This window comes from Macaca thibetana, chromosome 18 (genome assembly GCF_024542745.1).
Source record: "Macaca thibetana thibetana isolate TM-01 chromosome 18, ASM2454274v1, whole genome shotgun sequence".
In the NCBI taxonomy this organism is placed as follows: domain Eukaryota; kingdom Metazoa; phylum Chordata; class Mammalia; order Primates; family Cercopithecidae; genus Macaca; species Macaca thibetana.
Window position 1 is genome coordinate 72,589,071 of NC_065595.1, and position 144,179 is coordinate 72,733,249.

At 42.8% G+C, this 144,179-nt stretch overlaps 3 protein-coding genes and 2 long non-coding RNA genes across 25 annotated transcripts; 3 read left to right on the plus strand and 2 right to left on the minus strand.

Moving 5' to 3' along the window:
• Positions 1 to 1,470: 1,470 nt before the first annotated feature.
• FAM210A (family with sequence similarity 210 member A) lies at positions 1,471 to 63,820 on the minus strand. Of its 5 annotated transcripts, none has more exons than XR_007721153.1 (5): positions 63,570 to 63,820; positions 23,491 to 23,991; positions 10,413 to 10,524; positions 3,826 to 4,985; positions 1,471 to 2,046 (listed from the first exon to the last, which is right to left on the minus strand). XR_007721153.1 is itself a non-coding variant. In XM_050767581.1 (5 exons), the coding sequence occupies exons 2-4, from the start codon at positions 23,961 to 23,963 to the stop codon at positions 4,752 to 4,754; spliced, it is 819 nt and encodes a 272-aa protein (XP_050623538.1). In that variant the 5' UTR covers positions 23,964 to 23,991; positions 63,570 to 63,820; the 3' UTR covers positions 1,471 to 2,046; position 4,751. The 5 variants fall into 5 exon arrangements, 4 of the variants coding, with proteins under 4 accessions (XP_050623538.1, XP_050623536.1, XP_050623535.1 ...); XM_050767581.1 differs by having other exon boundaries at positions 4,751 to 4,985; XM_050767579.1 differs by adding an exon at positions 56,725 to 56,850 and having other exon boundaries at positions 1,471 to 4,985.
• On the plus strand, positions 58,947 to 59,441 carry LOC126941240 (uncharacterized). 2 transcript variants are annotated; one of them, XR_007721182.1, is made up of 3 exons: positions 58,947 to 59,068; positions 59,207 to 59,275; positions 59,344 to 59,441. It is a non-coding gene; the product is annotated as an uncharacterized LOC126941240 (long non-coding RNA). The 2 variants fall into 2 exon arrangements; XR_007721184.1 differs by having other exon boundaries at positions 59,039 to 59,137.
• Positions 63,821 to 63,906: 86 nt separating the features above from the next.
• RNMT (RNA guanine-7 methyltransferase) lies at positions 63,907 to 100,405 on the plus strand. 3 transcript variants are annotated; one of them, XM_050767562.1, is made up of 12 exons: positions 63,907 to 63,961; positions 67,834 to 67,962; positions 68,695 to 69,153; positions 72,214 to 72,349; positions 75,185 to 75,310; positions 78,917 to 79,029; positions 80,582 to 80,763; positions 81,635 to 81,799; positions 85,723 to 85,840; positions 92,873 to 92,974; positions 94,027 to 94,060; positions 100,148 to 100,405. In XM_050767562.1, exons 3-12 carry the CDS (start codon positions 68,737 to 68,739, stop codon positions 100,180 to 100,182), a joined length of 1,428 nt encoding a protein of 475 aa, XP_050623519.1. In that variant the 5' UTR covers positions 63,907 to 63,961; positions 67,834 to 67,962; positions 68,695 to 68,736; the 3' UTR covers positions 100,183 to 100,405. The 3 variants fall into 3 exon arrangements, with proteins under 3 accessions (XP_050623519.1, XP_050623521.1, XP_050623520.1); XM_050767563.1 differs by lacking the exon at positions 63,907 to 63,961 and adding an exon at positions 64,545 to 64,672; XM_050767564.1 differs by lacking the exon at positions 67,834 to 67,962 and having other exon boundaries at positions 63,913 to 63,961.
• On the minus strand, positions 83,247 to 84,229 carry LOC126941231 (uncharacterized). Of its 14 annotated transcripts, none has more exons than XR_007721161.1 (7): positions 84,138 to 84,207; positions 83,970 to 84,092; positions 83,768 to 83,924; positions 83,674 to 83,721; positions 83,580 to 83,627; positions 83,436 to 83,531; positions 83,247 to 83,341 (listed from the first exon to the last, which is right to left on the minus strand). It is a non-coding gene; the product is annotated as an uncharacterized LOC126941231 (long non-coding RNA). The 14 variants fall into 14 exon arrangements; XR_007721163.1 differs by lacking the exon at positions 83,436 to 83,531 and adding an exon at positions 83,388 to 83,435 and having other exon boundaries at positions 83,532 to 83,627; XR_007721167.1 differs by having other exon boundaries at positions 83,436 to 83,483; positions 83,532 to 83,627.
• Positions 100,406 to 131,452: 31,047 nt separating the features above from the next.
• Positions 131,453 to 134,618, plus strand: MC5R (melanocortin 5 receptor). The gene is made up of 2 exons (XM_050767590.1): positions 131,453 to 131,578; positions 133,026 to 134,618. The coding sequence occupies exon 2, from the start codon at positions 133,065 to 133,067 to the stop codon at positions 134,040 to 134,042; it is 978 nt and encodes a 325-aa protein (XP_050623547.1). The 5' UTR covers positions 131,453 to 131,578; positions 133,026 to 133,064; the 3' UTR covers positions 134,043 to 134,618.
• Positions 134,619 to 144,179: the final 9,561 nt, after the last annotated feature.

Genomic DNA, 144,179 nt, shown 5'->3' on the forward strand with positions numbered 1-144,179 from the left:
ATCAAGTCACTAGAATAAAGAACCGGCTTCATGATCTCCTCTGCCCTGCAGGTTTCTGAAATCAGGATGCATTCTTTCTACTAAGGAAATAATTCTTATCGTAATTGCCACGGGATAATTATGATCTAAAATTACTATTGTTGGTGACTGTCAATGATGCATAAAGAAGAATACAGCTTGATTTTCAAAGCCTAACCCTGAAGAAGCAAGACAATTAAAAGCTTGTTTTGACTAGTTAAAATGAACAAACTTGACACAAAAGTCACAAAGGAAAAATTCTAGAGGGAAAATATCATCAACTGGCCTGACTTGGCATTTCTCTAAAACAAGTTACAAGCTCCAAGTGCAGGGGAAAGACCTTTCAAGAACCAGAAGGTCAGGCCAAAATTCATGACTGCAGAGGAACTGTGGGAAGCAGGTGTGGTCTCCCAGACCATTCAAGGCCAGAAAGGAAGAAAGAGGTCATGACTCCCAGTCTTCAGGGAACATGATGCAGCACGTTCTGCAATCTCATGTAATAGTAACTTGATACCACGTAACATACAAATGATCCAAAAGAGAACAACGTTAACATCTGCAAAATGAACACGATGCAGCACGTTCTGCAATCTCATGTAATAGTAACTTCATACCACGTAACATACAAATGATCCAAAAGAGAACAACGTTAACATCTGCAAAATGAACAGGTAAAATTCCCCACCTCTGGTTCTGTAGATTTCTGGCTTAGGTGGTTGAATTCCAAGGCAGGCAGCGAAGAGGCTCCCACTTCCGAGTGCACATGTGCCCCTCAGGCATCTGGGCCAGTATGATCCGACGCACTGTGTGACCTTCATGCTCATAAGGACAATTGAGTAGAGCTTTCAGTACCAAGAAATATAAACGACTTGCAAAAAAGATATTTAAACAGGCGCAAACAACTTGGATAACATTTAATTTATTTTATTTTAGGCCTTACAGAGACTCAATTTTGAAAATCAAAAATAAATGAAGGCCCTCATTTCAAAAAATGAACTTTGACCAACAGAAAAAATATGTTCACATTACCTAACAATCTGTATTTTCAGAAGGAACCTTTAATTCAGAAATGCGTATCTCACAGAAACGTCTTCTCAACATATCATTTCAGAAAAAGCAGGAAAGATGACTTTTTTTGCCTCATTGGCTAAAAATCATCTTCTGTCCAATCCATTACAACTATCTTTTACAGTAGCCTGATTTACGTCTCAATTAGTTAAGAAATCCTGAATGACCCAAACCCAACACTAAGAACACAGAAAGAGGCTCCATGTGTCAAACATACAATTTCCTTCTTTTCTTCAAACACCTGTTCTGCTCATACCATTAAGATCTTTAAAATTCCTGGAATTATCTTCTAAGATCATTGAAACAAGAGAGCCACTATCTCCATTTCATCCTGAGCATAAAGCACTTGTAAATGAGTGTAGATTCTGTGACAAATAAACACGATTATATTTCAAAGGATAATTTATTATTTTCACTACTGGGAGGTAGGTAATCTCAATGTAAGCATTCTTTTTCTCCTTTCTTGAAATCTGTAAACAGCACCCTGTGGTATGCACAAAAGGCTGTCTCAGTAAAATACATTTTTTCATGTGGTTGGTTTTGCTCTTATTCCTGAATAAACTAAGTCTCTCACTTAATCCATCTTTCACTTCAAATACCAATTTGCTTAGCAAACCCTTTTTGTGCATTTCACAGAGGCGAATCTCAGTCCTAGCTCCCTCCCCACCCGGTCAACATACCTTGCATAAACGCAGACATGCATTTAGCCAGCCATGGTGGTGTGCACCTGTAGTCCTAGCTACTCAGCATGCTGAGGTGGCAGGATCACTTGAGCCAGGAGTTCAAGACTGCAAGTGAGCTATGATCATGCCACTGCACCGTAGCCTGGGTGACAGACTGAGACTCTGTCTCAAAAAAATAAATATAAATGTAGACATTCAACGAGACACGGGCCTGCTTCTGCCGAGCACTCGCAGTTCACAGAGGTTATAGGTGAATTAATCCCAACTGTAAGATGTACTGTAAATGAAATGAAATGAGGTCTATTATATATAGCGAACTATAATTTATTGTATATATTCTCAATTATTTAACGTGGCATATTGGTACTATATTCTGCTAGCCTGCTATTAATACTCCCAACTCAACATACTACAGGGGTCCCTGAAGCTTAAAGACTAGGTTAGCAATATGCTGGCAACAGCATCTTTGTAACATTCCTGGTGCCAAGTAATATAACAGAACTTCTCACATCTCCAGAGAATTTTTTACTAGAGAATTTCATATCACTCAAGCAGTACCTCATTGTCTATTAGATAAACACAACATGATTATGAAACTGGATGGCAACAAAACTCAAATGGACTGAACAAAAGATGACTATGCAGGAAAAGCAAATTTCAGTTTCAGGATTATTAGTAATAAGAACCTCCAATTTATCCCCACTGGAAAATATGCAACACGAAAAGCAAAAGGAAATTGTTTTAGAAGAATTTCATATAACACAAGATTTTAACACAGGCAGTCTCCAGTGGTTAAAAAGAAAAAAACTAGGAATGTGTTTAATATCTAAAAAATAGCATTTAAATATGCACAAGTGTGAATTATTTGATAAATACTTAAAACACGTCAACCATGTTTAGATCTGAAAACGTGGCGTCAGTCTGAAGCAGTGCATTCAGCCCTCTGTGTCAGGAGACAACGGAGCTGCCCGCCAAGACCGCAGGCGGCAGAGACACGGCCGCATCTCCCCGCACTCCCCCCGGCCCCCAGGAAGAAAGATTCCAACCACAGCGCATTCATTTAAAAAGCATTCTAATATAATAATCAGACTCATCAAATGCAAACTTTTTTTCCCCTTTAAACTACTCTTTAAATTTGGCCAAACTAAGTACTTGATACAAAAATGCTGGCAAAGAGCAGGGGTCCCTGCAAACTGTGTGGCAAACCCTGACATCCTCTTGCCTTAGCAGGTAAGTTAAAACCAGGACAATCTAAAAGGAGGCCATGCCCTCATCCAATTAGCAATGGAAGGGTTAGAACTGAAATAATCACTGTTAGAGCATAGGAAACAGACACACACATACTCAAACACACCCTACCACCCCAGCAACGCTCACAGCTGACAATGGCTGAATTTCATTACAAGCAAATGATTTAATTATAGCTTTGTTATTAAAAAAAAAAAAAAAAAAAAAAAAAAAAAACAATCAGCTGGGTGCAGTGGCTCATGCCTGTAATCCCAGCACTTGGAGAGGCTGAGGTGGGCGAATCACGAGGTCAGGAGATCAAGACTATCCTGGCTAAGACGGTGAAACCTCGTCTCTACTAAAAATACAAAAAATGAGCCGGGCACAGTGGCGGGTGCCTGTGGTCCCAGCTACTCGGGAGGCTGAGGTCAGGAGTTGGAGACTAGCTTGGTCAATATGGTGAAACCACACCTCCACTAAAAATACAAAAATTAGCTGAGTGTGGTGGCACATGCTTGTACGCCCAGATACTTGGAAGGCTGAGGTGGGAGGATCACTTGAACCTGGGAGGCAGAGGATGCAGTGAGCCAAGATCACACCACTGCACTCCAGTCTGGGAGAGAGAGGGAGGCTCCGTCTCAAAAAAAATTAAAAAATAAAAAAATAAAAAATCAAGTAGAATGCTCAAACAAGGATAATTTCCCTTCAATGCAAGATAAAAAGCAGCAGCCACAATTTAAAACTTTACTCCATAATGAAATCAGCATGAATTCTGAAACGAAGACAGTGGGAAATTGCACTGGTTTGCAGAGGCAAGGCCCGTGCCTACCCCAAGGAGTTAGCAGTCTCCATGACAACCTGACTCCATTTTTAGTCTCCCAACCTTTGTCTGCTTGAGAACCATGAGCTTGAGTTACTGCTGAAAAACATTTGATTTTAACAATAAATTTAAGGTTTAATGATTGTTCACCTTTCCTCTGAAAGATTAGCTGAAAAGGACACAAATAATTCATGAGAGGTTTATGTTTGAGGCGATCACCACCAATACACACTTCGAAAAATACCATCACCATATATATATTTGCTTAAAAAAATTATGACAAGCTTCAGGTAAAAATAATTTTTAAAGGGTCCATTTTTCATTTACGTACAATCAATACATCGTATTTACATATATATGACTGAATATTCTATTTTCTTCATATAAGATATTTTAACTGGTAGGTAACTGCTCTATTCTGTTTTTATAGAAAGACTAAATACCTTCTTATTCACAGGCAGTTTTGATGATGCTAGTTTGTCTCCAAATTACGTACTGAATATAGTTAAAACCTTAATGAATAACATAAAAATTAAGATCCAGTATTAGCTTATTTTATGGGTCGCACTGGTTATTCCAGGAGTCAACTGCCTCTAGTGTGCATCAATTACAGCTGCAACAAAACAGAAATCAAGTGTGGTTCTGAAGACCTGGAAAAAGAAGTATGACTTCTACGACGTTCACCACTGCTTAATACTGCTACTGATGGGAAATTCTTACACTGGGTTCATTTCTTTCCTTGTAATAACACTGATTTTTCTAGTGATATTTAACTTTAAAAAGGTATTTTACTTCTTTAACCCTCAGAGAACTTGTATATTTAGACAACTAACCAAAAAAATAATCAGACACATGTATCTTTGCCCACAGTTTCCAAAGGGTTAAAGTGCAGGAATTTTCCACACTGCTATACTTCTATACTGCTGTAAGGCACCTTATTCCACTTTTTTCTTAAAGGAAACTTTTTCTTTGGTTTCTTGTAACTTTTCAGTGAGTCTGTCTTTTGTTTCTTCCATCTTCTCTGTGATAAGCTCCTTCGTCTCCTCCATCCTGTCCTGTAGATACTCCTTGACGGGTGGTGGCGTGGACATGTAGCCATGACTGCGCAGATACTTCACAGTGAAGGACGTTCCTCCCAAAGTCACGGTATACCGAGCAGGTGTTGCAATCTTAAGCAAAAAGCAAACAGAGACAAATCAAAACCTGGTTATTACCATCATCTTAAGCAAAAACAAGTTAAAATTAAAATTCTTGGTAGTAACCAATCAGAATAAATTGCCTCATTGTTTCACAAAGCTAATGTAGTAATATCCTATATGGTTTTCCCTCCTAACAAGAGACACTTCTTCTGTGAACTCATTTTATGAACGTTTGTCCTCCACACAATCCTGACCTAGATAACAGAATCATAGCACTGACATCCCTAATCGCATGCTAGTAAACTTGGGGGAACAGCTCAACCTGGAAATCAGAAACAGGACTCAGTACCACTAAAAATAACAAAGGAACACATGTTTCTATTCCTTAAAACTCCTGCCATCCTGCCAAATGCTTTCTATCTGGAGCTAAACTAGAACTGAATGTCTTCAAATGGTGAGAGGCAGAGCATGAATCCACTCTCTGTTGGATTTAGGTTAGCTTCACTTCCAAATCCCTTTCCTTCTACCTTCTCATTACAATCTACCCTGAGTCTCAAATCCTAGCCAGTAATTTACATGAGGCCAAAAGTAGTAAAATGGCACACCTGCTGCAGATATGCACAGGTTTAACGTTAACCGTTAACTTTTAGGACCAATGGTAAATAGCAGATGACTGGTCAAAGAGAAACATAAAAGTAAAAAGGCTGCATCACATATCTAAGTCAAAAATCAGGCCGGGTGCAGTGGCTCATGACTGTAATCCCAGCACTTTGGGAGGCTGAGGTGGGTCGATCACCTGAGTTCAGGAGTTCAAGACCAGCCTGGTCAAGATGGTGAAACCCAGTCTCTAATAAAAGTACAAAAATTAGCCGGGCATGGTGTCAGGCACCTGTAATCCCAGATATTCGAGAGGCTGAGGCAGGAGAATCGCTTGAACCCGGAGGCGGAGATTGCAGCGAACCGAGATCGCACCATTGCGCTCCAGCCTGGGCAACAAGAGTGAAGCTACCTCTCAAAAAAAAAAAAAAAATTCATAGGTGTTGGCAGGTACAATGGCTCACGCCTAAAATTCCAGCACTTTGGGAGGCTAAGACAGGAGGAGTGCTTGAGTTCAGAAGTTCAAAACTAGTCTAGGCAACATAATGAGACCATGCCGTCTCTTAAAACAAAAAGAAAAAGAAAAGAAAAATAATTAGCCGGGAGTAAGTGGCATGTACCTGTAGTTCCAGCTACTTGGGAGGCTGATGCAGGAGGACTGCTCAAATTTAGGAGTTTGAGGCTGCAGGGAGCTGTGACTGCACCACTACACTCCAGTCTGGAAAACAGGGCAAGACCCTGTCTCAAACAAAACAAAACAAAACGCATAGGTGTGCCGTATAACAAAACTCTGAAAGAGCTGTCTGCTCTATCTCTAATTTCTCTTCTAAACACGTTAAGCAAGCTTTCACCCATACCTCTTCACCAAAACTGCTTTCAAAGTCACAGTGACCTCTACAAAACTAAATCCAGTTGTCAATTTGGAACCAGCCCATGAACCACTGGAACCATCCAAGACAGCTTTCACTTCTCTGCACTTGGCTCCAGGCCCTCAACTTGCTGGGCTTCCTTCTGGTTCATGGCGGCTTCTCATTTTTGCCAGTTCCTCCTTTTTCACCCACCTCTGAACACGGTGTGACAACAATCGATCCCTGGACCTCTTATTTTCTCTACCTATCTCACTGTCTGGTCTTTAGTGCCGTCTATACATGGATGATTGTTAACTTTAATCTCCAGACTGAACTTGTCCCCTGAATTCCAGTATGTACAACCACCTCTGGAGATTTGCATGTCTAATAAGATCTCAGACTTAATGCAGGTGAGTCACTTAATAGGGACACGTTCTGAGAAACGTGTCATTAGGTGATTTTGTTGTTGTGTGAAACATCACAGAGTGTACTTACACAAACCTAGATGGTACAGCCCTCTGCACATCAGGCCACAAGGTACAGCCTATTGCTCTTAGGCTGCAAACCTGGACAGCACAGCACTGCGCCGAATACAGCGGGCAATCGTAAGACCACAGTAAGTATCTGTATACCGAAACTATCTGAACATAGAAAAGGCAGAGTAAAAACATGATGTTCATAAAAACATGGGACCTGTGGGACCATCACTGTCTGCAGTCCACGGTTAACCGAAATGTTACTGGGTGGCACATGACTGCATGTTCAAAACTGACCTTCAGATCTTCAACTGTCCTACTTCACACCTGCTCCTCTCAAAGTCTTCCTCGTCTCAGAAAATGGCAATTCTATGCTTCCAGCTGCGCAGGCCAAAAACTTACAAGAAAGCTTCAACCCCTCTTTCTCTTCCATAATTTATATCCAAATCATCAGAAAACCCCAGCAACCACGTCTTTAAAATACACTGAGAATCCAACTACTTCCTGCTACCACCTGGCTTCTGGCCACTTTTGCCTCTCGACTCAAGTACTGTAATCACCTCACCTCACACCAGGTCCCTTGGCTTTTCCCTTGGTCCTGACATGGTCTGTTTAGAGGAGCCAAAGTGATTTTGATGGAACAGAGGCAAGATGCTTAAAATTGTCCAGTGGCTTTCCCTGTCCTCAGGGTAAAAAGCAAAGTCCCTGTAAGAGCCGACAAGGCTTTCCTGATCTGATGACACGCCATTCTCTGCCCTGTTCACCGATTCCAGTCGCACTGGCTTCCCTGCATCCCTTAAATACTCCCAGGATCCCGCAGCCTCAGAACTTGCCTTTCGAGTTTTCTCCGTTCGGAACGCTTCTCCCTCTTGGAGGAGCAACTATCTCACCTTCTCAGCAAGGTGTGCCGTCTCCCACTGAAAAACAAACACCACAAACACACCCCCATCCCTGGTTTCCTTTCTTAGCACTTACCATCATCTATGTGCACATACTGTGTGTGTGCAGCACTTCTAACTTTATCTTGTCTCCCCAACCCACCATCACTCACTACACTATCTGCTCCACAAGGCAGGTATTTTGCACTGTCTTCTTTGATCCATTTACTCCCAGTACCTAGAATGGTATCTGGCACACAGAAGAGGCTGACTAAAACTCTGGGTGTATTTCAAAGAGATTATGAGGCAGTCAGTGAATACGTCCTGCAGCCAGCTGCCGCCAGACCACACATGCCACACTTCATTTGGGGGCTTTGTCTTGATGAAGCAAAAAATCTGTGTCTGTTGTTCTGTCTGAGAAACTACAGACAACACGCAGGAGAATTCCCTCCACACCTCCTGCCTCACAGAGGAAGAGCGAGGGAAGAACCACCACCGGCACTCATCTTCCTACCATGACGCCTACAGCTTCGTTTTCAGTCCCAACTCCACAAACACACGCTGAGCATTTTATTCACCTACAGAACACAATACCAGGGGCAGTGAAAAAACAACAAGAAAGAAGACATGATTCTGAATTCCTGGGAGCTCCTAATCAAATAAAGAAAACAAACACTTAACACTAGCACAGACTGTGCTATCAACTGTCATGCTATGGGAGTGGGATAAGGAGCAATTAAATTAGGGAAGGTTTACATCAGCATGATAGTTTGACTTACTCGGGTTAAAGTTATACCCACCATAACTAGAAACTTGGTAATTTTTAAATTTAATACACTTTAATGTAGAAAAACTCAACAATTAAATGTTAGCCCTCTCATCAAAATTGTAATAAAAAAGGAAATCTACCAAGATTTCAGAGGATGCTAATGAGGATGACAGAATGAAACAATGCTACTTTTCAGTAATGCTATAAAACCGTAATTCTTAGATATTCTTATACAACAGAAGTAAAATAAAACATCTAGCTTCTCAGTGTTTTCCACCTTCTTAGGTAGAAGTTTCACAGACTCTCAAAAATATTTGTCAATTTAGAAAATGAGATTAATATGGCTAAACTCCACAATTTACAGTGAGTCTTCCCTTCCAAAATAAAGACCCATAGGCATAGAAGCTATCAAGATGACGTTGTCAGGCCAGGTGCAGTGGCTCATGTCTGTAATCCTAGCACTTTGCGAGGCCAAGGGCCGGCAAATCACCTGAGGTCAGAAGTTCGAGAGCAGCCTGACCATCAGGTAGAAACCCCGTCTCTACTAAAAAAATTCGAAATTAGCCAGGCATGGTGGCACACGCCTGTAATACCAGCTACTCGGGAGGCTAAAGCAAGAGAACTGCTTGAACCCGGGAGGCAGAGGTTGTGGTGAGCTGAGATCGCGCCATTGTACTCCAGCCTGGGCAACAGGAGCGAAACTCTGCCTCAAAAAAAAAAAAGATGGGCCGGTGCGGTGGCTCAAGCCTGTAATCCCAGCACTTTGGGAGGCCGAGACGGGCGGATCACGAGGTCAGGAGATCGAGACCATCCTGGCTAACACGGTGAAACCCCGTCTCTACTAAAAAATACAAAACACTAGCCGGGCGAGGTGGCGGGCGCCTGTAGTCCCAGCTACTCGGGAGGCTGAGGCAGGAGAATGGCGTAAACCCGGGAGGCGGAGCTTGCAGTGAGCTGAGATCCGGCCACTGCACTCCAGCCTGGGTGACAGAGCGAGACTCTGTCTAAAAAAAAAAAAAAAAAAAAAACACAACAACAACAAAAAAAGATGATGTCTGAATCCAGAGAATAGTTATAAAGATTATCAACTTTTAAAATGAAACATATGTTAGGTTAAAATCTAACAAAAAAGGGTTTATAAGACAATTTGGATTAAACCTATTTTACTTGCTAAGAAAAGATCAACTATTAAAAGCAGTAAAATAGGGGACCTCCTCTTCCGGCTTTGGAGGCCCCTCCTCCTGTCTCTGTACAGGGGAGCTTCTTCCTTCTTGCCCCTTCTTGCCTATTAAACTCTCTGCTCCTTAAAACCACACACAGAAAACAAAACAGAACAAAAAACAGTAAAATAAATGCTAAATTTTGCTAACAAGTCAGGTGGCATGCAGATCACTGAATAAGAAAAATAAATATAATTAATATCTTAAAATAACTGTCTCCATTTATCAACAGGAGCAAAAATGTCAAACAGACGGCTAGTGCCGTGGAAAATCACGCAAGTCTAACAACTATCTGATCACAGCAAGTTATGGATCATCTACCAATTTTTAAGGCATTTCTTCCTAAAACCACATTTTTACTTCTGCTTTATTTTGTTATCTTGTACTCCCAGCCACTCGGGAGGCGGAGGCAGAAGAATCACTTGAACCCGGGAGGCGGAGGTTGCAGTGAGCTGAGATGGCGTCACTGCACTCCAGCCTGGGCAACAAGAGTGAAACTCCATCTCCAAACAAAAAAAAACTGTTATCTTACATTATTCACCAGACATATCAGACGAAATACAGTGTTTCAAGTTACAAAATACAATTGGAAGCTAACACGGAGTCTCATGGGGAGATGAGCAGGCCCCTGGTGAGGTCTGAGAAGCAAGGGTTTGTCACGGTACCCACCTTAAACAAGGCATACGCCGTGAGCGCGTTTCCACTCTGCGAGTTCTTCAGGATGCTCACCACACCGTCAGGTAACCCAATGAGCTCCAGAAAAGGAACGACATTCACTCCTCTATAAAAAAAAAAAAAAAAAAAAAAAAGGTAACATTCATATGTACAAACTTTTAAGGATATTTTCAAAAATTATCTGAAAATACCAAAACCACACTATAATTTTACTAAATTTTGCTTAAAAGTTGATTCTACATTATCAAGCACTTTACCTTTACTCTAAGAGAACATCTTACTTGATGTACAAAATGCAACATACACACAAACATCACATCACGTGGTATCTTACCGCCTACAACTCCTATTTGCTTCATGTGGGCATCCTAGTATGTTTAGAAAAAGAGGCAGTTATTAGAATAAAATTAACAGCTTTAAGTAAAGTATGAGAAAAGGATTAGAATCATTTGCCTGGTCTTAGTTTCCTCAACCAAACACCACTTCCTTGGAATGCTCCAACTCACACTTTAAGACCTAAAATTTTTACCTTTAAAATTACATGGGTTTTTTTTTTGGTGTTTTTTTTTTTTAGACCGAGTCTTGCTCTGTCGCCAGGCTGGAGCGCAGTGGTGCAATCACAGCTCACTGCAACCTCTGACTCCCAGGTTCAAGCGATTCTCCTGCCTCAGCCTCCTGAGTAGCTGGGATTACAGGCGCGTACCAGCACACCCAGCTAATTTTTGTATTTTTAGTAGAGATGGGGTTTCATCACATAGGCCAGGATGGTCTCCACCTCCTGACCTCATGATCCGCCCGCCGCAGCCTCCCAAAGTGCTGGGATTATAGGCGTGAGCCACAGTGCCCAGCCAATTACATGTAATTTTATGTGTAACACTGCATCGTAAAAGCAAGAGACATTTTAACATCACGTTAGTGTGTTATCATGCAAAGAATAAATGATACTATGGGTTTGATGAAAACTTCACTTACTCTAAAAGGATGCTTCTATTAACATTCTTAAGGCAGGTGAAGAAGCAATTAACATATATCACAACAAATTTCTGGAGGCAGGAGAGAAGGCAGAGAAAGTCTTCAACCTGAGCCATGACTTCATTTCCAGTTTCCTGATTATTAACATTTCTGAGCCGTGACCCCTTCATTTCCAGTTTCCTGATTATTAACAGTCCTGAGCCCTGGCTGCTTCATTTCCAGTTTCCTGATTATTAACAGTCCTGAGCCCGACTTCTTCATTTCCAGTTTCCTGGTTATTAACAGTCCTGAGCCCGACTTCTTCATTTCCAGTTTCCTGGTTATTAATATTCCTGAGCCTTGGCTTCTTTATTCCAGTTTCATGATTATTAACATTTTGCCACAATGGCTCTTGCTCTCCCTGGACACTGTGATCCTTCACCCCTAAATTAGAACGAAGACATTTACCTACACAAACATCACATTTATAACAGACACGACAGTCTACAGTTAATATATAATCTAGATGACAGTTTCCTAAATTGTCCCAGTATATCCCTTATGGCTATTTTTCCTGTCTCTCTAGTCTGCTTTTCTCTAGAAGTGCTTCTCAGCATTATACGGTGGAGGAGGGCAGGATGTCTCTCTTGACACTGAGATTTCTGAAGCATGCAGGCTGGCCGCTCTTCGAAGGACACCTCTCACCTTGGGTTTGTCCGATTGTTTCCTCAAGATGAGATTCACGTTAAGTACTTTCCACAGGAAAACAACAGAGTGCACACTGTCCACCTCAGCACATCACAACAAGGGACACACAAGTCAGTCTGTCCATCCTTAGTGTAGCAGGACGAGCCGCAGACAAAACTCCTCAGACACCGAGTTAAAGGAGGAAGGGCTTTATTCGGCCGGGAGCATCGGCAAGACTCACGTCTCAAGAGCCGAGCTCCGAGTGAGCAGTTCCTGTCCCTCTTAAGGGCTCACAACTCTAAGGGGGTCCGCGTGAGAGGGTCGTGATCGACTGAGCAAGCAGGGGGTACATGACTGGGGGCTGCTTGTATCGGTAATTAGAACAGAACAGAAAAGGACAGGGATTTTCACGGTGCTTTTCTAAACAATGTCTGTAATCTGTAGATCACATAACCGATTAGGTCAGGGGTCGATCTTTAACTACCAGGCCCAGGGTGTGACACCACGCTGTCTGCCTGTGGATTTCATTTCTGCCTTTTAGTTTTTACTTCTTTCTTTGAAGGCAGAAATTGGGCATAAGACAATATGAGGGGTGGTCTCCTCCCTTATTCCTCCCCTTTGAGAACTTCACTCAATAGTGGGAGTTCTCACTTTCGTTCTCACTACCCATGTCTTCTTGCAAGACAGATCGATAGTGATTCATATAGTACACTTGTGCTGAAGCATTCTTGTGAACTAAGGTAGTGATGAAGCTTTTTATCATTTGAAGAAGTACAGGTAGCAAACAAGGGAGCAGTAAGCAGGTTCCTATTACTATTACGACTCCTATTGTAAGAGTTTTAAATCCTCCTAGCGCTGGCAACCATTTTCTAAACACAGCCCCAGGATCAAATCCATGCCACACTTGAACGGGCACATGTGCCAGTTTTGTCATATCTCTAACTATGTCTTCAACTACTTGCCCTTGATCAACTATGTGTAGACCAGCAATTAGTAAGGTTAAATTTCCTACAGACCCCTCCTTTAGCTGCTAGCAAGTAGTCGAGAACCAATCTATTTGGATAGATAGCATTTCTCATCTGAGTTTCTTGCTGGGCCAGAATAGTCAAGGCTCTGCCAGTCTTATTAGTGATTATATCTAAGACAGCTTCTAACCATACGATTCAGCTGACCATGTAAATGGGGGTCTGGTATCCCCACGAGCCATCTTGTGCCCAAGTACCAGGCCCATAATATTGTGTGATTCTCTCAGGGGGCCATTCATCATCTTTCCAATCTCCTATAGCTATGCTTCTCTTCACAGGAAGCATAGACAGGGAAGCCCAGGAGTTCGCCTGCCTTTATGGGCAGTAGGAAGAAAGCTGGTTTAATGGTGCCAATACCACAACTACCTGCCCACTGGTCGGTAATTTGGTGTAAGCTCTATGCCCACACACCCAGTATGAGCCAGTGGGGGCTGTCCAGTCCCGGTGGGACTCCGGGTGGGTCCACACGGTTTGCAACTTTGGGCACTTACTAAATGGATTTTTCTCAGTGTGGTCTGAACTCCACCGGGGGCTGTTTTTGTAGCACTATCACACAGTTTTTGCCCAAGGCAGCTGAGTCTTCCCACAGGAAGAGTGAAGTCCTTCCCCACTCTTGCTGTACAGTATTGTCTAACGATTGAGGCTGTTGTTAGGACCCAGAAGTGATCAGGCTGATTCTTTTGAGCTGAGAACTCATCAGGAACTGGGTCTGTAGGTACTAATTCTTGGGCTTCCCATGGCCACTGATCTCCCATTACAGTCCCTCCACATACATAACATGAAGTGACAATAAGAGACTGGACTACACGCTCAGTTAATTGCAAAAACAAATTTCTTGTTTTTCCTGGAATTTCTGGTACTGGCACATTCAGTTCCTCATAGAAGGTTTGAAATACTGGCTCAGGAGAGCGTTTGTAAACTTCTCCTCAAACCATGAGGATCCAGTCCAGCCCCATCCATTCCTAGGGTTACACGCTCCCCTTTTTTCCAGCGAGGATCAAGGGAGTTGGTTATTACTAGTTCTAAGGGGTTACACTGACCACTGGTACAGGAAGGGCCACTTTTCCCTTTCTGAAGGTGGACAGGATCCTCTTCATTTTTTATCCAAGTAGCCTAAACGACACAAGACCAGTATCCACATTCATTTCCACACAGTCCTAATTCTGACAAACGTACTTATTTTCTGCCATATGGCCTCTTTCCTAATTAAGAGAACCACATCCTATTCCTACCTTGTTACTATTAATGACAGCACAGGCATCAAACTTCAAGGTGACTTATTTGGACACCCCTTTTTCTTTTGTTTTGGCTAACACTTTACTCGTATCATTTATGAGGCCCCACCAGTCCTCAGCCCTTAATCTTATTTCAAAAACTGTGGTCATGGGAGGCTCAGATGGGTCATAACACACATCAGGTTGGTCATTTCCTGGGCTACACACCTTATATAGAATAGCATTATACAAACAAGTTCTTTCTAGAGTCCCAGTACACTTATAATAACCATAAAATAGGACTGTAGCAACTTTTTGTCCTACCTCAGTGACTTGATGTATACACTGGGAATAGTCCTCAGTCTGAGGAAGGTCAGTTGAAGTCCTTACTGGACAAGCCCAAATTTTAAGGAAAATGAATCCTGCGATGAGTTTTCTCACGCTTCGGCCGTGCGTGGACCAGTCAGCTTCCGGGTGTGACTGGAGCAGGGCTTGTCGTCCTCTTCAGAGTCACTGTGCAGGGGTTGGCGAGGCTGCTCCCGCCCACATGCAGCTCACAGTCTACTGATGCTCAAGGACGGTCTCCGAGGTTGGGCCTCTACAATAAACTGAGTCTAACACCTTTACACAGTTATGTTCAACTGGGCTCTGTGATCCCGGGAGCAAGGTGGCAGAGTTTAGGGTGCTGCAAACTTCAATGGTTATGTGGGGATTTTCACATAGCAAGGTTTGGTACTTGGTTAATCCAGCATTTGCTAGCCAATGACGGTCTTTGGTATTCATCAAAGTTACCACAGCATGGGGGACCTTTACATTCAGGTTTTGCCCAAGGGTTAGTTTACCTGCTTCTTGTGCTAACAGGGCCCTTACTGCCAGGGCCCTTAGACACGGGGACCAACCTTTAGAAACCCCGTCCAGTTGTTTTGAGAGATAGGCCACTAGCCTTGGCCAGGGCTCCACAGTCTGGGTTAAAACTCTAACTGCCATTTTTTCTCTTTCTGACACATACAGTGTAAAGGGTTTTGTCAGGTCAGGTGGCCCCAGGGCTGGGGCCGACATGAGTTTTTCTTTCAATTCATGAAAAGCTCGTTGCTGTTGGTTGTCATAGATGCAGTTTATCCAATTTACATTTTTATTAACTGTCACCCACCAAAATATTGACTCAAATCCTACAGCTATTTGATTTCAAGCTTTAATTTCATCTGGTATTCCCCGTGGGACTCCAATTGTGTCTAAATAGACGTGAGAGTCAAAACACCCATTAGGGGCTTCTCTCACTTTACAAGGTCTTATTTTTCCTCCCTCTGGTTGATGAAATACCAGGATGAAAGGGATTGCAAATTGGACTAAAGTACAAGTGCCACTCCAGTTATTCAGCAGAGTGCCCAGTAAAGGTCCACCACAACGCCACCACACATCCGCTGGGGGATGAACAAGGGCTGACTGATTGATAAGCCCTTCAAAATTCTGAACCTCACTGCATCCCTTCAGGTCTCCAAGGAACGCTAAGTTTCCTCCCTGTCATGAGAGAACTGAAGTGAACTTAGTGTTGGGAAACGGAGGCTGCATGGCCCTCGGGGGCTGACCCACAGGGTGCTGGACTTTGGGATATAGCAGAGAGAGCTTGGCACGACTTACCACTTCAGGCTGTAGAATCCTGGAAAAGAGCTACCATGCAGCCCATGCCTGGTCAACTGGAGGGCCACCTTAGTGGAAGGGGGACAATCTGGGCCTCTGGCCTACCATGTGCACATGCATAACAACTGCTTTTGTTTCACGTGCGGATGGAATATTTGATCCATTCCAATCAGGCATTTCCATCTTGGTGTCCTGTCTTAATTGCCAACATTTGTTTTAAGTCTTTAACTTCTATGATCCTCTAGTAAAATGAATGTATGATTTCAGGAAATTACAAAACCCAGTTGGGGCGGTCCATCCTTGCTCTTTAGTGGTCCACAGAATGTTGGACCAACTACGGCATAAAAGCTCTACACTGGGGAGCGAGACTCCCAGTTAACACTGGAGTCTTTATCGAAACTTCCCCGGATTAAATGGTCCTAATTTACTAATGCCCAGTCTGAGGACAGTCAGGAGGGCCAGAGGTACTTTTCTGAAGCAGAGAGCTGTCTTTGACTTGGCCAGTTCCCACAGGGTGTAACAAGGCAAGCATTAAATGCAATACTTTGAGGCGAAATTGATTTGGTTATGTTAATAACTAGATGGTCAGCAATAGAGCGAGGAAAGAAGAAAGAGTAATAGAATAGACGAAACAGTTAAATTTTTCTTAGCTTTAGTTTGGTAGGGTTTTCCCCTGGGACTGTGGCCCATGATTCTGGAGGGGGTGGTACTTTCTTGACTCAGTTGTGATCAGTCCGTCCTTTTTTCACTGTATGAACAGCAGTCTTGGTGGGTAGCAGCACAAGGTAGGGTCCTTCCTAGGCTGGCTTGAGTTTCCTTTCTTTTCACCCTTTGATGAGAACGTGATCTTCAGGCTGGTGCTGGTTTACCGGAAACTCTAGGGGTGGTACCTGTGCTAACAGACTTTTACTTTGGAGAGAAGGGAAAGTGGAAGATAAACCAAGTATGTAATTTCTAAGAAATTGATCTTTTGTTTTAAATGTGGGGACATCAGCAGTGGACTTTATAGTCCTTGGTGCCTTTCTACGGAGAAATTTCCTTTAGCACCTGTTTTTATTAGTTTTTGTACCAAAGAAGCCAAACACCATTTTATATTTGACAATGCTTCCTGTATTATTTTTATACCAGATAAGCTAAATTTCACCTTTATATTAGTGTGTTATTAATGTTAAACTTAGTTTTAATAAACCTTTCTATACATATTTAGTCAATTTTTTAATGTCAGACCATAAGGTAAGATTTTTATAGACTCTTTTTAACCTTTTATAATTTTTGTTAAAGAGCAGGTTAGTGCTTTAAGAAAAACTCGTTGTGTTTTTACTTTAATGTCCAGTTCACAGAAAAACTGATAACACCCCTTTAACTTTAGCTAGTATGTTTACACACAGAATTTTCTTTACAATTAAAGTTTTAAAACTTGCTTAAACCTTCAAAACAATAATTTTTTAACCTTTTAATGTAGGTAAAAATATACATTTTTATACTTCCTTATAATCCTTTTATCAAAAGTATATTTTACTTTCATTATACACCTTGCACATCAACTGGTTTGTTTTTTTTTCAATAGTTGTATATTAAGGAGGCCTAGTTACTTTTAAATTATACAACATTTCTTGCATAAATTCCTTTTTTAACATTTTTCTCTTTCACGACTTTTGCAGACAATTCTTTGAAATGCCTCAACTTTCTGACTTAATACAAACATTTCTTTGTTTAAACAACCAGTTAATTCATTTCAGGACAAGAATTTACTATATAATACTCTTTTTACATAAACTCTGCCCCCCTGCTTTTTTTTTTTGATGATAACCATTCTTTTCCAAAGTGAACTCTTTATGTCGGTGGACTAGACTGTCTAAGGCCACAAGATCAAAAGTTACTATAATATATGCCACACTGTTAACTTTTAGCAAACTTTACTTTTGTTGAAAACCTTGTAAGTTAGGGATTTTAATTATCCTTTGCTATTAATAAGACCTTATTTTGTCCAAATTAACTCAGTAGTGATGGCTTTTTTTTTTTTTTCCTTCAATTACCCGGGAGGAACCATCGCTCATCCTGTCCTGAAAGGAGTTCCTCCTAGGTCTGGTCGGACCTTTGCATGGTAACTAAGATTTAGATGCCCTGTTAGGAAAACTTCTGGGTTAAGGGAATTTTCAGTGGTTAATGTTAAATCATCCCTTTTTTATTTTTTTAACTACTTGTACATTTCTCTTTCTTTCTTTGACTTTCTGTCTTTCTCTCTCTTTTTGACTTTCCTTTTGCCTCTGTCTCTTCCTCTCTTTTTCTCCTTGACTCCCTCTTTGTCTCTCTGTCTCTTTCTCTCTCTCTTTGTCTCTTTTCCTCTGTGTCTCCTTCCTCCCTCTCTCTCTCTCTCTGCTGGTCTTTCCTTGCCTCTGCCAGCCACTTATGCTGCTGTTCTCTCAACCACTGTGGAGAGGGGGGGTGGGGGGCATCTAAAACCAGCTCTAACCAAGTGTCTATGTATGGGAACTGGTCTGGGTGCTCTGGCTTACAGGTTGCCTTGTGTCATACCTTTGAAACAAGGGACCTGTCCAGGCTTCCATCTGATGGCCAACCTACCTCTAATGCTGGCCAGTCTATTTCACACAAAGTTATAAGTTTTCCTGGTGTCACAGTAACACCATAATCTCCCTTAAATCCTTTCTTGAAATTTTTCAACATAGTTCCTAGCAGAGTGGGCTTACTTTGTGCCTGACCCATGCTTCCTCGAGACAACACACACACACCACAAAACAAAGAACGGGCAAAAAGGGTACACACACACTTCTATGGTTTACACCAAACCAGAATCAAAACCAAAATCAGAGTATCAAGAAATCCAAGCCAGCTCAAAACCAAAATCAAAGTATCGAGCAATCCAAGTCAAGTCAAAAACAAAAACCAAAGTGCCGGTACAGGCAAGCCATGGGTGATCAGGCCACGCTTCCACTCAAATGGAGTGGGCAAGTTTCAAAGACCAGTCTTACCAACTTTCAGATGTCCAGACTCCAAGTGCCAGTTCCTTCCCGGTGTTCAGCCACTGCGTTGATCCTCTGCAGGGGCCTGCCATGTGCTGCTCTGGCGAGGCGGTCCACTGGGGCAACTGCCTACCAGGGAGCACTCTCAGGATCTGCAGCACTCAAGCTGGCCAGAGTCCCCCGCAGGGATGCTCCACAGGGCAGGCCTGAGCCGCCTAAGGGGGTTGCCTCAACCCTCCGTTAATCACCTCGCTTCCTGGTCAGGGAACCAAGAAATGTAGCAGGACGAGCCACAGACAAAATCCCTCAGACACCGAGTTAAAGAAGGAAGGGCTTTATTCGGCCATGGGCATCGGCAAGCCTCCTGTCTCAAAAACCGAGCTCCCCGAGTGAGCAATTCCTGTGCCTCTTAAGAGCTTAAAACTCTAAGGGGGTCCACAGGCACTGGTAATCACAACGGAACAGAACAGGACAGGGATTTTCCCAGTGCTTTTCCATACAGTGTCTGTAATCTATAGATAACATAACCGATTAGGTCAGGGGTCCATCTTTAACTACGAGGCCCAGGGTGTGGGGCCGGGCTGTCTGCCTGTGGATTTCATTTCTGTCTTTTAGTCTTTACTTCTTTCTTTGGAGGCAGAAATTGGGCATAAGACAATATGAGGGGTGGTCTCCTCCCTTATTAGCATTACTGAGTTTGCCTCTTGGTGAAGGCAGGGCCCGTAGACCTCCACTGTAAAAGCAGCTTTCCCTGTGACATTAAGAAAGAGCATTGCCTAGATCTATTGTGATTATGGTAATGGTAAATTCTGAATATTTTTAATATTAACTAGGGAAAAGATGCCCCACTCTGTGACTTCATCATAATACTAAGCAGTTCAGGGAGCACCCTCAGCAGATACGGCTGATCATCCTCAAGAAAGGACTATTAAAATTACTTATCATCAGAAGTCAGAGGAAAACAGAACAATGTAAGGAAACTTTAAACAGATAAATTTAAAAATAAACTATGAGTCCAATCTCATTTCTTCTACCTTCATTCTTTCTTCTATCTTCAGTTTCAATTCATTTTCAAATCTCTTTCTAGATAACAACTAAATCTCATTAACATAAGGTTTAGGGCAGGCGCTGTGTCAACACTGTCAACACTTGTCTCTATAAAAAAATTAAAAAATAAAAGATCATACAACAATGGACTGAGACTCCAGGAACAAGCTGCATCGTCACTGGCTTGTGTCCTCTGTCAGAAAAAGCAAGCATCAAGGTCCACTTTTTTTTTTTTTTTTTTTTTTTAAGATGGAGTTTTGCTCTGGGCTGGCCTGCAATAGCATGATCTCGGCTCACGGCAACCTCCACCTCCTGGGTTCAAGTGATTCTCCTGCCTCAGCCTCCTGAGTAGCTAAGATTACAGGCTCTGTAATCCTGTAGTGTAATGCACCACCATGCCCGGCTAATTTTTGTATTTTTAGTAGAGATGGGGTTTCTCCATGTTGGTCAGGCTGGTCTCGAACTCCCGACCTCAGGTGATCCACCCACCTCAGCCTCCCAAAGTGTTGGGATTACAGGCGAGAGCCACTGCGCCCGGCCCCACTTATTTCTGTTGATTTGACTTTTCTTAAAAATAACTTTCATTTCTCCTGGAAGTACTGAATGTGAAGTATTAATGAGGGTCTGATTCAAACAGAAACATCTATTGTTTGTCACTTTCTACTCTGAACTGCCCACAGCCAGCCAGGAATCTGTGCTTCACAAACTGCCAGCTTTACAACTGTTTCCACAGAGGAAGAAACACACAAGGACAAAAGCACATTCGCCGTCTGGATACAGTGCAGTAGAAGTAATCAGGGTTTTGCCTCAGAGTAGGTCTGTAACTTTAGGAACCTGAGGTCTCAAACACAAGGCATCTAAATGCAGGAACCACACCACCACTGCTGAGCCACATTTGACCAAACTAAAGCACTTCTGAACACAAGACATCAGATCTCTGCAAGGCTTTGCCAGAGAGGAGTGGCAACAAAGCTCACTTTAAAATAAAATCTATTAGCATGCACAATTTAGAACTCCCTGAAATAAAGAATTTCAAAAGCCTGAGAACTTCATCACTCTGTTAACTAAATATAGAATGACATTTTGCTCTACAGTCCTAGAAAGGCAGTAACGCGACCTGTCAGAGTAACTAAGACAAACACTGGTCAGTAATGAGGCATGATGTCAAATGCCCGTCTTTCCAGCTACAAACTATTTTTCTCCCTTTCTTTTAATAGTAATAGGCAACAAGCAAATAACACAGAACTTTTTTCAGCTAAAACAAACAAACGAACAACACTAAAATATAACTAGCCTCTTGTCAGGTGAACTGACAGTCTGTATTTAGTATAATCAACTTCAATTTTTACAATACAATCATCCTACAGTGAAAATATTCTAATTCCTTTTTCTTTCATCCATTAGTCTGATTTTTTTAAGCATTACTTGTGATTAAGATCTTCATTTAGAACAAATCGACTTTCACATTTTGAAGGAGCTAATAAAAACCTCAGGGACCTGTCCATTTTAAATTCTCTCCGTGATGCTATGACAGAATTGACACAGTGGTCGTGGCAGGCAGTAGTGGTGGTCTGGCAACCAGATTCCTAAGCTAACAGCCCCAAAGCAAGGCGTAATGGGGAAGGGTATTATTTTAAAGTTGACAGTTGTACCACCATGTTTACGTATAAGCATTTTGCAAAAAAAGAGGGGGGAAAATAAAACTAACAAAGTTGCATTTTACAGGGGATGGCAGAGCATCACCCACAACTGCTTTAGGTGCCACACAACACTGAAGAAATCTTAAGCATTATTAAGATCACTAGATCATTCTGGGTCTACTTTTTCAGTTACAGAACTTTTGCCAAAAAGAATAAGGAAAAGTAAAAGGAACAAAAATATTATTCTTAACAACCTAAATGAGAATCTCATATTCAATTAATTAAATGCTTGAATTTCTCCCTCTCAGGCCAGCCAGGAGGCTGAACGCCTTGCCTTACATGTCAACCTGACGAGGGCAAAGAAAGAAGCACTTTTCATGTCATCGTTCACAGACTGAATCACAAAATCCTCCATGACTCAAAAAAGAAAAGTTAATACGTAGAAATCCATTCATTACACAACAGGGCTGAATGCCTACAATAACTTTTGATCAAAATGGTAACTTTATGTTCTGTGAAAAAACCAAGGGCAGTTTTGAAGACTTCTATAAATATTAAACATGTCCAAAAATGTCATTAATAAACCAAGAAACACTTCCATACAATATACACCTAAAGTATCTTCTGCAAGTAAAGATACAATTCTTAAAGAAAATGATATGCAACAAAGAAGGATATAATTAAATAACAGGAACATAATGTAAAGATACAAAGTGAAACAGAACAGCATCAATTACACAAGGTGAAAAAAAATCCTTTTAGAAATTTTGTCAAGAAACTTATGTGATCCTGTGTTCCCAATAATAAGTAGTTTCTATTCCATCACCCTGGAAGAGCTACTTACAGCTTAGTCTGCAATAGGCTGCTTCTAAGGAGTGAGCTTTATGTACAACACTAACCATAATTTGTTAATGTCTTGATATCAAGCCGTTAAATATAATCAAGCACTGAAAACCACTCAACTCTGGAAAGTATAAAGTAATTCTCAACCCATTAGGAGAGTTTACTGAAATGTCAAAGTCCTTCCTGCACACCAGGCCCAGACACAGAGGAACGGGCACTCGGTCGACTAGTGGCAGAAATGGGGCATCATTGGTCCTCCTGCACCTAAAGCAGCGGGAAGCAAATAACTTACCTTATTAAGTAAGGGGAAGGCACAGTATTAACAAGACAGATGCACTTAAAATTGTATGTTTCAAAACACTGGGAGGCTAGACCTACCAGATTCACTTCTGATCAGAACGTAAGACCTTTCCTTGACACTTACTGGACTTGAGTAATGTCAATGCAAACAGATTAGCCGGGTTTTGGGAAAATCTTGCAAATTTCCCACCAAAACCACACATATGGCAAAACAGATATCTTTTCATATTTATGAACATTCTAAGAAATATATAATTACGGAGTCATGGTGCTGCCAAATTTCTGAAATTTTATTTTATGTCTGTGCTCTCCTGAATGCCAGGATGAGATCTGCATATAGGAGAGTGTATGCTTTGAGATCAGACACACCTAATTGGGTTTTTAGTCCAGGCACCACTTCTTAGCAGCTGAGTTATTTTGGGAAAAGCTGAACTATTTTTACTCTCCTTGCCTAATAATCTGTTTTTTCATTCATAAAATGGGTATAATTGTGTAACTTGCTTTATATGGTTACTGGGATGATTAAATAAGATGAAACAGTTAAAAATTACACCAGATGCTTGCTCCAAACAGGAAGCAAATATTAGCTATTATTATTAAAATGTGAAAAAAGCTATGAAAAACAGTTATCCTCTATGGATGAAACACATTAAAGCATTTAAAAATCTAAAGCTATCATTAGTACAATTAAAAAGATTCATATTCTAGTAAGACAGGGAAAGACATTTGACTAAGCAAAAACTTACTTCAAGGCCGCATAATAAAATGTTCCAAACCAAACACCAGAAGTTATTAGATGCACTGGAATCAGAACTTTTCCATACTGTCTAAATGTCTTCTTGAATCGTTGATAAAGACTAATAGATTTGTCTTGCAAAGGATCAGGCTCTTCCTTTTTTTCTGGAGTTCCCTGAGCTGTGGCACTGGATGAAAAAACCCTCTTGAATGAAACATGTTGCTTCCCTTGCTTATGGCGAAGGACTCCTGGTTGGGGTGAATGAGCATCCAATGGCCTCCTTTCCTTTGCAACATACTGGGCAGCAGATAAATTCAACCATTGTTTTTGAGGGCCTTGTACCAAAACCACTTTGGATTCAGCACTGTACAAAAGTAAAGGTCCCTTTACATTTTGACAGCGTCCAAAAAGACCAGCGTTATGTGGCTCCAAGCATGTCCTGCGTGCCAGCCGAGATACAGTCCGTGGTACACTCCACTGCATTTTGAAGAGTGTTGATAGGTTTCAGTTTCTATAAAGACAATTGTTTTAAAAAATTAGGTAATACTGAGGCTTCCATTTTAAATCAATTCATTTGAAAATCAATCATTAACCATCAGGAAGTAAAAAGAGACACTGCTACATACTCCACAAAAACTGATGTTAGGGTATACAGTTTAAGCACAGTGTAATTTTTAAATCTCATGAAGGCCAGGTGCGGTTGCTCACGCCTGTAACCACAGCACTTTGGGAGGCCAAGGTGGGTGGATCACCTGAGATCATGAGTTCCGAGACCAGCCTGGCCAACAAGGCAAAATCCCATCTCCACTAAAAATACAAAAATTAGCCAGGTGTGGTGGTGGGCACCTGTAATCCCAGCTACTCAGGAGGCCAAGGCAGAAGAATCACTTGAACCCAGGAAGCAGAGGGTGCAGTGATCTGAGATCGCAACACTGCCCTCCAACCTGGATGATAGAGCAAGACTCCATCTCAGAAAAATAAAATAAAATAAAATAAGCCAGGTGCGGTGGCTCACGCCTGTAATCCCAGCACTTTGGGAATCTGAGGCAGACGGATTGCTTGAGGTCAGGAGTTCGAGATCAGCCTGGCCAACACGGCAAAACCCCGTCTCTACTAAAAATACAAAAATTAGCCGGGTACAGTGGCACGCGCCTGTAATCCCAGCTACTCAGGAGGCTGAGGCAGGAGAATTGCTTGAACCCAGGAGGCGGAGACTGCAGTGCGCTGAGATCATGACACTGTACTCCAGCCTGGGCAACAGAGTAAGACTCTGTTTCAAAAATAAAATAAAATAAAAATCTCATAAAACACATCATTTAAATATGATACGGTAAACTAGTCCAGCTGACACCATGGGGAATAATGTTTTGAGGCCTCTTATTCTATAGAAACAGTGTAGTACAGTGTGGGAAAAAATAAGATCTGGGTTCTGATGCTTTGGGGATACAATTCCACATAATTCCCTTTCAGACTCCAAGCCCAGGTCCACTACTAAAATGAAGATTACTTACAGGATTGTTACCAGGAACTACACAAAATTTCTGATGTAAAGACACTTTTGTAAACTAATGAGCATCATAAGTGTTATTTATGATTACAAATGTTGAGATCTGATGAACAGTTGATATAGCATTATTTACACTATAATGCCTTCAGACTGTTATCAAGTTATAAATCACTTATGCTATTGAATGGCAAGAAGAGATAGCCTGGTATTTATTTTCTTCCCCACCCCATATCAATGGGGGAAGAGAAAAAAGTGTACGGTGACGTCTCACTATTTGATCCGGCATCGGCACAGAACAAAGATTTACAAGACAAACAGACACAGTGGCTTGGGCTTGTGGTTCCAGCTACTCGGGAGGCTGAGATGGGAGGACACGTGAGTCCAGGTATTTGAGGCTATAGTGCATTTGCGAACAGCTACTTCACTCCAGCCTGGACAATACAGCAACACTGCAAGTCTTTTTTTAAAAAAAAAAAGAATCATAGAGACTTCCAGATAATTACTTAGCCTCTCTAGACAAAGGTTTTCCCAGTGGCAAATGTAACTACAGTAGCCACTGCCATATAGTCAATCAGTCCCCTTCCTTCAACATCAGGTGGTGCCACACAAGCCTTCCCACTCCCAACGCCAGCTCTACCTTACTACTTCTAACATGTTGAGAACAGACAATTTAACTATATCCTAAATAACAGAGTGAGATCTGAATTAGCACCCCAATAAATTAGCACTCCAATAAATACAAATACTCCATCTTACATGAATATTCTTTATCTGGTGTACAAAGTTGACTGGCAAAATAAAAACTGTCATCGTATAAAAACATTCGTTAGTAATTATCCACCAATAAAAATTAATCCCCTGACTCATCCCTCCCTAATGAAAAATTAACATCAGCGCCTAACAGACTCTCACAGATAATCCGACAACAGTACAAATGAGTTGATAAGGGAAACTACAAATCTTGCAAAATAAATAGGCCCCCAAGAAGTCTTTTAAAAAGCGATACTGGGCCAGGAGTGCTGGCTCATGCCTGTAATTTCAGTACTTTTTGGAATGCCGAGGTGGGCACATCACCTGGTGAGGAGTTCGAGACCAGTCTGGCCAATATGGTGAAAAATACAAAAAAAATTAGTCGGGCATGGCAGTGCACGCCTGTAATCCCAGCTACTTGGGAGGCTGAGGCAGGAGAATCACTTGAACCCCGGAGACAGAGGCTGCAGTGAGCCGAGATCGCACTACTGCACTCCAGCATGGGCAACAGAGTAAGACTCGTCTCAAAAAAAAAGAAAAAAAAAAAAGTGATACTGGGGACTAATTTCAGACAAAGCAGACTGCAAACATTCTTTGATTATGAGAGTTAAAGAGGAGCACTGTATAATAACAATAATGAAAAGAAGACATAACAATCCTAAACATGCATATACCTAACAAGAGAGGACCAAAATAAATGAGGTGAAAACTGACAGAACAGAAAGGAAGAAAGAAATCCACTTAGAGACATCAATACTCCGGTCAACAACCTTGATAAACCCAGCAGGCAGAATGTCTGTAAGGATAGAGTTAAACTAAACAACAATGTTAATCAATTTTATCTAATTGACATTTACATAATACTACATTTAACAACAGCAGAATATACATTCCCCTCAAGTTCACATGGAACATTCAATAAGCAGACCCCATGCTGGGCCATCAAATATACTGTAACAAATTCTAAAAAATGAAAATCATGCAAAGTTATGTTCTCAAACTGCAACAGAAGTATACTAGAAACCATTAACATAAAGATAGCTGGGAACTCGCCCCAACCCCAATTATGTGGAAAATTAAACAACATACTTCTAAAAAAAAAAATCTTCAAACTTCTAAAAAGAAATTTAAAAATACTTTGAAGTAATTGAAAACAAAAATACAACTTAACAAAATCTGTGGGATACAGCAAAGCAGAGCTTTGAAGACTAAACTTTGACCTTTTTCCTCTTGCCCAAATTCCTGTCTAACAGGTCTGGGGAGTCACACCCTGCAAATCATGAAATTTCATCAGAGGGGTTTTATTTAACCCTATATAAATGGCTGCTTTCCAGCTGGACTCTGGCATAACTTCACATGACAGATAAAGAAGGAAATCAAAATATTTTACCCCAAAACATGCTTCTTTGCCCTACTTTGAAATGATCCTGCAAAGCCTTTTTTAAACTGTATTTGTAAAGACTCTATTAACATAATCAGAACCCCGCTTCCAGATCTTCTCAATCCTGAAGTGGTTAACGGAGAGTCTAGCACCTTTTAAAGGTCTGAACCAGAAACATCTGCCATCTATTGTCTCTAAGGGCAGCCACCTTTGAGACTTCATCTAAGCATTAAGAACCTTGGTATCTACAACCCCTTATCTTAATTCAGACACTCTTTTCTATTGATTCCAGGTCTTTAGATAATAACTCTTCCAACCAATTGCCAATCAGAAACTCTTTTAATCCAGTTATGACCCATATGTCCCCACTCTGAACTGTCCTGCTTTTCCACATGGAACCAATGTATATGTATACCCGACCTATACTGATTGATGTCTTATGCCTCCCTAAAACGTTTAAAGCCAAGTTGTAACCCAGTCACCTACGGCACGTGTTCTCAGAACTTCCTGAGACTGTCTCAGACCTTGTCACTCATAGTTGGTTCAAAATAAACCTCCTTAAACATTTCACAGAGTTTGACTCTTTCATCAACAGCTTACAGGAAGAATGCACATATTAGAAAAGATCTATACTCAATAAGCTAAGTTACCTCCTTAAGAAACTAGAAAAGAGGAGCAAGCAGAAAGAAATAATAAAAATCAGAGCAGAAAGCAACGAACATGAGGAAAAGAAAACAAAAAAATAATCAACAAAACCAAAACCTAGTTCTTTGGGAAAAAAATGAATAAAACTGATAAATCTCTAGCCAAGATAACTAAGAGAGAAAACAAATGACCAATATTAGAAATGAAAGGAGTCATAACTGATCCCACAGATACTGACAAAGTAATACAGGAATACTATGAATAACTTTAACTCGATGACTGTGAGAAAAGATCTTATCTGAGGAATGCAAGTATTTTTAACTACCAGGCCCAAAGAGACATTAAAATGAGACCGAAATCACGTCATACCTCCCCTCACCAACCCACCTCCTCTGAGTTGTGTATTCACCTCTTGAAACTGCTTGTTATTGCCGTAAGTACCTACGAATTAACCTAATAATGCTATAATTCACAATCTATAGCTTCACAACATATAGCCAATAACTCAATGCTACCTCTGGAAACCAGTGAGAACTCCTGACAAGCAACTCTTTATTAGTTCATTCCTTGTCCCCCACAATTTGGCCTTTAAAAATCCACTTACTTATAACTGCTGCTAGGAAGTGTGTGTATTCAGGGCAACTTGAGTCTATGCTCCTGGGTTGCAATCCTCAGGCTCTGCCCAAATAAACTCTCTACTTAAAATAATTTTGCTTCAGCTTATTTCAGGTTGACACCCACAAATTTGATAACTTAGATGAAATAGACCAAGTCCTCAAAAAGACAAATTGCCAAAACCCACACAAGGAGAAACAAAAGACTTTAATAATCTTATATTCATTATTCATTAAAGAAATGGAATCAAAAATTAATAACCTTTCCAAAAGAAAAAAAAACCCAGGCTCAGATTATTTGACTAGTGAATTCTACCAAACATTTAAGGAAAACATCATACAATTCAGAAAACACAGGCAGAGAAGACTAACTCATTCCATGAGGCCAAAAGTGCCCTAATACCAAAACCAGCTACATATAATCCAAGAAAGGAAAACTACAGACTAATACCTCTTATAAACATAGAAAGTAAAAATCCTCAACAAAGTATTAGCAAGTCAAATCCATCAATGTCTAAAAACAATCACACACCTTGATTTAATCCAGATATGCAAAGGTAGTTCAACATTTAAGAATCAACTGAGAATAATGGACCTCCTCTTGGCCAAGCGGACCCTGGCGAAACCTTGGAAGCTGAGTTCAGGTCGCACACCTGTCACAGGTAGTTAGACAGGCATGTGGGGGCAGGAGAGAGCTCTCTCCCACCCACTAGAGATGTCTGGTGATGGTTCAGCAATTATCACACTACCTTTCTAAACGTGATCAATTGGCAGCAGGGGCCAGAGGGAGGACATTTCCTGATGGTCCACACCTGTTACACTCAAGCGTTAATTGAATGCAGGCACCAGGGAGAAGCAAAAATGGCTTCCAATAAAATCTCAGGTGTTGGATGAGTGAGCCGGGCACACATTAAGAGACAAAACGGCTGTGTATGACCTTCCAGGGGCACCCCACAGGAAAAGGGAAGAAAGCCTCAGATGGACGTGCAGACAACTTCCTAAACACACCGCTCGTGCTCACTTCCCAAGTGTAAGGAGGGCACTGTACATGCAGGTAGCCCACCCTAAGGAGAATCATGGGAAAAGTGTGCAAGACACTGGAAGTGGGTCAGCCTGTGAAGTCCTAGGATCACAGTTAAACACTGCATTTACCCTTCACATGCCCGCTTGGGTCTTTCCCAAGCATACTTTCTTTCCTGTTCTAAAGCCTTTTTGAAAAAACTTTCACTACTTCTCTGAAACTTGCCTCAGTCTCTTTTTCTTCCTTATGCCCATCAGTCAAATGCCTTCTTCTCAGGAGGCAAGAAACGAGATTGCTGCAGACCCGAACAAATTCGCCACTGCTAACTTTTGGATACCTTCCACCAGTAACACACCCTTCAATATACCCCTATCTCACTAACTTCCCCAGGAGATAAACAGAAACCGGCTCTCCAAAAGACTCCACACTGATAATGCCGATTACTAGCTTATCTTCCCAGGTACAGAATAAAGACAAGATGAAAGTAATTATTCTGATACAATGACAGGGGCAGGAGGCAGAGAAATTCTAGGCAGACAGGAGCAGGTCCCTGGCAAAACCCCACGTTCAAGCAGAAAAACCTGAAACGCACAGCCCAAAGTGAGAACTTTCAAACCTGTGTGCCCGCTCTCTCCTAACTGGTTCTTTCTGAACGTCTTGTTACCTACCAATGTCTTGTTGTCTTTTCCAAAACTACCTACAGCCCGGCCCCATCCTGTGCCTATAAAGACCCCAGACTCAGCTGACAGAGCGGAGAAGTGGCTGGGCGTCAGTGAAATCAGCTGGACATCGAGAGGCACCTTGACTTAGAGACGATGGCTGGATGAGGCAGAGGCAACTTAATTTCAGGGGAGAGCAACCTGCCCTTTTCAGCCCCTTTCCAGCTTCTCGCCCCGCTGAAAGAGGCTTTCATCACTCAATAAAATTCTCCATATTCACCATCCTTCAATCGTCTGCATGACCTCATCCCTCTTGAGCACCGGACAAGAATTCAGGAGGTGCTAGTGCGGGTCCCCACAAAGGCTGTCACTCTGGCTCTTTACCGTCACTGGCGGAGGGCAGCCACCCCACGCGACTAGCCAAAGGGTCCACTGAGCGGGTAACGCTGCTGTCTGCAGATGGCGGAGCTAAGGCAGCACTGCATCACGGCCTCTGGGGCCTTGGGGTCGCAGGCACCCCCGCCTGGATGCCGCCACAGGGCCTGCACGGAGTTTGCTCCAGCTTGCGTGAAAGCAGCCGGTTCCTGCACTCACTCGCGTGCGCGCTTTCTCCCATGATGAGTGGAGCACAGCGGACAGACTTTGCTCCTGCTGGCGGCACCAAAGTGGCTGGCCGGTTCCCACGCTCATTTGCTCACATGCTCCCTCCCGTGAGGGGTTGAGTGGGGCAGGCCGAGTAAACAGGGAACCCCTGTCGCAAGTCCTGTGAAGGGGTCAAGAAAATATCCTGCATCAGTTCCTTCATCCCTCCCTGAGGTATCTGCTTCCTCTGCTCCCTTTTCCTTCAAAGGTTCATCTTATCTTGTGTAAAATGTACATTTACCAGGCACTAAAACCTCACAAGTATACAAGTATTCCTGTCACTAAACCTCCTGAGAACCAAAAAACCAGCCACAGATGTGTCTGTAACTTGTGTTTTTTCTGGGCACGCCCTCAAGCTGGCCCAATAAGCCGCCACTGACTGGGACATCTGCCTCAGTCACTCACTTTGGTTATCACAATCAATGTAACCCACCATATCAACAGGCTAAAGAAATAATATGATCATATGAATTGATGGAGCAAAAGGCTGACAAAATCTAACACCTATTCCCAACACCTACTCATGATTAAAAACAAGCTTCTCAGCAAACTTGGAGGGGAACTTATTCAACCTGATAAAGAACATCTACAACAAACCTATTGCTAAACTCATGCATACTTAATGGTGGGAGGCTGGACACTCGCCCATGGCTGGGAACAAGGCAAAGATGACAGATAACCTCTACCACCACCCTGATCCAACATCACACTGCAAGTCCTGGCTAGTGCAACAAGGCAAGAACAAAAATTTTAAAAGTACACCGATTGGAAAGGAAGATGAAAAACTTTTTATTGCATGTAGTAAGACTGTCTACGTAGAACATCCAAAAGAATCTATTAAAAGACTCCTAGAACTAATACGCAAGTACAGTGATTTTACAAGATCAAATATATAAGTTAACTGTCTATAGATACTAGCAATGATACATAAGAATTTGAAGTTAAAAAATACCATTTATATAATAATATACTCTCCAAAAATACTTAGGTAGTATAAACAAAATATGTATCAGACCTATATAAGGAATTCTGTTTTCTTTCAAACTCTGAAAGAAATCAAAGGTCTAAATAAATGGAGAGACAGTCTACATTCACAGATAGAAAGACTCACTACTGTTAAGATACCAGTTTTTGTCAATATGATCTACAGATTCAACAATAATATCCGAATCAAAATCCTAGAAAACTGTTTCTTATATCAACAACCTGATTCCAAAGTTTATATGGAAAGCTAAAACACTCAGAACAGCCAACAAAATACTGGAGAAGAACAAGGACTGACATTTGTTAGTAAACTCACATTATTAGACTTCACCAAAAAGCAGCATCTGTGAAAGAAAAAATTGGTAAGGTGGACTTCACTAAAAATAAAAAACATCTACTCTGCAACAGATACTGCTAGGAGAATGAAAAGACAAGTCACTAAGCAGAAAATATTTGTAAACCATGTATATGACAAAGGACTTGTATCCAATACAGTCACATATCGCATAGCTTCAGTTTCAGCCAGCAATGGACAGCATAAAAGATGGTGCCGTAAGATAACAGAGCGGAAAAACTCCAATTGCTTAGTGACATCATATTCATGTGTTTGTGGTGATGACAGTGGAGGCAGAAGACAGTGATACTGATGATCCTGCCCCTGGGTAGGCCCAGGTTAATGTGTGTTTGTGCCTTCATTGTTAACAAAAACTTTAAAAAATAAAATAAAAGTAAAAATGTTAATAGGCAAAAGCTTATAAGGATAAAAATAAAGGTAAGCTAAGGTTTGTTAGTAAAGAAATTTTTAAAAATAAACTTAGTGTAGCCTAAGTGTACGGGGTTTATAAAGTCCACAGTAGCATACGGTAATGTCCTAGGCCTTCACACTCACTCACTCACTCACCCAGAGCAACTTCCAGTACTGCAAGCTCCAATTCACGGTAAGTGCCCTGGTGCAGGTGAACCATCTTTTATACTGTACTTTTACTGTACCTTTCTCCATTTAGGTATGTTTAGACACAAAAATATTTACACTGTGTTACAACTGCTTCCAGTATGCAGTACTGTGCTGTATAGGCTTGTGGTCTAGGAGCAACAGGCTGCACCATCTCGGTTTGTGTAAGTACACCCTGTGATGTTCTCACAACGACAAAACTGCCCAACTATGCATTTCTCAGACCACATCTCTGTTAAGCAGCGTGTGACTGTATACAAAGAACTCTTAAAACTCAACAATAAGAAAACAACCCATTTACAAAATGGGAAAAAGATCTGAACAGAGACCTCATTAAGATCTACGGATGGCAAAAAACACAGAAAAAGATGTTCAATGCCACATCATTAGAAAATTGCAAAGTAAAAACAGTAAGACACTACTACAAACTCATTACAATGCCTAAAATCCAAAAACATCAACACCACCAAATGCTGGTGAGAGTGTGAAGCAACAGGAACTCTCACTTATTGTTGGTGGGAATGCAAAACGGTGCAGCCACTTTGGAAGAGAGTTTAATAGGTTCTTAAAAAGATAAACATACTCTTACCATACAATCCAACAATTGGCCAGGCATGCTGGCACACACCTGTAATCCCAGTTACTGAGGAGGCTGAGGCACAAGAATCGCTTGAACCTGGGAGGTGGATGATGCAGCCTGGGAGACAGAGAGAGACTCTGTCTCAAAAAAAAAAAAAAAAATCCAACAGTCAAGTTCTATTTACCCACATGAACTGAAAACTTACGCACCAAAAAAACCTGCACGTAAATGTTTAAAGCAGCTTTATTCATAATTGCCAAAACTTAGACGCAACCAAGATGTCCTTCAATAGGCGAATGGATAAACAAATTGTGGCACGTTCATACAAACAGAACATTATTCAGTAATAAAAAATGCACTATTAAGCCATGAAAAGACATAGAGGAACTTTAAATGCATATTGCTACGTCAAAGAAGCCAGCTTAAAAAGGTTATTCTGGGCCGGGCGCGGTGGCTCACGCCTGTAATCCCAGCACTTTGGGAGGCTGAGACGGGTGGATCACGAGGTCAGAAGATCGAGACCATCCTGGCTAACACGGTGAAACCCCATCTCTACTAAAAATACAAAAAACTAGCCGGGCGCGGTGGCGGCACCTGTAGTCCCAGCTACTCCGGAGGCTGAGGCAGGAGAATGGCGTGAACCCGGGAGGCGGAGCTTGCAGTGAGCTGAGATCCGGCCACTGCACTCCAGCCTGGGCGACAGAGCGAGACTCCGTCTCAAAAAAAAAAAAAAAAAAAAAAAAAGGTTATTCTGGGAAATCACACTTTCCATACTCTCACACAAACACCAAAACAGTTTTTGGCCAGGTACAGTGGCCCACATCTGTAATTCCAGCTTAAGAATTAAGAACTAGCCGGGCGCGGTGGCTCACGCCTGTAATCCCAGCACTTTGGGAGGCCGAGGCGGGCGGATCATGAGGTCAGGAGTTCGAGACCAGCCTGACCAACATGGTGAAACCCCGTCTCTACTAAAAATACAAAAATTAGCTGGGTGTAGTGGCGGGCGCCACAATCCCAGCTACTCAGGAGGCTAAGGCGGAAGAATTGCTTGAACCCAGGGGGCGGAGGTTGCACTGAGCTGAGATCACGCCACTGCACTCCAACCTGGGCGACAGAGTGATATTCCGTCTCAAAAGAAGAAGGAAAAAAAAAATTAAGAATTAGATTAAGAATATCTGAATATTCTAGGATCCTAAGAATATCTGAGGATCCTAAGATCCTAAGATTAAGATCCTAAAATCAGGATCTTAACCTTATTAATTCAGATTAATAATATCCAAATATCCTAGGATTCATTACTTTCCACTTCTTTCTTTTTATTTATTGCAGAGACAGGTGAGTCCAAACTGCTTTTGCAAGCCCCCCGCCATTTTGCAGACCTTGGTCAAAGTGAAACATCCCCAGGGGCTCAGACCATGAGAACACCCTGCCCAGCCACTTGACCACAAGGCACAGGAACATTTTTACCGCACACCGCCAGGCAGAGGCCCAGCTGAAGGAACGTCCCTATCATATCTTGCTGGGCAAAGGGCCCAAGGAACACACTTGGCCAAACGGCCAGATGATAGAAACATCTTACCAATATCCTCCCGGGCAGCAAGCCGTACCGCCCAGACCCCCCGCCCCCCATACCTGTAAGCACTCCAGCCTGCAAGCGGCAGTGGGTACTGGCATTAAACTGGTCCCCCACCTCTCAGGTTTATGCTGGACATAAATGCCCGCAGTTGCTGTAGAGCCACCCTCTTTCTGTGTGTGTCTTTCTTTAACCTTCGTCTTCCCTTCAAAACCTAACAACAGGGACTCGCTATGTTGCCCAGGCTGGTCTCAAACTCTGACCTCACGCTATCCCACTTTAGCCTCCCCAAGTGCTGGGATTACAGGCGTGAGCCACCATGCCTGGCCTCGATCTTTCTTAATCACACTTTGGCTGCTGTTTTACATCATATTCAGTTTGCTGCTTAGAGGAAGGAAAACGGTGTGCAAGTTTGTTGATAGTACTTTCTGGGTTCTTATTTTCCTACTCCCTAACGCACTGATGGCTCCAATTTAATTTCTACTATATAATCCATCTCCTTCAGCCTAATCTGCTTTGGGGGCTTTCTAACACCACATAAACACGCTGAATGAAGGATGGAGCCGCGGCTAAATTCTTAATTCTCAGAAAAGATTAAATTCTGCCCCCCTAGTGAATTCCTATGGAAGCTCATTAATAATTCACTCATTTCCAGAGCAGTCTTAAATGCCAAGTGTCCCACTTTAAAAAAAATCAATGATTTTCCAAAATCACTAGATAAATCTATTCATTTATAAAAAATATTTATATCGTTGTATCTTTTTAGAGGATCTGAGTCATAGTTACTACCAGTAATGGTGACATAAACGCAGAATCCAGTTCCCTTGCATCCTCTCCTTTTCACTTCTGACAGCCTACAATAAAGAACGGAGGCTTTGCCATCAGAAAGACCTGAGCACTAACATTTTCTTAGCCTTCTCCTTATCAGTAAAACTAAGTTATCCTCTTATCGCGTGGTATTTATGATGAGATAAATGAGATGGTTAAGTGTCTAGCACTTACTACGCTATACCAATAATTATTAGTTCTAGCTCCCTTCATCATCTTCTCATCTATGACCTGGTCAAACCAAGTTCATATTCTTCCTTCATCTAAACTTTTGCCATTATTTAATTTGGGTGACCATGCAAAATCCTACGCTAAGGGTAAAAAAACTCTTCTTCTTTCTCTACTGTCACACTCAACGTAGAATACTTCTACAACTGAATGTGAAGGAGTTTTCTCCACACATCGAGCAATTCTCCGGAGGACGCCAACTGGGTATCCTATAATTCAATTTAATTCTGATACTGTCGTATTTGAGTTAAGAGCCAGAATCTACAGATCAAGGGCTCAGTCCTACAAGACTACTCCTACTCCCCACTTCAGATGCAAATCACAAGCAGTAAGTTGTTACCCATACTTCTCAACAGGCTATACATTCAGGTTCCCACCTTGGGTTCAATTAATTTGATAAACTTTCCGTTGGAGAAACTAACAAGACTTACAAGCCAGGTTTTAGGCAGAATTACAGTTAGGCCCTGGCCAGGATGCATGCGCTGGTGCACTCTGGCCCACTTCCCTGTAGCTGCTGAGAGTCACACAGCGTGCTGAACCACCTGCTCCCCACTGTTCCTATAAACGGAATCTCTGACGCTGGATCTTTTAACCTAAGAATTGGTTAAAATGTTTTCCAGATCCGATCCTGAATTCCAGCAAAACAGCTCACACCAAACTGTCTGAAGACTCCAAACTGTCTGAAGACTCCCACCAAGGAACGAACTCAGCAAAGGAATGTAGTTTCTTCATCTCCCTGTCACCAGACTTCACCTCTCACTTCTCGATTAATCAGCAATCCCCACACTTTAGCCCATCACTTGTCCAGAATCCTTAAAATCTCCATCTCCAAACCTCTCGAGGAGGCAGATTTAAAGTTCTTAAAGCAAACTAAATATGGCTTAAGAATGACTCCATAATTCTATGTTTGAGTCCTTGTGGACGAACTATAACCTAGCTTAATAGGCAGACAAGATTGAAAACCCAACTTAGGAGTATGCACCTGTACAACAGCCGAGTCTTGACCAATTCCAGCGGCCAGCCATACTTCAACCACTCACAGACTGCTAAGTGTTCACATAAGGCAAATGCCAACCTGTAGCCCATCCAGCTGTTTCTATACCTTGCTTCTGATTTCCGTATATCACTTCTCGTTTTTTGTCTATAAATCTTCCACCACGTGGCTGCATGGGAGTCTCTCTGAATCTGCTTTGAGTCTGGGGGCTGCCTGATTTGCAAATCGTTCACTGCTCAATTAAACTCCTTTAAATGTCATCCAGCCTAAGTTTTTAACAGATTGTGTCAGAAGTGGGATCCGAAGTAGAGCTTCTAATGACCCCCAGGAGCGCTGAATGAACAAGCAGCGTACCTGCTGGACCCACTTGTGTCCTTCTATCTCTCAGAGCAGCTGGGGATCGTGGTAAGTTCTCTCTCAGATTTCAGAGTTCTACACATTTGCGTTTTGAGCTCTCGAGTTTCTCTGAGCAAATTTCTGATCCAACTGGATTTAGAAATCACAACAGAAATTGAACTGGGTTCAGGATCAGATTGGACCTGGTAATTAACTGGTTTGGATCCAGTTAGGGGCCTCTTACATCTGACTGGGTCAGAAAGAACCTGGTGGTAAATGGTAATATTGCAGGGGGTATAAAATTTGGTTTTTAAAAATTTGGAACGATTTTTGTGTTCTACCCCCCTTTGTTTCATTTTTCTTGTGTGTTTAGGTAGGAAAAAAAAAAATCATTGGCTAAGTTAATCAAGGGAACCTGAGGGTAAAGCCAACATTTTAGGCAAAAATAGGATCCTTAATTTCTGGAAATCAAGGTTCCTTCCAGCTTATACATCAGGCCCAGAAAGCAGCAAACTCTTGCAGAATGGCCAAATATTACTAAAGCTAACCTACAGTGGAACGGTGGGAATAAACAAAATTCACTGAAGTGCATTTAAAAATGAAGGCTCTCAGAAATTAAATCTACTAACCTTTTAGCTTAGTTATTATCCAGATCCAAAGGAAATAGACTGCAGTATCAATTGGCTGACTTTGGCTAAGTACATTTTACCTGAGTAAAGGATGGAACTGGGTTAGAGGCCCTCCCCTCAGTAAAGTCTCTCTTGGACAAAAAATGGGTTACAGGTGACAGGGCCCAATCAGGAGAAAATTGGAACCTTGCCGGTTAGATACTCGGCGCCCCCACGCAGCCGGTTGGGCAGCAACTTGCAAAATCAAGAGACTTTTACCTGTGGTTCCACAAAACAGAAAAAGATGATTTTGCTTTGTGTTGCGGCTTGGCCCCCAGGGCTGTGGTGCCGCCAGCCAGGTCACAGGGCTGCTCAGAGGAAGGGACTCAGAAGCCTGGCATGTTAGCCAAAGGGTAAGAATTTCTTGCCAGTCAGCCTTCTACCTCTTTCCCTGTGCAAACTGGCTGAATGAATGGTAAAAATCAGTTTATCTCCTGTAAAGTTTTGAGCAATGGGAAAAAGAATTTATGAGGCCAGTCTTAAAGCTGTAGCCAATCTGGTATGCTTGCTTTATGTGTCTTCCTGTATCATTCTGTCATAAAGACAGCTAACTTAAAACAGAGCACGGGCTTGAAACCCCGTAAGCCCACTGCTCAAGACGTCCCCGCAAGCGGGTCAGTAACAGACTTTGCTGTGGGTCCCTCACACACACACAAAACCTGTATGAGGTCTCCATTGTTTTACGTCCTTGGGAGCCTGATGTTGTGACCACGTGGCTACACCTTCTCTTGCTCTCTGCCTTCCAGGGAACAGCAATTTTAAGGCTCATGTCATAGGTAGCTCTAAAAATCGTCCTGAGGAGTTAAAAGCCTTTGCAAGCTCAAAATTAATTACTCTAGACTCCTCCTGGAAAGCGCAGTGCATGGAGGCTGCCCAGTGCTGCAGCTCAGCAGCTAAGGTTGTCTCCTTTCATGGTGGTGATCTGAGTCCAATTCCTGGCTTAGGGAATGAGTTCTTTCTTGTTTGATATCTGCATAACCGTTACCATTTGCTGACTCTCTTCCCCTCCAGGAACCGTCTAATTCTCCTTTCTCAGAGCACCTGTGAGGCTGCTTTTAATAAAGTTTAAATGCCAACAATATCAGCCATTTAGCCTGGCTAAAATTGGGTAACAGGAAATTTAAAAGGACTTTAAAAAAAAAAGAGTGCTGTGGTTAAAAGTCAGCTTAATTACAAGCAGATATTCAAGCTCTAACAGCATGGGACCCCTTGGGAAAAACAGGAGGCACCAGAGACCCCATTTTGGGAAAAACTTCTATTTTCCTCATGAAACCTCAGGAATTGGAAGTGGATAGATTCCTTTCAAAATCTAAGGCTCTGTACTGTTTTGCATTGTAGTATCTAACATTTTTTACTTTTGGGGATATCAGCAATTGCTTCACATTATGAAAGAGGTTTGGTATGTAATAATTAGGTAGGAAATATACTTTTAGGGATGTCTGGTGCCAGCTATGGGGAAATACTGAGCTCTGCACGTTTGGATCAGAGAAGCATGCTCTTGGCAACCTAGGAAGTATGGAGATGTCCCCAACCCCACTGAAAAATAAGACTCCTGTAGGGGATGGGCTAACTACAAATAGGCTTATTGGTTTTGGGTTGCCCTACAATTAAATGCACAGTAAAAGCATTGCACTGTCTTTTCCAATAGGATCTCCCTCTTTTGGGGGACCCATAAAAATGGGACCCTTAATTTTGGTGATCTCTTTTTGCCTTCCAGCTGTGCCTGCTTATTAGGCACTAGAAACTGCATGTTTCCCTAGCCAGTTCTTCCAAAGACTCCACCCTAAAGCCAGTAATCCAATTAAGAAACTTAGAAACTAGGAAATAAAAAAACTTTACAACTACTTAATTTTCTTCCATCTGTGTAGTTATATATGTGTTGTGTATATAGTGTTTATGTAAAAAAGCTCTAATTAATTGCCTTAAAGAAAAACAAGCACTTAAACATTTTGAAAGAAAAATAAAAACTGTAGTATCTCTTAGTTCACATAACTTTAGTGATCTTTGGGAAATAAAAACAGCTTGGAAAGTTATTTGTAAAATAAAAACATTTGGTCTAAATTGTGCAGGTCAGATACTAGGTTTGCTAAATGCTTTAAGGTCATAAACTACTTGCCTTTTAAAAAAAGAGATTTTATGTAAGAAACAATTTTGGATGGCAAATTCTTTTCCCAAAGTAAAATAACTAGTTGTTTAAAAAGAGGGATGTTTAGGACAAGTCAAAGTCCAAGCATGCCATAGATGGTCTAAGTCATGAAAGAAATTTATGCACCAAAAATAAAAGATGCTAAGAGTTACCATAATAACGTGTAATTAAAACTCCTAAAAAAAAAAGTTTTACATGCAAGGCATGTGAGGAAAGTGAATTGTGTTTTTGATAAAAGATTGTAAGGCACGGGAGTATAACTTTTTGCCTAGAGGGTGAAGAGGTTTTTTAATTAGATAACACAAAATTAAAGGTTTAAGTTGTGTAAGGTTTATAAAAACTAATCTTGTAAAAAGAAATTGTTTGTGAACATATTGACTAAACTTAAAGGGGTGTGATTCAGCATTCCATAAATTAAACCTTGAAATAAAAGCACAATAGGGTTTTCTTAAAGCGCTGATCTACTCTTTCACAAAAATTGCAAAGGGTTATATAAGGTTTACAAAAATCTCACCTCATGGTGTTTTAACCTTTAACGTATTTGATAGGCTTCTGAAAATCAACTTTCAGCTTCAGAAATTGTCTTTTCTAACTTTGGGATACTACATAGGGCCCCTGAAGCATCCGAGAGAGGTAAGCACAGGATTATTTGGCATGTTAAGTTACATGTGAAGAATTGTCAAATAAAAAATTATGTTTAACCTTCTTCAAGTTATATTTTAGTGAATGTTAATATATGTTCCAAAATTGTGTAAGATTTCTAAAATTAACATGTCTGTGTATATGCTATCCATAATTACAGTTATTATGTTGTTTTAGACCATGGAAATAACCACATTTCCTTGTCAACTGTGTCTTCATAACTATTTAAAGTCATTTCCACAGTTAATTGCTTAATGCTAATGCAGTTTCTAAAAACTTCATAAGCACATAAAAGCCTAGAATATGGTATCTTTTAAAAGACTCATGAAAGGATGGAAACAACCTAAAAAGCACTCTTGAATACAGGTTTTCTAGTAACCTTAGAATCATATCATTTAAACCGGGTAAAAATTCCTGGAACTTTAATAAAAAGACTGACTAAAAGACTGACTGGTTCATAAAACTGCTAACCCAAGTAGACAGAAATTAATTGAATACCAAGAAAATCCTTTGCCAGATTTTCACGTTAAATCAGCTGGTACTGAAATTGTTTAAAAACACAATTTAAATGAACTCCATAGTCTAAGTCAAACTGCCTATGATAACCCATCAGTTATCAGTGCTATGCACCTAATTTGGAAAAACAACTGGCATTCAAGAGGACTTAAGTCTAAAGTTAATCAAGCATGGACACATGGAGAACCAGGATGGCCACCTTGTCCTTCCTGAGTCCTTACAGCTTTTGTTACTAAAAGTTATGCTTCCCATGACTCATCATGGAAAAGATAAAATATAATTTGAATTAAATATATTGGTGTGGTAACTTATACATTACTAAAATAATTTTTTTTTTCTTTTTAAGACAGAGTCTCACTCTGTCGCCCAGGCTGGAGTGCAGTAGCACGATCTTGGCTCACTGCAACCTCTGCCTTCTGGGATCAAGCGATTCTCCTGCCTCAGCCTCCCGAGTGGCTGGGACCACAGGTGTGTGCCACCACACCTGGCTAATTTTTGTATTTTTAGTAGAGACAGGGTTTCACCATGTTAGCCAGGATGGTCTTGAACTCCTGACCTCAGGTGATCCTCCCACCTCAGCTTCTCAAAGTGCTGGGATTACAGGCGTGAGCCACTGTGCCCGGCCTGCTAAAATAGTTTCATAACCAATGTTTAGTTTGTCAAACCCACATGCCTGAGAAGACAATCAAAGCTTCAGGTATATTTGGCTACCTGATGGGTCATTTAAACATTTGTAGAGGGATTTCATTCAATTGTCATTTTCAATGCATGTTTTCTGGTTGTATAAAAGTTTTCCCATGCAAGAGGACTGACGTTATAACATTAAGTTATTATGCCACACTGTAATTTTATGGTTCACTGAAGAAAATCAATCCCTTCATGATCTAGAACCCGAAGACTGAATATTCTGAGAACATCACAGAAAGATTGTCCTTGCTATCCACACTGCAGCAAAACTTCAGGACTTGTATTTTGGCTTCATCATCTCACAATAGAGAAGGGTCCCTCCACAATGTTGTTGGAAATCTCAAGGTAAAGCTAACCAGGGAAATTTCTCCCCAGAAAAAGATGGCATCCTTGATGTAAACAGCTTTTCCCAAGATCACAGAGCAAGAGTTCTACTACCATGAGACTCTTACCTTTAAATACCTTTCCCCTCCTTATGCCTCTATGAACAACAGACATGAAAACACGGGGGTCTGTTGCGTGCACTTATGGGGTATACTTTTATTTGAAAATGATTTTGCAGCCAGCAAAATGGATAACCTTATGCCTTCACAGATAAAACATGAAGGCCCAACGTAGGTAAGAAACTTTAATGGTACATATGTTGCCTCATAATCAGTCAGAAACAGAACATTGATTCACTCCTCTTAACCCACACAGGTTAAAGAGAACATTGCCAGGAGGCCTTCACTCTTCTAGAAGGGCATTGTGTGTTAGGTCCTTTTTCCACAGTTTGGAATAAAAGAGGGAATGATTTAAAATGTATCCCTCATGATAGGCTTTATAGCAGTTTCTACTGTAAAGGCTATCGTTGCACAACAGACTTTATCTTGTGAAAGTTTGCTAAATAATAGAATTGGCTAAACAGGAAAGTATCTGTGCAGCTGCTGGCACTTGTGGCCTATGAAGAAATACATCAAATGTAGATTATAAAAATTCAGTTGTAGGCGATTAATGGAAAAAACCACTTAGTTAAGTGAGTAGTCTCTTCATTTAGCTTATTCTTTGATCTATTTGATTTTAGGTGGCTTGGTTTACTGGGACCCTGGGTAAGAAGCATACTCCCAACTCTTGGTGTTATCCTCCCAATAGTCATGAAAACAGTCTCCCTGGTGTGCTGTATTCTCTCAAAGGTTTTAAATGTTTGCATGCAGCCATCTCTAAAATGTCACATGGTCTCTCTTCAACTGGGATGACAAAGCTGAAAGAAATGTGCAGCCATGAGGACACCATAACCTATAAATGACATGCTGAAACTGAAAACCCAAAACAATGGGAACTGAGAGTGGCACTAAGGCCCTCAGTTTTGGTCACACTCTCACCTAAGTGAGAACCAGAACAGAAGGGGGAATTTTTTAAATTATGGGAGGCCATTGTTTTGGACTAAGATCATGCACTAGGCCCCAACAGACTAAATCAAACCAAAGTGGGGCCGCTCCTGTTAACAACTTACAGCTACTTAATTTTCATAGTTGATGTAAGAAAATTAAGTAGTTTAGTTTGACATAATCAAACTAAAACTTTAAGGAAACACCTAGATCCTAGACCAGAACAGAGCAGGTTTTGTTTTTCTCTTATACACGGGACATTCCAGTATAAGCAGGTGCCTCTACTCAGTCCTTATTCCTGCCTTTGCAAAACTCACTGTTCTACTGTTTCCCAGTCGTTTTCAAAACCAAATACGTATACTTATGATGGTAATAGTGACATCAAGGACTAACGTTTTGGTCAATCTCTCAAAATTGAAAAAATGACCAACAGAGGGGAACTGTTAAAGCAAAGTAAACATGGCCTGAGAAAGAGTCTGTACTTCCACATCTGAGTCCTTGCAGACAAACTGGAACCTAGTTTAAAAGGCAGACAAGACTGAAACCCTAACACAGGAGTATACAGCTGAGTCTGGCCAATCCCAGTGGCCACACTTCAACCACTCATACACTGCTAAGTGCTCAAACTGTGTTCAAATAAGGCAGACGCCAACCTGTAACCGATCCAGCTGTTCCTATGTCTCACTTCCGATTTCTGTACATCATTTCCCCTTTTTTTGGTCTATAAATCTTGTTCCACCACGTGGCTGCACAGGAGTCTCTCTGAATCTGCTGGGATTCTGGGGGCTGCCCAATTTGCGAATAGTTCATTGCTCAAACTCCTTTACATTTAATTCAGCTGAAGTTTTTCTTTTAACAAGGTTTTCTTTTATCTTCTCATTTGGCTGCCCTACAATTATTAAGTCTTTCTCTGCTGCTGTTCCCACTGTTTCTGAATATTGGTTGTTGCCTTGCAATGGGCAATAGAACCTGGTGGTCCTTTAACACTGGGTTTGATTAATTTGCTAAGAAGGATTTACTGGATTATAAAAAATATTGCTGTAGGATACAGATGAACAGCCAGATGCAGATGCAGAGGGTTAGGTATTAGGGAGGTGTCTGGATGTCCACGCCCTCTCTGGGTGTGCCACCCTTTCGGCAACTCCATGTGCTTAGCAACATAGAAGTTTATCAAGTCTGTTGTTCAAGAGTTTTTGCAGAGATTAATCTCCAGCCCTAGCCTTTCCTGGAGGATGGTGGGTGAGTCTCAAAGTTCCACCACTCTAATCCTCTGTATTTCTAGGGAGTCGCCCCATTCTGAAGCTACAGAGGCCCTACTCTAAGTTAGCTCATTAGCATAGCCTAAAGGGATCATTATTAATACAAGGTACTCCTATCAGGAAATTTCCAAGGGTTTTAGGAGCTCTGAGGCAAGTATGGGGGAAAAAGACCAAATATATTTCATATTATACTATACCTAGCTTCTTCAGCAATTCATTTCACTGGTCATGCCCTTGGCCTTGAAATCATCTGATACTGCTCCACAACTGAAATTCTGAACACTACACTATCTCACTCTCAGCTTCCAGCCTCCATTCCCTTTTCTCCAGAGCCTAGTATATCAGCGCCTTGCCCAACCCTGTCCTTTCCCTAGCTCAAATCTAACAGCTTCTCCTGGTTTCACGCTGAAATCTTTAATCAGCCTGGATTCTACAGCACATTACTTGAATTACTACCTTGCCCTTCAACAAAATCCAACCTTCAGCCAGTCCTATCATCTGTTTCTTCCACAATCACATCTCACTAATCACTGCTAACAAAAACAACCGAGTAAAATAATGCCAGCATACATTGATAGTACATCATCATATCTCAGACAGGCTCTATCTGCTCTGTGACAGTCCATGACAATTTCTGATCAGATTCCTCTCACATTCCTCTCAGAAACTATTCCATACCTTTCCAAATCTCTTCAAGCCTCGAATGTAAGCTGACCATATATACGGCATCTAAGTCAGATCATGACTCTCCTCTTTTTAAAAGTTTCCCATTTTTCTTTGAGTAAGAGCCAAAGTCCTTAAACTGTCAGACCAGGTCCTAAGTAATCCGTACCCTCTCCACACGCCCCTATCCATGATCGCATCGCTCTCAGTGTTCTTGCTCGTTCTGCTCCAGCCACCCTGGGCTTGCAGCTCTGCCCACAGGCTGAAAAGTGCCTGCTTTAAGACGTTTTGCAGTTCCCTCTCCTTGGAACAAGTCGTTCTCCAGATACCTACATGGCCAACTCCTTCACCTCCTACAAGTCTTTGTTCAATTGCCATCTGCTCTGTAAAGCCTACCTTGACCATCTTATTTAAAACTATAGCACCACTCCTTTCTGGCCCCAGTATCCCAATCTTCCTTACCTTGCTCTCTTGGTTTCATTTTTCCTACACCACTTGTCTTCTAACTTCTTATGTCATTTACTTATTTATTATGTTTGTTACTTATGGTCACCCAAGAGTAGAGTTTTTTCCCTGCATCCCAGGTGCCTAAAACTAAGGCTTGCTGGCACACAGGAGGCACTCAATAAATGTTTGTTGAGGGAATAATTAGATGAAACTATTCCCTCCTCCCCTTGAAAGTGAACCCAAGTTATTGACCCCATTTTCCTTTTATTTTTCTACTGCTATTCTCTTTCCTGTCCCTTCAACTGCTCACTCCATCAGAAGTGCCTGTGCAAAGATTCTGTCAGTGAGAAATCTAGCATGGCTGACTCCACACTTGCTGGCTGTCTTCGCTTGTTCCTGGGTACAGAGCAAGCTAACCAGGGGAGGAATTTAGTTGACAGTTTAACTTTGAAGCCAAGATAATATCCCTCCCTAAAACCGATGCCCTCCTCGTTTGGGGACTGAAATTGCCTTTGTAAAACTAATGAAACGCCACAAGATTAGGATTATGGGAGGGGCCTAAATTCTGATTAAATGTAGGCATAGTTTCCTTTTTCCTTTTTTTTTTGAGACAAGGTCTCACTCTGTTGCCCAGGCTGGCGCACAATGGTGCGATCTTAGCTCACTGCAACCTCCACCTCCCAGGTTCAAGCAACTCTCCTGCCTCCGCCTCTCGAGTAGCTGGGACTACAGGTGTGCGCCACCATGCCCAGTTAATTTTTGTATTTTTTGTAGAGACAGGGTTTCACCATGTTGCCCAGGCTGGTCTTGAACTCCTGAGCTCAGATGATCTACTCACCTCAGCCTCCCAGAGTGCTGGGATCACAGGCGTGAGCCACCACGCCCGGCCTAAATGTGGGCATAATTTCCATAATCCCTTATTGTTCAGGAGTCATGGGGCCAAAGGTCACCAGATGTGTGACTTCCCTAACGGTTTCTGTGGATAGCATCACTATTGTAAAACTTAAGATTGGTCTTCTTAAATATTTTTTATACTCACCCCACCTGGACTTGTGACTCATGACTCAACCAGTCCTACTGCCCCCATCCAGAGACACGCTGGGCACCCAAAGACCGTTTTCCACACCCTACGATTTCATCCTCAATGCAATCAGCAGCATCCATCCCCTAGTCCTCTGCCCACCAAACAATCCTTGAAAAACCCTAACCTCTGAGCCTTCAGGGAGACTGATTTGAGTAATAACTGTCTCCTGTATGGCCAGCTTCACATTAATAAAATTCTTTGTGTACTCCAATAGCAAAGTCTCAGGGAACTGGTTTTGTCTGTGCAGCGGGCAGAAAGAACTCATTGGACAATTACACCACTGGCCTCTTTCCTTCACTGCTGTATAGACACGCCATCAAGAAAGCAGGTCTGTATGTGATGTGTGCCCAATTTCTCTTCTTCCTGTTACCAGCAAAGTGTCTTAAAACAACAGCCTTGGCCTGGCATGGAGGCTCACACCTGCAATCCCAACACTTTGGGAGGCCAAGGTGGGCAGATCACCTGAGGCCAGGAGTTCGAGACCAGTCTGCCAACATGGTGAAACCCTGTCTCTAGTAAAAATACAAAAATTAGCCAGGCATGGTGGTGGGTGCCTGTAACCCCAGCTTCTTGGGAGGCTGAGGCAGGAGAATCCCTTGAACCCAGGAGGTGGAGGTTGCAGTGAGCCAGGATTGTGCCGCTGCACTCCAGCCTAGACAACAGAGAGGCTCTGTCTCAAAACAAACAAACAAAACAAAAACAAAAACAAAAACAACCACAAAACCCAAAAACCAAAGAAAAAAACAAAACAAAAAAACCAACCTCCTTTTTTCACTACCTCCCATACCAAAATGCTATTAAAACCAGCAATGAGCCTCTATTGATACCTTTCAGGCCTTTCGTTCTGTTACACATAATTAACTCTCACTACGTGCGTCCTACCTGTTCAAAGTTTTTCAGACTTCCCTTTCTATAGCTCCAGCTCCTTTCTTCTGGTTTTCTTATCATGGAGCTGCCTTCCTGGTCGTGGGAATAGGCTCCTTTTTCTCTTAAATCTGAAAGCAGGCTCTATACATTTTATCTGGGCAATAACTTTTATATCCATTAGGTGATGAACCCCCAATTTATGCTTCCTGTCCAGATCTTTTTCTGACTCTCAGCATCCACCTTAAAACTAGAATAGGACTTAGCCACCTGGATTGCTCAACATCTTTTGTATCTGGGTAACAAAAGATCCTACTGGTACTCAATGACTACCTCTTCCTCCCACTCCCCAAATATGTGCCTCCTTTGGAGCCCAAGTTGTCCAAGACAAAAAGCTATATCAAAGTCAGCCGAGGATCTTCCTATTCCCTTGTACTCAGCAATTTATCAAGTCTCCTAAAATCGGTACTGTGGAGAATACTGAGCAAACTAGAGAAGCAGTGTAAGAATAAAGAGAAATGGCCAAGAAGATGAAAATGACAAAGAAAAGTTCACAGATACACAGATTCAAAAGAGATCTTAGGTTCCTAAAACTGTTATTAGAAAAATAATGGTGAAAAGACCAGAGACTGCAAAATCAACAGGTTCAACATGTTTAAGGCAAATTAAATTCCTTACATGAACTTGTTTATAAGAAAAAACATATTATTAGGACACAGGAAAAACACCTTGTCTTCACAGACCTATCATGCTGGCCTTAGACTTTTCAACTTTATTACGAACCAGAAAACAGCAGAACAATTAATTGCAGAATTTAAAGAGACAAGCTTGTAACCTAAAAATTGTAAGAAATTTCAATTTAGCAGTCATGTTAAAGACATTTTCAAATATTTAAAAGCTGCCAAATCCTACACACACTATATGATCTGAATATTTGTGTCCCTCCACATTGGAAGTCCTAACCTCCAAGTTTTATGGCATTGGGAGGTAGGGCTTTCGGGGCAGGTAATTAGGTCATGAGGGCAGAGCGCTCCTGAATGAGAATAGCGGCCTTATAAAAGAGACTCAAGAGAGCTCATGGACCCTCCATCACCTCCAGGTTACGGTGAAAAGAGGGCTGTCTGTGAGCCAGCAAGTGGGCCCGCACCAAACCCCTTTATCTGCCAGTACCTTGCTCTTAGACTTTCCTGCCTCCAAAACCATGAAAAATAAATTTCCACTGTTTTTGAGCCACTCAGTTTACAGTATTTTGCTACAGCAGCATGAACGGACTCAGACACCACATATCCTTCCGGAGAAAATTATTTCCATCGATAGAAGGACTCAAAACTAAGTACTTCAAAACATGGAAGCTGCTATATACAAAGGCTGATAGCGGTGCGCGAACCTGAGAAAGGACTGATAGTGCTTGTGGACCTGGAACAGGCACGTCACCTACTGGGGTAGCTCATTTGCCGCCCGGCTTTCCTCCAGCCCAGCTCTATCTTTCGTTGCTACAAACCCCAGAGATGTTAACAGCTAAGATGCTCAGCTCCTGAAGGGATGACTTCGTGATACTCTTGTCTTTACTTACAAGTTTGAACTATATACCTGTAAGAAAGCCTCTTTCCTTACAGCACAACTTTTTTTTACCAATAAAAATTTAACTTTTTTGATGTTAAAACCATTACCTTGTCCTTAAAGCATAAATTAACTTTTGCTGTTCTTGCCTGATATGAGTCTAGAATGTATGTTTGTATGTTGATACATAAATTCAACATAACTTAACAACATAACTTACAATTTCCATACCTGAGATGTTATGTTCTGCCACTATCATCCTTTATGGCCTTTTGTCCAAGTTAGCATGATGTATTCCTTCTATTCTTAGTCCCCGTCTTCCTTACTACTGATCGAAACCCTCTCAACCTTCGGAGTACTTCTTAAACTAGTAAAACTCACAACAACACTTAAATCGCCCCATGTGTACATACATACAAGTAATCCTCAATAAATGTAAACATGTTAATTAACAAAAATCTATTTGCCGTTTCTGAAGGTAACGCCTGGTGAGTGAGCACAGACCATTAAACCATGTGTGAGGACAGAGGATGCAGTTCCACCTCTTTCCTGTCATCACAGGGAAATGACAAGGATTTCTCCTCCTGCCTCTGCCCCTCAGGTAGCATACCAAGCACTGGGCCTGAAATATTTACTAAGCACCTCCCAGTTGTTCAACATTACTCCAGGAAATTTAACTCTTAGTTTTCTCAACTAAATTATAACTCCTCTAGGGGTACAAACCAGGGGATTTTCTTCTATATCTTCAGAGTACCTAAAATCTACCAACATAAAACAGTTACAAAAGAACTTAACGGTGCAGCTCTTCACTGACCCCTACCAAAGGGTGGACAATACACAGAACTGTAACCCTTTAGGCACCTAGAACAAATTAGTATAATATATGTTTTCACTGTCTTTAAGTAGTTTACAATCTAGTTGGAAAACGGTAATTAAATATTCCAAGATAGGAGACATGTCAGACATGAGTTACAAGTTTATAAAACATTCTATGTATTAGGGGGAAAAAGAAAAGGCTAACTGAACTGCAGTGGTCAGCTGAAGGCTGCAGGATACCTTTGAAAGCCCAACTTCAGAGCATTGGAAAAGAAGATGGAAAGTCATTCTAGGTAAAGTGGAAATGGTACTCGGAAAGGCACGTAGTGTCAATATGTAAACATGGGCCTTTTCAGGGTAATGAGAAATGAGGCTGGAATTCTAGAGGATTTTTTAATTCCTAAGGAGTAACTGATGTTTTGAGCAAGAGAGTGATATGATAAAAGCAGGTTAATATACAGCAAGAAGGATAAAGTGAACTCAGTTGCTTCTGAAACTATATTTTACTTTGTAGAGAAATCTGCTCAAAACAATTATCTGGCTGTTCAGTCTTCTTTGACCTTGGATTTTGTTCACAGGAGCCAGCTGAGAACTAAACTGCATGAACTTATTTTAGATCCTAGATTACTGCTTTCTGTATTACATGTAATTTTGCATTCTTTACCATTACCTTATGCATACACCATTACAGAGTCACCAAAAATATGAGTCTGAACAGCTGGATAAGAAATAATTCATTATCTTGGGGGATATAACATCCCATTATTGATTTGGTCATTCTCTTACTCTTAGAAGCTTTGATTGTCCCCAGTTTTAATGCACTATAAATAGGATCCTCATACATAACATTTTTGTCCATATTTTAAGTTCTTCAAGAAATTCCTATGAGTAGTATTACTAGGTTATTGAAGATATAATATATTGGTTACTGGAGATAGATAGATATATATATACACACACACACACACGTACACATCTCCTATAACCTAGTCATATAATGTATAGATATAATCTCATATGTAAATATTTATTTACTGTTTTAGAGACAGGGTCTTGCTACTTTGCCCAAGCTGGAATACAGTGGCTATTCACAGGGATCCCCACTACTGATGAGATGAAAGTTTTGACCTGCTCAGTTTCTAGACTGGGCTAGTTCACCTCTCTTTAGGCACTCTGGTGGTCCTCTGCTCCAGGGAGGTCACCGTATTGATATCGAACTTCGTGCAGACACCTGCTATCAGCACTGCACACTACAGCCCAGAACTCCTGGGCTCAAGTGATCCTCCCGCGTCCCCACTAGCTGAGACTACAGGGGGACATAACTATTTTTGAGGTACTTAATATAACAATTCTTTAGCCCTAATTCTGGTTTGATAGATACAGCCTCAGAATAGTGGAGACAGGATTATATCAAACGTATCTGTGATTGCACTAATACATATTCGACTATATTCCCTGGAAAGTTTAGCATACTCTACTAGAATGACAAACTGGGCAGTCACTTTCACTCTACTGTGAGAATCATTATCATGGGTATGTGACCACCACGTAAAGTTGTTCACATTACAACATTTTCCATATTCTGAACTTCAAGGTATCATCAAAGTTGCACAGAGTTATTACATAACAAAAAATAATTTGTACTTTCTTAATGGAAAAAAGAATATTTTTAAAAACTTAAAAAAAGATATTTTTAAGTCCTAAGTAGTATCAAACGTTATATTCAATCACCTCAATATGAATGAATTCCTATTTCCCATTTTGGCTAAATTTTAGATCCTATAATCCCCAACATAAGATGAAAACCTAGTAAAGTAGGCACTATCCTTGTTTCCACTGCGGTTCAACGCTTACACAAAAACTTTACCTGAAACAATTTAGAGCAGCTCTGTTCAACAGATCTTTCTGAAATGATGAAAATGTTCTGTATCTGTGCTGTTCAGTAAGGTAGCCACCACACACAGGTGCCTACCCAACACCTGAAATATAACTAGTGTCACTTAAGTACTAATTTTTCTATTTTAATTACTTTAAGGTACAATAGTAACAAGTGGCTGACAGCTACTGTATTAGAAAACATGGCTTCATAGTATACAGAAAGACTTCCACTTTAAGATGTTCTATAGTTACAAAAAAGAACAATAGATAAAACAGTGTTAACTAAATTACTGGTTAGATGAGATAATGGAAAGTGTTGGCTGCCTACTAAGCATCTACTCCCCTCTTCCCTCTTCAGAGGCCCTGTTCTGCTCAGGTGGCTGTCTACCTGCACCCCCAGCTCCAATGATGGATCCCGATCAAAAGGATAGGGCTCAGAGCGTTGTGTGGCTGGCTGACTCTTACTGGTCCAGGGGTGGGCATGTGACTTAGGAGAATCTAAGGATTTTGAGAACTTATATTCCATGGTTTGGGGACCTAATTCTCTCTCCCAAACTGACGGACAAAGAAACATATGGATTCTGGGGGTTCTGGCAGCCACTCTGTAACCTTAAAGAAACTGACATGGTTTGGCTCTGTGTCCCCACTCAAATCTCATCTCAAATTGTAATCCCCACGTGCTGAGCGACAGACCCGGTGGCAGTGATTGGATCGGGGGCGCGATTTCCCCCTTGCTGATCTCAGGATAGGGAGTTCTGAGATCTGATGGTTTTAAAAATGGTACTCTCCCCGGTGCCCTCTCCCTGCCTCCTGCTGCCTTGTGAAGAAGGTTCCTGCTTCCCCTTTGCCTTCCACCATGATTGTAAGTTTCCTGAGGCCTCTCCAGCCATGCCCAGCTGTGAGTCAATTACACCTCTTTTGTTTATAAATTACCCAGGCTCAGGTAGTATTTTTATGGCAGTGTGAGAACGGACTAACACAGGGAGTCAGCCTAAGGACAAAGCGGACATGGACAAAGCAGAGCCGAAGCTCTGAACTAAGGCACTGGAGTGCTCTGCTTGTGGACTTCCTGTTACTACGTCCCTCTTTATTGTGAACGCCGGTTTCTGTTACTTGAGGCGGGGGTGGACAGACAGCATCCAACACTCTAAGGCTCTCCAGAACGCAGGAAATACCATCTGCCCTTTCTCACATTATGTTAATCCCCCCAAGCAATGCTTACGGCATGGAGTCTTTCAGACTTGAACTGATAAAGGATCCTTTTGAAGTACAGATTAGTGCCACCTGTTACCTACATTCAGGTCTAAGTTTTGTTTGTTTGTTTTTTAGAGACAGAGTGTCACTCTGTTGCCCAGGCTAGTCTCAAACTCCTGGGCTCAAGTGATCCTCCCACCCCAGCCTCCCAAAGTGCTGGGATTACAGGTGTGACCCACTGCACCCAGCCCAAGTCTAAGTTTTGAACCTCACCACTGCACTGCTAACTGTAAAGCAGGGTTTGTAGATTTATTTGAATTCTAAAGCACTTTGGACTTATGTTGGTCAGCTGCGTGACACTGTGAAAAGAAAGGAAAAACTGAATGTTTAGAAATCTACTATCAAAAGTCTGCCAAAAAAATAAAGCACAGAGAGGTGAAGAAGAAGAAGATACATTTTGAATTATGGATTGGAGAGCAAAAAGCATACTCCAGTGAGTCCTTTGGTAACATGAAAGTTACTAATCAGCATGAAAACTGCAAGGGCCCAATGCACCGGAATGTCAGGTTTAAAAAGTTGTCTCATAGGCTCAAGAAAAGACTTGTGGTACAGCAGACCACATGGTAGAAAAGACGGAAAGGACCCCATCTTCGCAGACTGGAGAGACAGTCTTCTGCTGGCCTCAAGGAAACAAAGCGCCATATGCTGAACTGGCTATGGACAGGGTCGCATACAGGGAACAGCCCTAGTCCCTGAGGGAGGACACCAGTCAACAGGAAGAAGATAGCACCCTCACTCATGCAGGGAGAAGACAGCACCCTCACTCATGCAGGCACAAATGATGAACTCTGCATACAACCTGAATGAGTTTGCAAACAGGTTCTTCCACAGTTGAACCTCCAGATGAGAATGCAGCCTGCTTGACACTTTGAGATGCTCAGCAGCAAACCAGCTAAGATGTGCCCATACTCCTGACCCAGAGAAACTGCAAGACAATAAACCTGTGTTGTTTTAAGCTGCCAAATTTGGGGGTAATTTGTTACACAGCAATAGAAAACACAAGCCTTCTCTCCTAAACCTTCCCAACCATTGCATGAGTAAGGATTATTTTCATCTTCTCAAAGTCTTTGTTAGGGGGACTACAAAAATGGCAGGCCATACAGACCCTGAGTACAACTGTATAAAAGCAGCAACCTTAGGTTTAGTCACAGTTGTCTACATTAGAACTACAGGAAGACTTGGAAGGAAACTAAGAGGCCCCCTAGTACCATTCTTTATGTTTACAGATAAGGAATGCAAGGACATGTAATAGTTCATAACTTGTTCCAGATCACATAGCTGATTAAAGGCAAAAAAAAAAAAAAAAAGAAAAGAAAAAGAAAATAGAACTGCTAATCTAGTGAATTTCCCACATCTTCACAAATTGCTCATACGTATAAATTGTGTCTTTGCCCTGAAAATAAAGGATTGAGAGCCAAACTATAAATTTCATTTCTATCTCCTACATGAAAATCAATTGTAACACAAATTTATTGTTACTAATTAACTAAAACATGCTTAGCAATAGGAATTCACTTGATAAATAAGCTCTATGCTTGCTAAACCAAAAAAAGACATATGAGAAATTATACATATATTTTACACCAAGTAAGCTGCAATAAAACCTGTTTCAGCTTGGCTTTGGTGAAAAATACCAGCATCCTTCTCTGTGGGGTTAACTAGTTTTGTCAGTGTTTACTGTATCAAGCATATTTCAGAAAATGTGATTTGATCATCAGAGTACCAGAAGCCATGTTGCAATAAAGAGCTCTTGTATTCTGGGTCCAACTTTAAAATATGTGTTTTTAAAAACCTGCATTTACAGTGATGAAGATGGCAAGAAAAGTGAAGTAAAAACTTGCATTTAGAACTTGACATAAGTCTGCTTTATTTTATAACGTGTGCCACACAAATAAAATTTTTCTGAACATTATATATGACATTCATTTGGCAAACACTACATTGCAGGCCCATCACTGTTTATCTAATTCCTCTAATTTTAAGAAATGACTCAAATTACAATGCAGCTTACTAAGCAGCCCAAACTGTAACAGGAATTGCAGTATTTCAAATAGCAAGGAAGAGTTACTCTAATCCGTGCTTACGTTAAAAATCAAGGACTCCAAATAAAACACCATGTTTAATTCAATTTATCAAGTCCAAGAAGTCACCAAGGCAATGTAAAAAAAGTAACAATGGGGAAGCCCTAATTTTTAAGTCTGCCTTGAAAACAATTTTTGCTTATCAGTGAGACTTTCTAATAGGACTCATCTTGCCATCGGCATCCACAAAATCTGAACCACCTACCTCCCACTTCTCCACGAGGATCCCTTCCTAATGTCTGATGCCTCTTCCCTCACCTCCATTCTTTGCCCACTGCTGCACATGCTTAAAGCCCAGCTACCCTTTCACCCACAGAAGTTGGAGACCACTGCTACCCTGGTTAATTCTCAGAAGTAATAAACTCAGAACCTGAAAGCACATAATGCCTACAAGACTATTCACTATTTCAAACTTCTGCTCTGCTTTACATGAATTCAAAAAAAAAAAAAAAAAAAAAAAAATCACTATTTTTTTCTGCTGTACCAAGGCAAAGAAATTCTACAATCACATTTAAAGACATGGACTAATGACTTCACGACATCGCAGTAGCAGTTTCAGCTGTGTTAAGAGAAGCTAAAAATTAACAGGTTCTGTGCTAAGCACTGTATCATCTCATTTCTTCTGTAAAATCGCTCCATGAGGACATTAAAACACAATGTTTGGTCACTTACTCAAGGACGACATACTTAGCAAATATAACACAACCAGGATTTGAACACATGCCATCTGCTTGTGCTCTTAACTGCTGAAACATTCTAGTCATTTTTCTAGCCAGGTTGCATAACTTGGTGGCCCATGGTTAAGCGTGAAGTTTCTACGAAGCCCAGTAACAAGCCCAAAAGCTGTTTCTTAAAAGAGCGGTTACCTGCAAAGGATGGAAAGGCTTTGCTCCAAAATCCCAGGATCTACACTGTAATTATCTCCTACAGGGCCTGCCAAAGGTTCCAAACAGCATTTCAGTCTGCCACTGACATTTCAAGCACCGTAAGATCTGCTGGGTCATATGGCCTGAGAGGCAGAGCAGTTTGCACAGCAGCCTGTAGCTGTGGCAGAGGCGCCTTTTGTTCCGGGATCCACTCAAAACTAGCAGCATTTTGGGTCATTCAGTGAACAACCTGAAGTAGCACACCCAAATGAGGAATATGTCACCTCCAAAATCCAAAGAGGCCCACCAGACCTTGCTTCTCTCTTTTTGTTATAGGTGGGAACACACCCTACACCACACCAGTGGACCCCTAGAAATTTCACTCAAGGCCGGGCGCGGTGGCTCAAGCCTGTAATCTCAGCACTTTGGGAGGCGAGGCGGGCGGATCACGAGGTCAGGAGATCGAGACCATCTTGGCTAACACGGTGAAACCCCGTCTCTACTAAAAATAGAAAATTAGCCGGGCGTGGTGGCGGGCGCCTGTAGTCCCAGCTACTCGGGAGGCTGAGGCAGGAGAATGGCGTGAACCTGGGGGGCGGAGCTTGCAGTGAGCCGAGATCGCACCACTGCACTCCAGCCTGGGGCACAGAGCAAGACTCTGTCTCAAAAAAAAAAAAAAATTTCACTCAAGTAGAAGGACCCTGAACGTTTGTTGGATTTATTTCCTGCCCTCTGACATGCAAATGTCTTACCAGTAAGTCAACAGTAGTTGTTCCTTCTTGCCCACCAGGTCCAATCAGCACAACACCATCAATGTGATGGGCCAGGACGATGTCTTGTGGAAAGGAAGGGCAATCAGGGTCTGTCTGCTACAGCTGCTGTAATAGAGAACGACAAACAGGAGCTTACACAACAGAAATGTATGTCTCCGTCTATGGGGTTAGAAGTCCAAGATTAAGGTGTCAAAAGCATTGGTTCCTTCAAAGGGAGTGAGGAAGCATCTGCTTCATGCCTCCCCCCTTGCTCCTGATGGTTTGCTGAAAATGTGTGACATTTCTTGGTGTTCCTCTACTTCAGTTTCACATGGCATTCTCCCCGTGTGAATGTCTGTGTTCAAATTCCTCCTGTTTACAAGGACACCAGTTGTGTTGGATTAGGGGCCCAGCTTACTTCAGTATGACCTCATCTTATCTAATCACATTTTTAACTACCCTATTCCCAAATAAGGTCATACCCTGAAGTAATGAGGGCTAGGAATCCAATATACAAATTTTTAGAAGACACAATTCAACTCGTAACAAGATCTCTGTGGTCTAAGTTATGATACAGTGTTGGAAAGTTGATATTTCCGAGGGAGGACAGTGAAGGTGTATTTCTGGCTTTGTCAGTTGAAAGAAAACTGCTTTTAGTGATCTTTACTAACAGACAGTAAGACAAAGCATGCAGCAGATCAGTAACTGCATGCCAGCTACTGGGGGACAGGTTCTCAAGTAAAGAAATGAAACATGGAACAGCGGCTGCAATTAGTCACCACTCAGTTAAGTTCATGATAATCCACTGTCATTTTCCAAGACCAATCTGTTTTCTGCACAGGCCAAACAGGAGGGCTGAATGCGAATATGTCAGGAATCATCACCTGTATCCTTAAGTGCCCCAATCTCTGCAGTTCCTCCGGGAATGAGGTATTGCTTTCGGCTTCCTACCCCTCCAGGAAGAGGCAGCTCTAGTGGCTTTTATTTGGCCTTTCTTACCACAATAGCCCTCATTCCACAGGTCGGGGAGCCAGTGTGGGGATTCTGCCAGTTGCTGAGTATGTCTACACCAGTTACGCATCCTGGAACGAACATGCGGACTCACTGTGAGGAGGACCTGGATTAAACCTCTACTGACCACCTAACCTCAACAAGCCCCTAGTCTGAACGGTGGGCCAAAACGACACTTTGAGAGTCCTGGAATTAGTGTCAGTTCAGAGTTAAGTGTTCACTAATCCATGAGAAGTCTATTTCCTCTTCTCCAATGCACACTTACCCTGATAAGCCACAGGCCCCTTTGGGAAACGCTGAGAAAAAAATTAACGGTATAAATTCTTGGCAGCACAATGGGGTCTGTCCTCAAAAGGATCCAGCCTCCCCTCATTCAAGGGGTTCTTGGTCTGTAAAATGACTCAAATCTGGGAATTGATTGAGGGACCATGACTCTTTCTTTGGTAAAGTAAGGCTTCCATTCACTTGACCTAGAACTCTTCTGCTTACACAGATTAAGTCAGAATTCAGTAGACTGCCCATCGAGTTCTCTTCTAGGGACACCATGACCACCTACCCAACGCCACAGGACTCCCAAGTCAGGCTGTTCAGATTGCTGCTTTGACTCCGCTGTCCCCCATGATGGCAACACACCCACTTAGTCTTTGATGATCACATGGCCCCACCACCCGGGATCCAACCATCCCTGCTGCAGACATGGCCCCACCACCCGGGATCCAACCATCCCTGCTGCCGTTAAGGACCTGCAGTCAGTGGCAGCAGCTTTCACTGCAATCTCTGACTGGCAGAGAAGAGCAACCCCAGAGCTCTTCACAGGTGCCTCAGGAGAACCAGCAACGTCTTACAAGGTAACTACCTCAAGGGACATCATTACAGGTTCTTCAGGCAAAGCAGAGTTAATATCCTCAAACAGAGGTGGAAGAATTGCTTCTATTGGCAAAAAAGACTGAGTAAAATTTAGAAGTTTAACATCCCCAACTTCATCAGGATTTTCCCATATGGCCCTATTCCAAATGTGAGGATCCCATTCCTTCCCAATCAATGCCTCATTTTAACAGCAGACCAAGGTGAAGAGGGGACTCAGTCAGACACTCACACGGGGAGACACCGTGAACTGAATTCAGCAGACCAAGGTGAAGAGGGGACTCAGTCAGACACTCACACGGGGAGATGCCGTGAACTGAATTCAGCAGACCAAGGTGAAGAGGGGACTCAGACACTCACACGGGGAGACGCCGTGTGAACTGAATAACAGCAGACCAAGGTGAAGAGGGGACTCAGTCAGACACTCACACGAGGAGACGCCGTGTGAACTGAATAACAGCAGACCAAGGTGAAGAGGGGAGTCAGTCAGACACTCACACGGGGAGACGCCGTGTGAACTGAATAACAGCAGACCAAGGTGAAGAGGGGACTCGGTCAGACACCCACACGGGGAGACGCCGTGTGAACTGAATAACAGCAGACCAAGGTGAAGAGGGGACTCAGTCAGACACTCACACGGGGAGACGCCGTGTGAACTGAATAACAGCAGACCAAGGTGAAGAGGGGACTCAGTCAGACACTCACACGGGGAGATGCTGTGTGAACTGAATTCAGCAGACCAAGGTGAAGAGGGGACTCAGTCAGACACTCACACGGGGAGATGCCGTGTGAACTGAGTTCAGCCACCTACAGGGTGAGCCTCGGACTTGGTCTCCACCAACCCCAGCTCTGCAGCTACAGGAGACACGGGTTCTTCAGGGCAGACCCAGAAGCTTTTCGGGTCGAGCTTCAATCGGGAATTTGAAGCCTTAAGCTTTTGCCCTTTTCTTTTCTTTCTTTCTTTTTTATTGAGACAGTCTCACTCTGTTACTCAGGCTGGAGTGCAGTGGTGTGATCTCGGCTCACTGCAACCTCCGCCTCCTGGGTTCAAACGATTCTCCTGCCTCAGCCTCCCCAGTAGCTGGGATAGTCCTTTTCTTTTCTCACTTTACCCAGCACAGTTAAAAGCAACCAGCCTATCTTATTATACTCATTAATTTGATTAAAATGTTCTAAGGTATCAAACACCTGATCATTCTGAATCTTGTCTATAAGCACGAGTGGGAGCATCCAAGCGTGATCTTGTGCGTGTCTCTTGCCACATCACACCATGGACTACCAGCGCCCTCTTTTCCACTGGGAACACTCATTATTGCCTTTAAATCTGATCAGTCAAGAAGACCAGTTCCGGAAACACTATCATCAATTCAGAAAACTCATCCTTAAGATTCTGCTCACTAGAAGCACTCTCAGCACCCAAATTTGAATCAGTCAGGGCTCTCCAGAGATACAGAACTGATAGGAAAAAATACATAGATGTAGATAAAAACATAAATATCTTCATCTATATATAGACAAATATAGAGATACTGGTATTTTAAGGAACTGGCTCACACAATTGTAGGGGCTAGAAACTTCAAAATGTGTAGGGTAATCTACAGACAGGAAACTCAGGCAGGAATTGATGCTGTAGTCTTGAGGAAAATACTGTCCTCTTCAGGACACCTGTTTTGGCTTTTTTGGCCTTCAGTTGATTGCATGAGGTCCACCCACATTATTTAAGGTAATATCCTTTAGTTTAGGTCAGCTGATTATAGATGTTAACCACGTCTTCAGAATACCATCATAGCATGAACCAAGTTAGTATCTGATTAAATAACTAGGTATTATAGCCTAGCTAAGCTGACATAATAAAACTAATCATCACACACAGTATTACTCAACAAAATCTTATTTCCAACTGAAGGAAAAACCTTTTAAACAATAATATTTTATTTGCTCCAGAAAGGCCACGAAATTTTAGTAAGAACACTTTTCTGAGTGGACAGAGGAAAAGTCCTTCATTCAAAACCATTTGGAGGAATAAAGCTGCCATGAACCACCTCTCTTCACAGAACACTATCTTAGGAAACTGTAACATTGTATCTACATTTTTAAAACAATCTCTATGTTTCAAAAATATGATCTCCAACTCTACAACAGAAATCACACTTTAAAATTATACCTCTGACAGAAGCGCTCTCACTTTCTTACAAATGGGTTGAAATAAATCCTACACGTCCTTTCCTTGTCTTGGTGGAGCTCACATTCCAGCAAGATAACATCCTTATCTAACTATGTTCTCTCTGGACATAATAACCCAGGCATTAAGAAGTATCAAAACACTTTCTGAAAATCTATTTGCTAGGCAACTTCCAGTTCTGAGTATGACCTTCTAGCCAGCACTGTTTCATTATTAGCAGAATCTGGTCAATCAGCCAGACTGCCTGGGTCCAAATCCTGATCCCACTACTTACAAGCTGCATGATCTTGGCCAAGTTACTTAACCCTCATCTGTAAAACACTCATAATTATACCACTGGGTTCAGTTAGAATTAAACGAGGGCAAATAAATAAAGCACTAAGCTCAAGTATTAGCTATTATTATTTTAACGTCTGGAAAACCAGAGATTACTCAGGTACTCAAGTATTCGCTGTTATTATTTTTTTATTACTAAAAAAATTTACTAAATTTTTTTACAATTTAAAATTTTAAAAGGTACTCAAGTATTAGCTATTATTATTTTAATGTCCAGAAAACCAGCGATTACTCAGGTAATAATAAGAGAAAAATAACACTAATGGTAATTTTAAAATCATTTTTATCTGGCTCATTTACTTCTTACATTAACTGCTTTCAAGAATCCTTCCTCTCTTCTCAAATGAATTTACATAACTTCTAGTTTTATAAAAACTACAAAATGTAATCTCTATATATCCCACTATCGTGGAGTTTTCATAAACACATAGTTAAGGGGCTTTTGATCAAATAAAATTTTTTTGTTTTGATTTTTGAGACAGACAGTCTCGCTCTGTCGCCCAGGCTGGAGTGCAATGGTGCAATCTCGGCTCACTGCAACCTTCGCCTCCCAGGTTTAAGTGATTCTCCTGCCTCAGCCTCCTGAGTAGCTGAGATTACAGGCACGTGCCATCACGCCCCGCTAATTTTTGTATTTTTAGTAGAGACGGGGTTTCACCATGTTGGCCAGGCTGGTCTTGAACGTGATTCGCCCACCTCGGTCTCCCAAAGAGATGGGATTACAGGAGTAAACCGCCGTGCCTGGTGTTTAAAAACATTAAAACATGCTTTTAAAAGTCTAAACTACATTCATTTTCTGTAAAATTACAACAGCAATTATCTCAAGAAACTTAAGCATCAGGACCAGGGAATGTAATTGCCTGGTTCTAATGCTTGGATACTGTCAGGCCTCTGAGCCCAAACCAAGCCATCTCATCCCCTGTGACTTGCACGTATATATAGGCCCAGATGGCCTCAAGTAACTGAAGAATCACAAAAGAAGTGCAAATGCCCTGCCTGGCCTTAACCGATGACATTCCACCACAAAAGAAGTGAAAACGGCCGGTCCTTGCCTTAAGTGATGATATTAACTTGTGAAATTCCTTTTCCTGGCTCATCCTGGCTCAAAAAGCTCCCCCACTGAGCACCTTGTGACCCCCACTCCCGCCCGCCAGAGAACAACCCCCCTTTGACTGTAATTTTCCTTTACTTACCCAAATCCTATAAAACGGCCCCACCCTTATCTCCCTTCGCTTTTCGGACTCAGCCTGCCTGCCTGCACCCAGGTGATTAAAAAGCTTTATTGCTCACACAAAGCCTGTCTGGTGGTCTCTTCACACGGACGCGCACGACAGATATGCCTATAATGTATTCGATCTTTAAGACCTTCACCTTTGCAATTGTCAATATTCATGAAATGAAATTCTCAACTTAGTTCATTTCATATAATAATACAAGCAGTCATCTGAAATTGATGGTTCATCCCTATTTGTGAAAAACAGGCCTCATTCTCGGTTCAAAGTTTGTAAGGGGTCAACAACCTCAGATGCCCACAATTTATAAGTGATTAGATTGGAAACTGCAACGCTGCAAATGCTGCCTTCCCCAAAGCCAGGTCCATTCATTAATATATCTGTGCCTACTGACAAGAAGGCAGGCTGGTAAAGCACATTTTCAAAGCTGTTTTAAAGGGATCCATTTTGGTAAAGAGTAATTCAAGACGGATTGTAAAGCTGCTCAGTTTTACACCCTTGGAAGGTGGGGACTTGACGCACGATGTTAACATGTACACGCATCAATAATCCACAGGTAGTTTTGACCCTGATCTCAGGTTGAAAGTCCTCAACTATGGAGCTTTCGAGTTTCAGCACAGTAGGCGCTTTCACTCCCCAGTAGAAATCTGGGGTGATGGCCAAAGAAAGTGTGTTGTCTCCCCCAAACCACACCATGCCAAGTTCAGCCAACGCAGAGTAATGCACCCTTACGTATTCGTCAAGAAGAGGTATAGTCGGTCCCTTTTCTCAAAACCTAACAGGTGAGAATGGCCTCTTGTGGCTTCCCAAATACGGCGGTAAGGACCAATCTGCCAGCTCCTAACAAGAAATTGCTAATTTTTAAAACCACTCCGACCGCGGGCGCTTCCAGACCCCTCCTCAACCGGCTTCCCAGGAAGAGAAGAGAAGACGGTGAAGGGTTACAGCAGAGCAGGCAGAAAAACAGTCCCAAAGCAAGATTTGCCAGGACACTGGCTCAACCCGGAAGGGCGGGGGAGCCTCTCTGGGCCGGGGGCGGTGGGGTCTGCGGCTGTGGACGACCCCAGTCTGGCGGTCATACACTGCCGCAGTCCGAAGAGCGGCGCCCGCAGAGCAGCTGCCGGGTTCGCGCCGCGAGTCAGCTCCCGGACACACGCCCAGGGTTGAAGGTGCCCTCTAGACCCCTCCCGCTGCCCCCAGAGGCCTGGGGCCCAGGCTACCTCTTAGGACGCTCGGGCCGCCGCTTCCCGCCGCGCGGCCTGGACCACAGCTCCTCGAACGCCACGGCAGTGTTACTCAGCAGAGGACCCCGACCGAGTGCGGGTCCGGGTGCCAGAACCCGCGGGACTCAGCCGGACGCCAGCCCCCTACCGCCTCCGGCCCGCCAGCCGCGCCCACTAGCAACGTGCTCGCGACCGCCCGTGCCCTCTCAGCGAAGCCTCCGCATGCCGCGCGCGGCACGGCGGGACTCGTAGTTCCGGCGCGGAGGACTTGCGTCGCGGCACGCTCTCCTGGCGGCGCCACGTGACCCCGCACCTCCGGAAGTGACGTGACCAGACACGCGTGGCGCGGGCCGCCGTTTCCGCAAACAGAATCGCGTTTGGGTGTGCTGGTGAGTGTGACGGCTGGAACTCCGGCCCTTCCTTTCTTTGTGTTTATTCCTCGGCTGCCGTGGAGCGGTGGAAATGGCACTCCGCTCCTGACATGGGCTCACTTCGATTAGCCCTGTGCTTCACTGGCCGCGGCGTGCGTCTGTCGCCTTGTGTCCGCAGTCCCAAGCAAAATGGGAACTGCTTGGGGTGGGCGGGCGCTGTTGCTCCTCCAGACTGAGCGAGCCCGGGTGGGCGAAGAAGCCCGAGAGCTGTTCCAGCTCGCGCCCCAGGGCCCCGCTGGGGAGGGGCGCGGGGTCCTCAGGTCTGTCTTGAGCGGCGCCTCGGAAACCTGAACCAGAGCTTGAGTAACAGGCCGCGCCAATGACGGAGGGGAGAACTTGGCTGGAAGAGTCCGTCTCGCCTCGCTACGTCCTCTCGGGCCCGTAGTAGAGGGTCAGGCGGCTGGCTTGGGGCTTAAGAGCTTATCCCGCGTGGGCTTTATCCCCGCGGCCCTGGCAGCCCGCTCGGTCGTACCCCGAGGAACTGAAGTGACGCAGAGACTTAGCCTGCTCCGGAGGTGTGGCTGGAAAGCCAGGTCGAAACGTCCGGGTGGTTATTTATCGCGTATCCATCTCGATGTCAGTCGACCACCTCTGGAAGGTTTCTCCCGAGGATTCTGAGGGACAGCTCTCTTTCCTTTGGAGTGTTTTCATTATTCCACTTTGAGTTCGGTTTGTTCCCCCCCATTTGTTAAATTGGTACATAGAAGTTGCACATATTTGGAGGTACAGGTGATATTTTGATACATGCATACAACGTGTAACGACCAAATCAGGGCAATTGGGGTATTTGTCATCTCAAACATTTGCTTTCTTTATGTTGGGAGCATTCCAATTTTTCTTTTAGCTATTTTGAACTACACAATAAGTTACTGTTAACTGTGTCCACCCCACCGTACTATCAGGCACTAGATTTTATTTCTTCTGGGGTTTTTTTGTACCCATTAACCAGTTTCTCTTCTTCATCCCCGTCTTCCTGCTACCCTTCCCAGTCTGTGGTAACCACCATTTCACTCTTTACCTCCACAGTTTTAGCTCCCACTTGAGTGACAACATGATATTGTCTTTATGTGCCTGACTTATTTCACTTAACATGATGACATCCCGGTTGATCCATGTTGTTGCAAATGACAGGATTTCATTCTTTTTAATGACTCATATTCCATTGTGTATATGTGCTACATTATCTTTATTCATCTGTTGATGGACACTTAGGTTGATTCCATATCTTGACTATTGTGAGTAAACTTGAGACTGCAGATATTTCTTGGATATACTGATTTCCCTTCTTTTGGATCTATTCCCAAATTTGCAAAACTATTCATCAGACGGGGATTAACCAGAATATAGAAGAAACTCATCTCAATAGCGCCAGTTCTATTTTTTGGTTTTTTTTTTTTAAGAACCTCCATACTTTTCCCAGTATGTAAATTAGTGGCTTGCTAATTTACATTCCCCCTAACGGTGTACAAGTGTTCCCTCTTTTCTGCATCCTCATCGACATTTTTTTTTTTTTTTTTTTTTTTTTTTTTGACGGAGCCTTGCTCTGTCGCCCAGGCCGGAGTGCAGTGGCTTGATCTTAGCTCGCTGCAACCTTTACCTCTGGGTTCCAGCGATTCTCATGCCTCAGCCTCCAGAGTAGCTGGGATTACAGGCGCACATCACCACGTCCGGCTACTTTTTGTATTTTTGGTAGAGATGGGGTTTCAGTATGTTGGCAGGCTGGTCTCGAACTCCTGACCTCAAGTGATCTGCCCACCTTCACCTCCCAAAGTGCTGGGATTACAGGTGTGAGCCACCGCGACGGCCTTAGTATCCATTTTTTAAAAGTCTTTCTGATAAAAGCCATTTTAGCCGAGATGAGATGGTATCTCATTGTGGTTTCGACTTGCATTTCCCTGGTATTACTGATATTGAGCATTTTTTACATATATACCTGTTGGCCATTTGTGTGTCTTTTAGGAAATGTCTATTCAGATCTTTTGCCCATTTGTAGTAGGATTGCTTCTTTTTTTTGCTATTGAGTTGAGTTTCTTCTATATTCCGGTTGTGAATCCCCTGTCAGATGAATAGTTTCGCAGATACTTTCTCGCTTTCTGTAGGTTATCTCTTCATTCTTGTTTCCTTTGCTGTGCAGAAGTTTTTAGCTTGATATAATCCCATTTGTCTGTTTTTGCTTTTGTTGCCTGTACTTTTGAGGTCTTACCACAGAAATCTTTGCCCAGACCAGTGTCTTGAAGCATTTCCACAATGTTTTCTTCAAGTAATTTCATACTTGCGGGTTTTAAATTTAAGTTTTCAGTCCATTTTGATTTGATTTTTGCATGTGGTGAGAGAGAGTGGTCTAGATTTCCCAGCACCATTTTTTGAGGACACTGTTCACTATGTACGTTCTTGGCACATTTGTTGAAAACAAGTTGGCTGTAAACATGGTGCTTGGTTTTAAACATTCTTACTCATTTTTGTGGTCATCTGCAATGCTGTGTCATTTCTTCTGACCTAATTGATTATGTTTTTATGATGTCACATCTGTGATACCATAAAAGTAAGTGACATAAGTAAAATTCATGCTTAAATCTCGATACTAATTTTAGGTAATAATTATAGCTAAAGATAAGTCACATTGCTTTATTTGAATTTAAAGCCAATTTCCATTAAGAAATCAATGGCAGAGGAGGAGAACTGGGAATTTAATAAGTTGGTAGCCAATTTTTCTAGATAATCATTTTAAGTATTTGTTCTGAAAATTACTTTTTTGATTTTTTGTTGTTGTTGTTCTCTCATTCAGTTGTATTTGGTACCTCTTGGTATTTTGTTACCTCAAATGGTGGATCATGAAAGCTAATAACCCTTGAAATCCTTACCCATTCGTAGTGACTTGTTACCCATTCCTTTAAGCAACTTAATTTCTTATTCTTTTTCGTTATCCAAAAGGCTTATTTATTTATCTATTTATTTTTAGCACAACACAAACACTTCCTTCATGAAAAAGCTTTTTTTTTTTTTTAAGGGGGGTCTCACTTTGTTACCTAGGCTGTAGTGCAGTGGCGCAATCACAGCTCACTGCAGCATGGACCTCCTAGGCTCAGGTCATTCTCCTACTTCAGTAACTGGAGTAACTGGAACTAAGGCATGTGCTACCATGCCAGGTATTTTTTGTAGAGACGGGATTTTGCCATGTTGCCCAAGCTAGTCTCTAACTCCAGAGGTCAAGCAGTCTGCCCACCTTGGTCCCCCAAAGTGGTGGGATTACAGGTGTGAGCCACTGTGCCGAACAAAAGCTTAACATTTTAATAGTGGTATGTAAGCTATAAACATCTTGAAAACATAATTTACCTTGAGCTTCTCTGTAGTAGGAGGTCACTAAGTTTGTTGAATGACTTAATAAATCAACCACCGTAATTCTTAACCAATAGATAGTTCAGTTATTTCTCTCTCTTTCCCATCTTAATGTAGGTCTAAGAACATATTTGAAGGAGACTTAATGGTCATCAAACTGCAGGCTGAGTCTTGAAACTTGTCTAAAGTCATTTCTACTCTCTCCACTTTCTTCCTAATTGTGAAATATGATTTCATTATGAAACCATTATGAAATATGATTTCAGAAGTTCTTGCTGTAGAATCCCAAACTTTTTCTGTTCTTGATGCCCTTAGTGTCCATAGGCCAAAAGAAATGCAACAGTTCCATTTATTAAGTAGTTTACCCCAAAGAATTTGAAAGTATTTGTGGTCTAACAACTTTATGTCTGTTTAAAAAAATTAATACACATAAATTGGGGGGAAAAGTAATGTTTGTGTTTTATTCTTAATTAATCACAATCCCTTGCTAACAGGATGTGTGAACCTGTTGGGTACTGTACAACTTCAAGCCTCGAAATCAGATAGGCACCGCCAACCTCATTTCCTGTTTCACCTTGATTTTCTGTGATACCAAAATCTCAGCTTCACAAAGTCATTGAAAGGTATGTAGTGCAGTCTATTCAGTTGGAACTGTGCTGCACTTAAAGCTGGTAGTTTCTGTGATATCTTCCACGTTACGTCCTGTGGTGCTGTTTGTTATGGTGCCAACCATGCAGTTTGGGAACCAGAGTTATGGAGTAAGGGTAAGAACTGAAATGGAGCTAGTGCATGTGTATCCCCACTTCATTCATCAGCTTTAATGCCAACAGTGACTTTTATGAATAAGATTATAGAATTACGGGGGGATTATACTTAGTATTACCATATTCAGAAATTCGTACATAATATCGATTAACATTTTTTAATGTTCTCTCTACAATGAGATTTTTTAAAACTCCTAGTTGACCAAATTTTTTTTTTTATCAAATTCTAGTTAAAATTATTTTAGGCCGGGTGCGGTGGCTTACGCCTGTAATCCCAGCATTTTGGAAGGCCGAGGCAGGCGGATCACCTGGGGTCAGGAGTTAGAGACCAGCCTGCCCAACATGGCGAAACCGCGACTCTACTAAACATAGAAAAAATTAGCCGGGCCTGTTGGCAGACGCCTGTAATCCCAGCTACTCAGGAGGCTGTGGCAGGAGAATCGCTTGAACCCTGGAGGCAGAGCTTGCAGTGAGCCGAAATCACGCCATTGCTCTCCAGCCTGGGTGACAAAAGTGAAACTGTCTCCAAAAAAAAAAAATTGTTTTAAAGTCTTAGTGTTTATAAGTAATACCAATTTTTTGTCATTCTAGTGTTGGTTCATGAAGTTTTACCATCAATTCAAGCAATCATAAATGGCAAATTCTACAAAAGCAGAGGAATATGAAAAGATGTCTGTTGAACAGGCAAAAGCGTCCGTGAATTCTGAAGCAGAGTCTTCGTTCAGTATTAATGAAAACACAACAGCTTCTGGGACTGGGCTTTCTGAAAAGACTTCTGTCTGTAGACAAGTAGACACAGCAAGAAAGAGAAAAGAGTTTGAAGATGATCTTGTAAAGGAAAGTTCTAGTTGTGGGGAAGGCACTCCATCCAAGAAGAGAAAACTTGATCCCGAAATTGTCCCAGAGGAAAAAGATTGTGGTGATGATGAAGGCAATTCAAAGAAAAGAAAAAGAGAAACTGAGGATGTTCCAAAAGATGAATATTCTACTGGAGATGGCACTCAAAATAAGAGAAAAATAGCACTTGAGGATGTTCCTGAAAAGCAGAAAGTATGTTCAGTGTATTTTCTTTTACTCGGAATATGTAAGTCTGAAATGTGGAACACCTGTGCAATCACACTGATCTTTTTACATAATCTCAATAGCGTAAGAATGTTCTGTTTTTAATAGATGTGGTCTTAAGGCAAAGGAGGCTTTTAACTCTTACGATTTCTGTTAAGGCGAAACGTCTCCTGCTAATGAGATCGATTTTTTAGTTTTTGTTTGGTTTTATTTTCTAATGAGATAATCTTTATCTTATTTTAGAATCTTCTTTATTGGAAACTTTTTTTTTCCGAGACGGAGTCTTGCACCGTCGCCCAGGCTGGAGTGTGATGGTGTGATCGAAGCTCACTGCAGTCACAACCTCCTGGGCATTAGCAGGCCTCACCCGTAACTAGAAACTTGAAAGCTACTTTGCTGTCTGTTGGTGTTTTTAAAAAGACTAGAGTATGAGATCCAAGTGATTTACCTATTTTCCTTTTTTATTAGGTGTTCGGCTCCAGTTTTTTTGTCAGAAGTTATCACTTAAAAAGGGATAACTTTTAAAATTATACCTAGCTTTACATCCCTTTATTAATGTAATTCCTTAAACTGTTTTCAACTTATTAATGTGTTTTACATACTGTTTTAGTTAAGTGAATGCAAATGCCTAATATGTAGTAAAGATACTACAGAGCAAGTTGTTTTCATCTGGAAGTACCACATTAGAAAGGAATTTGAGGCAGAATTTGGAGTTAGAGGAAAAAAGTACTTTAATGAGTAAATAAAATTCTGCCATTGGCCCTTATGAGGAAAGTGACTGATTGTGAGGCTTTTGTCATTAATGGAATGTGAATTCTTTTAACAGAGGGGAGTTGTTTGTTTGTTTTTGAGACAGAGTCTCCCTAGAGTGCAATGGTGCAAACTCAGCTCACTGCAACCTCCACCTCCTGAGTTCAAGTGATTCTCCTGCCTCAGCCTCCCGAGTAGCTGGGACTATAGGCACCCACCACCATGCCCGGCTAATTTTGTATTTTTAGTGGAGATGGGATTTCACCATATTGGCCAGGCTGGTCTTGAACTCCTTGTCATGCACGTCCGTGTGAAGAGACCACCAAACAGGCTTTGTGTGAGCAATAAAGCTTTTTATTGTAAAGCAATAAAGCCTGGGTGCAGGCGGGCTGAGTCCGAAAAGATAGCAAAGGGAGATAAGTGTGGGGCCGTTTTATAGGATTTGGGTAAGTAAAGGAAAATTATAGTCAAAGGGGGGTTGTTCTCTGGCGTGTAGGAGTGAGAGTTACAAGGTGCTCAGTGGGGGAGCTTTTTGAGCCAGGATGAGCCAGGAAAAGGAATTTCACAAGATAGTATCATCGCTTAAGGCAAGGACCGGCCGTTTTCACTTCTTTTGTGGTGGAATGTCATCAGTTAAGGCGAGGCAGGGCATTTGCACTTCTTTTGTGATTCTTCAGTTACTTCAGGCCATCTGGGCGTAAGTGCAAGTCACAGGGGATGAGATGGCTTGGCTTGGGCTCAGAGGCCTGACACTCCTGACCTCTGATCCACAGGGGATGCGATGGCTTGGCTTGGGCTCAGAGGCCTGACACTCCTGACCTCGTGATCTGCCTGCCTCAGCCTCCCGAAGTGCTGGGATTATAAGCGTGAGATGCTGCACCTGGCTGGGAGCTTGTATTTTAAACATAGTTTTCAAACTTTTACTAGCCCCAGAACCCCTTTTTCAAATGAAAATCTTACACTTAAACCTGTTATGTAAAATAGGTCAAGGATTTGCTGAAAGGCCGTTCAGCACATCAGTGAGATTCAGCACTTTGGCTGAAAAGGGACGTAGGAGGATTTGAAGCCCTTTACAAACTATCATGGCATTTTTACAGGATTTCTAGGGACTCAGGAAGCACAAATTGAAAACTGTTGGGTTACATATAACATGTATGATAGCATTATTATAATAGAAATCACTAACACTGCACATTGCCTACTGAATTCTATCCTCTTTTTTTTCTTTTCTTTTTTTTTTTTTGAGACAGTCTCGCTCTGTTGCCCACGCTGGAGTGCAGTGACCCGATCTTGGCTCACCGCAATCTCCACCTCCTGGGTTCAAGCGATTCTCCTGCCTCAGCCTCCCGGGTAGCTGGAATTACAGGTGTGCACCACCACACCCAGCTAATTTTTGTATTTTTAGTAGAGATGGGGTTTCACCATGTTGGCCAGGCTGGTCTCAAACTCCTGACTTCAAGTCCTCCCACCTGGGCCTCCCAAAGTGCTAGGATTACAGGCGTGAGCCACTTCTCCCAGCCCTAATCTCTTTATATACATTATCTTATTTAATTTTCACAAGTTTTATAAAAATAATGTAATTATAGCTTATTCCTAATTTATTCTCTTATAGAAACACCAAACATTGACTGTCATTTATCAAACTGAATAATCAGAATTCTGGAAGAGTACTGGGTTTATTAAGACACTGACACTAAAATTATACAGATGAAATATCACAATGAAAATTTTAAACCTAGAGATGTTTTTCAAGATAGGGTGATATGTTTGGGTGTGTCCTCCCCGGGATCTCATCTTGAATTGTAGCTCTCATAATTCCCACATGTGTGGGAGGGACCTGGTGTGAGATCATTGAATCACTGCGGTTCCCCCACACTGTTCTCATGGTAATGAAGAAGTCTCCCGAGATCTGGTGGTTTGATAAGGGGTTTCTGCTTTCACTTGGCTCTCGTTCTCTCTCGCCTGCTGCCATGTAAGACCTGCCTTTCGCCTTCCACCCTGATTGTGAGGCCTCCCCAGTCACGTGGAACTATGAGTCCGTTAAGCCTCTTTTTCTTTATAAATTACCAGCCTCGGGTGTGTCTTTATCAGCAGCATGAAAACGGACTGATACCCAAGGACTCAGGAAACAAATCTTAGGTCTAATGATAATTAGTGAGACTTCTGTGGTTAATTGCCATTGTTTAGTGAAGTTTACTAATTCTAATAGTATTTTATCCATTCCCAGGTGAAATGTTCTGAGGCTTATTTTTACCATGTTCTGATCCTTGATGTTTTTCTATTCTGTTTTATTTTCAGAATCTGGAAGAAGGACACAGCTCAGCAGTGGCTGCCCATTACAATGAACTTCAGGAAGTTGGTTTGGAGAAGCGTAGTCAAAGTCGTATTTTTTATCTAAGAAACTTTAATAATTGGATGAAAAGTGTTCTCATTGGTAGGGTGGTTTTTTGCTGTTAGCTTGCCGTTTTTCATTTTGGCTTATGTTTCCTTTTTTCTCCCCACTGGTGTAACCAGCGCCAAGCGACTGAGTCTTTAATTCCTGCTCATTTAATTATCAAACCTTGACTTTATAAAGCTAGAGCCAAGACTAGGTCTTGAAGACAGATTCTTCTAATACTTGTGGTTGACGGTAAGATGTTAACGGGTGTTTAGTTGATATGTTGACGACGGTAAGATGTTAACGAGTGTTTAGTTGATACGTTGACGACGGTAAGATGTTAACGGGTGTTTAGTTGATAACGTTGACAACGGTATGATGTTAACGGGTGTTTAGTTGATACGTTGACAGTAAGATGTTAACGGGTGTTTAGTTGATACGTTGACGACGGTAAGATGTTAACGGGTGTTTAGTTGATAGGTTGACGACGGTAAGATGTTAACGGGTGTTTAGTTGATACGTTGACGACGGTAAGATGTTAACGGGTGTTTAGTTGATAGGTTGACGACGGTAAGATGTTAACGGGTGTTTAGTTGATAGGTTGACGACGGTAAGATGTTAACGGGTGTTTAGTTGATATGTTGACGACGGTAAGATGTTAACGGGTGTTTAGTTGATATGTTGACCAGGCTTTCAGAAGGCAATATGTTTCTTTAATGCACAGAATTAAGGTTACCCAGCACTATTAAGTAATGATTCTGTTTTACCCTCATAGTTTTGGAGCAACTGCATATTGTTGGTTAAACATTTAGGTTTCATTAAGTCAAGAAATAGGCAGTGTCTTGATTTGTGTAGGCCTTCAATTAGTTGATAAAGATCATGTGTATTACATTGAGGATAGATAAAGACGTTCAACTTTTTTGAGCCAACATTTTATCTGTGGAATGAAAGCGAGCAGAGAAAATATGATTCAGAATACAATTCTTGTCAGCACCATAAGATAGGGTAAAAAAGGAATATAATTATTGCTCTGTATATTTAATGCATTGAGTAGTCAGACTCTTAAATTTAGAGAACTTTAAAAAGTGGTTTAAAATTTTTCGTAATTTTTTTTCAAGCCAGTCGAAGAAGAAATGAGGATGCTTTCTTAATAATGTTAGAAAGAATAAAGTGCGAATTATGGGTACTTCTTACTAGTTTTGATGGTAATTTACTAATTTTGAAAGATAAATTAATTACCTATTCTGAGAAGTATTAGCAGGAACTAATTAGGCTTATTTTGAACACATTTAATATTTTGTGTATCACTTGTTTTTAATATTCATGTTTTGTTACAAAAATATTTATTTGACTCTACCATGTGTCAGCTTAGGCTCACTGAGTGTTCACTTTTTTTTTTTTTTCTCAAGATTAATGTAATGGCATTTTCAGTCTCTACTCATAAGGTTCTCTCTCTACCCCAGTCCTAATTTCTTTTCAACCTTTCTCTTCCTTCATTATCCTCAATGATGCAGATAACTTACTGGATTTTTTATGAATTCTTATTTATTCATTTATTTTTTACTGAATAACTTTTTCGAGTCCATATTTTCCACATTGTAACATGTATTATTTGTATAATCAGAAAAGAGGTATTTTTTTTAAAGGACTGAAGTCAGAGTTGGCAAAATTGTCTCTCAGCAAATACAGGGTATTCTTTCCTTCTTCAACTGTTCTAGCAACTCTCTTGATGTGTGCTTTGCACCTGTTTTTAATGTCCTAATGCAATCAGTGTGATTTGTTCCAAGCTTTCTCTCTGACTTCTTCCTTTCTCAACACTCATTCTTTGTCACTCGTTTTCTCTTTCTTCTTGGTGCTTATGCTTGGTAAGTAAACAGTTGAGTACAGTTCTGGAATGTGATAAAGGCTTTTTTGAAATTGTTTCTTGATGATTTCCTGTCTCGTTAGTCTTACTGTAGATAAATGCAAGATTTTATAATTGTTTTTCACTCTTTCAGTATTTTTATGCTATTAAGATTCATGGTAGAAAGTTAAATTTTATGGAACACTTGTGCTTCTGTTGAAGTTACTTTAAGTTCCTGCAGAAGGTGAAAGTACTTGTACAGGATATTTTAGCCATCAAAATAATACACGCTTGAGCTCAAAAGTGTTCAACTCAGTGATAAGGACAAGGAGAATGTGTCTAGGATTCAGTGTTATATCAGGTTTTAGAACTGTTGAATACTTAACTTGCCTGCGAGTATTAATATGCCTTTAATTGATGTTTGAACAATTTGCCTATTGATGTTTGGAGGCCTACTGATTTTATCTGTTGGCTGTTAATGTCATTTAGTAGACTGGGGTCTACCAAATTCTGATGATGCTAAAACTAAAAGACATAGTGCATTTTTTTTTGTTTTTCTAGTTTTTATATTTCTCTTGGTGGTAAGCCTGACATCTTTCGTAATCAAGCTCTTTTATCATTCCATAACAACTTTGGTTTACTTATGTGTCTGCTGTTAAACACCTAGAGAAAGCTACAAAACAAATTATGAATAATTAGTTTTTCTCATCCTTACTTAGCTTTTTCTCTTATCCTCAACAAGTGTTGTGTTGTCTTAATTAGAATTTTACATATCTGCTATTTAAAATTCATTTTTTAAAGTAACATTGAAAATGCTGCCTTAATTTTCCAAAACACCAGACACATACTCTTTAATGACAGAGGATCAGATCAATCAACTCTTAGTCATATTTTTAGTTACTTATCAAAAGTTACAAATTACATAAATGGATGTGTAATCGTTTATGTTACATATTGGGCAAAAGATAGTAGGTTATTAGAGGTAACAGTTTATACTTCAGTAAAATTGAAGAAGAGGTAGTTTATTGTGACTGATTTCTGTCTCTTAGGAGAATTTTTGGAAAAGGTACGACAGAAGAAAAAACGTGATATCACTGTTTTGGACCTGGGATGTGGTAAAGGTGGAGATTTGCTCAAATGGAAAAAAGGAAGAATTAACAAGCTAGTTTGTACTGGTAAGATAAATAATGATATGAGAAAGAATAATTTGTAGTCAGGTAAATGGAAAATAAGAAGGATTATCTCTGATTACAAGATATCTGGGACTATGCGTGCGATGAGGTTTTTTTTTTTTTTTTTTTAATTAGTTACGGCCTGACGCAGTAGCTAACGCCTGTAATCCCAACACTTTGGAAGGCAGAGGTGGGTGAATCACTTGAGGTCAGGAGTTTGAGACCAGCCTGGCCAACATTGTGAAACCCTGTCTCTACGAAAAATACAAAAAATTAGCTGGGCATGGTGGTGCACACCTGTAATCCCAGCTACTCAGGAAGCTGAGGTAGGAGAATCGCTTGTACCCAAGAGGTGAAGGTTACAGTAAGACGAGATCGTGCCACTGCACACCAGCCTGAGTGACAGAGTAAGACTCCATCTCTAAACAACAACAACAACAAAAAATTAGTTACAAGACTTTCCTGATAGTTTTATTTTATAGTAAGATTACATAAGCCTGGGATAACGTTTCCTTCCCAAAAGAACGGAAGCTATCAAAGATGGTTGGAGTCATGTCTAAAGGGCAGACTTGAAAAGGTTTCCATTGGCAAAAATAGGACAATTTTAACATTAAAAAAAAATAGCAGTGGGACACATCAAATCAGAAAAAAACATTGTTCACCCTTGGAGGTTGCTAAGAAACTTACTATTCTGAAACTTATAAATTAAGGAAAGGGAATCAAACATTTGTAATCAGATAGTTGAAAAGGGCAATTCTTTTTTTTTTTAATCAGATAAATCGAAGAGGAATGATAGAATTAGAAAATTATTTTTTCATTCTTTATGAAATAATAGATCTAGGCAATAATTTTTTTTTACTACCGAAGCCATTAAGGGAAAAGTCGATAGTAATGCAATGAATCAATCAATCAGTCACCTTAGCCCAGTGGTTAGTCTAAACACTGAAGTGGGACGAGCAGACGTCAGCATCTTTCTGATGTGGTGAGTTAAAAGAGATACATACCCCCACTACAGAAGTACTGCCCAAATTAGCAGTTCTCAAATTTTTGGTTTTATGAGCCCTGTACACTTAAAAATTATTGAGGACCCCAGAAAGCTTTTTTGTATGTAATTATGGTAAGTAGCTATTGATATTTACTATATTAGAAATTAAAGCTGAGAAATTTGAAAATATTTTTTAGTTCATTAAAATAAAAGTAAGAAGGCTGGCTTTTACATTTTTGCAAATCCCTTTAGAGTTTGGAATTACAGGAGACAGCTGGATTCTCACACCTGTTTCTGCGTCCAATATGTTGTGATTTTATTTTGGTTGATATGTAGTTGTAAAATAAAGGAGTAGTTTAATAGCCTTTTTTGATAATTGTAGATATTCATCTTTGTTACTACATCAAAACTCAATAAGTGGTAGTTTCTTAAAGAGTAGTTACAATATGGAATCTGAAACCTTACTGATGAACTTTTTATACTGTGTAACATTAAAATCCATTGGTCTGTCTTGCACTTCCTGCATAATTTTATAGTATTTGGAAAATATTGTTCACTAAAGTTATGCAGATCTAATTGTTGAGAATCAAAAAATCACGTGTTTAGTATCACTGCCAATCAGAAAAGTATTGGGAAGAAGTCCAGCCCACAGTGATCAATACAAGTTTTTCAGGATTGTAATTCTTATTTGAAAGTCAGTTTTATTTTTGGCAACAAATACGCTGTCCATTGTTTCCCTTTAAATCAGTGGTCCCTAACCTTTTTGGCACCAGGGGCCAGTTTCATGGAAGTCGGTTTTTCCCACAAGCGGGGGATGGAATTCTACCTCAGATCATCAGGTGTTAGATTCTTGTAAGGAGTGTGCAGCCTGGCTCGCCTGCCACTCACCTCCTGCTGTGCGGCCTGGTTCCCAGCAGGCCACGGACCTGTACTGGTTTGCAGCCCAGGGGTGGGGGAACTTTAAGTGACAGGTTCACTTTGTTCATTTTCAGGAAAATGTGTGCCAGTTACGCAAGTCTGCATAACCATGGTTTGTCAGTGATTCAAATCAAAATGACTTTCTCAGAAAAAAAGTGGCCAGTACAGCTCAAAACTCAGAACAGTCATATTGGTACTGTTCTTGAAGATGACCATCAAACCTTGTTAGGTAGCGGAAATGTTTTCTTACTTCCCATTTCATCACACAACATTTTTAAAAGTGTGTATTCAAAAGCCCAGGTTTAATAAAATTAATTTTCAGTATTTTTTCAAGGGCGTTCTTAAATGAAACTGTTTTTTCCCCCTTTGTGTTGTATAGTGGTGAAGAACACACGAAGCGCTGCCGGTACTACCTAGTGTTGCTACTTTGTATCTGTGATAAGATCCCAGTGTTTTACCTACCATTGCCTTTGTATTGTATAGTGGTGAAGAATCCACGAAGCGCTGCCGGTACTACCTAGTGTTGCTACTTTGTATCTGTGATAAGATCCCAGTGTTTTACCTGCCATTGCCTTTGTATTGTATAGTGGTGAAGAATACACGAAGTGCTGCCGGTACTACCTAGTGTTGCTACTTTGTATCTGTGATAAGATCCCAGTGTTTTACCTACCATTGCCTTTGCATCATCAGTGTGAATCTTTAAACAGGGAAAAGGGCAGGCCAGGCACAGTAGCTCATGCCTATAATCCCCAGCACTTTGGGCAAGCAAGGGTGGATCACTTGAGGCCAGAAGTTAAAGGCTAGCCTGGCCAACGTGGTGAAACCCCATCTTCTACCAAAAATACAATAAAATTAGTTGAGCATGGTGGCACACACCTGTAATCTAGCGAGTTGGGAGGCTGAGGTATGAGAATCACAGAACCCTGGAGGCGGAGGTTGCAGTGAGTGAAGATCGCACCACTGCACTCCAGCCTGGGCAGTACAGCAAGACTCTGTCTCAAAAAGGAAGAAAAGGGCAGATAACATTTTATTATAAAAATATACCCTTGGTAGGCCGGGCGCGGTGGCTCAAGCCTGTAATCCCAGCACTTTGGGAGGCCGAGACGGGCAGATCACGAGGTCGGGAGATCGAGACCATCCTGGCTAACACGGTGAAACCCCGTCTCTACTAAAAATACAAAAAACTAGCCGGGCGCGGTTGTGGGCGCCTGTAGTCCCAGCTACTCGGGAGGCTGAGGCAGGAGAATGGCGTGAACCCGGGAGGCGGAGCTTGCAGTGAGGTGAGATCGCGCCACTGCACTCCAGCCTGGGTGACAGAGCGAGACTCCGTCTCAAAAAAAAAAAAAAAAATATATATATATATATATACCCTTGGTATTTCCAAAACTGGGCTTATTGATAGTGTTAGGTTTTATAATTCAGATTGGAATAAAACTTTCTCCTTTTTACTTTGAATAAGCATTTAAAAATCATGATAGAACTTTTCTAGCATCCATACCTATTGAGACGCTTTTAGTTCCTCTTGAAAACTGATAGGGTATTTGCGTCAGAATAAAGCCCTTTTTTTAAATTTTATTTTAAAAGAAATAAAACCTTTTCACTGGTACTAAAGCTGACTTTTATGCCAGAGTTTTATCAGTCGAGATCAGTGTCTCCATTTCTGGCATTCTGTCTTGATGCTTACTAATACCCTTCCATCTTTCCAGATATTGCTGATGTTTCTATCAAACAGTGTCAGCAGCGGTATGAGGACATGAAAAATCGTCGCGATAGTGAATATATTTTCAGTGCAGAATTTATAACTGCTGACTGCTCAAAGGTACAGTTTCTTTCATTTTCAGTTTGGGTAAATAATTTGTTTTAAAAATCAACTCAATTTTTACTTTTTAAAAAAATTTTATTCTCTTTTTTTGAGACAGGGTCTCACTCTGTCGCCCAGGCTGGAGCGCAGTGGCGCAATCTCAGCTCACTGAAACCTCCACCTCCCAGGCTCAAACAATTCTCCTGCCACCTGAGTAGCTGGGACTACAGGCACATGCCACCACACCCAGCTAATTTTTGTGTATTTTATAGAGATGGAGTTTCGCCATGTTGCCCAGGCTGGCCTCAAACTCCTGAACTCAGGTGATCCGCCCACCTCCCATGGTGCTGTGATTACAGGCCTGAGCCATGGTGCCTGGCCACTCATTTTTTAAAATATGTTTTGAAACTTTAAAAACCTTGGGACAGACATTTTCACTTTCGACTGGAAATTCTGTTATGATAAATTCACTTAAATGACTCACTGAACACTTGTAATTTTTTGCTTTTAACAATTCGAGTTAAAATTAGCTGTTGCTTTTCTGTGTGGACATCATTTATTTTCCAGTACTTTGAAATAGAACTGAACTTATACTATGTCTTGTTCACCTTATAATTTATTAGTTTCCCAACATATCAGAGCCTGTTTGGTTTTTTCCTACCTTCTACCTGTTTCTGAATTTCTTATAAAGAACTGCTTCAGGGGTGAAGGTCTCACCATGAACTTTTTGTTCTTCATTGACTTATTAGCTCGTTGAATGTTGTAGATACCTTTAATCATACACATTTTGTTTGAAATTTGAAAGTGGGCCGGGCGCGGTGGCTCAAGCCTGTAATCCCAGCACTTTGGGAGGCCGAGATGGGCGGATCACGAGGTCAGGAGATCGAGACCACCCTGGCTAACACGGTGATACCCTGTCTCTACTAAAAAATACAAAAAAACTAGGCGGGCAAGGTGGCGGGCGCCTATGGTCCCAGCTACTTGGGAGACTGAGACAGGAGAATGGCGTAAACCTGGGAGGTGGAGCTTGCAGTGAGCTGAGATCCGGCCTCTGCACTCCAGCCTGGGCGACAGAGCGAGACTCCATCTCAAACAAACAAAAAAAAAACAAAAAAAAACAAAAAAAAAAAGAAATTTGAAAGTGAAAAAGATAAGTGGGAGTGTACTGCCAGAAAGTTGTAATACCTTCAAAACATTTTTGCATTTTTTTTAAAATGCCAAACACCAGATGTTGTTTTTTAACCCAAGTTATTGTTGAATGTCATTTTATTTTAGCTGTCAAGTAAAGTGGTGAAAGAATCAACTTCAAATGTCGTAATTGACTAATATATTTTAAACATGATTTCAGAATTCCACAGTTTTTAAATACTGTGAAAATGGGAATCAGATTATTCTGTTAAACTAGAATACGTGCATGATTTCTGTGTGTCCTTTATTGTACAAGGGAAAGCATAGGTTGAAGATTGTGAGGGAAAGGAAGAACCTTACATTCTAGAAGTTAATTTACTAAAAGGTTTTTAACCTGTGTTGTAGTTACCTCAAAATCTTAACTCATTTTAATTTGTTTCAGGAACTTCTGATTGAAAAATTTCGTGACCCACAAATGTGCTTTGACATCTGCAGTTGTCAGTTTGTCTGTCATTACTCATTTGAGTCCTATGAACAGGCTGACATGATGCTGAGAAATGCGTGTGAGAGACTTAGCCCTGGGGGCTATTTTATTGGTACTACTCCCAATAGCTTTGAATTGATGTAAGTACTTTTAAATATATTGTGGTTTATAAAATACTCAGTATTAAGTAGCAAATGTTTACCAGAGGTCGATTTTATTAAAGTATGCTATTTTAATCTTATAAGTATTGAACACACCATAAGATATTTGAGTAGGCATTCAGAATTTAAATTCAATAGACAAATTTACAGATGAACTTTTAAAAGTTCATCTTTATGTGTAGGTTAGAGACTGAAGTTATAGTGATAGACAAACTGCAGGTCAGACAGACAGTCTCGGAGACTGAACCAATCTTCATGTGTGAGTTAGAGACTGAAGTTATAGTGATAGACAAACTGCAGGTCCGACAGACGGTCACGGAGACTTAACCAGCGCTCATGAGAGTGATTCCTATTTCCAGCTTAATTTTATTGGTGTGACTGTTGATGATCTTTTAGTATATTGCTTCTTAAAAGTAACTGAGATCAGGAGGGTGCAGTGGCTCATGTCTATAATCCTAGCACTTTGGGAGGCCAAGGCAGGAGGATTGCTTGAGGCCAGGAGTTTGAGACCAGCCTGGTCAACAAAGTGAGACCTTGTCTTTACGAAAAATTTACAAATTAGCCCGCGTGGTGGCACACCCCTGTAGTCCTTACTCAGGAGGCTGAGGCAGGAGGATCACTTGAGCCCAGGAGCTGGTGGCTGTAGTGAGCTATCATCACACCACCGCACTCCAGCCTGAGTGACAGATTAAGACCTTGTCACTTTAAAAAAAAAAAAAAGCCCATATCTAATTAAAAAGCTAATCAAGTGTGCATCATGTAGTTCTTCACATGCAAAATCTGATCAAAATAAGTCTACATTAATCACAATTTTATTCTTTTTATTTTGGTTGGGGGATAACCTTGACAGAAGACGCCTTGAAGCTTCAGAAACAGAATCATTTGGAAATGAAATATATACTGTGAAATTTCAGAAGAAAGGAGATTATCCTTTATTTGGCTGCAAATATGACTTCAACCTGGAAGGTGTTGTGGATGTTCCTGAATTCTTGGTCTATTTTCCATTGCTAAATGAGTAAGAAGATTAATCTGTTCACTCTTTTCTTTTTGTCTTAAGGGGAAGAAAAGGGGGAAAAAGCAGTATTTCTTTTACTCTTTATTTTAAATGAGGGCCAAAGAAAAAGTATAGTCTTGTTGTTTTGTTTTGTTTTGTTTTTTAAAAAAAAAAAACTAGCCTCAAATCTGGGGGATTATTGCCATAGGTCTCATATAGCCTAACTTAGTTTTTTCTCATTCCTGGACTTTTTTAATCCTGTGGGTGAAAAGGGGAACCAGTTGCCTTCAGCTTGTGGCACAAAACGCCTGACACTGCAAATAGCGAAAGTTTTTTTTTAGTGACTGTTGGTCGCTTTGATGATAAACAATGAGTCTTCATAAATCAAAGGTCTTCCTGTTGACAGAGATGAGTATTAAAAGTTGTTTGCATTTCACTACAGCTTTGAAATTGCCTATGTCTCACAGGCAGTGTCGATGTTAAAATCCTGATTCAGGAATGTATTCTCCCATGTGCCTGAATTCCTAGGAGTCCTGGCAAACTGTAGACACAGGAAAAGCTGGGGGTAACTGGGCCTTACCAGGTAAGGCTTCAAGGCCTTGTGATACACCTTGGTTTCCAGAGTTTCCCTGGTGGGGAGAGTATAAAAGTCAGCTTAAATGTAGGCCATGTCATGATTGATTGAACTTGATTTTCTACTTTTTCGAAACAAAAATCTTTTGTTTTGAATATTAACAGAAAAAGAAGAGGTATATTGTCTGTTTACTTTTGCTTGGTGATGATTTTAATTGTAACTCAGTCTAAAATTAGGGTTACAGTATTTTCAGGAGTTCTCTAATAGCTTATTCAATAGTATAAGAAAGCCAAGTAGCATTGTGACTGAACATGAGGAAAATACTATGCATAATTTTATAAATATAAACCATTACAAAATTTAAAAATATCAATTGCATTTTGCTTTTTAGTTTTTAAAACTAATAAACTTGGGAGAAATGTTACTGCTCTTCAACTTTATTTAAAAAAGAACTTATTTGTGGCATGTTGTTGAGAATGTTTAATATGTTAGCTTGAGGTTTTAGTTAACAGTATAAAACAAAAGATTCGTTTTAAATGCTGAACAAGACCTAGAGGTCTTTGTTTGTTTTTTTTTTTTAACTTGAATTGCCTAATGATGGTAAACCTAAGTCATCACTTTAATATCTAATTTTTTAAAAGATTATTTATTGAAACAGTATTGGATGAAATAGAATCTGAAAATGTGTAGGGGTTTTGAGATGCCTTTTTGCCATTTCATTAAGAAACTGAACAGAAGCTTTTTGTGTGGCAAAACTTACTCAAATTGGGCCTCAATTCTTGGAATCATGAGATTTTTTAGGTGTGAAACTTGGTTTCATTTCTAAAGGTTTATTTTAGAGATTTACAAAGAGAATGGGCTGGAATAAAAGATTTAATTTTGCTCATGTTGCCTTTCCAAGGAGGATGCATTGAAGTAACAGAATCCTGCCTTACATGAACCTCTTACGTAGAAACCTCGGTGGCCCCTGGTGTCTGCCTTACGTGAACCTCTTACATAGAAACCTCGGTGGCCCTCTGTTTGCCTTACGTGAACCTCTTACATAGAAACCTCGGTGGCCCCTGGTGTTTGCCTTACGTGTACCTCTTACGTAGAAACCTCGGTGGCCCCTGGTGTCTGCCTTACGTGTACCTCTTACATAGAAACCTCGGTGGCCTCTGGTGTCTGCCTTACGTGAACCTCTTACATAGAAACCTCGGTGGCCCCTGGTGTCTTCCTTACGTGAACCTCTTACATAGAAACCTCGGTGGCCCCTGGTGTTTGCCTTACGTGAACCTCTTACATAGAAACCTCGGTGGCCCTCTGTTTGCCCTACGTGTACCTCTTACATAGAAACCTCGGTGGCCCCTGGTGTCTGCCTTACGTGACCCTCTTACATAGAAACCTCGGTGGCCCTCTGTTTGCCCTACGTGTACCTCTTACATAGAAACCTCGGTGGCCCCTGGTGTCTGCCTTACGTGACCCTCTTACATAGAAACCTCGGTGGCCCTCTGTTTGCCCTACGTGTACCTCTTACATAGAAACCTCGGTGGCCTCTGGTGTTTGCCTTACGTGAACCTCTTACGTAGAAACCTCGGTGGCCCCTGTTTGCCCTAGGTGTACCTCTTACATAGAAACCTCGGTGGCCCCTGTTTGCCCTACGTGTACCTCTTACGTAGAAACCTCGGTGGCCCCTGTTTGCCCTACGTGTACCTCTTACATAGAAACCTCGGTGGCCTCTGGTGTTTGCCTTACGTGAACCTCTTACATAGAAACCTCGGTGGCCTCTGTTTGCCCTACGTGTACCTCTTACGTAGAAACCTCGGTGGCCCCTGTTTGCCCTACGTGAACCTCTTACATAGAAACCTCGGTGGCCTCTGTTTGCCCTTGCCCTGTCCCCTCAAATGCCACCCTGTACACGAGCTCTCCAACCTAACTTTCAGGGTTTCCCCACTTCCTTCCACTCTTCCTTTACCTGCTGCCTGAAGTCATCTCCAGGCTCCCTCTTGTTGTCTACAGATATATAATTATAAACTTGGTAAATGCAGTGAGGAAAAAAAACACCTGAGAGTCTAATGGAGGGACCTAATATAATAGAAGATTTAAGGAGGATACCTGTAAAGAAGCAATGTTTGAGTCAGGATCTAAAGGATGGAAAAGTAGGTGGGCAGCTGAGGACTGGAGGGAAGAATGCTCCTGACACGAGGACAGCGTGTGTGAGGGCCCTGCAGTGGGAAGGCTAGGCTAGTCCAGGATGTTGAAAGAAGGCCCATCGTGACCGATAGTGGGGGTGTCCCAAAACGAGGCAGCATTCCTTTACAGATGCATGTCTTAGAGACCATGTTCTGTGTCCTGCGTGCACTGGAGCCCCGTGGAGGGTGTTAAGGAGGGTAGAGACATGACTCAGGTCCACATTTCTGAAGCTTAATCTGGCTGCGATTGGAAAATTCATTGAGGGAGAGTAAGAATGGAAGCAGGGGACAAGCAAAGTGAGTTTATGGACTGGTACCACTGAGTGGTGATGGCGACTGAAGCAGCAGGATGGTGCCAAATGCAGGAGGTAAGAAGTTGACCTATTTGAAATTGATGTTTTCTAGGTAAAATAGAAAGGACTTAGTGATGTATATTGAGCACAGCGGGCAAAAGGGGGAGATGGCATGGATCACTAGATGGATTTACTGAAGTGGCAAAGATTGGCAGAAAAAGAGTAGTGATGTTCAGCCTTAGATATGGGAAGTTAGAGAGTGCCAGTGACACATGCAGGTGAAGATTTCTAATAAGCGGTAGAATCCATGAGTGATGAGAGAGAGCTGAACTACCGATAGCTGTGGGGTGGAAGTGAGTGGGACTGTGGACTGTACTCTTCAGAACCTTGAAGTTTAGAAGTTGGGTAAAAAACAGAAACCTGCAAGTAAAAAGGAAAAAAAAAAAACCTGTGAAGAAGCAGTCCACGATGTAGGGGAAAAATTAATAGTGTATCTTGCCAGAGAAGTCAAGAGATGAAAGTGAATCTTTAAGAAGGAAGTCGGCGGCTGTGTTCAGTGGAGCTGTGAGAGATCAAGTAAAGTAGAGGAATCAGTAGAAAAGAGTTTCCTACACTACTTCTTCCCCATCTCACAGCTCCACAGCTTCCTTCCACAGCTGACCATTTGCTTCCTGACCTATGTGTCATACCAGTAGAGCTCTCTGAAACCCCCTGAGATTTCGAATGCACGTTTCTTTTAGGTGTGACATGTTACTCTTGCTTCATTTTGTATGACTGTATTGTGAATTTATCGAGGAAATGGTAGCTTCTTTAGTTAAGTCCAGAAGATGTCACTGCTGTGCAAAAGTAAGTTGAGGAATTACAAACATGCAGAAGCTTTTTCATTAAGTATCTTTTTTTGGACAGAATGGCAAAGAAATACAATATGAAACTAGTCTACAAAAAAACATTTCTGGAATTCTACGAAGAAAAGATTAAGAACAATGAAAATAAAATGCTGTTAAAACGAATGCAGGCCTTGGAGGTGAGTATTTAGAGAAGATGTAAAAATTCCAGTCATGGTGAACTTGCTCGGCTGTTGTTGACATCCTCGCAAGGCCATCTGATCATGAAGTAGTTACATGTATTACGCTCTTCAGCACTTAGGACAGAGCTTGATACAGAAACTGCATGGTGAATGCTCAGTAAATGCTTGATGAAAGAACGAATACTGCTGTTACCAAATTCTGTTTTCTAGATAGTACTGCTTTAAAATAGGATTTCTCAACCTCAGGACTGTTGACATTTTCTTCTGGATATTTCCTTGCTGTGGGATGCTGTGCATTGTAGGATATTCAGTAGTATTCTTGGCTTCTGCCCACTAGATGCCTTCCAGTAACACTCTTGTCCCCAGTTATGATCACCAGAAAACTCTCCAGACATGGCCAAATGTCCCCTCGTGGGCAGAATTGCCCCAGGTTGAGAACCTGTTCTTTACAACAGTGCCTTTTGGTTACGACAGTAATTTAGAACCTTCCTGGCCAGTGTCCAGAGGAGCTCACACTGTACGTAATTTTGTTGTGTGGTAATTCTTTAGCAGGCTCCAGTCTTTTAGACTGTGTTGTTGCTGAGACCTCTCCTGACCTAATGCAGCAATGAAGGTACCTGTATAAGCTTCAAGCACATAGCCATTGATTGTTTTTCCTTTTTCTCCTTATCAGACAATGTCTGGTTGGACAGACCTAAAATATTTAGTGAGCATTTTTATTATTGATCAGTAGAATTATATTCATCAAGTGGACATTAAACTTCTTTAGAGAGTTGATTCAGTTTAGGTACTTTAAGCGTGCTCTAATGACCTCCATGAAGTAGGCAGAACAGTAACTTTTCCTTTATTTTTCCTATTCTTTTTTTTTTTTTTTTTTTAATGACAGGATCTCACACCGTTGCCCAGGCTGGCGTGCAGTGATGCAATCACAGCTCACTGAGGCCTTCACCCTCTGGAAGGTGACCCTCCCACCTCAGCCTCCTGAGTAACTGACTACAAGCTTGTGTCACCACACCTGGCTCAGTTTTAAACTTTTGTACTGAGGTTTTGCCGTGTTGCCCAGGCTGGTCTCAAACTCCTGACTTCATCAAGCGATCTTCCCACCTCGGCCTCCCAAAGTACTGGGATTACAGGTGTGAACCACTGCACCTGGCCAGTTTTCACTATTTTTTAGTAGGCAGCCTGAGGCTCAGAGGATCAATGACTTGCTCAAGGCCATGCTCACCTTTTGATGTTCTTCAGTTTTTAGATGATACTCAAACAAAAGTCTCCTGTTGAAGTTGCACCTGCACCCAGCCACTCCCACAATGTTGAGTGGGAAAACTTTCTATAAATTCTAAATTGTCTTTAAAGAGACATAATCAGTAAAATGTTATATTCCTCATTAGTTGTATTTCCTATACTTTAGGTCTAAGAATGTTTTTACTGGCTTTGTATTAGGAAGGGAGGCTTGTTTTGTTTGTCTTGAGGAAGAGGAGAAAACTAGCAAACCATGTGTGGATAAGTCCCCCTGTCCCACATACACAGCATACCTTTAGCATATCGCCTTTATTTGATGGTGCTTTGCGTGACAGTGGTCAATTATTTAGCTTTTCTCTTAGCATATGGGTGATGAATTCACTTGTGTAATTTATGTCAAAATGTACTTAGGTATAGTAGGGTATGGGATAATAAGAATTTTATGGCATGTTGTTTCTGTGAATTATGCAGTCCATGATGGGAACTGGACTGAAGTATTGAAGAAGCATTCCAAGTGCAGTGAGTGTATATAAGGGCCTTTTGGGAAGGAAGAAGACTGGTAGAGGACAGGCAGAGAAACCTGAGTGCACAGGGGATGTTTGAGGAACTAGTACTAATGGCTTTCACAGTTCTTCAGCAGTCTTCCGTCTCTCCCAGTACTGCACTTGGGGATATGACCTGTTACCATGGCTGTGTGCGGACAGAAGCAGTAATAGCATGTAGTTTGAAATGTCCTTTGGTTTTCCTACTTCTTGACCAAGTCACTCTGGTGGGCATGTAAAGGACTGGGAGCAGGAAAGGACATGCCCAGATAAGAGTTAGGACGCTACTTGGGTGGCATAATGGGGGACGGTTTGGAAGGACTTTGAGATCAGACCAGAGGTGGAAAGAGCAGTCAGATGCCACTGCTTTTGACCAGGTCAGAGGTTTAAATGGATCTGTGTCTTGATATTTGCCACAAAAAGTCTTTTCCTGAAGCATCCAGCTTTCGTCTGGGTTCAGCACTAGAACCAGTACAACTTTTCTGCTTTCCTGGAGCATTGGAACAGAGAGAAGAAAGAATGAAAAGATGTAGGCCATGCAACTCTAGGTCCTGACACCTGTTTTCTTTTTTTTCCACCAGCAAAATATTCTAGGGACACTTGTGGAAAAGTAACTGCTTTTAGAGGAGACACTAAGATATATATGTTTTAATAAGTTTTGGGCCCAGCGTGGCGGCTCACGCCTGTGACCCCAGCACTTTGGGAGGCCGAGGCGGGCAGATCACCCAAGGTCAGGAGTTGTAGAGCAGCCTGGCCAACATGGTAAAACTCCATCTCTACTAAAAATACAAAATTAGCCAGATGTGGTGGTGCACGCCTGTAATCCCAGCTACTCGGGAGGCTGAGGCAGGAGAATCACTTGAACCCGGGAGGTGGAGGTTGCAGTAAGCGAAGATCATGTCACTGCACTCCAGCCTGGGTGATAAAACTGAAACTCCGTCTCAAAAAATAAATTTTAAAAAATAACGATGTTTTGCAGCTTTATAATCGTGTATTGGTTGGTCTTTCAAAATGATCGGTAGAGAAGAGAAACTGGGTGTCCAATGATAAGCAGATAATCACACGGAGGATAAGTTAAAGAACAAGTGTACAACAAAATAGTTTGGCAGGCATTTAGAAATGAAGTTCTGAGGCTTTGTGATATGGTAAAACTACAACACGTAGAATTAAAGTTCCAAAAACCTGATTGATAGTCTGTGTTCTTTCTTATAGCCCTGTGCTGGGATGTGATACAAAGTAAAGTGGCTTATGCTAATGATACAGCAGTCCTAAATAGCCGAATACTTTTAAAACAGCAAATAAATGGGTTAATTTCTAATGCCTGAAGTTGCCACAGGATGTTTATTAAAAAAAGAGACAAAGAAGACTGCACAGCAGATATTCATAGATCCTTTCTTAAAAGTTTATTAGGGAGTTGTAAGTTTACAGTGCTTCCTTTCTAGCTGGTTTGTTGCTGTAAGACAAAGAATTATAAATGAATTATTAAAAAATATAAATTTTGGCCGGGCGCGGTGGCTCAAGCCTGTAATCCCAGCACTTTGGGAGGCCGAGACGGGCGGATCACGAGGTCAGGAGATCGAGACCATCCTGGCTAACACAGTGAAACCCCATCTCTACTAAAAATACAAAAACTTAGCCGGGCGAGGTGGCGGGCGCCTGTAGTCCCAGCTACTCGGGAGGCTGAGGCAGGAGAATGGCGTGAACCCGGGAGGTGGAGCTTGCAGTGAGCTGAGATCCGGCCACTGCACTCCAGCCTGGGTGACAGAGCGAGACTCCGTCTCAAAAAAAAAAAAAAAAAAAATATATAAACTTTGTAGAGTAGATGGTTCTATTAAATGTTTTATGTAATTTATTGTGTTTTGATTTACATGTATCTGGTTTGTTTTTTGGTAGGGGAGTGGGGGAGACAGAGTCTCGCTCTGTCATCCAAGCTGGAGTGCACTGGCACCATCTTGGCACACTGTAACCCCTCCCCACAACCACCACCACCCCACCCACCCCCCCCGCCCGCCTCCACCAACCCCGGCCTCAGTGATACTCAGAAGGCAACCTCAGCCTTCTGAGTAGCTGGGACTACAGGCATGTGCCACCACACCTGGCTACTTTTTGTATTTTATGTAGAGACAGGATGTTGACATGTTGGCCCGAGCTAGTCTCGAACCCCTCAGCTCAAGTGATCTGCCTGCCTTGGCCTCCCAAAGTGCTGGAGTTACAGCATGAGCCACCCAGCCAGGCCTGATTTACATCTATTAAAAGGCAAAATTCAGATACTATAAAGGGATATCACTTAAAATGGATAAAAAATAGCACTTGAAGTAATTTGGATAAACAGTTGGCCAGCATACCCTTAAAAACACAGCATGTTTTTCTGACCCTTTTCCATAGTCTTATGTAAATGTGGGAAATGTCTGTAATTTGGAGGCTAGATTATTAAACAGGGTTCTCTGTTGACTTGACTTTTTTATTTGTATTATTTGTAATTGCTATTTATGCTTTTCATGGCCATTAAATCGCCATCATTTTAATATTTAGCTCTTTTTATGACATCTTTAAGCTCTGTATTTATATATACAAAGCCTTTGGCTAACAATAGAGAAGTTGCAAGTGTTTGCTGCTAAATGGTTCTTGATGGTGATTAAATTATGTAGCTTCTTCCAGCTGTGAATATCCTAAGATTGTGATAAAAGTTGACCGTAAGACTGGATGTGGTGGTTCACACCTGTGATCTCAGCACTTCGGGAGACTGAGGTAGGAGAATTCTTTGAGACCAGGAATTTAACAGAAGCCTGGGCAACATACTGAGACCTTGTCCCTACAAAAAAATTTTTTTAAATTAGCCAGCATGGTGGCTTGTGCGTGTAGTCCCAGCTACCCAGGAGGCTGAGGTAGAGGATCACTTGAGCTCAGGAGGCCAAGGTTACAGTGAGTGGAGATCCTGCCACTGCAATACAGCCTAGGGGAGAGAGCAAGACTCTGTCTCAAAAAAAAAAAAAAAAAAAAAAAAATTGCTGGTTTACATCTGATCTTCTTTGATAAACCTGATAAAAACAAGCAATGGGGAAAGGATTCCCTATTTAATAAATGGTGTGGGAAAACTGGCTAGCCATATGTAGAAAGCTGAAACTGGATCCCTTCTTTACACCTTATACAAAAATTAACTCAAGATGGATTAAAGATTTACATGTAAGACCTAAAACCGGCCGGGCGCGGTGGCTCAAGCCTGTAATCCCAGCACTTTGGGAGGCCGAGACGGGCGGATCACGAGGTCAGGAGATCGAGACCAGCCTGGCTAACACGGTGAAACCCCGTCTCTACTAAAAAATACAAAAAACTAGCCGGGCGAGGTGGCGGGCGCCTGTAGTCCCAGCTACTCGGGAGGCTGAGGCAGGAGAATGGCGTAAACCCGGGAGGCGGAGCTTGCAGTGAGGTGATATCCGGCCACAGCACTCCAGCCTGGGCGACAGAGCAAGACTCCGTCTCAAAAAAAAAAAAAAAAAAGACCTAAAACCATATCAACCCTAGAAAAAATCCTAGGCAATACCATTCAGGACATAGGCATGGGCAAAGACTTCATGACTAAAACAGCAAAAGCAGGCTGGGTGCAGTGGCTCACGCCTGTAATCCCAGCACTTTGGGAGGCCGAGGCAAGCGGATCATGAGGTCAAGAGATTGAGACCATCCTGGCTAACATGGTGAAACTCCGTCTCTACTAAAAAATACAAAAAACTAGCCGGGCGAGGTGGCGGGCGCCTGTAGAGTCCCAGCTACTCGGGAGGCTGAGGCAGGAGAATGGCATAAACCTGGGAGGCGGAGCTTGCAGTGAGCTGAGATCCGGCCACTGCACTCCAGCCTGGGCGACAGAGCGAGACTCCGTCTCAAAAAAAAAAAAAAAAAAAAAAAAAAAAATTAGCCAGGCGTGATCGTGGGCGCCTGCAGTCCCAGCTACTTGGGAAGCTGAGGTAGGAGAATGGCGTGAACCCGGGAGGTAGAGCTTGCAGCGAGCTGAGTTCACGCCACTGCACTCCAGCCTGGGCAACAGAAGCCAAAAGACAAATGGGGTCTAATTAAACTAAATTAGATGTGCTTCTGCACAGCAAAAGAAACTATCATCAAAGTGAAGAGGCACCCTACAGAATGGGAGAATATTTTTGCCATCTACCCATCTGACAAAGGGCTAAATATCCAGAATCTACAAAGAACTTAAACAAATTTACAAGAAAGAAAAAAATCAAAAAGTGGACAAAGGATATGAACAGACACTTCTCAAAAGAAGACATTTATGCAGCCAACGGACACATGAAAAAATGGTCGTCTTCACTGGTCATCAGAGACATGCAAATCAAAACCACAATGAGATACCATTTCACGCCAGTTAGAATGGTGATCGTTAAAAATTCAGGAAGCAACAGGTGCTGGAGAGGATGTGGAGAAATAGTAATGCTTTTACACTGTTGATGGGAGTGTAAACTAGTTCAACCATTGTGGAAGACAGTGTGGCAGTTCCTCAAGGATCTAGAACTAGAAATACCATTTGACCCAGTGATCCCATTACTGGGTATATGCCCAGAAGATTATAAATCATACTACTATAAAGACACATGCACACGTATGTTTATTGTGGCACTATTCACAATAGCAGAGACATGGAACCAACCCAGATGTCCATCAGTGATAGACTGGATTAAGAAAATGTGGCACATACACACCGTGGAACACTATGCAGCCATAAAAAAGGATGAGTTCATGTCCTTTGCAGGGACATGGATGAAGCTGGAAACCATCATTCTCAGCAAACTAACACAAGGACAGAAAACTAAACACATGTTCTCACTTATAGGTAGGAGTCAAACACTGAGATCACATGGGCACAGGGCAGGGAACATCACACACTGGGGCCTGTCATGGGGTGGGGGCCTAGGGGAGGGATAGCGTTAGGAGAAATACCTAATATAAATGATGAGTTGATGGGTGCAGCAAACCAACATGGCCAATCTATACCTATGTAACAAACCTGCGCGTTTTACACATGTAACCTAGAACTTAAAGTATAATTTTTTTTAAAAAATTGGTTCAAGAGAGGATTCTTCCTTTATTTTTTTTCATATTTCAAAAGTATCTGTAGTTTGTATTCCTGCAGTAGTACTTATGAATTATTCTAATTATGTTATTTCAGTGATTTAGCATGTTTAATTCTGAATTTTAAATTTCAATGTGTTATTGTAACTAGGACTTTCATTTGTTTCCCCAGCCATATCCTGCAAATGAGAGTTCTAAACTTGTCTCTGAGAGGGTGGATGACTATGAACATGCAGCCAAGTACATGAAGAACAGTCAAGTAAAGTTACCTTTGGTAAGTTTTAATTTTTGAAAGTATTTTATAGAGAATGAGAAAAAGAACATGCCTTATATGGAGACATAGGAAATTATTTCACTTGCTTACAATACTTGGGCTCATTGACTTACAAATCAGTTGTTTCCCCTAAGCGATGTTGACTTGTTATAACCACAGAATATGGAATAAAATTCAATTCAATGGACTGAGATGGAGTGCTATATCTAAGGCAGTGAAGATAGTGAAAACATTACAGGCTTGGTGTGCAAGTTCCCTGCTAATGTAGGCACCAATGAATCACAGCATTTCATAGATAGAATTCAGGGGTCCAGGAATTTAAATGGGAAAAAATTACATCTTAACTTACACTAATTTCTGTGTAAAAGTTTTTAGAAATAATTACTACAATAGTACCACAGTGATAATTAGCTGCTACTATGGCTTTGTCATCAGTGGGAATTACAGATATTTTCATAGCACATTTTTGCCAATATCTTAGAATATTGTTTTCATTTATCATGTCTGGAAAAATGACATCACTAGAACTGCCACTAGATCTTGTTATTATAGTTAATGGTGTGTGCAAAGCAACACATATCTTTAATATTTTGATAGCTACATAAATGTAATTTATTTCCTTTGTGTAATATATACTTTATTTTGTTATTCCTTTGAAAAAACACAAAAATTGTATTTTTTCCACCAGTGCTGTTTATTGTTTCAAGATAGGCCTTTTTTGTTTTTTCATTTTCCAGATTAAGAATATTAGATAGATGCATTTTCCAGTTACACCCACACACACACTCACACACTATTCCCTCTTCACATACATTCAGTCTTTGAGAATTTGCAAGTTAGAGAATTTGGCAGGAGGGTAAAAGTGTGAGAAGATGGCTTTCAAAGTTAATCTCACTGATTTATATGCTCAAATCACATTATAGGAGTGAATTGAATGTGTATTTACAATGAAGTTAGGGTCTTTTGGACATCTGTGCTGGTTATTTAGAAATAAGCATATGTTTACTTCCATATTGAATCTAAAATTTTCTTTTTCTCTTTTGTAATTTTAGGGAACCTTAAGTAAATCAGAATGGGAAGCTACAAGTGAGTATATCATCAGCATAGATTAACTGATAATGTCAAAGTTCCTGTTTCAAAGTGATCATTAAAAGTCCTGCAGAAAGGCCGGGCGCGGTGGCTCACACCAGAAGTCAGTACTCTGGGATGCCGAGACAGCCAGATTCCTCGAGCCCAGGAGTTGAGACCAGTCTGGGCAACATGGCGAATGCTTGTCTCTACCAAAAATACAAAAAAATTAGCCAGGTGTAGTGGCCTGTGCCTGTGGTCCAGCTACTCAGGAGGCTGAGGTAGGAGGACTGCTTGATCCTCAAGGCTGCAGTGAGCTGTGATCACACCACTGCACTCCAGTCTGGGCGACACAGTGAGACTGTCTCAAAATAAAATCTGAAAACTTTGAGTTTTTCTGACACATTTTAGGTGGTGTTTGTGTTTACACACACACACAAATACCTGTATCTCTATATATGTCTAATCTTGGTTTCTTGCACAGCTGTGTAGTGCCAAGAGAAGACACACTGTACATAGGGTCTTCTCAGCGTAAACTTGTGAGCACGTGTAGACAATCTCATTGCCTACTTGTTACTAAGTAGCCATCTCTTTTTGAAGTGTTTACCTCAGATTTCTAGTGGAATTTTTGGCTTATAGAATACTTGCATGCCTTTTTCTTTTTATTTGGCCACTCTGATGTGACCGTGAAGGCATAATAATACTAGAACGTTCAGTGAAACATCTGTGAGCAGGACGCGTTACAGGTGTGCACGGTAGGGGCAGACGTGGTGCAGAGATACTCTGAAGGGAGTTCCTGTGTTCAGAAGAGAAGCCAGAAGCACAGCACATCTGTGAAGACCGGTGGTTCTTCAGCGGTGGGTGTGAGGAAGTCGGGCCACAGAGCCTCGCTGTTACCGCAGGAATCCCCCTTACGTGGTGGGTGATAATGTTGAGGCACAAGTGGTCATTAAGGACAACGCATTTGATAAACATTATTGATTTACATGAAGTTTTGTGAAAGGTAAAGTAAAATAAAGATGTTAAATCTCTACCTTCTAGAAATCTACACTGTAATGGAAGGAACAGACACAAATAAATATACTACTAGGCAGACTTTTAAGTGCTAATGTTACTATAGTGGGGAACAAAGGTGAAGGAGAGCTTAATGAAAACTAATGAAATCTGGGAGGTAGTAATAATATTGATATTACTGAGTGTTGAACACGTGCAGGTGCGTGTAACTTTAATCCTGATAATAACATGTTGTAACTCATTTAATCCTCACAATGACTTTATGAGTATTATATCTCCTTTCACAGATGAGAAAACTAAACTGCTAAGATCACAGAGCTCACCTGTGATTAGCTTACCTAAGTGATCTGTCATCTTAACCGTGGTTTTGTGGAAGCCTGGCAGAAGGAAAATTTAGTAAGACTTCCTGAGTTGGATAGAGAAGAAAAGCAAAGGAGTAAACAAGACCAGTATTTTGAGGCTATGTGTCTCTGAACATTGGTACTATGACTAGAACTGGGACTGGAGGGTGTTATACACATGCGATCGTGTTGGACACACTAGTGAGCGTGTGCATAAACTATGGATTTTATTACTTTTTCCCTCAGTGGAGACTGGTTACCTGTCTTAGATATCCTGCTAGTCCCAAAGTAGGGTGTAAATTTTGATCAAGAGTCATCATGATGGTGGTACTGGCTGTGGCTTAGAACTGTATTTTTATATTGCCTATTTGTCTGAACTTCAGTCATCATGTACAAATGAAAAATTAGATGGCCCCAGACAATTGGAAGAGATGGGCTGGACATGTGAAGAGAGCAATGGCCAAATTGCACCTAGAGTGTAGCACCCCAGGATTGTTTGGCTCTTTGATGAACTGCACTGTTCTAAGCTAGAGGGCTTCGTGGGTTGAGCCTATCTTGCATGCCATCACGAGTCTACAAGGCCCAAGCGATATTTTAGACTTCTGCTGGTCTGATCATTAAAGCTATCATCAGAGCTGCTGCTCCTCTAGAATATGGCTTTAAATGAGAAAGGCGAGAATTGCTATTGATTTGTTTCTGGAAGTGGAAGTGGTTCACGATTTGATTTTTTAAATCCCAATTGAAATGCCTGCATAGAAGGCATTTTATACAGTAAGTGGAACTTTTTAGGAGTTTCAAGTTAGAAAGTTACAATGTATTGAAAATCAGACTCTAGCATGTTAGTGGTTTCAGATGACCCTAAATGAGGAGAGAACAGGACTGAGGGGTTGTTTGCAATTGGTACGGGCCTGTGGGAGGTGGGATTTGGCAAAGCTGGACTCTGCACAAAGGCCACCCAGAGCGGGGGACAGCATGACTGATAGTAGCCAGCTGTGAGTGCTGACGTGCTGTGCATACTGATGTGCTACAAGGCTGGGGACTGCGTTCCTCCTTACCTTCTGGCAGGAGCAGCAGACCTGATGAACACCTGCCTGCTTTCTGTCCTGTCACTGTGCTGCTAGCCACGTTTCATTTCAACTAAAGGAAATTGGAAACCGGTAAATAAGGAGCAGATAGTAGCAGGACCAAAGTAGTATTTTGGAAAAACTGCCATGGTATTCCTGTACAAGTTGGGTTGGAAGAGCAAGAAGCTGGAGTCTTGGGAAGCCATCAGGCAGTTAGCTGTGTTCATCTACCCTCCCTTCAGAAGTCATCTCAAGGAGTGAGGCCTCCAGCTTAGATGGACTTGATCTTGACTCACGGTTGAGTATCCTAGCACGTGCCCCGAACATCCTTGTGATGTTTTCAGGATTTGTCACCTTTTCAGGTATTTTCTTGCCCTAAAATCTATTGGTATTTTATTAGAAGATACACAGGCATACCTTGGGGATACTGCAAGTTTAGTTCTAGACCACCACAGTAAAGCAAGTCACTCAGATTTTTTGATCTCCCAGTGCATATAAAAGTTACGTTTACACTGTACTGTGGTCTGTTAAGTGTGCAGTAGTGTTTGAAAACAGTATACATACCTTAATTTAAAAATGCTTCATTGGTAAAAAATACTAAAGGTCATCTGAACCTTCAGTGAATCCAAATCTTTTCTGCTGGTGAAGGGAGGGTCTTTCCTCGATGACAGAAATACTCTCAGTGGATGGTGGTTGCTGAAGATTGGTGTGGCTGTGGCAGTTAAGACAATGAAGTTTGCCTCATTGATTGACCGTTCTTTCACAGAAGATTTCTCAGTAGCATGCAATGCTGCTTCATAGCATTTTACCCACTGTAGAACTTATTTCTAAATTGGAGTCACTCCTCTGAAACCTCTCCTGGTGCTTTATCAACTAAGATTTTGTAATGTTAATATTCTAAATCCTCTGTTGTCATTTCAACAATGTTCCCAGGGTGTTTACCGGAAGCAGATTCTATCTCAAGCTCATCCATAAGCAACTCCTCATTTGTTCAAGTTTGATCATAAGATTGGAGCAATTCAGTCACATCTGCAGGCTCCATTTATAATTCTAGTTCTCTTGCTGTTGCCATCCCATCTACAGCTACTTCCTCCACTGATGTGTTGAACCCCTTGAAGTCATGCATGAGGATTGGAATCCAGTTCTTCTAAACTTCTGTTCATGTTGTTGTTTTGACCTCATCCCATGAGGCATGAACATTCTTAATGATATCTAGAATGGCCGGGCGCGGTAGCTCAAGTCTGTAATCCCAGCACTTTGGGAGGCCGAGACGGGCGGATCACGAGTTCAGGAGATCGAGACCATCCTGGCTAACACGGTGAAACCCTGTCTCTACTAAAAAATACAAAAAACTAGCCAGGCGAGGTGGCGGCGCCTGTAGTCCCAGCTACTCGGGAGGCTGAGGCAGGAGAATGGCGTAAACCCGGGAGGCGGAGCTTGCAGTGAGCTGAGATCCGGCCACTGCACCCCAGCCTGGGTGACAGAGCAAGACTCTGTCTCCAAAAAAAAAAAAAAAATGATATCTAGAATGGTGAATCCTTTCCATCAGGTTTTAAATTTACTTCATCCAGATCCATCAGAGGAATCGCTATCTATGGCAGCTATAGCCTTACAAAATGTATTTCTTAAATAAGAAGACTTAAAAATGAAAATCATCCCTTGATCATGGGCTGCAGAATGGATGTTGTATCAGCAGGCATGAAAATAACATTAATCTCCTTGTACATCTTCATCAGACCTCCTGGGTGACCAGGTACATTGCCAATGAGTAGTAATATTTTTTAAAGAATTTTCTTTTTCTGAGCAGTAGGTCTCAACAGTGGGCTTAAAATACTCAGTAAACCGTGAACAGATATGCTGTCATCCAGGCTTTGTTCCATTTATAGAGCATGAGCAGAGCAGATTCTACATAATTCTGAAGGGCCTCAGGATTTTTGGAAGGATAAATGAGCATTGGCTTCACCTTAAAGTCGCCAGCAGCATTAGCCTCTGACAGGAGAGTCACCCTGTCTTTTGAAGCTTTGAAACCAGGTGTTGACCTCTAGCTATGAAAGTCCTCAATGGCATCTTCTAATAGAAGCTGTCTCGTCTCCATTGAAGATCTTGCTTAGTTAATGTAGCCACCTTCATCGGTGATCTTAGCTAGATCTGCATAACTTGCTGCAGCTTCTACATCAGCACTTGCTGCATCATCTTGTACTTTTACATCATGAAGGTGGCTGCTTTCCTTAAACCTCCTGAACCAACTTCAGTTTCAGACTTTTCTTGTGCAGTTTCCTCACCTCTCTCATCCTTCATAGAATTGAAGCGAGTCAGGGCCTCTGAATTAGGCTTTGGATAAAGGGAATGTTGTGACTGGTTGACCTTCTTTGCAGACCACTCAGACTTTTTCTGAAAATCAGCTGTCAGGCTGTTTGCTTTGTTATTCCAGTGTGTTTATTGGAGTAGACTTTTATTTTAAGAACTTTTCCTTTGCATTCATAACACCTGATTTCAAGCCTAGCTTTTTGCCTATTTTAGCTTTTGACATGCCTTCTTCACTAAGCTTAATCATTTCTAGCTTCTGATTTAAAGTGAGAGATGTGCAAGTGTTCGTTTCACTTGAACATGTAGAGACCATTGTAGGGTTATTAACTGGCCTTGTTTCAATATTGTTGGATCTCCAGAAACAGAGAGGCCGAGGAGAGGGAGGGTGAGAGATGGGGGAACAGCTAATTAGTGGAGCATCAGAGCACTCATGACATTTAGGAGTTCTCCATCTTACAAAGGCACTTCTGTAAAGTTTGTGGCACACCAAAACAGTTATAACAACAACAGCAAAGATCGCTGATTACAGATCGTCATGACAGATAATAATGGAAAAGCTTGAAATAATGCAAGAATTACCATAATGTGATATAAAAACCTGAAGCAAGCATGTGCTGTTGGAAAAATGGTGCCAGTAGACTTGCTTGACGTGGTATTGCCACAGAGCTACAATTTGTAAAAAAAAAAAAAAAAAAAAAAAAAAAAAACAGTCTGTGAGGCTAAATAAAGTTAGGTAGGTATGCCTTTAATAGGTTTCAACTTGATTCAGAACAAGGAATCGTAAATTCATTTAGCTGTCTTTTGAGTCGAAGCAGGAAACCTTATTTCAGGGAGAGAGCTCTTGGGGCCAGTACATGCAGAAATAGAAATAGTGTCTGTAAGTATTAATTGTCATAGAGCTTTAGGCGCACTTTCTTCACAAGGCCCTGCAACACAGTCATTGGGTGAATTGTTAACATGTATGTTCCTTTAATTCTACTTTTATAAAATAGCTTTAATATTTTAATTCTAGTTTTCTTTGTTACACTTTTAATTTAAAATTTAATTTATAATTTTAATTTGTTATACTTTTAGTTTAGTTATACTTTGATTTTTCTTACCTTAAACTGATTTTTAGAGCTGTTGAACTGGTTTTCCCATGGGCTGCTATATCACTGAGTATTATAGTAAGTAGATAATTGTTTTAAAGTAAACAAATACCATCCCATGTCTGCCTAAAAATGATTCAGATAATAGAGGAACTCTTAGAATTTACGGGGATTTTCCTCTTCAGAAGCTGCTTGAGAGCCTAAGAATTTTCCCCAAATTATGAACAAGACAGATTGTTTTATTTATTGTAATCATATGAGAAACTAAACTCTTATTTATTTCCTTTTTAGGTATTTACTTGGTGTTTGCCTTTGAGAAACAGTAGTGAGCACAGGCAGTAGTCCCAGAGGGGCCATGTTCTGCCCTGCACGGATGTGAACAACTCATCTCGATATATTTGACATTTCTCTGTCTGTCGATTTTAATTCTAAATGTGCAGGATGCTGCCAGAAACTGCAGTGCAGAAATTCAGCATTTGCTGTCTGTGACAGATGAACTTTTGCATGTGTATATAAGAATGAATTGGGACCTCTGTCTTTAAAAATCTATTTTTAAGGCCGGGCGCGGTGGCTCAAGCCTGTAATCCCAGCACTTTGGGAGGCCGAGGCGGGCGGATCACAAGGTCAGGAGATCGAGACCACAGTGAAACCCCGTCTCTACTAAAAATACAAAAAATTAGCCGGGCGCGGTGGCGGGCGCCTGTAGTCCTAGCTACTCAGGAGGCTGAGGCAGGAGAATGGCGTGAACCCAGGAGGCGGAGCTTGCAGTGAGCCGAGATCGCGCCACTGCACTCCAGCCTGGGCAACAGCGTGAGACTCCGTCTCAAAAAAAAAAAAAAAAAAAAATCTATTTTTAGGTAATGTTCTAAGAATTCCATTTGCCTCTATGATCTTAGCTCATACAAATATAATATGACTTGTTAAAGCAACTAAACTCTTTCCTCAGTGCTCAGATTTGTCCTGTGTGCGTCTACAGTATTCAATTTATTGCAGTTGTAGAATTGGTCAGAGAGCATTTTCATAGTATGTTCATTTCTATGGTTTTGTTATATAGCATTTTTCAAGATTTAATGGTCTGTACAGTTGAATGTAAGTGTTCAATATGTATTGTTCAAGTTAAAAGTTTAGAACTCAATTTCAGATGTTCATGAAAGTTGCTTAGCTGAAATTTTAGCAATGTATTGCATTTTGAAATAATCATTAACATGCCACAATTCAGGAGCTGGTTAGAACATTTTAAGTGGCAGCATAGAATTTTGGAATTTGGGGGCTTTCTTTTGAGAATTTACTACCACAGCAATTAATGTTTCCAGTTACCAAGATTGTGATTAGACACATTTACCTTTCTTCATTGAACAAATGGTGCCATAGTTATTTTTCTCAAAATTTAGTGAAAATCCCTCCCATGTAAACATGTTGCACATTTTTTCCAAATTTATAGATAGAACTGCATTAGGAATATTCTCACCAACTGATGCTGCGTACCCACTTCAGCCCAGAAATAAGCAATACCTGTTCTTCTGTTACAGCCTCAGCACTTTGCACCATACGAGCCATTGTTAAAATTGTCACTTGTATAATTGACTGCTTTTCCAAAACTGGTACCTATGTGAACTGTTGTCCTTACTTTACACCACCATTTGGAAAACTTGCCAGTTGTTAGATGTAGATGTAGTGAAAAACTTCAAGAATGAAGCAGAGCAATTGAGTATTGTTTTTTAAATTATTAAGCCATGGTTTACAAAAACATCACTTCCTGTAGTAATTCACAATACTTGTTTTAAAACATAGTGTCTTTATTAGTTTATGTCTATTAACCGTTCATGGTGTTAGAGTTGCAAGCTTTTTAGCAAGAAAATAGGGTTTCCTCATTTCAGTTCCTTCTGCAACCTGTGAATCTCCAAAGTGTTACCAGTTTACAAAAATAAGTCTTTTTGCCTTAAGTCGTTTGGGAAGTAAGTAATACTGCATCTGACTCTGGTGGCTGTCATTAGCTAGGAAAAGTTTGCAGATGGTGTTGGTGAGGTGGGGAAAGGAAGTCGTCCTGTCACATACACAAGTTCGTTTTCATTCTAGCGCAGTGCCGGGAAGTGTATTGATAGCTTGTAGGTACAGGAAAAGCATCATCATTTCCTCAGTTCGCATTTACTGGTCTTAACAGGTAATAATTATACATGTACTTTTAGCCTCTTTCAGCCTCTTCCACGCCATGGGTAATTTGGGGGAGAGGAGAATCCTGCAAAGGATGGACTAACCAGTGGTAATACAAAGCAGGGAGAACAGAAAGCTAGAGTTCCTCAGGCCTTCAGTGAACAGAAAGGAGCAGAGAGTGAGATTAGATCTGAGAAGACGCTCTGGGGACTGAACCCACTGTTGCTGGTGTGGGGGAGGCTCACTGGAGCCACGTCTGCAGGCACTGCATTCAGGCAGCCGCCTTCCTCCTTGAGCTTTGCCTGTCGCTTGCCTTATCAGTTCTTTCTCCACCACCCCCCACCCGCCCCCAGCCCATGTCTCCTTGCTACAATTAAGTTTCTGGACATTGACTTAAGAACTGTTAGGAAAAGGAAAAGGACCCCTGCCTATCCTCTCCAACCACCAAGGTGGAGGGACCTAGTAGGACGCCCTCGACCCACCTTGCAGTCGAAATGTTCAGTTTTCTACTCAGGACTTAGGTGACTGTTGTGAGGGGGCGTGGCTTTTCACCATCAGGCCAGGAAGAGCACCTGTTGCCGTAAGCTCAGTGAAGTGGGGCCCTCCCAGACCTGCCGTGCAGTTTATCCTCCGAGAATGGAATTAGAAATGAAGACCCAGCCAGCTATTGGTGGGATGACGGAACTGGGGATTGCGCTGATTGATCTGGGACCATGGCTGGATTGTGATGGAACGAAGACTGCTGATGTTCAATGCTTTGGGCCCAGGATATACTTGAGAAAAAGCACTAGTGGCTTGTGTTCAGGGAGAGGAGCTGGCAGTTTTTAACCACTTCTGAGGAAGCCGTGTTCTAACCTGCGGAGAGTATTGCGATTCTGTGAGAGGGCCTCTCTGCAGAGCCACTGCAGCCTCCGGCTTGGCCCTCCTGTGCCTTCAGTACCCAGCCAGGCTCTCTGGGTCCAGGGTGACTCGCAAAGAAACTGGCCTTCAGCCGGAGAAAACACGGGGTGGAGACTCTCACTTACGTTAACGCCTTCTCGTAATGACTGAAAGGCAGGTTGCCAGCACAGTGAGTTTCCCAGCCTGCTCCCCCACCCACACTTGGAAATCGAGGGAGCACGATCGCTGTCTGACTTCACATGTTAGTAGAGAATCAGAGCAGAGCTGAGAGTATATTGGTCAGCATCATAGAAAAGCAGACAAAGGTTGCTGAGCCATGAGAGGGCCAGGTATCCAGTTTTGTTAACTCGGGAATTTCTTCTTAACCTGTTTTTTAGCTTAGTGCCATTATGTCATTTTGATTTGTATTCAAGTACTCTTCAAGTATCTTTGTGATGAAGGTTTGGTTACTTGTAGAGATCTGCCTGCACGGTGAAAATGCCAGTGTGAATGTTCTAGCTACCGAACATTGTTTTTTGTTGAAAAACTGACTTTCTGTTGTCTACCTCAGGCCTTGTGCGTTTGGGTTATCTCGAGCCAGTCACCACAGAGGGTCTCTAGGGTCTGCAAAATAGAGGCCAAATCCAGGGACCAGGCCCCAGTAATGGAAGTTGTACCAAAATGCCTGTGGTACTTGACGGCCTGTTGGTCAAATAGGAAGTGTGAGTGTGTGATGTTAGAACCTCCCTAGTTGCTGCTGTATCAAACACTACACACTTGACAAGCGTTTTCATTCCCCGCCCTCGGACAGAACAACATTCCTAATTGTTTGAAGGCAACCAGTGCAAAGGCTGCTACACTTCTGTCATGATCTTTAGCAGATATGGACGGGACTGGATCCCGGGGCACTGTCAGCACTTCTCTCCCTCTTGTGCTTCCCAGTTTGTCCTCTGCTCCCACGTAGGCCTAAAAGCCACCCCACTCCGTAGTGCCTGCGCCTCACCACGATATTGAGGACACTGAGGACACCCAAGGGTACTCTGCACAGTTTGGCTGTGGAGACTTGAGCAAGCCCTCAAGTCCCCTGCGCCCTGGACTTCTCCTGGGTTGTACTTTTCTGGGGACAGCGTACCTTGGACAAAGCCGAGCTGACAACTCACGTTTATTAGTCTCCTACCTGAGTCAGTCACTTCGCCAAATTCTTCACCTGTGGTAACTCATTTTGATTGTTACAACATCTCAGCACCATTATTCCCATTTTAATGATGAGGAAACTGAGTCATAGAGGATACAGACTTGCCCAAAGGAGAGCTAGGATTTCCACACCCCCTCCCCAAGTCGGGCCTGCCCTCCAAGTGCTTGTTACATACCTCCGTGGGTGTCAGCCCAGATGACTCCACCCATCCACCACCTGCAGCTTGAGATGTTCACTATTAGAGCTCCATCCTTTTGGTTCAAAACGTTGGTACCTACGTAGATGTTCCCTGGGAGGAGTGTTTCTTTCTGAGTAAGGGGCTTTGTTGAAAGGAGGGGTTAGAGAGAGCAAGACGGCCCTCGAGTGCACTGGCAGGAAGCAAAGATAAGACTTGAATTTAAGTTTGATGGGCCTCCTCCTTTAGCAGCCCAACCTGTAGCAAATCTAGTTTAGCCTGCATGACAGGGAGACGGGTTCCCTTCCCACCCTCACCGTTTGCAAGTGGCCGGAGCTGGGAATGGCAGTACAAGAGTGTAGCCAAGGGAGAGGCTGAGAAAAGGAGGCCTTTTTTTCAGTTTTGAGTTGAGTATCCAGACAGAGGCAAATCATTTTAACTTTTTATTAAAGTGTAACTATAGAAACACAGCAATGATTTTTCACAAATGGAACACGTGCATACAATCAGCACCCCAGAAGCCCCCCATCAGATTCCCTTCCAGTTAACTACCTCTCCAAGGGAAACCACTATCTTGAGTTCTAAGAGCATAGATTAGTTCTGTCTGGTTTGGGATGATACATAAATGGAATTATGCATTCTTTGTATCTGGTTTCTTTTCACCCATATTATGTTTGTGAGATTTTTGTTGCATGTATTTGTACATGGTTTTTCATTCTCATGGTTGTATAATATTCCATTGTGTGAATAAACCACATACTATTTATCTGACGGCTGTTTGGTTCATTTACCATTTGGAAGCTAGTACTGATCCAGATACTCTAGTACATGAATTTTGGTGCACCCAGATACGTACTTCTGCCTAGGAATGTGCTACAATTTGAATGTTTATCCTTCCAAATCTTATGTTGAAATTTGATCCCCAGTGTTGCAGATGGGACCTAGTGGGAGGTGTTTGGGTCATGGGGGTGGGTCCCTGATGAATAGATTAATGCCTCACGGTGGTGGGAGTGTGAGTTCTTGCTCATTTCCCAGGGACAAGTTAACTTTTTTCCGATTAACAACAATGACACCTGGTGGTTTAAAAGAGCTTGGCACCTCCCCCATCTTTTGCTTTCTCTCGCCATGTGATCTCTACACACCAGCTCTCCTTTGCCTTCCACCATGAGTGGAAGCAGCCTGAGGCCCTCATCAGAAGCAAATATTGCAGGATCTCTCCGGGCCTTTGTCTTCTGTGCCTACGTGTCCGCGGCTCAGTTACCCTCTACTGCTCCTTTGCCTTTGCCCTGTCACCCTGTTACCTGCAAGGGTAGGGAAGATACCAGTACGCTCGAGAACCAGGAAGTGGAAACAGGAATACCAGAGCCTTAAAGATCAGTACAATGATGTTTGGAGAAATCTAAAAGAGTTGGGGAGGGAGCTAAGCTGGCTGACTAGATGCGGCCAGGAAGAGCATCTCTCACCAAGAGACCAGACCATCAAGAAAACTGACACACTCTGAGCAGATCTTTGGAAGGAAGGTGTTGAGAGTGGACAGTGGGAAAATACAGACGCTGGGCTCAAGGGGAAGGAAGCGGGGAACCCTGCCCAGGACCGGTGAGCACTAGGATTTGTTCTGGTCCTCCGTGGCTCCTGGGGAACGGGTGAGTTAAACAGACGAGTGACCCACTCTTACCATGGACCTCCGGAATCCTGGCTGCAGGAAACCCCACAACCCCATGGACATTTAAGCTGACAGGGAGAGTTGTTTGGAGCGGTGGCAGGGAAGGGACTCCAGCCTTTGCAGAACCCAGAGGGTTTGGCACTGGAATGGCTACAGTGGAGTACAACCAAGGACACCCATCCCCTAGGACTCACCACACTCCTCTGGGTGACTTTGGCTTTGTCAACTGTCAGACCTGGAAAGAGCAGGGTGGTCTTGCCCTTGGGACAAGGCCAGTCTACCTGAGTGCCCCTGCTCCCTTAATCTGGCCTTTCTGGGGGTCCCTGCCTGGCCGTGGCCGTTTGCAGCACAGCCACAGATGCCCAACTAGGGTGCCCTCCAGTGGCAGCCAAAATAGGTCATTTACAGGCAGACCATACCTAACTGCCACAGAGCTCCAGCAGACTGGCCCCTACCGGTGAACACCCACCCACCCACAGCCTCTTCCCACTGCAATCTCCCATGCACCACTTTGCTGGCACCCACCGGCAGTCTCACCATCCTGCTCCCACCAGTACCCTAACTCTGCTGACACACGCACACCCCCCTGCACTGCCGCTTACACCACAGTTAAACCCTCAATGGCATCAAAGAAGATAAAAGCAGGCTGGGCACGGTGGCTTACACCTATAATCCCGGCACTTTGCGAGGCTGAGGTGGGCAGATCACGAGATCAGGAGTTCAAGACCAGCCTGACCAACATGGTGAAACCCCATCTCTACTAAACATACAAAATTAGCTGGGCATGGTGGCGCACACCTGTAACTGCAGCATTAACTGAAAAGTCCAAAGTTCAATGTCTCATCTGGGACAAAGCAAGTTCCTTCCAACGGTAAGCCTGTAAAATAAAAAACAAGCTATTTACTTCCAAGATACAATGGTGGGTATAGGCACTGGATAAACACTCCTGTTCTAAAAGGGAAGATCTGGCCAAAAGAAACGGGGCTACAAGCCCCACACAAGTCTGAAGCCAAGCAGGGCAGTCATTAAATCACAAAGCTCCAAAGCAATCTCCTCTGACTGCGTATCCTACATCCAGGGCACAGTGGTGCGAGAGGCGGGCTCCTGTATGGGTCCGGTTCTTACACTGCTATAAATATACTACCTAAGACTGGGTAATTTATAAACAAAAGAGGTTTAATTGACTCACAGTTCTGCATGGCTGGAGAGACCTCAGGAAACTTACAATAATGGCAGAAAGTGAAGGGGAAGCAAGGTATATCTTACTTAGTGGCAGGAGGGACAGCGTAAGTGGGAACTGCCAAACACTTTTAAGCCATGGGCTCTTGTGAGAACTCACTATCATCAGAACAGCAGGGGGGAAACTGCTTCCATGATCCAATCACCTCCCACCAGGTCCCTCCCTCGACGTGTTGGGATTACAATTCAAGATGCTGCTCTCGCAGGCAGGAGTTGAGTGCCTGTGACTTTTCCAGGCACAGAGTGCAAATTGCTGGTGGATCTGTGATTCTTGGGTCTGGAGGATGGTGGCCCCCTTCTGACAGCTCCATTAGACAGTGCCCAGTGGAATCTCAGTGTGGGGACTCTAATCCCACATTTTCCCTCGTCACTGCCCTAGTAGAGGTTCTCTGTGAGAGTTCTGCCCTTGCAGCAGGCTTCTGCCCGGACACCGAGGCTTTTTGATACATCCTCTGAAATCAAGGTGGAGGCTGCCAAGCCTCAATCACTCTCACGTTCTGTGCACCTGCAGGCTTAACACCACATGAAAGCCATAAAGGTTTATGGCTTGCATTCTCCAAAGTGGCAGCCTGAACTCCTGGCCCCTTTACACCCTTGCTGGAGCTGCAGTCACCTGGATGCAGGTAGCAGTGTCCTGAGATTTCACAGTACAGCAATGACCTGACCCTGGCCTATGAAACCATTCAGCCCTGCTAGGCCTCAGGGTTTGTGATGATGGGGGGCTGCTGCCAAGGTCTCTGAAATGCCTTAAGGCCTTTTCCTTATTTTCTTGGATATTAGCACTTTACTCCCTTTTAGTAATGCAAATTTCTCTAGCAAGTGGTTGCTCCACAATCTGCTTGAATTCCTCTTTCAGAAATTCCTCTCTGTCTTAGAAATTCCTTCCACCGGATATCCTAAATCTTTTCCACAGATCCTTAAGGGCATGAATGCAATGCAGGCAGGTTCTTTGCTAAGGCCTAATATGCATGACCTTTTCTCCAGTTCCCAATAAATTTCCTATTTCCATATGAGACGTTGTCAGCCTGGAGTTCACTGTTCATCTCACTATCAGCATTTTGGTCACAACCATTTTGCCAGTACCCAAGAAGTTGAAAACTTTCGCTCACCTTCCTGAGCCCTCGAAACTCTTCCACCTTCTGCCCTGTAGCTAGTTCCGGAATCACTTCCATTTTAAGGTATCTTATAGCAATGTCCCACTCCTCGATACCAATTTTTTATGTTAGGCCTTTCTTGAATTGCAATAAATACCTGAGACGGGGCAATTTATTTTAAAAGAGGTTTAATTGGCTCACAGTTACGCAGACTGTGCAGAGATCATGGCAATGGTATGTGCTCAGCTTCTGGGGAAACCTCAGGGAGCTTTCAATCATGGCAGAAGGCAAAGTGAGAGCTGGCACATCGTATGGCAAAAGCAGGAGCAAGAGAGAGAGAGTGGTGGGTGGGGAGGCGTCCCACACTTTTTAAACTACCAGATCTTTTTTTTTTTTTTTTTTTTTTGAGTTGGAGTTTTGCTCTTGTTGCCCAGGCTGGAGTGCAATGGTGCGATCTCGGCTCACTGCATTCTCCGCCTCCTGGGTTCAAGCGATTCTCCTGCCTCAGCCTCCTGAGTAGCTGGGATTACAGGCGGGCACCACCATGCCTGGCTAATTTTTGTATTTTTGGTAGAGACGGAGTTTCACCATGTTGGTCAGGTTGCTCTCAAACTCCTGACCTCAGGTGATCCACCCGCCTCAGCCTCCCAAAGTGCTGGGATTACAGGCGTGAGCCACCAAGCTTGGCTTAAACTACCAGATCTTATGTGAACTTAGGACGAGAGCTCACTTATCACCAAAGGGATGGCCCAAGCCATTCATAAGGGATCTGCTCTTATGATTCAATCACCACTTATCAGGCCCCATCTCCACCACTGGGGATTACAATTCAATGTGAGATTTGGGTGGGGCAAATATCCGAACTATATCACTTTCCCTCATCAACCATGGCTTCTCAAATATAAAAGCAGATTTCCAACCACCCTTATTGAAGGGATGGCCTGCCCCTCCACACCTGTGGGTGTTTCTCGTTAGGTGGAACGAGAGACTTGAGAAAAGAAATGAGACACAGAGACAAAGTATAGAGAAAGAAAAGGTGGGCCCAGGGGACCGGCGCTCAGCATACAGAGGACCCGCGCTGGCACCGGTCTCTGAGTTCCCTCAGTATTTATTGATAATTATCTTTACCATCTTAGAAAAAGGGAAGTGGCAGGATAATAGGATCATTGTAGGGAGAAGGTCAGCAGTAAGATATATGAATAAAGATCTCTGTGACGTAAGTTTAAGGAAAAGTGCTGTGCCTTGATATGCATATACAGGCATCTTCATAAACCTTTTTAGTGCATAAAGAGCAGCATTGCGCTAGCAAGTCCCACCTTTCGCCCTAACGCGGTTTTCTCCTTTCTCAGTAAACAGAACATACAATCGGGTTTTACTCCAAGATGCTCCATTGGCCAGGGATGGGCAGGAGACAGATGCTTTTCTCTATCTCAACTGCCCAGAGGCCCTCTTTCCTCTTACACTAGTCCTCCTCAGCACAAACCCTTCACAGGTGTCAGGCTGGGGAATGATCAGGTCTTTCCCTTCCCACGAGGCCATATTTCAGACTATCACATGGGGAGAAACCTTGGACAATACCTAGCTTTCCTAGGCAGAGGTCCCTGGGAACTTTGGCAGTGTATGCGTCCCTGGGTACTTGAGATTAAGAGAATGGTGATGACTTTTAACCAGCACACTGCCTTCAGGCACTTGTTTAACAAAGCACACCCTGCACAGCCCAAAATCCGTTAAACCTTGAGCCACCACAGCACATGTCTCTTGCAAGGACAAAGTTGGGGGTAGGGTCAGAGATTAACAGCATCTCAAATACAGAACAAAATGGAGTCTCTTATGTCTACTTCTTTCTTTTTTTTTTTTTTTTTTTTTTTTTGAGACGGAGTCTTGCTCTGTCACCCAGGCTGGAGTGCAGTGACCGGACCTCAGCTCACTGCAAGCTCCGCCTCCCGGGTTTACGCCGTTCTCCTGCCTCAGCCTCCCGAGTAGCTGGGACCACAGGCACCCGCCACCTCGCCCGGCTAGTTTTTTTTTTTTTTTTTTTTGTATTTTTTAGTAGAGACGGGGTTTCACCGTGTTAGCCGGGATTGTCTCTCGATCTCCTGGCCTCGTGATCCGCCCGTCTCGGCCTCCCAAAGTGCTGGGATTACAGGCTTGAGCCACCGCGCCCGGCCATGTCTACTTCTTTCTATACGGACACAGTAACAGTCTGATCTCTCTTTCTTTTCCCCACACCTTATCAGTGGGATACAACTTACTTTGTAAAAGCAAACACTCGGGGAGTAGTCAGCAAAGAGCAATTGGCCACTTACATGAAGGTTAGGTGTCAGAAGGTAATAAGCCTGCAGAAATAAGTGTAAGGCAGAAATGTCACAGTGTGGCTTGTAACTCTTTTTTTTTTCTTTGAGACGGAGTCTCACTCTGTCACCAGGCTGGAGTGCAGTGGCGTGATCTCAGCTCACTGCAACCTCTGCCTCCTGGGTTCAAGCGATTCTCCTGCCTCAGCCTCCTGAGTAGCTGGGATTACAGGCGCTCATCACCACGCCTGGCTAATTTTTTGTATTTTTAGTAGAGACGGGGTTTCATCATGGCCAGGGTGGTCTTGAACTAATGACCTCTGGTGATCCGCCCGCCTCAGCCTCTCAAAGTGCTGGGATTACAGGCGTGAGCCACCAAGCCCTGCAGCTTTTCTCCAGACAGCTTTTCATATAATTTATAACTATTAATTTTTCTAGCAATGGCAATGCAATCATACCAGTAAATTGAATGGAATTCTTAACAGCTTCTTCCTAACATTTATTTCTTTCTTTCTTTTTGGCATGTGTCACTTCTCCTAAACTGGTAATAAAATGAAGTTACCTCTATATGCAAATCCATTGCTCTTCTCACAAAAGCGAATATATCACTGTTGATCACATGGTAAATCTTTTCACTATTCTTTTTCTTTTTTTTTTTTTTTAAGAGATAAGGTCTTGCTCTGTCACCTAGGCTGGAGCACAGTGGTACAATCATAGATCACTGCAGCCTTGAACTTCTCAGCTCAAGCAATCCTCTTGCCTCAGCCTCCCAAGTAGCCAGGACTACAGGCACATGCCATCACACCTAGCTAATTCAAAAACTTTTTTGTATAGACAGGGATCTTGCTATGTTATCCAGGCATGTTGCAAACTTCTGGCCTCAAGCTATGCTCCCACCTCAGCAGTTGAAAGCACTGGGATGGCCGGGCGCGGTGGCTCAAGCCTGTAATCCCAGCACTTTGGGAGGCCGAGACGGGCGGATCACGAGGTCAGGAGATCGAGACCATCCTGGCTAGCACGGTGAAACCCCGTCTCTACTAAAAAATACAAAAAACTAGCCGGGTGAGGTGGCAGGCGCCTGTAGTCCCAGCTACTCGGGAGGCTGAGGCAGGAGAATGGCGGGAACCCGGGAGGCGGAGCTTGCAGTGAGCTGAGATCCGGCCACTGCACTCCAGCCTGGGCGACAGAGCGAGACTCCGTCTCAAAAAAAAAAAAAAAAAAAAAAAGAAAGCACTGGGATTACAGCCATAAGCCACTGTGCTAGGCCTTTTGCATTATGTGATGATAATAGTGATAGCTAATATTTTAAAGCAGTTACCATTAACTACATTATCTTTCCAGCATTAATACAAAATAACTACTGTATTATTATTATTTTCTTTTTTTGTTTTGTTTTGTTTTCTTTTTGAGATGGAGTCTCGCTCTGTCCCCCAGGCTGGAGTGCAGTGGCGTGATCTCTGCTCACTGCAAGCTCCGCCTCTTGGGTTCACGCTATTCTCCTGCCTCAGCCTCCTGAATAGCTGGGACTACAGGCGCCTGCCACCATGCATGGCTAATTTTTTTTTTTAGTAGAGATGGGGTTTCACCGTGTTCGCCAGGATGGTCTCAATCTCCTGACCTCCTGATCCGCCCACCTTGGCCTCCCAAAGTGCTGGGATTACAGGCGTGAGCCACCATGCCTGGCCTATTATTATTTTGTTAATCATGATGATGAAAAAAGCAAAGTTGAATGTTTCTAAAAAACACACAGGTGGCCAGGCGCAGTGGGTCACTCCTGTAATCCTAGCGTTTTGGGAGGCCAAGGAGAGTGGATCATGAGGTCAGGAGTTCAAGACTAGCCTGGCCAAGATGGTGAAACCCTGTCTTTACTAAAAATACAAAAATTAGCCAGGCATGGTGGCAGGTGCCTGTAATCCTAGATACTTGGGAGGCTGAGGCAGGAGAATCGCTTGAACCTGGGGGGCAGAGGTTGCAGTGAGCCGAGATTGCACCACTGCGCTCCAGCCTGGATGACAGAGTGAGACTCCGTCTCAAAAAACCAAAACCAAAAACTAACAAACAAAAAACCCACATAGGCTAACAAGAAGAGTAAATAAAAATTACCCATAGCTCACACATACAGCTTAACTAGGAGACAGAATACTATAAACTACAATTTCCATTGAAGTAGTTGGGGGTTGGTTTAGGGTAAATAGAAATAGCTCTAGAGTCTACACCAGAGCAGTTTCAGAAGGAGGCAGCACATAAAATAGAGAGGGCAGTAATAAAATTACCATCGGAAATTGAGAGTGCCACCCTGAGTGGACAAATGATGAAAACAATAAATTTTTCCTGTGGACTCATGAAAACAGCTATTATCTGGCAAGCCCAGCAGGTGGTCCAAGGCACAGAATGACCACTGGTAAATTTAGATAGTGGCAATGTATAAAGAAAGTCGTCAGAACCATTTAATAAAAAGACTTACTGGAGGTGGAGTAGAAAGCAGGTTTGGGGCAGGGCATGGTGGCTCACACCTATAATCCCAGCACTTGGGGAGGCTGAGGTGGGCAGATGACAAGGTCAGGAGTTCGGGACCAGCCTGGCCAACATGGTGAAACCCTGTCGCTACTAAAAATACAAAAATTAGCTGGACATGGTGGCGTGCAGCTGTAATCCCAGGTACTCAGGAGGCTGAGACAGGAGAATTGCTTGAACCAGGGAGGTGGAGGTTGCAGTGAGCCGAGATCACACCATTGCACTCCAGCTCTGGGTGACAGAGAGACTCCGTCTCAGAGGTGGGGGTGGGGGGAGGGGGGAAGAAAGAAAAAAAAAAAAAAAGAAAATAGGTTTGATTGTTGGAGAAGATTTCAAGAGGTAACATTTGAGCTCAGACCCAAATAATCACATAAGGCAAGAACGCCCCAGTCTAGGAGAATAGCATATGCAAAAGCTTAAGTCAAGAATAAGACTTCAATTTCAGAAAATGAAAGTAACTTATTTGAGTTAATTGAGTAAAGTGATGTGTTATATAATGGACGCATAGAGATAGGCAGAGACCAGGTAACGTAAGACCCTGTAGGTGGAGGAGAAAATCTAGATATTTTTCTAAAGTCAATGGAAAACCACAAGGGGATTATGATATATGAATGTAATCATCCATTCTAAGTTTTTGGTAACCAAAGCAGCAGGATATTTGTATAAAAATAGATACATTGACCAACGGATCAGAATGGAGAACTGAGAAACAAAGCCACGTGTTTACAGTCAACTGATCTTCAACAAAGCCGGCAAGAACTTACACTGGGGAAAGGACACCCTCTTCAATATGGTGCTGAGGAAATCGGAGAGCCAGTTGCAGAAGAATGACACTGGACCCTTCTCTCTCATCACATACAAACATCAACTCAAGATGGATTAAAAACTTAAATGTAAGAACTGGAACTATGAAAATACTAAAACCTAGGAAAAACTCTTTTGGACATTGGTCTAGGCAAAGAATTCATGACTAAGACCTCAAAAGCACAGACAACAAAAACAAAGATAGACAAATGGGACTTAATTAAACTAAAAAGCCTCTGCACACAAAAAGAAATAACAGAGTAAGAGAGAATGTGTTGAATGGGAGAAAATATTTGCAAACTATTCATTCAACAGGGTACTAATATCCAGAATATACAACAAGAAACTCAACAGGAATCCCATTAAAAAGTGGGCAAAGGGGTCCGGGAGTGGTGGCTCACGCCTATAATCCCAGCACTTTGGGAGGCCGAGGCAGGTGAATCACGAGGTCAGGAGGTCGAGACCATTCTGGCTAAAACGGTGAAGCCTCATCTCTACTAAAAATACAAAAAATTAGCTGGGCTGGTGGTGGGCACCTGTGGCTCCAGCTACCCGGGAGGCTGAGGCAGGAGAATTGCTTGAACCCGTGAGGCAGAGCTTGCAGTGAGCTTAGATCACGTCACTGCACTCCAGCCTGGGCGACAGAGCGAGACTTTGTCTCAAAAAAAAAAAGACATACAACTGACCAACAGGTATGTGAACAAATGCTCAACATCACTATCAAAGAAATGCAAATGTCAATAAATTTTAAAGTATTAAAATCATGTACAATATTTTTTCTACCACAATATAAATTTATAAAAGAAGCACATTTGGGAAATCCACAAATATTTGGAAATTAATACACTTTTATTTTCATGGACCAAGAAAGAAATCACAAAATATATTAAGTGGGATGAAAAAAACACATCAAGACATATGGGATGCATACTTAGAGGGAAATTTATAGCTACAAAGACATATTAGAAAATAAAGATGTCACATCAATAAACGAAGCTTTCACTCAGTAACTGGGAAAAAAAACTAAACTCAAGACAAGAAGAAAGAAGCAAATAATGAAGATTAGAATGAAAAATCAATGAAATAGACAACAGAGAAGCAATAGAGAAAGTGGGTGAAATTAAAAATTAGTTTTTTAAAAAATTCAACAAAACTGATAAATCTTTAGCTAGACTGATCAAGAAAAAAAAAGACAAATTAGTAAAATGAGAAAGGAGACGACTTCACTATCAAATTTATAAAAATTAAGGGACTATAGTGGAAAAATATGAACATATTTAGGTCAACAAATTGGACAACTTAGACTGAACAGACTAATTTCTTCAAAGACAAAAATAACCACAAAATACTAAAAATGACTCAAGAAGAACGAGAAATTCTGACTAGTAAAAAAATGTAATTAATGCCTTAAAATCTCACAAAAAAAGCCCAGGTCCAGGTGGTTTCACTGGTGATTTCTCTCAAACATTTAGAGAAATAATACTAACCCTTTATAAACTCTTCCAGAATATAAAGGAGAAGGGAACAATTCCCAGCTTGTTCTATGAGGATAGTATTTGCATGTCAGAGGCAAAAAAGGGCATTATTTTTTTAAAACCTACGGACAAACATTTCTTACAAACATAGATGCACAGATCCTCAACAAGTCACTAACAAGCAGAATACAGCAGCATATACAAAGATTTGTATACTATGATCAAGTGGGACTTATTCCATAGTGCAAAGGTGACTTTGCACTGAAAAGTAATATATTGCACTGTACTAATAGAATGAAGGACAAAACCACGCAATCATCTCAATAGATGAAGCATTTTTACAAAATTCAACATCCCTTCATGATGACGCTCAATAAAACTGGAATACAAGGGAGCCTCTTTAATCTGATCAAAGCATCTACAAAACCTACAGCTAACATCATAACTAAAGATGAAAGAAAAGAAGAAACAAGGCAAGGATGTTCAATCTCACACTCCTATTTAACATTGGACTGCAGGTTCTAGCCAGTGTAATCAAGCAAGAAAATGAGATATGTATAGACAATCCTTGGAAATTCACGAAATTATGAGTTCAGCAAAGTTATGTGATACAAAATCAATATGTAAAAGTAGTTGTATTTCTATGTCTTAGCAATGAACAAATTAAAGATGAAACAGAGAAAAAATTTAATTGACAACAATAATAATGCAGGAATTAATGTAGCAAACAAAGTGTAAGGCTTGTACACTGACACTATAAAAAGTACTGCTGAGGGAATTAAAGATCTAAGTAAGTGAAGGGATCTTTCATGGTCATGGATTGGAATGCTCAGTGTTAAGATGTCAGTTCTCCTCCAAGTAATCTGTGGATTTGACACAATCCCCATAGAAACTTCAGCAATTTTTTTTTTTTTTTTGCAGAAATTAACAACCTGATCTTAAAATTTATAAACTGATGCGAAGGACTCAGCATAGTCAAAACAATTCATAAAAGGTACAAAGTGGGGCCGGGCGCGGTGGCTCAAGCCTGTAATCCCAGCACTTTGGGAGGCCGAGACGGGCGGATCACGAGGTCAGGAGATCGAGACCATCCTGGCTAACACGGTGAAACCCCGTCTCTACTAAAATACAAAAAAAATTAGCCGGGCGAGGTGGCGGCGCCTGTAGTCCCAGCTACTCGGGAGGCTGAGGCAGGAGAATGGCGTGAACCCGGGAGGCGGAGCTTGCAGTGAGCCGAGATCCGGCCACTGCACTCCAGCCTGGGCAACAGAGCTAGACTCCGTCTCAAAAAAAAAAAAAAAAAAAAAAGGAACAAAGTGGAAGAACTCATACTTCTTGATTTTAAAAAATTACTATAATTCCACAATAAGACAATGAGTGTGGTATTGGAATAAAGACAGACATACAGATCAATAGAATGAAATGTAAAATAAACCCTTATACTTACGTCCATTGATTCTCAAGAGAGGTGCCAATACATGTAGGGAAATAATAGTCTTTTTGACAAATAATGATCAAACAGCTTTAAACCTTACCTCACACTATATGCAAAAATTATTCCAAATGGATTTAAAACCTAGTTTAGGAACTGAAACCATAGGATCATTAGAAGAAAACACAGAAAAATCTTCATGACCTTGGGTTAATGAAAGGTGTTTTGGATATGACACTAAAAGAATACATTAGAAAAAAAATTGACAAATTGGACTTTGTCAAAATTTAAAACTTTGTGCATCAGAAAAGGTCATTAAGAAAATAAATAGACAATCTGCATAACGGTAAAAAAATGTGCAAATAATAGTTATGACAAAAGTCTTCTATTCAGAATATACAAAGAACTTTCACAAGTCAATAATAAGGCAAACGATCTTGTTTACAAATAGCCAAAATATTTAAATAGACATTTCACAAAAGGTGTGAATAGCTAAAAGGCACAGTCAACATCATTAGTCATTCAGAGATTCAAATTCAAACACAACACAATATCACTTTTCACCCATTAAAATGGCATAATCAAAATAAACAGACAATAATAAGTATTGGAGAATATATAGAGAAAAAGGAGCCCTCGGCTGAGTGCAGTGGTCAAGCCTGTAATCCCTGCACTTTGGGAGGCTGAGGCTGGCGGATCATGAGGTCAGGAGGTCGAGACCAGCCTGGCCAACATGGTGAAACCCCATCTTTACTAAAAATACAAAAAATAGCTGGGCACGGTGGCGGGCGTCTGTAATCCCAGCTACTCAGGAAGCTGAGGCAGGAGAATCGTTTGAACCCAGGAGGCAGAGGTTGCAGTGAGCCCAGATCGTGCCATTGCACTCCAGCCCAGGTGACAGGGCAAGACTTCATCTCAAAAAAAAAAAAAAAAAAAGAAGAAGAAAAAGAAAAAGGAGCTCTCATACCCTGCTGGTGGGAATGTAGAACGGCACAGCCACCACTCTGGAAAGCAGTTTAACATTTTCTTAAAATGTTAAGCATTAATTTACCATATGACCCAGCAATTCCACTGCTAGATATCTACCCAAAGAAAATGAGAACGTATGTCCACACAAAGACTTGTTTAGGAATCGTAACAGCTAAAAGCATTATTCACAACAGCTAAATGCACATGTCCATCAAGTGGTGAATGGATAAACAAAATATGATATATCCTTAGAATGGAATATCATTAAATAATAAAAAGGAACTAACTTGTTATCCATGCTATAGCATGGGTGAACCTCGAAAACATGCTAAATGAAAAAAGTCAGATTTAGAACATTACATATAGTATGATTTCTATGTACAGGAAATGTCCGGAAAAGACAAGTCTACGGAGTAGATATCAACAAACATTTGCCATAAAGGGCAATATAGTCAATATTTTAGGTTCTGTTGGCCATAAAACAAAGCTCTGTTACAACTATTCAACTCCGCATTTTTCAGGAGAAAGCAGCCACAACGTATATATAAATGAATGGGCAGAACTGTGTCCCCATAAAACTACAGTTGATCCTTGAACAACACAGTTTGAACTGTATGGGTCCACTTATATAGGAATTTTCTTTCACCTCTGCTACTCCTAAGGCAGCAAGATCAACCCCTCCACTTCCTTCTCTTCCTCAGTCTGCTCTATATGGAGATGACAAGGATAAAGACTTTTATGATAATTCATTTCCACTTCTTTATGATAGTACATACTATTATGAATAGTAAATATATTTTCTCTTCTTAATGATTGTCTTTATAATGTTTTCTCTAGCTTACTTTATTTAAGAATGTAATAGATAACACATATAACATGCAAAGTATATGTTAATCAACTATTTATTTTATTAGTAAGACTTCCAGTCAACAGTAGGTTATTCGTAGTTATGTTTGTGGGGAGTGAAGTTATATATGGATTTTTGACTGTGCATGGGGTTGGTGTCCCTAACCCCTGTGTTGTTGAAGGGTCAAGTGTATTTATAAGCACAGGCCACAGGCTGGATTTGGTCCATGACAGTAGTTTGCAGGCCCCTGCTATAGAAGAAAAAGTACATTAATGGTTGCCTGGAGCTGGGTGGGGGTGAGGAGGGTGACAACTGCAAGTAACTGAAAAAGGTGAAGGGGATCTTCAGGAGATCGAGAAAACTGTCAGGAGATCGAGACCATCCTGGGGCTCAACCCGAAGTGAAAGTTTACCCTCAAGCTAATCTCTAGAGACAGCCTAAAATAAAACAAAAAACTAGCCGGGCTCACGCCTGTAATCCCAGCACTTTGGGAGGTGGGCGGATCGGGCGCCTGTAACACGGTGAGTCCTAGCTACTCGGGAGGCGGAGTAGTCCCAGCTACTCGGGAGCAGGCAGGAGAATGGCGGGAAACCCGGGGGGCGGAGCTTGCAGTGAGCTGAGATCCGGCCACTGCACTCCAGCCTGGGCGACAGAGCGAGACTCCGTCTCAAAAAAAAAAAAAAAAAAAAAAAAAAAAAAAATTGATTCAATGTGTACTGGAAAAAAAAAAAAAAGGATTCAATGCGTATTGGGAAAAAAAAAAAAAAACATAGCCTGCACTATCTTTTCAGCCTTTGCTTGAAAATATTGGGCTGCAAAGGGGCTAGCTCAGGGAAGCTCCGTTCGTAAGTTCTTTGACAGGATGGAGGAAAAGGAAAGCTGCTGTCGGAAGCTCCGCCGCTGCGGATCTGTGCGGACGGGACCGGCGCAGGTGCAGCTCCTCTCCGCAGGGGCCTCGCGTTGCGGCCACGCCGGGAGATTCCCGACGTCTGAGCAGAGGTCTGGCTGCCGAATGGCCACGGCCTCCCACACCTGCAGCGGAGACGGTTCTAACTTTGCGGGTGAGGCGGCGCCTGAAAGCCTGGGCGGGTCTGGCTTCCTCTGTTTCACCTGCGGGGTGTGGATCTGCTCTTCCCACGGCTTCCCCGCGGCCCCGCGCTGATTCCAAGTGGAGCCTCTTTGTGGGAACTTTGCTCATTCGCGCACATCTTGCGCTGTCTGGACACTGAAATCACGTTCGTTCCGAAGCGCGTAGGGGCATCAACAGCTTGGGGAAAGGACCGTACTGCTTAGGCTGAACCCCACGGCAGCACAAGGGACCGGACTCAGACAAGCCTAAGAGGAATTAATTCTCCCCTAAGCCGCGGGTGGGCCAGAGGGAGAAGGCCCCTCCGAGCTGGCCGGTTCAGAAGTGGGTCAGGTTCCCAGGTGGCGTCCAGTCCTCTGCGCTGCTCCATGCCACCATGGCCCAAGTGCACGCTGGAAGAGGACGGCTTCGTAGCCCCTGGAGTTGTGCGCACGCTTGGTGACTCCCAGAGGAAGAAGAGGACTGTCATCCTATAGCTCTGAGAAGGAACCATCCCCAGAACCCCTCAGCAGGCTCCCTTAATTGATCAGAATCAGCAAAACCTTGTGGGTGCCTGGCTTTCTCGGCGGTGGGCGGTGGTGGGGGAAATGGATCCCTGAACACAGCCTAGAAGCTGGAAGGAAAATGCGGGGAACCCATAACCCCCCCAAAAGAGCAGACTGAGACGCTGCTGTGGAAGGTTCCTGTCCTGAAGCTAATAGGATCAGTGCACTTGATTTCCATCTCGTTCTCACGGCCTTTTATGCACATCACTGGGCAAGACGAAGCCTGTGAAGAAGGAAGATCTCCATGGCTGCCCTCAGTGTGGAATGCGTTCCTCACACCCTTACAAACAGCTTTCAAGTAGTCAGCCTGTGGAGGTGGAGCAGGTACGGTTAGATCTGAGCAGATCTGTTTTGGGGGCATGTGCACTTACGTTGTTCTGCCGACCCTGAATGCAAGAACACCTGCTCTGATGTGTGCATCGTTTGTCGCAGGCGTTGTCCTTTAATATCTGAGACGTGTGGCAAAGCATCATCTCATGTCAGGATGTGCCCTTAGGTCCTTATGAATGGCTACGCTTGGTTCAGCCAAGAGGTTTATTTGGAAAGTGTCAACATGAGCTTTGTTTTTGGCAATTTGTTGGCTGGCCTTTCAAAATTCTCACATTCCTGTGCAAAGGTAGACACTGCAGTATCTGATCCATCTGTGAAATTTAAGCCTAAGAACAATCACGAGCTGCTGAAAATTGCAACATCAGTAATCCCAAAAGTTCCAAATATACCAGTCTTATCTGAAGCTGTGATGAGTAATAATTTTGTTATGGCTAATGAGACCCACGAGTTGACAGAGATGCAGCAGGCTTTTGTTCTGTTCTCTCTATTTGGGTTAAGATAGAGTAAAAGGTTTTCAGCATATGAATTCTACGGCTGCGCTCCTGAATTACCAGAGCCTGATGTTGTCAGGTTTCTTCTGAACATCGGGCGTTGGTAGGACAGACCTCCATGGGGCAGCTGAGGTAGTGCCATCTACGATCAGGAGAGGGCAGCAAAGAGCCGCATGAGTCTCAATTCTGTGGGCTGGGTCTGCCCAGGAATCAACTAAGGCAACGTAAGAACCCAGGGGAAATGATACCAGCTAACACTGAGGAAGGTAAGAGTTGGAGCAGAGGCAAATGCGTGTTTATTGCAACAAAGCTGGAGTTACCTGGTGCTACATTCTAGAGGGATTGACTGTGTCAGCAGGGGCTCGAATTTCTGGAGGAGAACCCAGTGAGCAAAGCAAAAGCTAGCAGAGTTGAGCAGGATGGGAGTCAGGCCCACTGGGGTGGGCCAGAGAGTTCTGCAAAGTTATCCCCTACTGACACACCGCTGAGAGACGCAGCTATTTATTTAAAAAATAATGCTTATACTTTGTCATTACAAATATAAAATATATTTATTGTAGAAGATCGGAAACTAGAGAAAAGTATGCAGAAGAAAATAACATTCATCAATAATTGTACCAACAAGAGGTAACAATTTTGGTTATCTGTGGTCTGTTTGCTTTGATTCTGAAAGTCCTATCTATTGTTTTCCATCAATCATCTATCTACCTAAACAAAATTGCGATCACACATTTAGCCATAGGCATATATATATATATGTATATATGTAAAAATTTAAAAAACCATCTGTACCATTTTCCATCAGATGGGTGCACCACTAAGCATTCCGTATGCCTTGTCCTGTCTTACAGGGACTGGGGTCACCTTGGAACTTTGCACTGACTGATGTCAAACTTCATTATGCTCCAGGTCAGGCATCATAAAATTAATAAACTCAAAGTGTGGGAAAACAATCTTTGAGCCCAATGCCCTAATCCATTTTCATTTTTATTTCCCACAGGCCTTTGTCCAAATGCATAAATATTCTAACATGATTATAATCGTAATGTACATTTGCATCTTATTGTATTGTAAACATTTTAAACCTGACTAGTGATTTTCTTTTTTTTAATTCTTTTTCTGAGACAGAGTCTTGCTCTGTCGCCCAGGCTGGAGTGCAATAGTGCGATCTCGGCTCACTGCAATCTCCGCCTCCTGGGTTCAAGTGATTCTTGATTCTTGTGCCTCAGCCTGCCAAGTAGCTGGGATTACAAGTGCGCACCACCATGCCAGGCTAATTTTTGTATTTTCAGTAGAGACGAGGTTTCACCATGTTGCCCACGCTGGTCTTGAACTCCTGACCTCAGGTAATCCACCCCCCTCGGCCTCCCAAAATGCTGGGATTACAGGCGTGAGCCACTGTGTCTGGCCTTGAGTGTCATAATTTTTAATGACTGGGTAATAGTCCTCTCAGTAGACATAATTATTTAATTTATCATTATCCTATTGTTACTTTTTTTTGAAATTATGAATGATTCTGCAATGAATATCTTCATCATGATAGCTTTATCCTTCATTTGAACTGTTTCTTTAAAGTCTCACCGGGGGTAACAGGGTCTGCCTAAACTCTAGCAGTAATGTGAATATCAATTGCTTGCCTTAGTTTCTGGGAGTGGATTTACATTCGTTGAGCACGTTTAAAAAAAAAAAAAAAAACCTTTTTTTTTTTTTTCAGAGACAGGGTCTAGCTGTGTCACTCAGGCTGGAGTGCAGTGGTGTGACCATAGCTCACAGCTCCCTCAAGCTCCTGGGCTCATGCAATCCTCCCGCCTCAGCCTCCTGAATAGCTGGGGCTACAGGTGCATGCCACCTCACCAGGCTAATTATTTTATTTTTATTTATTTATTTTTTTTTTTTGTAGAGATGGGGTCTTGCTTTGGTGCCCAGGCTGGTCTTGAACTCCTGGCTTCAAGGGATCCTCCTGTTTCAGCCTCCCAAAGTGCTGGAATTACAGGCATAAGCCACCATACCCAGCCTGTTATTGAGTATTTTTTAAATTGAACTTCACTCTCATTAATAGAAAACATGTTGACTTTGATAGTAGCATAATTTAGACAAGAATTAAGCAGATTTTAAATGAGACACTGCTTGATTTGTGTAGAGGTATTTTTGAGTAAATGCTTCTTTTTTCCCTCTAACTCATCCACATGCAACTAGAAACTTGTGAGGACGAAGAAGCATTCATGGAAAACTAACAACGTTAGTCTTTAAGGCAAGCAATTGATATTTACATTACTGCTAGAGTTTAGGCAGACCCTGTTACCCCCTGGTGAGAGTTTATCTAAGGAAATAGTCCAAATGAAGGATAAAGCTATCATCCTAAAGATGTTCATTGCAAAAAACAATTAATTATGATGATTAGCAACGTACCTGGCAGTGCCTCTTCACATTTGTGGATTTCAGTGGCTATGCGAGTTTTGAAAGATCAGTATCGTTTTTTTTTTTTTTTTTTTTTGAGATGGAGTCTCACTCTGTCTCCTAGGCTGGAGGACAGTGGCACTATCTTGACTCACTGCAACCTCTGCCTACCAGGTTCAAGTGATTCTCCTGCCTCAGCCTCCCAAGTAGCTGAGACTACAGGTGTGCACCACCACACGCAGCTACTTTTGGTATTTTTAGTAGAGACGGGGTTTCATCATGTTGGCCAGGCTGGACTTGAAATACTGATCTCAGGTGATCCACCCAACTTAGCCTCCCAAAGTGCTGGGATTACAGGCATGAGCCACCACACCAGGCCAAGACCAATATCTATTTTATGTGTGTCTTTGATATATGTGGAAATGAGGAAATTCAAGAAGTAAATGGAAGGACCATGAAAATTCTTCCTTAGTTTCTACTTAAATTTAGATTCAGCACGGTATTTAGTAAATGGTGCATGATGGCAGGAGTCTAAATGCCAACCTACATGAGCTCAGAAGGTGTGGTCCACAGAATGGACCTGGAATGCTTTGGGCTACTGCCCTCAGTTGCGTTCTCTCTTACGAAAGAGCTCATGGCTCAAGCTTTCCAAATGAATAAATACAGTTTCTAAAAATACGAAATAAATAAGAGAATATCGCAACAGTAAAACCTTAATATCGATGATCTGCTGTGGAGACTGAAGAAATATATTCTCCATCACTGACACATATCTCACTTTTATAGGCAGACAGTGAGTAAACACTCATTGTGATTGTCGTTACATTGCAGACTTTTACTACCCACTGTGGATACTTTTGAAAAACGTTTCTTGATTGACTGATATTTCTTTCTCTCATTATTTACCTCCTCTCCATGCCTAAAGAAGCTATCCGGGGAAGAAAGAAAACTGCATGTGAAATTCTATGTAATTTGTTTTATATTTATTTCTCAAATCACTGGTTTCTTTGAAATAAAACACATTTTTAAACATTACAGTTTTTAAAATTGTTCTCTTAACTCTCTTCTTGAAATAAATGGGTTATGCCAAAGTCATACATACCCTTGTCACATGCGCTGGGATTTCAGTGTGTGGCTTTCAAAGGTCAAAACTCTTCTCTCTTGTCCAGACGCCAGTGATGAAAAGTGAGGAAGGAGCTTTCCGGTGGTGGCCTCATGCCTGTCGCCCTTTCTGCGTGCTGCATGCTCCTCCATCCTGGAGGAAGAAAGAAGAAGTGGGTCCCTGGACTGAGCGTGGAACTATGTGAACACCGGACCTGGCCAAGATGATTGGCCTATGCCTGATCAGTGACTCAGGAGCTGGGCCAATCAGATGAGCTATTGAGCATTTGGTCACAGAGACCAGCTGTGATGGTCTGGATTATTGCTTGGGAAGTATTTATTCCATGTCTCCCTCCCTAGTCCGGGTGGAGTGCTTCACTGCCCATCGAGGTTGGGCTTGGCCATGCAACCTGCTTTTGTAGATGAAATGGTCCCAATCATAGGCCTCAAGTATGGTGCCTAGCTCTCATGGTCTGGCAGGAGGATATGCCCCAGGCCGCCACTGTCCCCTCATCTTTGAGCCCCAGTGAGGTAGACTGCACCTCCTAGCCACTGGGCCAAGGCCTGAGCAGACTTCAAACCACCTTCAATCTGGGTCTAAAAGCCTAAGGTCTGGCATAGCCTTGCTGCGTTGCAGTTGAATTGAGCATGAGACTAGGTCATTTTCATTTTAAGCCCCTATACTTTAGGGTAGTTTATTATGCAGCATTGCTGAGGCCACGGCTGACCCCTACACTAGCAATGGTTTGGTTGTGGTTCTTGGCAGACAGCAGGTCATGCAGGCTGGGCTTGGGGTGGCTGCTTTGGGGCCCTGGAAGCTAGGGACTAAGTAGAGGAGGCTGCAGACACCTCTTGCTCATTTCCCTGCTGCAGTGTCTTCCTTGTGTCCTGAGGACTGATTTCTAAGTGGTCTGGAAGAGAGAATGGTGCTCAGTCATACATGCCGCAAGTATTTCTCCCAGTGTCTTCCGACGTTATTTTTTGCAGCCTGGAATTTTGTAACAAGGAAGACTGATAATCCTGAGTAGAATGTGTTGATCAATCTAGGGAAGGGCTGTGTAATGACAGAAAGAAAAGTGGATCTGAATGTTCATAACCAACTCAAATGGGCATTCATAACACACAGTCACACTGTACAGTGAGAAGGAGGCGAGAGCTGTTTAACTTGAAAGCTGTTAAGGTTGTTAGGTGCTCAGAGAAGATTGTCAATGATGCAGAGAGCATCTCTGATGCAGGCACAGAAACGGACTTTCTGGATGTTCGTGAATATGGATGTGCATCCGCACTGACCGGTGGCCCTGCTGGTTTGGCTGAAAGCACAGTAATGAGCCAGAGTATTGTTCTACGGTGAGCCACTGTGCATTTATAATTTTTATGAAATGTTAAGATGGTGACGACTGGATGTAAGAATCTGATGCTCTGCTAGGCTGTGATATGATAGAATAATCCAGAGAGAAGTTAAGTGTGCAGTGGGATTTGAGGACTAGGATTTTCTTGGTGGCAAGAATAAGAAAACCAAATCCAACTTGTTTAAAGGATAAAGGGAATGTATTAACTCAGGGAACTGAAGAGTCCAGAAAAACTCAGGCTTGTGAAGGTCTGGACCGGTGGGGTCAGCAGCACCAGGTCCTGCTTCTGCTGACACCTCGAGGCTGGTCCTGCACGATGCTGGCACAACCCGAGGCTTGGCTGTCCCCGGGTGGAAAGCAGGTGGACAGCAACAACCAGGGCTCTGTTAGGCTTTAAATCACTCATAGTCGGGGAGACGGTGCACCTCTGTGGTAGCTGCCACTGAAGAAGGAGAACATTCCTTCCCAGAAGTTCCTAGAAGTCTGCTTTAATCTCTTTTGCCTGGATTGGGTCACGGGCTGACCCTCAAATGAATCCTTGTAGCTAAAGGGCTGTGCAGGCCACACTGGGCCCACGTGGCTGGAAGGGGTCCGCCCAGCGCTGGGTGGTCACTGGGGCCACCACTGGGAGTCCTCTGTGCAGCAGGACTCACAGTGCCCCGGGGCAGGAGTTGAGACAGGCAGACAATTACCCTGCGCTGAGATGGGAGCTGGGGTGGGGAAGTGAAGAGGGCCGCACCTCAGGCAGGTGTAGGGGTGTCCACAGAAGAGTCCCAGCAGGAGGTGCGGGCCTGGGCCTAAAGGATGAACGGGAGCTTAGAGGACAAAGGAGAGGAGAGATGGAAACAATTTTGAGTAGGAGGAGTATCAAGAAGTTTTTCAGAAGCCTGAAGTAACAATTAGTATTGAAGAGTCTTCTTAGCAAAAACTGGCTAAGTAACTACAAGAACTGCAAGATTGAAATACTGGAAACGAGACTTCCTCTCCAGATCTAACTTCCCAGTGATTGCCTGGGTGCTGGACTAAGGCATCTCTGAGCATCTCCCCAGTGAGCGATTCCACACCCATCCGCAGGAGCCCAGTGAGTTCAGTTGCTTATCAGGAGCTATGTGCTTCTGGAAGGAAAGGACTCTGTCTATTCGGTCTTTGGTCTGACATCCTCAGCTTTGAACTAAGTGCAAAGGATGCTTACTGGGTCCTGTTCAAAAATGAGAGGTGTGTGCAATTTCACACACAGCCCTCCCCAGGGACTTTGAGAATCTTGACCTACATGGCGTTGCAGAGATTACATCTTTCTAGCGGTCAAAACAAAACAAACATTAAATAGAAACGAAAAACCAAAACGGAAATTTGAAAATTCCCCCAAATCCCACACCAAACCCCACACTTCAAGTCCTTCTTTTCTGGCTTGAGGAGGGAATATTGAGGTTGGGGTGGGAGGGTCCCGCTGTGCCAACAGTGTGTGAAGCTTGTTCAGGGCCAGTTTTCGTTGTCAGCGTTGACACCCCAGAGTCAGGGAGGAAAAGTCACTTGGTAATTTTGCTGCAGCTGCAAAGAGCTGAGCCTGAGCATGAATTGGCAGCATCCCCAGGCAGGGGGTGGAGAAAGGGATTCAGCCCAGGGGCCTGTTCATCTCGTTGTGAGGTTCTGCCACTGATGCGCCACCGTCTTCCCACCTGAGCTCCTCCAGTGCCATCTCCTCGCTGTGGCCGGGCTGCTCTAACACCGCAGATCTGAAACTGTTGTGCTGCTGCTTAAGCCTTGGCAAGGCTTCCCCTTGCTCTTAGCCTCAGAACCTTTGTAGAACCTGCAAAGCCTTGCGTGCCCTGACAAGCTCCTTCCCCAGTCACTGGCACTCTCCCTCCCCCTCCCGCCTTAGCGCCCTAGCTGGATGCTCCCCAGCCTCCTCCCGCCTGGTGACCGTATTTCACCCTTCAGCCCCGGCTCCCACCAACGTGCTTTGGCTCACCCTGTACCCCTCACGGGCCTCTCTGCCTGTCCAACTCTCTTCCCTTCGCTTCATGCCTTCCCCCGGTTCCTCTCTGCCTGCCTTTGGGATCCCAGGCATAGGGCTTGCGTCCTTAGACTGTGATTAAGCGCAGACACCACCTGGGAGTCTGGATTCAGATCCTGATCCTGCTTTCATCACCAACCGAGAAGTCACACGACTCCTCGGAGCTTCGGCTTCCCCAGCTGTGAGGTGGTGGGAAGAATGTCGACTTTATACGACTACTGGGAGAATTCACTGAGAATTCGGACATGCAGACCACAGTATTGATTGGACACTGCAGGCTCCCAGCAAATGTTCCTTCCCTTTTCTCTTTCTACGTAAGGTGGAAAACTCATGCATATCTAGGATTGCATAGCCCAATGTTCATGTGTGACGTGGCAAGTGCATCTACATAAACATGGGCTTGGGATTGAGAAGATTTGGATCAACAGCTGGTGGCACCACTGACCAGCCAAATAGTGTCAGAAACTGTGAACTTCAGAGTCTGTGTATATGAATCTGGTAATAATGTTCATACCTCCCAGGGTTGTTTTAAGGATTACAGAAGTTAATATATGAAAGTATTTTGTAATCCTTGGAGTTTAAAAATGGTCATAACCCAGCATTTGTGATTGTCTTGCTTTCTCAGCACTCACTTGGGTGAGCTTTGCCTTGCAGCAGGTCTCCCAGTGCCCTCGTCCAGACCCTTGGTGGCATTGAGCACAGAGATGACATTTGTTGGTGCCATGAGAGCGACAGACACAGAGCTGTGCCAGACGCCTCGGGGAGGACCCACTGCCCAACTGTAGGGGTGGTCTGCTGCCTCCCCCAGCTGTCAGCCCTTCCGGGTTGGCCTCACACCTTCCCGGAAGCAGCTTGCTTCTGGTGACTGAGCTGGGTGGGGCCTGAGGGCTGAGGTTGTTGGGGCTGCCTGGCAGCTCTCTTCTCCCTCCGCAGTCCTGCCCCCAGGAGGCTTCCCCACAGCATCGTGCACGGTGAACTCCTCAGAGCCCATGACTCAGAGAACCCAGGCTGAAACATCCAGTGTCCAGCTAGATTTCACCCTTGCAAGCCTTCACAGATAGGACTCCACAGGTTGTCTCTGTGCATTCGAATTGAGAATCATCTCTGTTGTCATTGCTCAAGAAATAAAACACCTGGGTTGTTGCAGGTTACACTGGTCTTTGACAGGGAAAGGAGCGTTCCTTCCTGGGTGGCTCCTAGAGTGCCATGTCATTGTGTGTGTCCAGCATCGTCACTAGGCTGCTGTTGGGGAGAAAGTTTCCAATGACAGGAACAGCTGAAGAGCTTAGTCTATACTCTCTTAACTCTATTGACCTTGATTCCATTATTTTCCTGCAAGAAACCGAGAATTCCTATACCACCTAAGGTGTTTCAGAATAGGAAAATAATAAAACCTCTCCCCAGTTTATTTAGCAAAGTTAGGGTAACTTACATGCCAACATCTGATAAAGACAGTATGAAGCCAGGATCACTGCGCATCAAATCCAGCAGCTTTTAAAAGAATAATGCCCGGTGGCACCAGGGCTCTCAGAGAGGCTGAGTCCTGCAGGGAGAAGTGCTTGGGCTCTGAGTTGGTCAGGGCTCAGCTAAACCTCTCCAAGCGCCGGTTCCCTCCATTGTGAGATGAGAAACCCACTTCTAGGGTTTTGTAAAGATTGAGAAAGGTAATTCCTGTGCAGCACTCAGGGTCTCCCCTGCACATAGGGCCCCGGGCCAGCTGCCCTGACCAGTGTGGGAGGCTGCGTGCTGCGGTCCAGCTGCTCACTTTGCACAGAGGATTCAATTTTGAGCACTTTCCTGGGATGCCAGGACCTTCTGCAGAGCCCTCTCTGATCTTGGATGTGAGGACTATATGCGGGAGTACTTGACTCTGCCGATGTTTTCAACACACAGAAACGAGTTCCCTCCCTCACACCACATTCCCAATGTGTATTCTCAACATTCAGAACCTCCTCCTAGAATTCCACCCCGCGGCTCCCAGCACGGCTCGGGACTCCAGTGGCGTTTGAGACCAGCCAGACTGTGGTCCCCACACTCGAACTGCTGGAAGGCTGTGATCATCTGCGAAGCCCAGGGAAAGCTCTGGTAGTGATATGGCCCTGTGCATCCTGCCCTGGCTTGCAGGGGCAGTGGTGCTTCTGCCGATCGTGAGTATAATGATTCTTTTGGGGGTTGAAGGTCAGTTTCAGGTGTCAGAGAAAGGAGTGGTCCAGAAACTATTGTGAAAGGCCAGGATATTTGACAAGAGGACATCCTTTGTTCTCTATTTTGCTGGAGTAAGGAAAGCTTGTGTGGTTGATAAAGCCTGGCATGGTACGTGCAGTCCTGGAGGAGGGGTGAGAGCCTCGGGCAAAGAGGGGCGTTGTAGGGCCACAGATGAGGGCTCCCAGGCACTGGGCCTCCTTCCCAAAGAACAATCATCAGGGGATCCCAGAGACCGCCATCCAGGAGAAACGGGGTGACAGAGCCCTCTTTGAGCTGGGGAGCATTTTAATCAGTGGGTAAGAGGAAGAGAAAAGAAGCAAAAAGTGCAACCAGCCAGAAAAATAACCAAGCAGCCACCCACCCAACCACCCCTCCAACCGGCCACCCACCCACCCACCTACCCAACCAACCAACCCCCACCCACCCACCCAACCAAACACTCACCCAACCACCCACCCACTGACCCAACCAACCAACCGCCCACCTACCCAACCAACCAACCCCCACCCACCCAACCAACCAACCAACCACTCACCCAACCAACCACCCACCCACACAACCACCCATCCACCCAACCACCCATCCATCCACTCACCCAACCAGCCACCCACCCACCCAATCAACCAACCACCCACCTACCCAACCACCCACCCGCCCACCCAACCAACCAATGAACCAAGCAACCAACCACCTACCCAACCAACTAACCCCCACCCACCCAACCAACCAACCAAGCAACCATCCACTCACCCAACCAGCCACCCACCCACCCAACCAACCAATCAATGAACCAAGCAACCAACCACCTACCCAACCAACTAACCCCACCCAACCAACCAGCCAAGCAACAAGTAACTATCCACTCACTTAACCAACCAATGAATCAAGCAACCACTCACCTACCCTACTAACTACCCCCAACCACCCACCCAACCAAGCAAGCAACCAAACAGCCACCCGCTCACCCACCCAACCAACCACCAACCAACCAAACAAGCAACCACTCACCCACTCAACCAACTAACTACCCAACCAAGCAATCACTCAACCAACCAATCAACCAACCAACCAACCAACCCACCCACCCACCCACCAACCAATCAACCAAACAACCACTCACCCACTCAACCAACTAACTACCCAACCGACCAACCAACCCACCCACCCACCAACCAACCCACCAACCAACCATTCAAGAATGCGTTGGGGGAGGATTTTCGCTTGGGCTGGCGCGGTTCTCTGGCCGCAGTGCCGCGCGGGGCCACCAGGTGGCAGCGGAGGCCGCCCGGAGCGACAGCCGGCGGCGGAGGCGGGCCCGGCGCGGGCGGGCAGGGAGCTTAAAGCCCGGCAGAGCCGCCACCGCCGCGCTGGGGAAGAGGCCCGTCCGGGGCTGGCCCTGAGCGCCGCGCGGCCGTCAGATCCCGGGGACGCCGGGGGCCCGGGCTGAGCGCCGCAGCCCGCGAGGAGGAGCACCGGTAAATAGCCACAACTTTCTATCTCCTTGCGATCGTGAAAGTAAATGCAAAATTGCGCGTCCGCTGCATGTGGAAGTGAGCGGGGCGGCAGCCGGCTTGCCCCTGAGTTTTTAACACAGCTCGATATGATGTTTAGTGTAATTCCATCATTTACCGGTATCTCAGAGCTGCAGCTGGACATAAGCATGTAACCAGTGATTGCAGTTCAATAAATGCTTATGATTACCAATTTTTTCCTTTTTTATTTTTATAGATTTAGGGGGTACAGGTGCTGTTTTGTTAGATGGATATATCGCCTAGTAGTGGAGCCCGGGCTGTTGGTGTAGCCAGCACCCCTATAGTGCACATTGTACCTGTTAAGTAATCTGTTGTCCCTCACCCCCTCCCTCCCTCCCGGAATGATCGCCAATATTAATGATGAGAGCGATGACAGAAATTCTCTCCAGATGTGATCTGAGTTTGGAGGCAAAGGGATTTTTGAAAATGAATCATAAGAGAGACATTTTGCAACAAAGGAGTGTGGTACATGTAAACTGCTGTTTTTTTATACTGTGCTCACGCGGACCTAATAAACTATCAGTCAGACCTCATGGAATTCCACATAATGCAGAAGGAGGGAAAAATAGGTATTGAGGAAAAGCAGCACTGTTTTCCTCAAGTTTAACATGTATGTGCAGCCTACACTTCCAAACTTAAGACAGTAGCTTTTAACATGTGACTTTGCTCAGGGTCACAGACCACTCTGGCTATAACCTCACTTACAGCTGTGGAGGCTGAATCCCAGTGGGTCTGAGAGGTGTCAGGACAAATGTTGGGGATGCACCTGTCTGTCTCTCTTAAGGGAATACGGGTCTGTGCAGTCTTAAATCGGAGCTCCCTGGAGGAGAATGTCCTGCAGTAGCCTTAGGAATGTGAACTTCGGGAGACTGGCTGGGATTTTGTAGGTTATGAGTTGGGGACATTTTCGATGGTGAACTTGAGCCCAGGAGAGCAGCCATAAAAAGCGAAACTGTCCTGGGCACATGGAGGTGAGTGTCTCTCTAGTAAGATGCGTGTGAAAGGCTGGGAGCTGAAAGCTAGGAGAGCAGAAGAGGCTGGGGAAGATTCTAATCCACGCATCCAGGGGCACTCTTCCAGGTCTCAGGAACGCAGGTCAGAAGGTGCAAGCCAGCGGCTGGGCACGTGGCTCACCCCTGGAGTACCAGCATTTTGGGAGGCTGAGACAGAAGGATTGCTTGTGGCCAGGAGTTTGAGACCAGACTGGGCAACACAGGGAGGCCTTGTCTCTTAAAAAAAAAAAAAGGATTGAGCAAGCCAAGCTCAGTCCTCTGATGCAGTGCACTCATTCATCCCCTTTCTTAGGCTGTGTTGTTTCTAGGCAAGCTGCTGTCTTTCTTTGGTAGGCTGCTAACCTCTCTGGATTGTGAATTTAAAACATGTTTTACAGTAAATTTGCTGCCAAGACAAGAGGTGTATTTCTCCAGCAATGAATTCCTCGTTTCACCTGCATTTCTTGGATCTCAACCTGAATGCCACAGAGGGCAACCTTTCAGGACCCAATGTCAGAAACAAGTCTTCGCCCTGTGAAAACATGGGCATCGCTGTGGAGGTGTTTCTCACTCTGGGTGCCATCAGCCTCGTGGAGAACATCTTGGTTATAGGGGCCATAGTGAAGAACAAAAACCTGCACTGCCCCATGTACTTCTTCGTATGCAGCCTGGCAGTGGCCGACATGCTGGTGAGCATGTCCAACGCCTGGGAGACCATCACCATCTACCTGCTCAACAACAAGCACCTAGTGATAGCAGACGCCTTTGTGCGCCACATCGACAACGTGTTTGACTCCATGATCTGCATTTCCGTGGTGGCGTCCATGTGCAGCTTGCTGGCCATTGCGGTGGATAGGTACGTCACCATCTTCTATGCCCTGCGCTACCACCACATCATGACGGCGAGGCGCTCGGGGGCCATCATCGCCGGCATCTGGGCTTTCTGCACCGGCTGCGGCATCGTCTTCATCCTGTACTCCGAGTCCACCTACGTCATCCTGTGCCTCATCTCCATGTTCTTCACGATGCTCTTCCTCCTGGTGTCTCTGTACATACACATGTTCCTCCTGGCGCGGACTCACGCCAAGCGGATGGCGGCTCTGCCCGGGGCCAGCTCTGCGAGGCAGAGGACCAGCATGCAGGGCGCGGTCACCCTCACCATGCTGCTGGGCGTGTTCATCGTGTGCTGGGCCCCGTTCTTCCTGCATCTCATTTTAATGCTTTCTTGCCCTCAGAACCTCTACTGCTCTTGCTTCATGTCTCACTTCAATATGTACCTCATCCTCATCATGTGTAACTCCGTGGTGGACCCTCTCATATATGCCTTCCGCAGCCGGGAGATGCGCAAGACGTTTAAGGAGATTATTTGCTGCCGAGGCTTCCGAATCGCCTGCAGCTGTCCCGGAAGGGATTAAGTACAAAGTGCTCCTCTCTGTGGCTCTGTTCTCCTTTGTTTGCTCGCCTGTGACAAAGCGACAGCCAAGGGTAGGCGGGAGTGCTAGCATCCCCTTTCTCTCCTTACCAGCTCAGACATGGGCCTAAGAGGCTCTGTCTGTTCAGTTCCTGGTGATTGTGTCCAACATGCGAGGGTTGTTTATCCACTCTGGGAACAGTCATGACACTCTTACTGTCCTTTGTGTCCTCTGGTTTCCACTGCTCCCACCCATTTCTGGGGGCCCCACCCACCCTCCACCTAGCAGGCATGTGCTCAGGGAACGCACAGCACTCTGAGTGCAAGCCAGGCATGATGAAAACGGATTGTGACGGGAAGAAAAGTTCTGATATCCACGTCAGGCGGAATTGCTGCTTCTCCCCAGAAGCAGGTCCACAGTCTGCTGGCTGCACTCTGAGCTATGCATGCTTTTCAGGGAAGAGCAGAGCGGCCAGATTCTTTCCATCGGAAGCAGTCTGTTCATTTGTTCTGAAATGTCTTCTTTGCCTGCCTTGCCTGAACTTTTGATTCATGGCTTGTGTTCATAATTGTCCGAATAATTGTACTTCTGTCAATCATGGTGTTGCACTTACCCAGACATAAAACCTTATGCTACACACCTTGCCTCACGTGCTGTGGAAGACTCTGTGACTTTCTTACCATCTTATTTGGGCTCAATCTGGGGTTTCCAAATGGGTGTTTGGGGCATTCCAGGGGCTCAAGGGGTTCAAGGTGCCCGGTGCTGCGTGTAGCACACGTCCACAGCCAGGCTTGCTTTGAGTGGCTCACACCAGATCTGTGTTGGAGTCTGAACTCTCGCCTGTATACTTGGCAGCACGTCAATCTCATTTCAGTAGCCAACAAAGGTCAGGGCCCAACCTATTGCCCGGGGAGCCCCATCTTCTCCCAACCTAGACTGGAGCGGAGAAGCCCGAGTTCAGGTCCTAACTCTGCCATTCACTGCTGTGTGGCCTGAATCATCTCATTTCAGGTTCCACATCTGTGCTGGCTGTACATGATGGCCATGAGAACTGCAAAATTGTGAGAGCTTCTTGTAAATTTGTAAAGCACTATAGGGTTTGCTTTTTATTTTAAAGAAATGCTGGGATTAAAGGCATGAGCCGGAGGTCGCAGTGAGCTGAGATTGCACCATTGCACTCCAGCCTGGGCGACTGTTCAAGACTCAAAAAAAAAAAAGAGAGAAAAGAAAAGAAAAAGAAATGACTAGATGGGGTAAATACTAAGGAAGGACACAGGGGCCAGTGGTCAGAGCAGTGGCCTGGACACCAGGAGGTCTGTGTGGTCTCTGAAGCGAAGGGCTGGAGTCCTTGCAGCTCTCACAGTCCACTCTCGTAATAACTTTTGGTATGATTCCTGTTTTCCGCTTTGTTTTGGACATTCACATCTAGACTGCACCCAATGAAAACAATGTAAATAAAGCAGAGGACCACTGGGTCACACAACAGCGAGCCACTGGTGCAGAAGAGGGACCCCTCCTGTTGGGGTCTGCCAGGACAGGGGCTTCCTGGGTGTAGCCGTATCAATAACGTATGCACTGGACCCCTGCCCCTGCAGAGAAACGGTGCTGGCATGAACAGGAGTATGCATAAGATGTCCACATCATTTGGAAACTGGCAAATTAGCAGGCTGTTGGCAACTGAGTTCTGAAGAGGCAGCTGTGTTTTCAAATGTTTCCTCTTCCTTGTTGCTGAAAAGTCACGTGTGTATCCATGGATGGGCAGTAAGTGGTCCTGTGTAACCACCATGGGGAGCCACAGTGCATTGTTTCTGCGGGACGTATTTCAGGAGCCAGGCTTCTGTGAAGGCTGCACTCTCTTCTGCCCCACCCAACGTGGTGGCCCCATGTCCCACAGCAGCTTCGGGCATGGAGAAGGTGCACCAGGAATGCTTGTTATTGTTGAAAAACAAATGTGCATCGACTCTTCTGCCTGCTAGACCTGAGTACTAAGTGAGTTCCAATCCTACGGGCAGAAACTTCAACCCTGTGCTTGACACTGGCCCCAGCTGGGAACCCAATTCTCTTTAGGCTAATTTTCTGCTCTGGTGCTTCGTGAGTTGCTACAAGATCTGACCTTTCATATAAAGGTCTTTAGGGAGGTGCTCAAATGCCTTTTAATCTTTATAAGTAGTGCAGAAATAACCCAAGTATTTAGATGTGTCTTCATTTGGAAGGAATACACGTATGCCGTGACTTGGTAAATATCTGTGTGTAAATGAGGCACCCCCTAGCACCCAACACAAAGTGTCTCCCCCAAAAACAATACATATAACTGTGGAATATTGTGTGATAGGGTATGTTAAATATCTGCTTCTGTAGGAAATTTGTTTGGTGTAAATATATGCGTTCAAGGAAATGGTTAATAAAATGGAAGGAGCAGACCACCTGTTTGAACTGGTCAATCTGATGTGTAATATCCAGAATGGTTTTGGTCTTTCTGCCAATTTATTAGCAGCTACTGCAAAATGAGAAGGTACATTTGTTGGTGACTTGTGGTGAAGTCTCCTTGATGATATTTATTGCCTGTAGGATGGCCATGTCTCAGATCAAAATGATATAACACCTACAAATAAAATAAAATTGCATACTTGCCCTTACATACTGTGCAAAAGTCTGTGTCTTAGTAAGCAAAAGCATTTTGGGGATATCACCCAGCAGTGCTCAGGGTGGGGCTAGAAGCAGTTGGCCATTACAGAATCTCTGCCACCAGTGAGTTTAGAGGACATTAGTTATTTCAAGACATGACAGATTTCCAGATCCTACACATCAATAAAATTAGATGATTCTGAGCATGTCTTGTGCTTTTCTGCTTCCAGATTTTGTTGAAGCTGCACAGTCTTCAGGCCATATCCTGTATACCCACATGAGCCTTAAAGTTCATCCCAGATGCCTTTCTTCTAGGAGGCCCTTTTGACTTCCATAATTATACCTCATAATGGCACACATTCTGCTGGGTACTCCAGAGAATGGATTGTTTTTATGTCCTTTGCCAGAACACAAGCATCTTTGTGAGAAGGGATTTGTGTCAGTTAGGGCAGTGCTGTCCAACAGAACTTTCCACGATGATGGAAATGTTTTGTCTCTACTTTGTCCACTATAGTAGCCACTAGCTACATGTGGCAATTGAGCTTTTAAAATGTGGCCAGTGTGACTGAGGACCTGAGTTTTAATTTAATTTAATTTTAGTTAATTTATATTTAAATAACTGCATGTGGCCGATGACTACCATATTGGACAGCACAGAGTTAGAAGCCAGTTTATTACACGGAACAGAAAACCTGCAGAAATCCAGTGGCCTGGCCAGGATGAAAGTTTATTTCTCTTTTCAGAGAAGAAGTTGGGAGGTAAGGATTTCAAGACTAGAATGGAGCTCAAAGGCACAATAAAGAATCCAGACTTCTATCTTTTTTTAAAAAAGAGATGGGGTCTTGCCTGTTGCCCAGGCTAGTCTCGAACTCACGTGATCTTCTTGCCTCAGCCTCCTGAGTAGCTGGGACTATAGGTGTGTACCACCATGTCTGGCTTCTATCATTGCTAAGGTCAATTCATGGCCCAAAAAGGCTGCTGGAGCTCCAGCCATACTAGCTGCATTACAGGATAGAACGGGAGGGCGGCCAGGAACCGAAACGTTTCATCACAGGTGTTCTTCTTCATCCTGGGAAATCATCTCCTCTTATTTCTTTGATTAATGTTTTTTTCTTTTTCCATTTCTCTTTGTCTCTTTTCATGACTCCTATTAGTCAAGCGTGGGTCCATTGGCATCCATCTTCCATGTCTCTGCATCTTTCTCGTACTACCTTCTTCCTCTTGTCTTTTTGTTATGCGTTCTGAAAGACTGCTTCAACTTTGTCTTCCCCCCACTTCTTCTATTGAATTTTAATTTGGTAACTATATTTTTAATTTCTGTGACTTTCTATCCTTTCCTTGCCTTCTTTTTACAGCAAGCTGTTTCCGAATTCATAGACCCATATCTTGTCTATTTTTTCTGAAGACTGTCATTAGGTTTTTTAAAACTTTGTCTTCTGACTGGAATCATTTATTTCCTCCAAAGCCAATTGTCCTGTTTGTCGTGCTCCGTCCCACGGGTAAGGCTCACTTCCCTTAGCTGCTGGGTGAACCTGGACTGACCAGAAAGGAGTGGGTTTGATTGATTTAGTACTTGCATGGGTCCATGCAGCTCTGTTGGATGAAAACACCTGGTTGTGCAGCTCTCTGAGGGTGTGTGGAGCCCATCCGGTGGCAGAGGTTACGTGAAGGATGTCTAGCTGCACCCTGTCTGCTAATAGAATAGCCTGTTCTGGCCGGGCGCGGTGGCTCACGCCTGTAATCCCAGCACTTTGGGAGGCCGAGGCGGGCGGATCACGAGGTTGGGAGATCAAGACCATCCTGGCTAACACGGTGAAACCCTGTCTCTACTAAAATTACAAAAAATTAGCCGGGCGTTGTCGCAGGCACCTGTAGTCCCAGCTACTCAGGAGGCTGAGGCAGGAGAATGGCGTGAACCTGGGAGACGGAGCTTGCAGTGAGCCGAGATCACGCCACTGCACTCCAGCCTGGGCAACAGAGCGAGACTCCGTCTCAAAAATAAATAAATAAATTAAATTAAATTAAATACACAATTGTTTAGAGAAAAATCCATATAACATTTCTTGTGAGACTAATAATATTTTTGGATATAATACATAGGATAACCTTAGCATGAAGGAGTGGGGTGGTAGATGGACCCCTGCAGTTGCAAGACTGCTGTGTTTTAAGTAAAATGATGCTACATTAATTCTAAGTAGATTATGAGAGTGTGAGGATGTATATTTAACTCCTAAGTCAAACACTGGAAAAATAATACAAAGAGAGTTAAAAATTGAAAATTAAGAAAAGGCATCTTAAAAGAATAATAATCCACAAAAAGGTGTAAAAGGGTAAACCATGGAAGAAAGAAGAGGAATTATAAAATAGAAAAATAATAAAATAGTAATATTGAATATAAGAATAGTAATATTGAATATAAGCATATCAATAATTATATTAAATATTAATGGTCTAACCACACCAATTAAAAGGCAGAAGTGATCAGAGTGGATAAAGAAGTAAAACACAACTGTGCTTGGTTGAGAAGAGAATCTCAATTTATAGACACACGGAGGTAAAAACAAAATGAATGGGTGAGGCGCAGTGGCTCACGCCTGTAATCCCAGCACTTTGGGAGGCCAAGGCAGGTAGATCAGGAGCTCAAGAGATTGAGACCATTCTGGCCAACATGTTGAAACCCCGTCTCTACTAAAACTACAAAAATTAGCTGGGCATGGTGGCACATGCCTGTAATCCCAGCTACTTGGGAGGCTGAGGTAGGAGAATCACTTGAACCTGGGAGGCAGAGGTTGCAGTGAGCTGAGATTGCGCCATTGCACTCCAGCCTGGGTGACAAGGGCAAAACTCCATCTCAAAAAAAAAAAAGAAAAAAGAAAATGAATGGAAAAATATGTAGCATGTAAACAGCAAGTATAAGAAAGATCGAGTAGTTGAACTGCTATTGGAAAAAAATAAGGTCTAAGAAGAAGGGTATGACAAGATACAAAGTGAGATGTCATGTAAATTAACAGGGCATATACTTCCCATCCTGGGAAGATAGAATAGTGTTCTTTTTTTCTTTTTTTTTTTTTTGAGACGGCATCTTGCTCTGTCGTCCAGGCTGGAGTGCAGTGGTGCCATCTTGGCTCACTGCAGCCTCCATTTCCTGGGTTCCAGTGGTTTTTCTGCCTCAGCCTCCTGGGTAGTTGGGATTACAGGCCCATGCCACCACGTCTGGCTGATTTTTGTATTTTTTTTAGTAGAGACGAGGTTTCACCATGCTGGCCAGACTGGTCATGCACTCCTGACCTCAGGTGATCTGCCCACCTCGGCCTCCCAAAGTGCTGGGATTACAGGCGTGAGCCACCGTGCCATGTTCTTGTTCTGATTCCTCCTGCTAAATACAGCCACAACCCCTGGATATTACATATGACTCAAGCATGTGAAGACTCCTCAAGATGGAAAGAAGGAAAGACAACTAGAGACCTCAGGACCCAAGGAAGGCCACAGAGAGGAGCTCCCTGCCTTACAGTTCCCAGAGTTGAGCTAAAGAAGCCAGTAACTAGGAAATTCCAACGGTCACAGGGCCGTCCTCCCATCCAGAAGCCTGTTCTTCCTAACCGAAGGACCAGAAGGAAAATCTTAGATGTTAGCCAGTTTATTTCAGCAAAAACACAACAACAACAAAAAACCATGATTCCACCCACACCACCACCAGCAAAGACTCACTGGGGAGCCAGAAATTTCTACCCCACCTGGTGATAAAGAACCTCCCTCCTCCCTCAGTTGTGTCGGTGGAGACGACAAAGGCAGCCCGGACCACCACTCCCACCCAGCACCAGCAGGGCGTCCCTCCTCTTTCCCTCTGAGTGATGTCAGAGGATGCCTAGACTCCAGTCAGGATGTTCACCACGGTGCAGGGATAACGAGACACCCCCCCTTATATGGTGAGGACAGTGGGGACCGTGAGGAGCAACAAGACACCCCCACCCATACTGGTCAGGGCACCATCAGCAGAGGCCAAGGGAGGGGCCAAAATTCTCACCTTGCACTAAGAAGTAATGAAAAGACCCTTCCCAGTGCAAGGTTCAATAAAGGCAGGTGGGGACCAAGGACTTCTTCCGTTACCCAACAGTGCTGAGGCAGCGTCTCCCCACTTCTCCCAAAGTGAAGTTTTAGAGAACACAAGGTTACCCAGGTTTAAATAAGATCAAAGTCACGTAAACCAACACCCAAACATTCAGGTTGCCGTCAAAATTATTCATCACCCCAAGAACTAAGAACATCTCAGCGGGTTGCATTTCATTTCCTGAAAGTCAGGTAGGGACTGTGCAGGGCCGTGAAAGACGGGGCGATCTGCCGCTTTCCCTTCGGCGCCCTCCACACCCTCGGTGGCTGGGGTCTTTGTCTAGTCTTTCTTGCCATTTCTGTCTTTTCTACACTTCCTGCTTGCTGATTACCTTTCCCAAACCACCAATCTCCCCAAGAGAAAGACTCACGCCATCTCACAGCCTTTCCCAGGGCCTTGCCAGGTGATCTGCCCACTAATTTGCCCATCAAACCCATTCCAAACGATAATGGAGGAAGGGCTGAGTGGGTGATCCCTCTTAGGTAACATAGATTACACATTTGCAAAGCAACATGAAATACCAAAATCCAAAGAAGAACAAATAGGAACATTTGTAAAGATACTTCACCAATCTCAGAAATCTTGGGACTGTGCAGTAGTTTCAGTAACTACTCAGACTGAAGGCCAGTCAAGAGCTAATTCTCAAGAAGTAATCACTGTTAGCCTCTTAATGTGATACACTCGTGAGTCTTCAAAAACCTTCTCCTGGCTGGGCACGGTGGCTCAGGCCTGTAATCCCAGCACTTTGGGAGGCCAAGGTGGGCACACCACTTGAGGTCAGGAGTTCAAGATCAACCAGGCCAGCACAGTGAAATCCCATCCCTACTAAAAATACAAAAATTAGCTGGGCGTGGTGCCATGCACCTGTAATGCCAGCTACTCTGGAGCCTGAGGCAGGAGAATTGCTTGAACCTGAGAGGCAGAGGTTGCAGTGAGACAAGATTGTACTACTGCACTCCAGCCCGGGCGACAGAGCAAGACTCCGTCTGAAACAAAACAAAACAAAACAAAACAACACCTTCTCCTCAGGTCTATTGTATCTTTATTTTCCTGTGTATTAATTACATCTCCAAATCAGGGTGATTATCAACGGGAAATCATGGAGGAGGTTCATATTCAAGAAGTGCCTGCAAATTGTGTGCGTGCACATATTTTGGGGGAAGGGTAGATAGGTATCTTCAGATTCTGAAATTGGATCAGTGACTCACAAAAGGCTGAGCAATCCTGTGATTGCTCTGTATGAAGTGGTAAAGTATTTGAAGAGATATTGTGAAAGTTAAGATGCAATGCATACTACAAACCTTAGGATAAACACAGGAAAGAATTTAAAAGGTAAAATTAATGACAATATTTACAAAAAATGAAATAAAAATACTTATTTGAAACAAAGCAGAAAGGGAAGGGGAGAAGAATAGATGGAACAAATAGAAAATAACTAGCAATATAGTAGATTCTAATTCAACCGTATTAACATTTACTTGTTATGTAAATATTTAAATGTAAGTAATTTAAATAATCCAATGTCTAGAGAAGCAAGCCTCAAATATATGATTTAAATATCAAGACATAGATAGGCTAAAACTAAAGTGATGAAAAAGATACTCTATGAGACACTAATCAGTAATTGGAGTGGCTATATTAATGTTAGAAAGTAGACATCAAAACAAGGAATAGTGCCAAGGATAAAGAGGGACATTACACAACGATGAAAGGGTCAAGTCATCAGGAAGACACAGTAATTCTAAGTGTGTACACACCTAACAACAGACTTTCAAAAGCCAGAAGCGAAATCTGACAGGGCTGGAAGGATAGATAGAAAAGATGCAAAATTAATTGTTGGTGGGAATGTAAATTAGGACAGACACTATGGAAACCAGTATGGAGGCTCCTCAAAAACTAAAAATAGTTGCACCATATGATCCAGCAATCCCACTGCTGGGTATAGATCCAAAAGGAGGGAAATCAGTATATCCGAGAGATACCTGCAGTCTCATGTTTACTGCAGGACTATTCACAATAGCCAAGATGGAATCAGCCTAAGCGTCCATGGGTAGATGAATGGGTGAATAAAATGTGGTACATATACACGATGGAATATTATTCAGCCACAAAAAAAGAACGAATTCCTGTCCTTTGCAGCAACATGGATAGAACTGGCACAGAAAGACAAATATTGCATGTTCTCACTCATATGTGGGAGCTTAAAAAAATTGAACTCATGGAGACAGAGAGTAAGATGATGGTTGTCAGAGGCTGAGAAGGGTAGTGGAGAGCATAAAGTGGAGATGGTTAATACGTACAAAAGTAGAGTTGGAAAGAACAAGATCTAGTATTCAGTAGCACAGTAGGGAAACTATAGTTAATAATTTCTTGTATATTTTAAAATTACTAAAGGAGTGGAATTGGAATGCTCTTTGTGTTAGGAGCCTAACACAAAGTAATGATCAATGCTTGAGGTGATGGATATCCTAATTACCCTGATTTGATCATTACACAATGATCAAAACATCACATGTACTCTATAGATATATACAACTATTATTTACCCACAATCATTAAAAATAAGAAAAACTTTAAGAAGGAAAACAAACGTGCAGAATAATACTTGGAGACATAAACATTCCTCTGAGCAATTGATAGGATTAAAGCTGAGGACTTCTGTAAAATCTCAGACTTTGTTGAAAAAAAAATCTGCATTTCCCTCAGGAAATGAAGCCAGTAATCGAACTGGGTGGAATACTTATTCACTGGTACTTCTGAGAGTCACCTAATCTCTGTGGTGTTTACAGTTTTCAGTAGAGGTGAAACCAGTAAGACACCCTTGGCTACAACTCCTGAGCATTGGGGATCAGGCTTCCTTTTTGCCATTATAGTGGTGATTTTTCTCAGTATTACTGTTGTAGTATTAGCTAACTTCAAAGCAAAATCAAGAAAAATATGGTTTTCACTATTATGCCAGTATAATGAAAAATCTGACACAGAGAGCTTTTAAAAAATCTAATCCAATCCAAAGAATACAATAATACATTGTTAAAGACAAAAGAGATATGAGAGAATCTGAGTATATGTGGTCTCCTTTATCACATTTCATACTTTAAAAAGGTATAGGGAAGAAGAAAAAATTAAAATAAACATTCCTGAGGCTTTCTCTGGATAGGCAGAAAACACATTTTCTGTTTTCCCTTCTACCTACAGGATCCCAGTCCTAGCAGCTGAGTCCTCCCAAGGAGCTCTACCTGGACAGGTTAAAGCAAAACTTTAAATAAAGTTGCAGAATTTATAACCATAACTGTGTTCAACCTAGACATGTTTGTGTACATATTCAGGGAGACACTAGCTGACTGGTGGATTCACATTTTATATTCTTAAGGTTACTCAAAATCCTATACCATTAAATAAATAATTGT

Coding starts and splice junctions, on each gene's coding strand:
- FAM210A (XM_050767581.1), bottom strand. CDS start 23,963: ATGCAGTGGAGTGTACCACGGACTGTATCTCGGCTGGCACGCAGGACA. Junction 10,525..23,490: donor TTTTATTATGCGGCCTTGAA/GTAAGTTTTTGC, acceptor TTTTTTTTATAG/AGGAGTGAATGTCGTTCCTT. Junction 4,986..10,412: donor CGGCGTATGCCTTGTTTAAG/GTGGGTACCGTG, acceptor TTTTTGCTTAAG/ATTGCAACACCTGCTCGGTA.
- RNMT (XM_050767562.1), top strand. CDS start 68,737: ATGGCAAATTCTACAAAAGCAGAGGAATATGAAAAGATGTCTGTTGAA. Junction 75,311..78,916: donor TAACAAGCTAGTTTGTACTG/GTAAGATAAATA, acceptor CCATCTTTCCAG/ATATTGCTGATGTTTCTATC. Junction 80,764..81,634: donor CCCAATAGCTTTGAATTGAT/GTAAGTACTTTT, acceptor TAACCTTGACAG/AAGACGCCTTGAAGCTTCAG.
- MC5R (XM_050767590.1), top strand. CDS start 133,065: ATGAATTCCTCGTTTCACCTGCATTTCTTGGATCTCAACCTGAATGCC.